This window comes from Taudactylus pleione, unplaced genomic scaffold (assembly GCF_031769625.1).
Source record: "Taudactylus pleione unplaced genomic scaffold, aTauple2 ptg000189l, whole genome shotgun sequence".
NCBI classification, from domain to species: Eukaryota; Metazoa; Chordata; class Amphibia; order Anura; family Myobatrachidae; genus Taudactylus; species Taudactylus pleione.
This window is the reverse complement of record NW_028284591.1, coordinates 12,709,914-12,854,092: the sequence shown is the minus strand read 5'-3', so window position 1 is coordinate 12,854,092 and position 144,179 is coordinate 12,709,914. Positions and strand designations below refer to the sequence as shown.

Here is a 144,179-nt window from a genome sequence, read left to right as displayed (position 1 = left end):
AACTGAGGGGGTCATTCAGACCCGCTCGCGAGCGCAGGACGCTCGCAAGCGGGTCGATGTTCCCCCACTGCGCATGCGCACGACGGAGGGAGCTCCGTCGTGCACATGCGCGAGACCCGGCGAGCAACGGGCTCTCCATCGCTCCAGGTCTCGCACCAAAAGGGGCGTGCTGTCGATGGTGGGCGTGCCGGGGGCGTGCCTGCCAGATGGAGGCGTTCCCATGGGAACGCCTACCGTCTGAAGCCGGCCCCACTGACATCACTAGTGATGTCAGTGGGAGTGATTTTGGCTCTGATAGAGCCAAAATCACTCCAGGGCTTGCGGCAGCGAGACCCTACCGCAGGGTCTCCGTCACAAGCCTGATGGTCGCGATGGTCAAGACCATCGCGACCATCATCATGGACATTCGCATATGCTGTGGGTGGTCACCCACAGCTATGCGAGCGGCCAGGAGGCCGCTCCATTTTCATGGAGGAGGGCACTGATTCAGAGCGAGCGCTCTGGTCAGAGCGTTCGGCTCTGAATCAGGCCCTGAATTTTAAGCACAAGTTTTTAATCTTGCATTTATTGTTTTATGAGAATTAAATCTGGTATTATCTCCAATGTTTACAAGCATTCTGCACCATTAACATCATCTTGTGATTTGTAATATACTGTAGGTTCTTGTTGGTTGAGATCATATGAGAGTCTTTCAAAAGTTACATTAGTGCATTGATGGATTAGATAGATAGATAGATAGATAGATAGATAGATAGATAGATAGATAGATAGATAGATAGATAGATAGATAGATAGATAGATAGATAGATAGATAGATAGATATTGAAGGTGTAAATCAGATGATGCAAACAGCTTAATTCCTCATCTAGTCCATTGTATTTGGATCCGTACTTGAAGGAATCACATTATACAGTCATTTCAAAGATGTTGTACAATCTAAGTGCCCTTGAACCAATTACAGCAAAGTAGCTATGCACAAAGCAAGGTCTTTCCTTATTGCCTTACTGGAATAAACAGTGAAAGTGTGAAATACATATAATGTATGTAGAGAAAATAACATGTGAAAAGGAAGTTATGTTGAGAATAAATTAACACTACATCCGTATACATTTAGTACAAAGCCATATAAACACTGTGTTAAATTAATGTTAAGCTAAATGTGAAAAAGAAACGGGAAAAAAAAAACAGCACTGGGCTTGGAGATAATAGATTTTCTCTATTTTAAGATATATACGGTACCTTTAGCTAAAGCAGCAGATGTAAGTCTCAAGTTAGCATAGACTAGTCTCAACTTAAGTAAAAAATTCAAATCCATTATTTATCGTTTCTAAGAAAATGTCCACATTTTTGGTAGATTCGATACACCATACCATTGCCAAATATATATGACTTTGATATTATCATAAAAAAATAAAATAAAAATAATAATAATTTTTAATTTTGATGTATTTTACGGTTGAAGTCAAACAATAGACATGGTAAAACCGGAGCCGTAACTATAGCTTGCGGTGCCCAGTGCAGGCCACTACCCCTATGTATGACATCAAGTAGGGGGCGTGGCTGCAAACACAGGGAGCTACAGCAATACTCGGGACTGTAAGGCCAGTGGTGTGCACGTCTGAAGCGTCCTAAGGACACTCACAACAGCACTGCTGCAGAAATTCTGTATGCCTGCTTGCCAGATGCAGTAGCCGTGGGTGAGTGGCAGTGCTGTATATAGAACTCTGTGCTCTGTGCAGCCGCACCCCTCACACACCCCTAGTTACAGCCCTATGATCTAGTGGCTAGTATAAAGTAGAGCCTTTACTCTCTCAAATTGTCATAGATACTGTACATAATTACAACTTGCATGTCACAAACTCATGGGTGGACAGCGGATACTAGCCCGTACTTCGGGATTGGCGTGACCCAGTACTGAGGCCTCGGAGTCTAACATGCCAGCAGTATTCACCAGGGAGACTCAAAAGGAGGTTTGGACATGCAGGTCTAGCCCACAGACTTGGTTCCTTAGTACAGGTTCAGTACAGTTCGGCTTTAACAAGAAAAAGGGCAATTTCTTACCTGTCTCAATATACTATATGTACTTTAAACAATTATTAACCTTTGCAAAGCACAGATATACTGTACAGTAAAGTAACTCAGATTATTAATCTGCATATTTAGCAAAAACCACAAATCTGTTCAGAATTTTACACAAAGTTCTGTCATTGGAGTCCTCTGTTGCTGGACAATTACTGACCTATAACAAGCATATATGTGTAATACACAAATGGTAATAGAAATAAGCTTAGCATCTAATGATTTTCTTTCCTTATTCCAGAGAGTAAAAGTTTTGGCTTTCCAATGATAATGTACAATCAACACTTGCAATATACTCCAACACACTACACAGTAGCAATAACTCAGTCCGAAAGTGCTATTTAACTGTGCTCAGTATTCACACAAAATTGCTGCCGGTCTTTACACTGACAAACTATGGCACTGTACCTCTAGTAGCTCAAACAAGATGGATATCATGCAGTTTACTCAAATGTAGTCTCTTGCACAAGTCAGGATTAAACAGTACTTGAAATATAGCAAATCTCAGTATCTATTCGTAGTTCTCAGTACCGATTGATAATTCTCAGTATGTCTAATACACTCTTGTGATAGCTCTGTAACAGTTCTTAGTGGATTCAAGCAGTTCTCAATAGCTCCTAAACAATTGCCAATAGCTCTGGAGGAATGTCTGCCATTTACAGTCCTTTACTCACTCACAACTTCCACGGATCTCAGCTGAGGCACCCAGTGCTGACACACTGGCGCTACTGCAACAGTGATCATCAGCAGTTATTTAATGGCTTCTGTCACCTCACAAATTCAGCGATAGCACTTTGCTCAGTTTCTTGTCTCTCACAGCGAACCTGCGGAATCTCACCCCACGTTTTTCTCCACTCCTCTGCATCTCCCAGTCTCTACTGCACATGTGCAACCGTAAACACACTGTCCTGTTGCTGACTTGACTCAGTTTTGGCATGTAACAACTCCACCTGGTGGCAGCCTCCTATATTGTAATATGCATTTGTCCCTAACACTTATATAGGGGTATTCAATATGGGAGCGATAACATAGTTTTTGCGTTAATATCGCACTTATGACGTCATTATCGCAGGTTTTAGTTTTACACCGTATTCAATTTCAAAGACTTATCGCAGTTTTGAAAAGTCTTTGATAAAAAATGGTGATAACTTTTCACCATTGAATAGGTGTAAAAAAAAAGTGTAGAATTGGGGTTTAGGGGTGCAGGCTTAAAAAAAATAGCCTGCACCCCTGGGAATGACATTTAAAAAAGGACTGTGTCAAAAAAAGTGTTAAAAAAAATAGGCACACCCCAAAAAATGTATTTAAAAATTGGGGTGAAAAAAAAAATGGGAAAAAAATGATTAACAATAGGGAAATAGGTTCAGGGCTATTCTGCAAGTATGCGGCAGGTGTTTTCTAGAATAGATTTATAGCAGCAGGTGCACTATTGCAGAATTTTTAAAAACTTACTTTAGGGACATCAAAATATGCTAGTACCCATTTTCATGTACCCCAAATTTGATGGGACCACTTAAAAAAATGAAAAAAAAAAACCTAAGTGCTCTTCTGCATCACTTCTTCGCCCATAGTGATCCCCCATGTTTTTACAACTTTAGGGGGGTCGTACAATTTTTTTAAGGAAAAATTCGTAACTTTACGCAAATCCAACTTCGGAGGCTCCCGTTTTCGTTAATTTTATATTGAATACGGGGATAAGCGGGCACGCGCCCGATACTTTAACGCAGGTAAAAACTCCAATATGAAACGTTAACTTCGACAGTGAAGTTAACGTTTCATATTGAATACCCCTCATAGTGTATAGTGTATATAGGTAATAGATTGTCATGTGAACCTGCTCTTGGTTACACCCCACAAACTTTTGCTTCTGACCTCCAGCTTTCATTTTGACTCTTCTGCCTGCTAACAAATTGGAACACTGTGCAATGACCTGGCCTGTGTTCTAACCGTGCATTGCAATTCCTTGTCTACTTGCTACCAACCACTGTATACCGAATATTGAGCTCGTCATTGGATCATGGCTCTGTTTCACCCCTGCTTCTTGCTATTGTCTTGCTGTGCATCTAACCTGTCTGTTATTTAGACTTTCTTAACTCCTGATAATCCCTAGAATGTTTATCATTTTTGTACTGTCTGACTACAAGCTACTGGTGGTTTAATTCTATGAGACAGGTGGACAACACTTTAAAACCTACATTAATGTGGTTGCTCACTGTACATATTTATACTAGTGTCCCTGACATTGGTTTCCCACATGATGACAGAGGGTTTAAACATGTAAATGCCTGTGACGGGATATTGTAGGCTAATGGTAACCGCTGGAGGAGTGCAGTCAAAGACAAAGGTGAGAACCCACTCTCTGGTAACTAATGTACAATACAAACCACTTGGTTAGTGTACTCACACCCTCATCTGTTCCTGTGCTTTATTGCTCCCAACCAGGATTTCTGTGCTATTATTGGCTAACCGTGCTGTGTTTAAAGATCTGTATTTAGTTGGCAGCAAATAATGTCCCTGGCTGTTTGGCATCTCTGGGAAATGATAATTGTGCTGAAAGAGAACAGTTAGGTCCAGGGCCGGATTAAGGTTTGAGGGGGCCCTGGGGCAACGACTTTGTGGGGGCCCCTATCAATATAATTGTACAGGACTTTCGTTTACAGGACTTTCTTCGGGCTGCACCCACTCTATGGAATGCCTTACCACGCACAATACAACTTTCCTCTAGACTCCAATCCTTCAAGCGATCCCTGAAAACTCACCTCTTCAGGCAACCTCAGATCCCAGAACCGCCCACATAACCTTCATAGCTTCCATATCTAATTATATCCCCTTTCACAGTCCACACACAATCTCACACATCGTCTTTCTCTCACATCCTCATGACATTTGCCCGACATTCCTGTGTGACTGGATCATGCAGCCAACCAAGAAACTGTGCAGTCTGGCTGGACCAAAATGCAATATATAGCACCTATCCTTGTGTATCAATGCCTATTTCCCTATAGATTGTAAGCTTACGAGCAGGGCCTTCCTACATATATATCTGTCTGTTATTACCCAGTTTTGTTCTATTAATGTTCAATTGTAACGCGCAATGGAATATGCTGCGCTATATAAGAAACTGTTAATAAAATAAAATCTATTTATATATACACATACACCACACACATATATTTATATACTTACACACACATACAGTCAGGTCCATAAATATTGGGACATTGACAGAATTTTCAGATTTTGGCCTCTGTTCACCACCACAATGGTTTTGAAATGAAACAAACAAGATGTGCTTTAACTGCAGACTTTCAGATTTAATTTGAGGGTAATTACATCCAAATCGGGTGAACGGTGTAGGAATTACAACAGTTTCAATATGTGCCTCCCACTTTTTAAGGGGCCAAAAGTAATGGGACTATCAACTCAAAAGCTATTTCATGGACAGGTGTGGGCTATTCCCTCGTTATTTCATTATCAATTAAGCAGGTAAAAGGTCTGGAGTTGATTCTAGGTGTGACATTTGCATTTGGAATCTGTTGCTGTCAACTCTCAATATGAGATCCAAAGAGCTGTCACTATCAGTGAAGCAAGCCATCATTAGGCTGAAAAATCAAAATAAAACCCATCAGAGAGATAGCAAAAACATTAGGTGTGGCCAAATCAACTGTTTGGAACATTCTTAAAAAGAAAGAACGCACCGGAGAGCTCAGCAACACCAAAAGACCCGGAAGACCACAGAAAACAACTGTGCTGGATGACAAAAGAATTATTTCCCTGGTGAAGAAAAACCCCTTCACAACAGTTGGCCAAATCAAGAACACTCTCCAGGAGGTAGATGTATATGTGTCAAAGTCAAGAGTGAATATAGAGGGTTCACCACGAGATGCAAACCATTGGTGAGCCACAAAAACAGGAAGACCAGATTACAGTTTGCCAAACAACATCTAAAAAAGCCATTACAGTTCTGGAACAACATCCTATTGACAGATGAGACAAAGATCAACTTGTACCAGAGTGATGGGAAGAGAAGAGAAGGAAAGGAACTGCTCATGATCCAAAACATACCACCTCATCAGTGAAGCATGGTGGTGGTAGTGTCATGGCGTGGGCATGTATGGCTGCCAATGGAACTGGTTCCATTGTATTTATTGATGATGTGACTGCTGACAAAAGCAGCAGAATGAATTTTGAAGTGTTTCGGCCAATATTATATGCTCATATTCAGTCAAATGCTTCAGAACTCATTGGACAGCGCTTCACAGTGCAGATGGACAATGACCCGAAGCATACTGCAAAAGCAACCAAAGAGTTTTTTAAGGCTAAAAAGTGGAATGTTATGCAATGGCCAAGTCAATTCCCTGACCTGAATCCGATTGAGCATGCATTTCACTTGATGAAGACAAAACTGAAGAGAAAATGCCCCAAGAACAAGCAGGAACTGAAGACATTTGCAGTAGAGGCCTGGCAGAGCATCACCAGGGATGAAACCCAGCGTCTGGTGATGTCTATGCGTTCCAGACTTCAGGCTGTAATTGCCTGCAAAGGATATGCTACAAAGTATTAAAAAGTGAAAGTTAGATTTAGGATTGTTTAGTTTGTCCCATTACTTTTGGCCCCTTAAAAAGTGGGAGGCACATATAGAAACCGTTGTAATTCCTACACCGTTCACCTGATTTGGATGTAATTACCCTCAAATTAAATCTGAAAGTCTGCAGTTAAATCACATCTTGTTTGTTTCATTTCAAAGCCATTGTGGTGGTGAATAGAGGACAAAATATGAAAATTCTGTCAATGTCCCAATATTTATGGACCTGACTGTACGTACATTCACACAGAAAAACACATGTATACACCACATATGCATGTGTCACACATACTGTACTTTACACACAAACATACATACATACACATACAAGTCACACACACACATTTCTCACACACACACACACTTACCTTGCACCAACTGCACTGGGATGGGGAGGGGACCATGCAGGAAGGCACCATGTTATTAAGCTCTGCCCCCCTCACAGCTTAGGCGCGATTCGCGGGTCAATCGGAAAGGGGCAGAGCCAAATGACACAATTGTAATGGAAATGCATCATACTGGCTCCGCCTCCAGCCGATTGACCACGGCATTTTGCTGCTAGGTGGCCGGGGCTTAATAACGGTGCCTGCTCTTGTGCAGCTGCTGCTGCTGTGTGGGGGCCCTTTATGTGTGGGGGCCCTGGGACAACCGCCCCTGTCGCCCTCCCTATAATCCGGCCCTGGTTAGGTCAGGTATCCCTGACATTCAGTGCTCCTCTCTTTCTTCAGCGCACCTGTCTGCACCATACATGCCTACCCTGCCAGTTTTCGCGGGAGGCTCCCGATTTTTCGGTTAACCCACGCACCCCCGGAAGGGTAGGCACTTCTCCCACATTCTACCCACTTCCTAGTGAAGTGGGCAGAATGGGGAGAATTCCGCGGCGATCGCGGGGTCTCCGAGCAGGGAGTGGGGATTAATGGTGCGATTCTTCATGATTGGTGTCATTTGGCCCTGCCCCCTATTTAAATTTGATCCAATCGCGGCACTTTGCCACAAGGGGATGGGGTTTAATGGCACAAATCATCTGGCCCCGCCTCCCGTCACCACCCTCCTGATGTCTTACCTGGGCACCTCCCGAGAACAGAAATATAAAGGTAGGCAAGTATGGTGTGCAGTGCACTAGTTAGGCCTCAATCCAAAGGTTAATCCTGCTGGAATCTGATGTGCGTATCTCTGTATGCCCCAGAAAATAGGGATTTGATTGTACATCTTTGAGGATAATGGCATTATAAAATAAAGTAAAATGGCCTATAACACATATGTGGTGACATAGGGCCTAATTCAGACCTGCTCGCGAGCGCTGAGTGTTCGCAAGCGGGTCGATGTTGGCCCAGTGCACATGCGCACGAGGGAGCCGGCTCCGTCGTGCGCATGTGCGAGACCCGGATAGCGATGGCCAAGCCGTCGCTATGGGTCTCGCTACAAAGGGGGCGTGCTGTCGATAGTGAGTGACAGCACGCCCCCTTTGGTGGGCGTGCCGGAGGCGTTGCTGCCCAGACGGAGGCGTTCCCATGGGAACGCCTACCGTCTAGGGCCGGCCCCACTGACATCACAAGTGATGTCAGTGGGAGTGCTCTCGGCTCTGATAGAACCGAAAGCACTCCAGGGCTTGCGGCAACGAGACCCTACCACAAGGGTCTCGACGCAAGCCCGATGGTCGTGATGGTCTTGCCCATAGCGACCATCTTCCTGGCCGCTCGCTATAGCTGTGGGTGGTCACCCACAGCTATACGAGCAGCCAGGAGGCCGCTCTAAAATTAGGAAGGACAGCCCTGATTCAGAGCGAGCGCTCTGTCAGAAAGTCCGGCTCTGAATCAGGGCCATAGTAACCATTTCACAGTGTTGTTCATTTAACCAAACTTTGGACCTCATTCAGAGCCGCTCGCAAGATGTGATCGCTCGCTTGCAAAAAGGGGTCGGGTATGCAAATCAAGCTATCGCTCTTTGCGCTGTAAGGACGCCCTCTATGTCTTAGTGAGCGACGCCAGTTAGCGTACGCTGGACTATAAAACCTCCCACCTGTCACTCGCAGCACACGCCATCTCTGGGAAGAGTCTGATTAATCGTGAACATCGAGGGCCAACGTAGCTGCTCGCAGCGCTTGGGGTTGACCTAACCTACCCCAAGCACTGTGAGCAGTTCAGGCTAAAAAACAACCAAGTCCCGTGTGCAATGACGCTACTTTGCTAATTATGCACACCCATTAAACGCCGTTCTGACGGTCAGACACGCCTGCATTCGCACAACCACTCCCCCGTTCACAAGCACCTTCCCCTGTTACCACCCACCCACAAACGGCGTTATCTGTCACTCAAAGCAGCGACCTGAAAGAGGCTTGCGAGCTATCATAATCAGATCGCAATGAATGACTTGCGCACGTGCACTGCGAATTATACGCACGAGCAGATGTGCGAATATCGCTCCCAACGAGCGAGCATGCCCTAGTGAGAGACTCTCAATGAGGTCCTTTGTCCTATGTGGATATTTCTGTTAATTTTAAACAAATTCAAAACATGACAGCTAGCTCTTTTAAATGATGTCTGTCCTCTGTGCAAATACTTAAAAAATATGTATAATACTGTAGGTTAACCATGTAGGTACTTTCTGCTAGAGAGTGTCGCTAGCCAGTGATTGCAGATAGGGTAGAGATTCTGGGACTGATTCCGAGAGGGGTGTAGATGTTGGACGCCGTGGAACAATTATTTTTGCCGCATATGCGCCAAAGCCGCAATGCACACGTGTAGTGATTGGTTAGAGACAGTGGTCACAGAGAGTATAATATTGGATAGATCAGTGGCAGATAGTCAGCGTTTGGGGGATGGTAACGGGGTGGCTACAAAAAACGCCGGCGTGTCGGGACTGTATTCTGGCCATGCCCTAGTGATCCAAGAGGATTTGTTTGCAGCTGGAGAGGTCACGGTTCCATGTGCGATCAATGTTTCCATTGTTTTTGCATTTTTACGTATGTGGCGCATGTGAGACACTGGAGAGGGTGCGTCTCTGCACACAAGATGGCAGCAGAGTCATTAGCATATTTTCGCAAGTCCGTTGCGTGCGGGATAGTGTATATATATATATATATATATATATATATATGTATATATATATATATATATATTAGGGGTGTGCATCGGCCACTTTTCGTGTTTTGGTTTTGGATCTGGATCTTTCTTCGTGTTTTGGATCTGGATTGGTTTTGCCAAAACCACCCTTCCGTGTTTTGGGTTCTGGGTTTTGTGTTTTGGATCTGTATTTTTTTGAAAAAAGCATAAAAACAGCTTAAATCACAGAATTTGTGGGTTTTTCTACTCCTATGCTATTATTAACCTCAATAACCTTCATTTCCACTCATTTCCAGTCTATTCTGAACACCTCACACCTCACAATATTGTTTTTATGGCCAAAAGATTGCACCAAGGTAGCTGGATGACTATGCTAAGCGACACGAGTGGGCGGCACAAACACGTGGCCCATCTAGGAGTGACACTGCAGTGGCAGACAGGATGGCAGTTTGAAAAACTAGGCCCCAAACAGTACATACTGCAAAGAAAAAAAAGAGGTGCAAGATGGAATTGTCCTTGGGCCCTCCCACCCACCCTTATGTTGTATAAATAGGACATGCACACTTTAACAAACCAATCATTTCAGCGCCAGGGTCTGCCACATGACTGTGGCTGAAATGATTGGTTCGTTTTGGCCCCCACAAAACAAGCTGGCAATTAATGTGTCCCTGCACAAACTGGCTCTACGGAGGCAAGATGTCGTCCTCATCCTCCTCATCCACCGATTCCTTGGATAAAACAGGAAAAAGGGATTTAGGTGTCCCTGGACTGCTTACGGTCTGAGCCAAAGTTTCTGAACTTGACAGTAACTTTTTATGAATGCGCTGCAGGTGCCGTATAAGGGAGGATGTTCCTAGGTGGTTAACATCCCTGCCCCTACTTATTTCACCTTTACATATGGTACATATGGCAAGACAGTTGTTGTCCGGATTTGGATAGAAATATTGCCAGACCAAAGAGGTGGAATGTTTGGTCTTCTGCCCAGGCATGACCGTGATGGGCTTTTTTATCCCACGGACAACAACTGTCTCCCCTGGAGCCTGATTTAAACAAACCACATCACCATCAGAATCCTCCTCGCCAACTTCCTCCTCAGTGCCAGCTACACCAGTATCCTCATCCTGTTGTACTTCAACAGTGACATCTTTAATTTGCATATCAGCAAGTGGACTGTGGGTGCTCCTTTCAGCACTTGCAGGGGGCATGCAAATCGTGGAAAGAGCCACCTCTTCCCGTCCAGTGCTGGGAAGGTCAGGCATCGCAACCGCCACCACACTTGGACTCTCCTTGGGGATTTGAGATATCTTCTTAGAACGCACAGTTCTTCGCTGTGCATTTGCCAGCTTAACTCGTTTGATTTTTTTAGCGGGAGGAGCTTCCATCGTCATGTGAAGCTGAACCAGTAGTCATGAACATAGGGAAAGACCTTAGCCGTTCCTTGCCACTCCGTGTCGTAAATGGCATATTGGCAAGTTTACGTTTCTCTTCAGATGATTTAAATGTTTTTTTCAAGGTCATTTTCCTGAACTTTGTCATTTGGGATTGTATGCGCCCTCTACTATGACATTGGTCATCGGCCTTGGCAGAGGACGTTGATGGCATGTTATCGTCTATGTCATGACTAGTGGCAGCAGCTTCAGCACTAGGAGGAAGTGGTTCTTGATCTTTCCCTATTTTATTTTTATCGGAGAAAGTTTGGTCCTCCATTTATGTTATATTGATATATACGTGCGGCTAAGTCGCACACAAACACAGAAAATAATTTTTTATTTTTGTTGGAGACTACTGCACTTTGTGGGTTACACCACCCTTTAAGAAATGAGCCAGCCGGCCCTTTACTTATGGGACACAGGCGCACGCTTGGCGCTGCTCCTTTGTTAATGCACGTGCAGCTACAGCCCACACAATTCACAAACAGAAAATATTTTTTTATTTTGTTTGGAGTGTAGTTTGGGGGTTACAGCACCCTTTAATGGACAAGCCAGCAGGCCTATTACTTATGGGACACAGGCGCACGCTTGGTGCTGCTCCTTTGTTGATGCACGTGCAGCCACAGTGCACACAATTCACAAACACAGAAAATATTTTTTTATTTTGTTTGGAGTGTACTTTGGGGGTTACAGCACCCTTTAATGGTCAAGCCAGCCGGCCCTTTACTTATGACACAGGCGCACGCTTGGCACTACTTTGTTGATGCACGTGCGGATACTGCGCACACAATTCACAAACACAGAAAATATTTTTTTATTTTGTTTGGAGTGTACTTTGGGGGTTACAGCACCCTTTAACGGACAAGCCAGCTGGCCCTTTACTTATGGGACACAGGCGCACGCTTGGCGCTGCTCCTTTGTTGATGCACGTGCAGCCACAGTGCACACAATTCACAAACACAGAAAATATTTTTTTTTTGGTTTGGACTGGAGAGTACTTTGGGGGTTACAGCACCCTTTAACGGTCAAGCCAGCTGGCCCTTTACTTATGACACAGGCGCACGCTTGGCACTACTTTGTTGATGCATGTGCGGCTCCTGCGCACACAATTCACAAACACAGAAAAAATATTTTGTTATTTGGTTTGGAGTGTACTTTGGGGGTTACAGCACCCTTTAACGGTCAAGCCAGCCGGCCCTTTACTTATGACACTGGCACACGCTTGGCACTACTTTGTTGATGCACGTGCGGCTACTGCGCACACAATTCACAAACACAGAAAATATTTTTTTGGGGGGTTTGGAGTGTACTTTGGGGGTTACAGCACCCTTTAATGGTCAAGCCAGCCGGCCCTTTACTTATGACACAGGCGCACGCTTGGCACTACTTTGTTGAAGCACGTGCGGCTACTGCGCACACAATTCACAAACACAGAAAACATTTTTTTATTTTGTTTGGAGTGTACTTTGGGGGTTACAGCACCCTTTAAAGAACAAGCCAGCTGGCCCTTTACTTATGGGACACAGGCGCACGCTTGGCGCTGCTCCTTTGTTGATGCACGTGCAGCCACAGTGCACACAATTCACAAACACAGAAAATATTTTTTTTTTGGTTTGGACTGGAGTGTACTTTGGGGGTTACAGAACCCTTTCACGGTCAAGCCAGCCGGCCCTTTACTTATGACACAGGCGCACGCTTGGCACTACTTTGTTGATGCACGTGCGGCAACTGCGCACACAATTCACAAACACAGAAAAAATATTTTGTTATTTGGTTTGGAGTGTACTTTGGGGGTTACAGCACCCTTTAACGGTCAAGCCAGCCGGCCCTTTACTTATGACACAGGCGCACGCTTGGCACTACTTTGTTGATGCATGTGCGGCTACTGCGCACACAATTCACAAACACAGAAAAAATATTTTGTTATTTGGTTTGGAGTGTACTTTGGGGGTTACAGCACCCTTTAACGGTCAAGCCAGCCGGCCCTTTACTTATGACACAGGCGCACGCTTGGCACTACTTTGTTGATGCACGTGCAGCTACTGCGCACACAATTCACAAACACAGAAAAAATATTTTGTTATTTGGTTTGGAGTGTACTTTGGGGGTTACAGCACCCTTTAACAGTCAAGCCAGCTGGCCCTTTACTTATGACACAGGCGCACGCTTGGCACTACTTTGTTGATGCACGTGCGGCTACTGCGCACACAATTCACAAACACAGAAAATATTTTTTCATTTTGTTTGGAGTGTATTTTGGGGGTTACAGCACCCTTTAAAGGACAAGCCAGCTGGCCCTTTACTTATGGGACACAGGCGCACGCTTGGCGCTGCTCCTTTGTTGATGCACGTGCAGCAACAGTGCACACAATTCACAAACACAGAAAATATTTTTGGGGGGGTTTGGAGTGAACTTTGGGGGTTACAGCACCCTTTAACGGTCAAGCCAGCCGGCCCTTTACTTATGACACAGGCGCACGCTTGGCACTAATTTGTGGAGGCACGTGCGGCTACTGCGCACACAATTCACAAACACAGAAAATATTTTTTTTTTGGTTTGGACTGGAGTGTACTTTGGGGGTTACAGCACCCTTTAACGGTCAAGCCAGCCGGCCCTTTACATATGACACAGGCGCACGCTTGGCACTACTTTGTTGATGCACGTGCGGCTACTGCGCACACAATTCACAAACACAGAAAATAATTTTTTTTTTGGTTTGGACTGGAGTGTACTTTGGGGGTTACAGCACCCTTTAACGGTCAAGCCAGCCGGCCCTTTACTTATGACACAGGCGCACGCTTGGCACTACTTTGTTGATGCACGTGCGGCTACTGCGCACACAATTCACAAACACAGAGAAAATATTTTTTTATTTTGTTTGGAGTGTAGTTTGGGGGTTACAGCACCCTTTAATGGACAAGCCAGCAGGCCCTTTACTTATGGGACACAGGCGCATGCTTGGTGCTGCTCCTTTGTTGATGCACGTGCAGCCACAGTGCACACAATTCACAAACACAGAAAATATTTTTTTATTTTGTTTGGAGTGTACTTTGGGGGTTACAGCACCCTTTAATGGTCAAGCCAGCCGGCCCTTTACTTATGACACAGGCGCACGCTTGGCACTACTTTGTTGATGCACGTGCGGCTACTGCGCACACAATTCACAAACACAGAAAAAATATTTTGTTATTTGGTTTGGAGTGTACTTTGGGGGTTACAGCACCCTTTAACGGTCAAGCCAGCTGGCCCTTTACTTATGACACAGGCGCACGCTTGGCACTACTTTGTTGATGCATGTGCGGCTACTGCGCACACAATTCACAAACACAGAAAAAATATTTTGTTATTTGGTTTGGAGTGTACTTTGGGGGTTACAGCACCCTTTAACGGTCAAGCCAGCTGGCCCTTTACTTATGACACTGGCACACGCTTGGCACTACTTTGTTGATGCACGTGCGGCTACTGCGCACACAATTAACAAACACAGAAAATATTTTTTTTTTGGTTTGGACTGGAGTGTAATTTAGGGGTTACAGCACCCTTTAACGGTCAAGCCAGCCGGCCCTTTACATATGACACAGGCGCACGCTTGGCACTACTTTGTTGATGCACATGCGACTACTGCGCACACAATTCACAAACACAGAAAATATTTTTTTTTTTGGTTTGGACTGGAGTGTACTTTGGGGGTTACAGCACCCTTTAATGGTCAAGCCAGCCGGCCCTTTACTTATGACACAGGCGCACGCTTGGCACTACTTTGTTGATGCACGTGCGGCTACTGCGCACACAATTCACAAACACAGAAAAAATATTTTGTTATTTGGTTTGGAGTGTACTTTGGGGGTTACAGCACCCTTTACCGGTCAAGCCAGCCGGCCCTTTACTTATGACACAGGCGCACGCTTGGCACTACTTTGTTGAAGCACGTGCGGCTACTGCGCACACAATTCACAAACACAGAAAATATATATTTTTTTTGGTTTGGACTGGAGTGTACTTTGGGGGTTACAGCACCCTTTAACGGTCAAGCCAGCCGGCCCTTTACATATGACACAGGCGCACGCTTGGCACGACTTTGTTGATGCACATGCGGCTACTGCGCACACAATTCACAAACACAGAAAATAATTTTTTTTTTTGGTTTGGACTGGAGTGTACTTTGGGGGTTACAGCACCCTTTAACGGTCAAGCCAGCTGGCCCTTTACTTATGACACAGGCGCACGCTTGGCACTACTTTGTTGATGCACATGCGGCTACTGCGCACACAATTCACAAACACAGAGAAAATATTTTTTTATTTTGTTTGGAGTGTAGTTTGGGGGTTACAGCACCCTTTAATGGACAAGCCAGCAGGCCCTTTACTTATGGGACACAGGCGCACGCTTGGTGCTGCTCCTTTGTTGATGCACGTGCAGCCACAGTGCACACAATTCACAAACACAGAAAATATTTTTTTATTTTGTTTGGAGTGTACTTTGGGGGTTACAGCACCCTTTAACGGTCAAGCCAGCTGACCCTTTACTTATGACACAGGCACACGCTTGCCACTACTTTGTTGATGCACGTGCGGCTACTGCGCACACAATTCACAAACACAGAAAATATTTTTTTATTTTGTTTGGAGTGTACTTTGGGGGTTACAGCACCCTTTAACGGACAAGCCAGCTGGCACTTTACTTATGGGACACAGGCGCACGCTTGGCGCTGCTCCTTTGTTGATGCACGTGCAGCCACAGTGCACACAATTCACAAACACAGAAAATATTTTTTTTTTGGTTTGGACTGGAGTTTACTTTGGGGGTTACAGAACCCTTTAACGGTCAAGCCAGCCGGCCCTTTACTTATGACACAGGCGCACGCTTGGCACTACTTTGTTGATGCACGTGCGGCTACTGCGCACACAATTCACAAACACAGAAAAAATATTTTGTTATTTGGTTTGGAGTGTACTTTGGGGGTTACAGCACCCTTTAACGGTCAAGCCAGCCAGCCCTTTACTTATGACACAGGCGCACGCTTGGCACTACTTTGTTGATGCATGTGCGGCTACTGCGCACACAATTCACAAACACAGAAAAAATATTTTGTTATTAGGTTTGGAGTGTACTTTGGGGGTTACAGCACCCTTTAATGGTCAAGCCAGCCGGCCCTTTACTTATGAAACAGGCGCACGCTTGGCACTACTTTGTTGATGCACGTGCGGCTACTGCGCACACAATTCACAAACACAGAAAATATATATTTTTTTGGTTTGGAGTGTACTTTGGGGGTTACAGCACCCTTTAACGGTCAAGCCAGCCGGCCCTTTACTTATGACACAGGTGCACGCTTGGCACTACTTTGTTGATGCACGTGCGGCTACTGCGCACACAATTCACAAACACAGAAAATATTTTTTTTTTTGGTTTGGACTGGAGTGTACTTTGGGGGTTACAGCACGCTTTAACGATCAAGCCAGCCGGCCCTTTACTTATGACACAGGCGCACGCTTGGCACTACTTAGTTGATGCACGTGAGGCTACTGCGCACACAATTCACAAACACAGAAAATATATTTTGTTATTTGGTTTGGAGTGTACTTTGGGGGTTACAGCACCCTTTAACGGTCAAGCCAGCCGGCCCTTTACTTATGACACAGGCGCACGCTTGGCACTACTTTGTTGATGCACGTGCTGCTACTGCGCACACAATTCACAAACACAGAAAAAATATTTTCTTATTTGGTTTGGAGTGTACTTTGGGGGTTACAGCACCCTTTAACGGTCAAGCCAGCCGGCCCTTAACTTATGACACAGGTGCACGCTTGGCACTACTTTGTTGATGCACGTGCGGCTACTGCGCACACAATTCACAAACACAGAAAATATATTTTGTTATTTGGTTTGGAGTGTACTTTGGGGGTTACAGCACCCTTTAACGGTCAAGCCAGCCGGCCCTTTACTTATGACACAGGTGCACGCTTGGCACTACTTTGTTGATGCACGTGCAGCTACTGCGCACACAATTCACAAACACAGAAAATAATTTTTTTTTGGTTTGGACTGGGGTGTACTTTGGGGGTTACTGCACCCTATAACGGTCAAGCCAGCCGGCCCTTTACTTATGACACAGGCGCACGCTTGGCACTACTTTGTTGATGCACGTGCGGCTACTGCGCACACAATTCACAAACACAGAAAATATATATTTTTTTGGTTTGGAGTGTACTTTGGGGGTTACAGCACCCTTTAATGGTCAAGCCAGCTGGCCCTTTACTTATGACACAGGCGCACGCTTGGCACTACTTTGTTGATGCATGTGCGGCTACTGCGCACACAATTCACAAACACAGAAAATAAATTTTTTTTTGGTTTGGACTGGAGTGTACTTTGGGGGTTACAGCACCCTTTAACGGTCAAGCCAGCCGGCCCTTTACTTATGACACAGGCGCACGCTTGGCACTACTTTGTTGATGCACATGCGGATACTGCGCACACAATTCACAAACACAGAAAATATATATTTTTTTGGTTTGGACTGGAGTGTACTTTGGGGGTTACAGCACCCTTTAACGGTCAAGCCAGCTGGCCCTTTACTTATGACACAGGCGCACGCTTGGCACTACTTTGTTGATGCACGTGCGGCTACTGCGCACACAATTCACAAACACAGAAAATATATTTTGTTATTTGGTTTGGAGTGTACTTTGGGGGTTACAGCACCCTTTAACGGTCAAGCCAGCCGGCCCTTTACTTATGACACAGGTGCACGCTTGGCACTACTTTGTTGATGCACGTGCGGCTACTGCAAACACAATTCACAAACACAGAAAAAATATTTTGTTATTTGGTTTGGAGTGTACTTTGGGGTTTACAGCACCCTTTAATGGTCAAGCCAGCCGGCCCTTTACTTATGACACAGGCGCACGCTTGGCACTACTTTGTTGATGCACATGCGGATACTGCGCACACAATTCACAAACACAGAAAAAATATTTTGTTATTTGGTTTGGAGTGTACTTTGGGGGTTACAGCACCCTTTAACGGTCAAGCCAGCCGGCCCTTTACTTATGACACAGGTGCACGCTTGGCACTACTTTGTTGATGCACGTGCGGCTACTGCGCACACAATTCACAAACAGAAAAAAAAATTTTTTTTGGTTTGGACTGGAGTGTACTTTGGGGGTTACAGCACCCTTTAACGGTCAAGCCAGCCGGCCCTTTACTTATGACACAGGCGCACGCTTGGCACTACTTTGTTGATGCACATGCGGCTACTGTGCACACAATTCACAAACACAGAAAATATATATTTTTTTGGTTTGGAGTGTACTTTGGGGGTTACAGCACCCTTTAACGGTCAAGCCAGCTGGCCCTTTACTTATGACACAGGCGCACGCTTGGCACTACTTTGTTGATGTACGTGCTGCTACTGCGCACACAATTCACAAACACAGAAAATAAATTTTTTTTTGGTTTGGACTGGAGTGTACTTTGGGGGTTACAGCACCCTTTAATGGTCAAGCCAGCCGGCCCTTTACTTATGACACAGGCGCATGCTTGCCACTACTTTGTTGATGCACGTGCGGCTACTGCGCACACAATTCACAAACACTGAAAATATATATTTTTTGGTTTGTAGTGAACTTTGGGGGTTACAGCACCCTTTAATGGTTAAGCCAGCCGGCCCTTTACTTATGACACAGGCGCACGCTTGGCACTACTTTGTTGATGCACATGCGGCTACTGCGCACACAATTCACAAACACAGAAAATAATTTTTTTTTGGGTTTGGACTGGAGTGTACTTTGGGGATTACAGCACCCTTTAACGGTCAAGCCAGCTGGCCCTTTACTTATGACACAGGCGCACGCTTGGCACTACTTTGTTGATGCACGTGCGGCTACTGCGCACACAATTCACAAACACAGAAAATATTTTTTTTTTTGGTTTGGAGTGTACTTTGGGGTTTACAGCACCCTTTAACGGTCAAGCCAGCCGGCCCTTTACTTATGATACAGGCGCACGCTTGGCACTACTTTGTTGATGCACGTGCGGCTACTGCGCACACAATTCACAAACACAGAAAATATTTTTTTATTTGGTTTGGACTGGAGTGTACTTTGGGGGTTACAGCACCCTATAACGGTCAAGCCAGCCGACCCTTTACTTATGACACAGGCGCACGCTTGGCACTACTTTGTTGATGCATGTGCGGCTACTGCGCACACAATTCACAAACACAGAAAAAATATAATTTTTTTATCACTTGGGGGGAGCACCCCTGATGGACAGAGCACCCCCTGGACAACACTACAGCACCCCTTTAGGACTGGGACACTGAACATTACTTTGGAGTGGACACAGCCCCTATGGAGAACTGACTGCACAACACAGTCCAGCCAGCCCCTATGGACTTTGAAGTAGTGGACACAGCCCCTATTAACAACAGCAGCACAGCACAACACAGCCAGCCCCTATGGACTTTGAAGTAGTGGACACAGCCCCTATGGACAACAGCAGCACAGCGCAGCACAGCACAACACTACTCTGCACTACACTACACAGCCCAGCCAGCCCTAACTCCCACCCTCCCTCTTCACTGTCCACAGCCGAGTGAGAAAATGGCGCCGACGCGGGTACCTTATATAGGATCCAAAACCCGCGAGACCCGGAAGGCCGGATGATGACGTTTTTTCTCGATTTCAGATCCGAGTCAGGCGGGAAAAGTTGAGCCTGACTTGGATCGGGGGGGCTCGGGGGGGTTCGGATTTCAGAAATCCGAACCCGCTCACCCCTAATATATATATATATATATATATACATATATATATAATATATATATATATATATAGTGTATATATATATATATATATATATTCATATTTACTAAAGTGTCTTATTCTGTATGCCTGTGACTTTTGCTCATTGGATCTGTCCAAATACAGTGAGAAACGCCCTGGGTCTGCTCCAGCCTGCAAATTATCTCTGCAAACTAATTAAAACAATAATAACCTAGTGAACAATATGTTGAAATACTTGGGTGTGGTGTTCTCTAATTGTCTGGCCAGATGCATTCTGGAAATGTACGCAGAGCTCGTTTTACTCAGTGACACCCAAGCAAATAAAGGCCTCTAAGAAAAAACATTTGATAATATTTGTGCAGAAATTCATAAACACTATATTTTATAGGCTTTGGGGAAAAAAGCTGCTGCTGGTTTTATCACGGAATGTGAGACAGCAAATCGCTGTGTATTATGCTGGGGCCACCAGGGTTTTCTTACTGAACACTAACAGCAAATTGTAATTCATATCATAGTGAAATATGGGTGCACCGTTCATTTCCTGGTAATCATTAGGGGCGCATATACATTACACTATACAAAAACTTACACTAATAATATGCTGCAATCAGAGATGAGTAAAATTTAGGAATATTTCCCTCATTCCACATTTAGAGGCTGATTCTAGGGTGTATATTTACTAAAGTGAGAGTTTTTAGTGGAGATGTTGCCCATAGCAACCAATCAGATTCTACTTAACATTTAACTAGCACCTTCTAGAAGATAATAGCTAGAATCTGATTGGTTGCTATGGGCAACATCTCCTGCTAAAAACTCTCACTTTAGTAAATATACCCCTAAATCTCATGTCGTGTTGATATTCGAGCAAAGATGTTGTTCAACAGCACGAGCGTGAAAATCCCTAAAATCTCATAAAGTGCCTGCGTCCGACGGTTGCACAGTTGGGTTTGAGGTGCACTGTGGACCTGATTCAGCAAGGAACGCAAATGTGCGCACGCACGCACTCGGCCGCTTTGTGTATATGCTAATCTGTGCCTACACACGGCAACCGTAGCACAAGATGCAGACACCCAGCAATACATAATGCCGCCCATGTCCCTTTACTCATAGCCTGAGTAGTCTGCAAGGTAGCGGAAACATCGGTAACATCGCAAACCATCGGACTCATACGCAGAATAATGGTTGAACTGACCCTCCCGCAGACTTTGCTATATCTCCTGCACGATGTGACAGCTCTGGCTGCGTAGGGTTTCTCAAATGCTAATTTATGAATCCCCAGCAACGGCGTTGAAACGCCTGCATTCACACGACCACACCCTGTCACCGCCCACAAATGGCACTTCTTGTCAATCACTGTTAGAGGGGTCTGCGTGCACGCTGTGTCTGCTCTGCGTACCCTTTCCTGATCGCACAGGTTGGTTCACGCACGCGCAGTATGATGCTTACACATGCGCAGTGCGAAACCATCGTCCGATTGCTCGTGTGCGTGCATATGCGTTCCTTGCTGAATCAGGCCCTGTATCAGAAATGTCCTAGAAATGTGCTGGGCAGTGACAGGGAGTTGGCTGTATGGATGCACGAAGATGGTTTGTCTTACGGGTTTGTTGCAGAGCTGGATGTAAACTCAGGGCCTTATTCAGAAAGTTACGCTACTGCAATCGCAGCTGCAATTTCGCACGGAATGCAGCTGTGAAAATATACTAATTCCTGCCAAAGCATAGCCGACCATAGGGATGCGCACCACTGCCTTCTCATATCCGTCCAATGATGTGCAACAGCGTAAACATTGGTACCATCGACGCACATCGGGCTGCCACGCAGCATTTAAGGCAAGTCTGACCAACCGCTAACACTGCAGCCAGGGCCAGTGCAAGGTTTTAAGGTGCCCTAGGCAAAGGTTCTCTATACCCCCCTGCTACCCCCAAACCCTCTGCCCAGCCCCTCACATACAAATTTACTCCAGCTCCCTAATAATAAGAGATATGGTAAGAACTTACCCTTGTTATCTCTATTTCTACGAAGACCGTAGGGTTCCACAGGATGCCTTGGGGTATAGGCGATGATGTCAGATATCGGGCACCACAGAGTTAAAGTTTTCAGCCTCCCAGAGCAGTATCCTTTAAGGGTGGGGACGCTCCTGTGCTGGAAGGAGAATCTGCCCCCGAAGGAAGCATCCTGAGAGGCAAAGGTATCGAATGCATAATACCTCACAAAGGTATGGACAGAAGACCATGTGGCTGACTTTTAAAGCTGAACAGCAGAGGCACCACGGTGAGCTGCCCACGAAGTACCCTCAGACCAAGTAGAGTGAGCTTTAAGAGAGGATGGTACAGGAAGGCCCTCATGAATGTATGCCTCAGAAATCGCCATGCGAATCCACCCTGCCAAAGTTTGCTTAGTGGCAGGCCAACCCTTCTTATGGAAACCATAGAGGACAAACAAGGAGTCCGATTTCTGAAATGAACTGGTACGGTCAACATAAATTCTTAGAGCCCGTACCACATCCAAGGAGGAATCACCAGCAGAGAGGTCTGGGAAATTAAAGGTCGTTACTATAATTTCCTCATCATGTGGAAACTAGATACCACCTTAGGTTGGAAACCAGGGCAAGTGCGAAGCACCGCCCTATCCCTATGAAAAATCAGAAAGGGAGGGCGACATGATAGAGCCCCTAAATCTGACACCCTTCTGGACAAAGCAATGGCCAGAAGAAACTCAGTCTTAGCTGTAAGCCATTTTAAATCCACTGAGCCCAGTGGTTCAAATGGCGGTCCTTGGAGAGCCCTCAAGACTACAGCCAAATCCCAAGGAGCCACTGGTGGAACAAAGGGAGGCTGAATATGAAGTACAATTTGCATAAAGGTGCGTACATCAGGAAGTGTAGCAATCCTACGCTGAAACCACACTGACAGGGCAGAAACCTGTACCTTCAGGGAAGCAAGGCGAAGACCATGATCTAAGCCCGCCTGTAGGAAAGCCAAAACCCTGGATATCCTAAAGACCTGAGGATCATAGCCTCTAGGATGACACCATTCAAAGAAAGTGTACCACACTCGGTGGTAAATTCTTGCAGATGCCGGTTTCTGAGCTCTGAGCATGGTGTTAACTACAGAGCTGGAAAAACCCCTGGACCTTAAGAGGGCAGTCTCAACATCCACGCCGTCAAAGACAGATGACTCAGATCCGGGTGATGGCAAGAACCTTGAGACAACAGGTCCAGACATAGAGGCAACAGTATCAGAGTGTCTACGGAGAGACTCCGAAGAATTGAGTACCAGTGCTGCCTGGGTCACGCTGGAGCTATCAGCAGGAGAGTGCCGCCTTCTTGCTTGAATTTGCAAATCACTCAAGGAAGAAGGGAGAACAGAGGGAAGAGGTGCGCAAACTGGAAGGTTCACCTGACCAACAGGGCGTCCACCAGAAGTGCCTCTGTGTCTCTTGTTCTTGACCCGTACACAGGCAGCTTGTTGTTGTGTTGGGAGACCATGAGGTCCATCTCTGGAAGACCCCATTTGTTCACCAGAAGCTGAAACACCTCCTGGTGAAAAGACCATTCTCCTGGATGCACATCTTGATGGCTGAGAAAGTCTGCTTCCTAGTTGAAGATGTCTGGTATGAACACTGCCGAAATGGCAGGGAGATTGCCTTCCACCCAAGCTAGAATGCGGGACACCTCTGATAGGGCTGCCTGACTGCGTGTCCCTCCTTGGAAGTTTATGTAAGCCACCGTGGTGGCATTGTCTGACTGCACCTGCACAAGCTTTCCATGCAGGACATGTCTTGCTTGCTGGAGAGCTTTGAACACTGGCCCTGATTCAGAACCGCTCGCAAAAAGCTGGCCTACTGCAGCCTACTGGCCGCTCGCTAAGCTGTGGGTGACCACCCAGAGCTTTTGCGAGTGGCCAGGTGATGGTCGTGACTATCGCGACCATCGGGCTTGCAAGCCCCAGTGAACTTCCTACTCTAATAGAGGCAGGAATGCCTCCGTTTGGCCAGCCACCCCCCCAAACCCGCCTACAAAACGAGGCGAGCTGTCGATCAACATCAACAGCCACCCTGTTTTGTTGTGAGCCCCGGAGCGAGTGATTTCTCTCTCACTCCGGGGCTCTCACACACCGCGAGTGCACTCTGCCTGACCATCGACCCGCTTGCGAGCGCATAGCCCTCTGCCCAAAGTTCCAAGATGTTTATTGGAAGCGCAGATTCTGCTGGTGTCCACCTTCCCTGGAAGAAGTGCAGACCCATCACTGCTCCCCAGCCTTGGAGACTGGTGTCCATCATCAGAATGACCCATTCTGCAATCCAAAAGGGGTGCCCCCTGTTCAGGTGAGCAGTCTGCAGCCACAAGGCCAGAGACAGATGTACCTACAGGGAAAGCACCATTGTCTGTGTCTTTATCCGATGGGGCAACCCATACCATCTGGAGAGGATCAACTTCTGTAGAGGTCTGGAGTGAAACTGGGCATACTCCACATCGACACCATGGATCCCAGTAACCTCATTGCTGAGTGAATAGACACACGGCGACTCTGCAGGCAACTCTGATGTTGGGAGTCCAACAGGGCTCTGAGATGGAGCATCCTCTGTGAGGGAACCAGGGAGGACTTCTTCCAGTTTATTAGCCAGCCGTGAGTCTGCAAAACAGAGACTGTCAGTTGCAGATGGCACTGAAGTATCTCTGGAGATCCTGCCAACAACAGGAGGTCATCCAGATAAGGCAACAAGGGGACCCCCTGCATCCGCAAGTGGGCTGTCATAACTGCCATAATTTTGGTAAACACTCGAGGCACCGTGGCCAGACCAAAGGGCAGTGCCTGAAATTGGAAGTGTTGGTCGACTACTGCAAACCTGAGGAAATGCTGGTGTGCTAAGACAATGGGGATATGCAGGTAGGCATCCTGAATATCTAGCAACACCATAAAATTCCCAGGCTCCATCGCCAAAATGATGGAATGCAGTGTCTCCATCCTGAACCAAGGAATCCTCAAGGGTTTGTTGAGGGATTTGAGGTTGAGGATGGGCCGGTAAGACCCACTGGGTTTCTGTACCAAAAAGAGATTGGAGTAATACCCAGATCCTCTCTGGGACAACAGAATCGGCACTATGACATAGAATGTATCAACTTACATTATTCCAGGGCCATGTTTTGATCTGACTGTAGGCCCGTGATGAAAAACCTGCTGGGAGGCCTTCACCGGAAGGAGAGGGTGTAACCCTGAGAGACCACTTCTCTTACCCAAGTATCCATGGTCGTCAGGCACCAGCACTGGGCAAACTGAAGAAGCCAGCCTCCCACTTTGGGGTCCCCCAAAGAGAGGCCCATCCCGTCAGGCTGAAGGCTTATCGTCCGGGAGCAGGACGTCTTGTACTCCAAGCCTGCTTCTTTGGCTTGGCAGACTTCTTGGCCCCTGACTTTCTTGGAAAGTACTGTATTTTGGACTTATCCTGGGCCTCATAGGGCCGAAAGGACAAAGAACCCGACCTTGATGGGACTGCAGCTGATGGCAGACACGCAGACTTAGCTGCTGCCAGAGTGGCCACAATGTTATCCAGATCAGAGCCAAACAGGACTGGTCCATTAATAGGTAAGCATTCCAAACCCTTTTTGGAATCTGCGTCTGCTTTCCAAGAACGCAACCATACGGTGCAGTGAGCCGCCACTGCTGTCGAGGAGATTCTGGAAGTTAGGAGACCTATATCCAAGGCTGCCTCATTAATGTACGTGGCTGAGTCTCTGAGATTGCACACTAACTCCACCTGCTCAGGCGACGAGTCAGTGTCCAGAGACACCTCCAAGCTATCAGCCCAGTGCTCCATGGCTCTGGCCACCCAGCACACGGCCATAGCCAGTCTGGACTCCCCCCCAGCAAGGAAATAAATGTATTTCAGGCATATTTCAACCTTGCAATCCGTAGCATCCTTTAAGGAGGACATGGAGGGCATGTGCAATGTAGCACTCCTCACTAGGCATTTGACATGAGAATCCACCTGTGGAGGGGTTTCCCATTTGGAAAAATAATTATCTGCAAAGGGGTATGCAAAGGCCAAGCGTTTTTAAGTTTGGTACCGCTTACCCGGATTTTTCCATGCCTCCTCTAAATGATCCACTAACTGACCAGATAGAGGAAATACAGTGACATCACCTTTAATATCCTTAAAGAAGGCATATTTGGATTTGACCATCGGTTGATCGTCATCCTCAATAACCAAGGCCGCATGGACTGCCCGTATAAGGCCAGGTATATAGACTTTAGACTTAGACTCCGCCTCCTCAGTACGGAGGAGCTCCTGGTCTGAAAAGTAAAAAATCTCACCGTCATCAGACGTCATGTCATCATCATCATACTAAGCCATCTGAGACACTAAAGGCTGCTTAGCAGGCTGCAATGATGACTCCCCCTGTAAAACGTCCATTAGGTGCTGTACCATAATGGACAGTGAACTCACCCATGCAGGTTCCTTCGTGACCTGGGGGGTGAAAGCGGGAGACACTGGGGTACCATCAGCTGCCTGGGGAACCCCTGCATGGATGATGACACTACTGACTGCTGTGATAACCCCATTTGGGGAACACAGGGGGCGTCGCCATCTGGCCCACAAGGGTTGTAAGCGCCTTAGCAAAACAAGCCCAGGGCGGTTCCTGTACAGGCACAGTGACAGAAATCGGGCGTGACATGAGATAACAAGCCCTACATAATCCTTCAGTGTTTCCATCACCCTCCTCTAATGGTACATTACATGTGGTAGCTGAAGAGGAAAATCACGTTCACTCTCAGGCATGATGAGTGTAACGGAGTGTATGTAACTCCCCTCACAGACAAATGTTTTTACTGTGAGGCAATGAACACCCTGCAACCCTGCACCACAAGGGCTTTAGCAGAGGAAGAACAGGGATAGTAAAATGGCTGACAGAAGTGAAAGTACAGGCAGACAGCGCTAGCATTAATTCACATACAATGCAGAAATAAATCCCTGCACTAGCAGCACTATGATCAACTACACAGAGCCTGGTAGGAAACAGTGCACCATACTATGACCTTAATCAGAGGAGAGGTATGCAGGGGGACCTGAACCGCTATGCCACCTGTATCAGCGTCCAGCAGCATTGGCACACATCCTAGAAAATGGCCGCCGAGGAGCAGAGAGGAGCCAGTAATATATCTACAATACAACTGGGTTTTGTTGCCATCCTTTGAATGACTCTTTGCCTGGTGCTTATCCATTTCTATACAGTATGCTGAAGTATCCAGTGCCTACAGGGTTTACAACATTTGTGCCTTTTTAGATTGCTTTGTACATATGATGTCACATATGACTATTTGACATTCTTCAATGGTTTAAATTCACTCAGTACTGGGTTTTTTATCGTGTACCTTTAATTTTTTTATATATTATTAAATTGTGATTATTACATCAGCACTGCTTATTGCTTGTTTATATTCTTCTGCAAGATCAAATAACAGCAAGCCACATAAGAGGTACTGTATGATGAAGAATTTGCAAACATTGCAAACTCAAGCAGTCATAGTGAAAAGCATCAAGCCAGTAGTCCCAAGTTTGTGAGTCAAGAGTCTGTTGTTATGGCCCATGCAGTTAGTGATGGAACTGTGGTGAATATACCTTCCAAGGACGCCAAACTAAAATCACATGATATGTTGATGCCTATTCATGTGTTTAACCCAATTTGACTTTCAGGTTTCTACAGGGAAGCTGAATTTAAATGTTTGTGTAACATGGACAAACATGAAACTAGGGGGAAGTGTTGAAAGTGGAGTGCACTACTGCACAGATTCCATCTTAGTGTCCTTCCAGGGAGGCTTCATTCCCTTTACCAAGATGGCCACTGGGCTTGGTACTGTACATGTGCAGTGCCATCCTGTTGAATGTCACAGTGGGAGAACTACTTAGTTCTAGAGACCCATATTACCGCCACCTAATATGCTGTTCCAGCATCCTGCACTGCTAACAGCATACACCCACTGGCTAGTGAGCTCTATTTTCAAAGTTACAGTATACTATATTACATATTTGCTACTAAATAAAGTGCATAGAAGGACAAACCTTTGCTCTCTATGACACTTCTAAGAATTTGTTTCATGAATTTTATGAACTCAAACCTGAGCCCAAGTGAATAAAAAACTAAAAAAAACATTATAATTATGAAACTTTTCTTTCAGCATGTCAGTCATCTATGCTTTTCATTGGATTGCTGCTTTAAAAGTTAGAGTATAATTGTTTAGCTTTCCACATTCTCCCTTATTACTTTCCACTGCAAATTCTATACCTTTCTGACAGTTGGTCGCATAGTCAGTGAGTGACCAAGCCCACAGGCGAAACGCGCGTCACGTTCCATTCAGACTGCTCATGGGGGAGCAGCACTGCAGACATACAACTTGAGTAGCCCTCTATCCATGGATGTATGTACCAGAGGTATTCTTTTCTATGCCACCCCTAGCGCTCTCACATCCAGGTTAAACTGGCTTCACCTCCTGCAATGCCTAAAGTAACAGGAGGAAGGCATGGCTAGGTGCCTGGACAGCACTCTTTCTGTTGTTTCACATGGGGACCATGCCCTTCACTCTCTCATCCCTTGTATGCTGGTCTCAGACAAGGGAAAGTATAAGTGGACAGACACACTCTCTTCCCTGGACTGTACTGGACAGACGTCTGAATTATCATACTGCAGCTGAGTGTTTACTATGGTTACTCTGGGTAACAGAACTGTTTATGTACTGCAGTGAATGCTATGAGATTGATGGTATAACCTGTCATTCAGCAATATATGAAACCAATCTCTAGCTGACCTATATTTTTCTTAAATATATTTGATACTAATTATGGGTGCGTGTGCACTAGGTCACATGAAATGATATTCCGAAGATATTTAAGAAATTACTTATGAGTATATGCCTAATTATTCCATATTTTGTGAATAGGTGTTAACAAGGAAGTAATTATGCATACCATTATTGCACTGTATTAGGAAATGAATCGCCATCTACTGTACATTCCAATTGTAAAGCGCAACGGAATATGCTGCGCTATATAAGCAACTGTTAATAAAAATAAATATCTATGTTACTTGCTCATAAGGTTTCCACATAAGGGAATGAAGTTGTTGTGTTCCACCAATCAATAATGAGGCACTAATGACATAATTATCATTAATTTGATCTAATAAACTTGTTCCCACTATGAGGTAAATTTACTAAAGTGAGAGTCTTTAGAAGTAGAGACATTGCCCATAGCAACCAATCAGATTATACCTAACATTTAATTAGCACCTTCTAGAACAGGGATGGGGAACCTTATAATGCCCCTGAATCATTTGGTCTGGCCCTCTGAGCTTTTTCCTGTTAGCCTCATCTGGATAGCAGGGTGTCTAGAATAGCACCCTGCAGCCAGAATCTATGCAGCAGTGCCGCCTGGTGCGTCCTTAGGACGCTTCAGTCGGTCACACTGCTGCCCTTACAGCTCCCCGGAGCATCCTTAGGATGCTCCAGGCACTGCTGTAATCAACGGCGATTGTGGCCCCGTCCCCGTGTGACATCACATGGAGGGGGCATGGCCTGCACCGGGCCCGGGAATAATGTTATATGTATCAAAATGGCCCTCTGCAGAAAAAAGGTTTCCCACCCCTGTTCTAGAAGATAATAGCTAAAATCTGATTAGTTGCTATGGGCAACATCTCAACTTCTGAAAACTTTCACATTAATAAATTTACCCCATCTCACTTTCTATAGTATGAGATACATTGGTATTATGTTCAGTACCATACACAAATCCATTATCTTATGTTTGAAAGTGAGCTCTCCGGTACGACTGTGGTAATTACAATTTGCCAAGATTGGCTCCATCTTAGGTTTATATTAAATTATAATGATTATACATTAAAAATGTCATTATTATTTTCAGAATATCATTTGTGTATTTGCTTCTTTAGTTTGTATACTATTAGTGGATGTCTGGATATATCCCCGTAATAATTCATTGTATTTTGGGATATAGTAAGTTTTGCCAAGTTTTGGGCAATTAAGCAATTATTATGTCATTTGATACTATTTCATTTAATTATCTTTCTATCAAGTGTATTTTCATTACTCGTTTTGAGAGTGTTCTTTATTAAATATTACGTTTTATATCGTCTATTCCTTTTTTTATTATTCTATTATTTTATTTAAGAGTGCCCACCAAAAAAAACTTTTTTTTTGTCTTTTATTTGCCTCTATACAAATTGTAGTCATATGGTTTACATAAATTCTTTGAGAGCACCACCTACATAGTGTCATCTAGATTTTTTCATTTGATAGACCATGACGATTGTTTCTGATAGTAATCTTTTCTGTTTAACATCTCACAATATCTTCTCCTGTGCAGACTCACTATCTATATCTCAGTAGGAGTTATTTCTGTTTATTAATTCCAATATTTTCCTCTTGTGACTGGATATGTAATAGTGAGACTCACTCAATGCAAATACATAGGATTTGGGTGTCTAGAACCTCAGTATCAGTGCTCAGTTTGTTCCTGCAACTTGTCATTTCCTGGCGGATAATTTAGTTAATTATATTACTACTAATTTCTAATAATATTGTTAGATACTGTACCTTATGAATACTGATCACCCTCTATGTCGCATGATATTTTACTTGTGCTTCAATTAAAGAGCAGAAACATCCAGGTATTTTGCCATTGTAAGGAACCGGATTACTGTATTGTAGGAGCTAGAAGGACTCTTGACTGCCCAATACACAACTAAACTTTGTCATTCTTTACATACAATGTGTTTTAACAGTCTAGAGACTGAAAGCCATTCATCGAAAGGGCAAGTTGTACTTGCAACATGTGCTGGTATTATTACAATCCCAGAAATGATTTGTAAGCCCTTTGGTATAGGTATATTCCGAGGCATACCCATCAGAAAGGCTCTGTTCTATCATGGCAATGGTGTGGTGGCCCCAACGTTTCATACCTAACTTGCATCTAATACATAAACTAAGGGTGTTTCAAATATTGCAAACTCAGGTTCTGTTGCATTTAATCTTTCAATGCAAACTCACACAAACCTTTCTAGAAAAACCCAGATTGAGGTTTACAGAGAAATACATAGAACGTTATCCAGCTACTAATAGATAGCTTCTGAAAACCACCATTATAGCATTATGGGACCTATTTATTAAGGAATATTTGCTGGATATTTCCCGAAAACATTAATTTTTTGGGGGTATTAGCAAATATTAAGTATGGGCACCACAGCAGATATCAGAGACATCTGCTGCGATCCCCTATTTTTGAAAGCAAAAGCAGCCCCAATAAAAACCTAGAGCTGGCTACTTAAGCATTCCGGAGCTTGTCCCTGGTAGCTAAAAACATCTCCAGATAGCATTAGCCATTGTAGCCTACAGGTTACAGTCTGTAAAAGTTACCAAAAGAGGGTTCCATAGGACCTCTCCCCAGCACTCTCCACTCACACATGCGTGGTCAGCAGCCCATGCATGGTCAGTAGCTGGCCCAAATGCCAAAGGAAAAGTGAAGTGACTGCATTAGTGATTGCCTTAGTATTAGGATTAGCAATCACTTCACTTCTAACACATCACTATCAACTGGGTCCTTATCGCAGCCCCTGACCCCGTGAGTGCATTTTAGATACATTTGAGCAATCTTTAATTTCAAATTGCATTGATAAGATATTATTATTATAAGGTCTAGACTACAATAATTGATAAATATGCACCTAAGAAATCTGGACAGAGATATGAAAATTGTCCCTTAGTTACCCCTCTGGCCAACCGTGCTTTCTGAAAGCCTACAGTGAAAATGTGAATATGATGTTGCGTTTTAAGAAGTCTTTTACAGCAATATTTATAGTGGAGGTCAATTAGGGCCCTTTTAACCCACCTCACCCTTAACGGTGAACTGTTATGCCCAAAATGCGCATCAAACAATTTCATAAATCATTTCCTTGTAAGATAAGATGACAGAACATGATGAAACTCAGTCATGCTAAATTTCCATCTCATTTCACAGTGTACTTTCTATTAACCTTGTCAATTAATATAATCTCATTTTGGTTATTAGGAAAGACAGAATTATGTACTGACATTAAACAAGGCCATTAACTAATGTTTACTAATATTACATTTCACTTTCAAAGCTCAAAAGACAAATTGAGATACAGTATTTATTCAAGATAAAAATTAGATAACAATTAGTGTGGCAGGTTTTTATGGGGTTTTTTTTGCTTCTTTTAAAGCTAATTTTTTAAGTGATATCATAATTAAAAAAGTTAGTGATGAAAGTGCAATAAAACAGTAATTGAAAAATGTATGAATTAATCATAATTACTCTACGGGGGGGCTAATTGTATACCAATTTTTTCCACTCATAGTTTTAAATGGTTATTATCACTTTGTAAATAAGTGAAATTACTGTACACTCCTTCCAGATTACAGTGAGGGAACTCCATTGCTTGCTTAATACAGTTTGGTCTGTTAATGTTACTGTCAAGGGAGTTAATGACCAAAGTGACTTGTTATAACTTGCTAGTTGCAGACAAAGGCTGTGGTCCTACAATCAGGAGACAGCTAACATTATGCTTGTGTGTTGGCTTACAGTATACCATTTTTAGGCCAATGTCCCGGATCCAACCAAGGTTATTGAACATGATTTCAACATGTGTCACAGCTGCTCAGACCCATTTCACAATGCACCTTGGACCCGGTTATTCCTGGGTCATCTCCATTCACACAACCACCCACATTTGCCCAGAATGTCACTCCCTTGAGGCTGGCCTCCACAACCACAGCCATTCAGCAGCTTTTAAACTTAACCTAATTCAAATAACTCAGGACCCCCTTTCAGAACTCATTGCTTCTCTTTTAGTCCCTGGTTCAACCATGGTCGCGACCAGGGTTGAAGTCCTGGGACATGCAACCCAGGTTTAGCCACCAAGCCAGGATGTGGATTGCGTTGGCAATTTACAGAGTCAGAAGCTTGGTGTGGCAGAGGTATTACTCACCAAAACCACATACCAATAGTGTCCCCACTGGTAACTTTCCAGATAATGCAATAAAAATGGCTAACAAACTCATTTCACAGTTGTTTTACTGCAATTGTTGCTCAAAATTACATATCATAGTGGTGTTCCTAATTAATTACTCAAAATCATGGGAGCCCAAATGTATTGTGGAATGTTAAATTCAGAATGACCTTTTTGGGAATGAATAATAATATCCTGTTACATTGATTTATCATACCAGGTGAGCAAACCTGACATGATCTTATTGTCTTATGTTGTTCGCTGTGCTTTTTGTTACTTTCCATACTTTGTTTGTTTTCACAATGTCGTCCGGAATGTACAGATTCAATTTCCCTGTCTCATTATTTATTTCTATTCAACCTCTCTTCAACAAGTTATTGCCCCAACATTTACATTCCCCCTGTCGTCATTTGGCGGCCCTGCAGAATAATGGGATACCGGTCGATTGGTCAAAAATAAAAAAATAGGTCAACTTTCAGAAGGTCTACACCAGAAGGTCTACACATTCTGCATGTTGACAGTGAGATGATCAACATGGTCACTAGGTCAACCATCATTCTGCACACATGTATTTAGGTCAACAGGGATAAACGATCTACACAGTCAAAAGGTCAACATTTAACATGTTGACATTAAAATGTTGATACATTGTTGTTTTTAAGGTTAAAGTTAGATTTAGGGTTAGAATTAGGGCTAGGCTTAGGGTTAGGGCTAGGTTTAGGGGGTATGGTTATGTTTAGGGTTAAGTTTAGGGTTAGGTTTAGGGGGTTATAATTATATTTGTTTGATCGGAGTGCTACACCCTTGATAGCTTTTATGTGTGTTTCTGCAATCAATTTATAGATGTGTAATACAATGCTTTGTCTATGCGGGCATAGTGGTAAAATGATTATAGGCTGTAACCATATATCATTAATCCTTTACTAAGTATAATAAAGTAAAAATCTCATGTAGAAATGAAATAAGCAAAATAAACAGTAAGTGAAGCACATGGGAATGTCATATCAAAACATTAAACAACAGTACTATGGGCTCTATTTATTAACATTATTTTGACTAAAATAAAGTGAAAAAGGGTGTTTTCACACCCTTTTCACATTATTTTAGTATCACCTATAGTTATTACAGGGCAATTGGAGTAGAATTCGTAAAATTCTACTCCAACCCCTAAGTATCACTTATTTTTAGTAATCAGATCGCATTTCCCATAACTGTAATGGGAAATGTGATCTGACCAGAGATACTAAAAATAAAATGTGAAAAAATATCGGGGAAAGCCCTGTGATAATAACGCCTGGAGGTGGCGTTATCCAGGGTCTCCCCCGGTTACCGGACTCCTGCCCTGCTCTAATGGGGCGAGCAGAGCCGTGAGTCGGTCCCAGTAATCAGCTGTGCGGTCTAAACTGACCGCAAGCTGATTACTGTAAAAAAAGAAGAAAAAAAATAGTAGAAAAAAAATTACTTACCTGACTCCAGGGACCGGTGATTGGGCCTCCGGTGATGACTCCCCTCTGGTCAGCTGGTCTCCCATAGTGCCCTGCTGCCCGGTCATCAGGTGATCAGGTCCCAGTGCAGTATGGGAGATCACCTGACCGGAGGAATGGAGAACATCACCGGAGGCCCGGAGCATGCAGGTAAGTGTAGTTTAGGGAGAGGGGATTCGCGGGGGTCGCGGGGGGGGTCCATGATCATGGGGGCGGGGCTTAGCGCCAGGGGGGGTAGCAGCAGCGACCGGCCGGTGCATGCACAGGCACTTAATCACAGTATTTTTTGCGAAAATACCCTGATAAGGCTCCGAAGTGGATTCGCAGGGACAGAGCTTTATCGCAAGCTCTGTCCCTGCAAGGGATTTGTAGTAAATCCCTGTGATATTGCCTGAATTCGCAATGTGAATTCAATATGCAGATTGTAGTAAATAGAGCCCTATGTCCTCATGTTACAATGAGTGGTGTTCCCACACTGCTGGTAAATCACACAGACCACGACTGGCCACTCAATGGACTGAATCAAAATAAAAGTGTCCAGAAAATGAAATGAACCAAAACTTGAAATCACAATTAAAGCAATAAAGAGAAAGGAAGTAAATGAATAGTCAGTTTTCACTGTCACACGGCAGTCAAACTAACTAATGTATTAATCCCCTATGGAGTTACATGGTGTAAATAATGAGAGCCGTGTAGTAATAGGCAATTACATTGAGTTCTTTCAATATTACACTGGAGGTGTTAACCTCTACTTGGTGTTAGGAGGGTGAGAAATTAAGTCTTCAGAATTAGTAACAGAACAGGGGTGTCCCGCTGGTCTGAAAGAATATGGGATATGGTGAAAAAAATTAATGAGAAGAAACGGTGGCCCCGGGGTGATCTTCCTGGGGTAGGAGTATGGCTACTAACCTGGGGTATGCAGGGAGAGCCCTCGACATTAGCACCCTCCCTCTGAGTGCAGGCTGCCGGTATGAATACTTGACCACAGACACCCACCAGCAGTATCGAACCAGGGGGGATAGCTGCTGTCTGGGGAGGGGATGTGCCGGTGTGGGCTCCTGCGAGCCAGTGCCAGATTAAGGCCTACATGGTCCTGGAGCTGAAATTCATGAAGGGCCTATTGTGTGCAGGGAAGTACAGTATGACCAGCGCTGGCACCTACCTTGAACCACTTTATAGTGGAGCTAGTAAAATACATTTTTGGAGGGTTTTTTTTGTAAAATGTTGAGAACATGCCTAGCAGGCTCCTTACATGTCCCAAATGTGCAGTAGTGTCCGCCTGTGATACGGCATGCGTTCCAGCCATGGAATGCATGACCGGAAGTGAGGTCACTTTCTGTCTCAGCGCAATGTCATATACATACAAAGCACAGTCTGGGATACTTAGGGGCATATTCAATTAGACGCGAAAAGTTGGAAAGGTTTTAAAAACTGTACTTTTCACTGACTTCGTGTGTTTTGGAAGCAAAAACTTTTTGTGCGAGGCCCCGATTTTCGCCCCAATTCAATTCCAGAGGACGCGAAAACGGGAACCAGTGACACACAAACAGGCGAAAAGTGCTGTCAGAGTTGTGGAATCGGCCTGACACCCCCCAAAAGATGCACTAACATTGGGGAACAATGTAGATGCCCCCAAATAGCCCTCCTTAAATGCTCTCAATAGCTGCTAATTAGCGTCTTTGCACAAGTGGTGAAGAATAGCATTTAGCAGGGGTTTTTTTGAGAATATAACTAGTCCCAGCAAATTTGGGGTACATGAAAATGGGTACTAGCATATTTTAAAGTCTTTAAAGTAAAGGGAAAATAAAGGTGAAAAACGCACCTGTAGCAAGCACCTGCAAACAAAAATCACCTGGGGCATACTTGCGATAGTTTTTAAGTTTGTGCCCCAACTTTGAACTTTTCTGCCCCCTTTTTCAAAGTAATTTTTTAGGGTGTTGTTCAATTTTTTTTGGATTTTTTTTTTACGCAGTTAACCTTCGGGGGCCTGTCCCAAAGGTGCAGGGTGATTTCCCTACCTTTGCACCCCAAAACCGCAATTCTGCACTTTTTTACGCCTGCTTTCATAGGCAAATCTTTTTTGCCTATTCCAATGCACTGACTTTCCACAATACGGGGATAAGTTTCGCCTGGCGAAATGACATCATCAGTGACACTTTTCCGCCCAAAATGACTTTTCGCGTCTAATTGAATATGCCCCTCAAGATGACTGTGCTATTCTCTGTATATGACATTGCATTGAGACAGGAAGTGACCTCACTTCCGGTCCTGTGTTCCACGGCTAGAACGCATGCAGTATCGCCGGCGCACACTACTGCACATGTAGGACAGTTAAAGAGCCTGCCAGGCAAGTAAAGTTAGTAACCTGTGAGCTGGAGTCATGCTTTGAGCTGCACTGCAAATTATACTTATATTGAATGACTTAAGAAAGGTTGGAAATACTGACCGAAACTTCGCTGCTACTTACTTTTGCTTTAATAATGTAAGCATAAGTAATACCCATAACTGCATCTAATGGGGAGTGCCTGCATTATATACAGCATATATATATATATTAGGGGTGAGCGGGTTCGGATTTCTGAAATCCGAACCCCCCCGAGCCCCCCCGATCCGAGTCCGATCCGAGTCAGGCTCGACTTTTCCCGCCTGACTCGGATCTGAAATCGAGGCAAAACGTCATCATCCCGCCTTCCGAGTCTCGCAGGTTTTGGATCCTATATAAGGTACCCGCGTCGGTGCCATTTTCTCACTCGGCTGTGGACAGTGAAGAGGGAGGGTGGGAGTTAGGGCTGTGTAGTGTAGTGTAGTGTAGTGCTGCTGTTGTCCACTACTTCAAAGTCCATAGGGGCTGGCTGTGTTGTGCTGCTGTTGTTAATAGGGGCTGTGTCCACTACTTCAAAGTCCATAGGGGCTGGCTGGACTGTGTTGTGCAGTCAGTTCTCCTTAGGGGCTGTGTCCACTCCAAAGTCCTGTGCAGTGTCCCAGTCCTAAAGGGGTGCTGTAGTGTTGTCCAGGGGGTGCTCTGTCCATCAGGGGTGCTCCCCCCAAGTGCTAAAAAAATAATATATTTTCTGTGTTTGTGAATTGTGTGCGCAGTAGCCGCACGTGCATCAACAAAGTAGTGCCAAGCGTGCGCCTGTGTCATAAGTAAAGGGCCGGCTGGCTTGACCGTTAAAGGGTGCTGTAACCCCCAAAGTACACTCCAGTCCAAACCAAAAAAAAAATTATTTTCTGTGTTTAGCCGCACGTATATATCAAATCGATATAACATAAATGGAGGACCAAACTTTCTCCGATAAAAATAAAATAGAGAAAGATCAAGAACCACTTCCTCCTAGTGCTGAAGCTGCTGCCACTAGTGATGACATAGACGATAACATGCCATCAACGTCGTCTGCCAAGGCCGATGCCCAATGTCGTAGTAGAGGGCACATACAATCCCAAATGGCAAAGTTCAGGAAAATGACCTTGAAAAAGACATTTAAATCAGCTGAAGAGAAATGTAAACTTGCCAATATGCCATTTACAACACGGAATGGCAAGGAACGGCTAAGGTCGATACCTAGTATGTTCATGACTAGTGGTTCAGCTTCACATGATGATGGAAGCCCTCCTCCCACTAAAAAAATCAAAAGAGTTAAGCTGGCAAAAGCACAGCGAAGAACTGTGCTTTCTAAGAAGATATCACAAATCCCCAAGGAGAGTCCAAGTGTGGTGGTGGTTGCGATGCCTGACCTTCCCAGCACTGGACGGGAAGAGGTGGCTCTTTCCACCATTTGCACGCCCCCTGCAAGTGCTGAAAGGAGCACCCACAGTCCACTTGCTGATATGCAAATTGAAGATGTCACTGTTGAAGTACAACAGGATGAGGATACTGGTGTAGCTGGCGCTGAGGAGGAAGTTGGCGAGGAGGATTCTGATGGTGATGTGGTTTGTTTAAATCAGGCTCCGGGGGAGACAGTTGTTGTCCGTGGGATGAAAAAGCCCATCACGGTCATGCCTGGGCAGAAGACCAAACATTCCACCTCTTTGGTCTGGCAATATTTCTATCCAAATCCGGACAACAACTGTCTTGCCATATGTACCATATGTAAAGGTGAGATAAGTAGGGGTAGGGACGTCAACCACCTAGGAACATCCTCCCTTATATGGCACCTGCAGCGCGTTCATAAAAAGTTACTGTCAAGTTCAGAAACTTTGGCTAAGACCGTAAGCAGTCCAGGGACACCTAAATCCCGTTGTCCTGTTGTATCCAAACGCCTGCAAACCACACCGTCAACTCCCTCCTCGTCAATTTCCTCCTTAGTCAGGATCGGAAGTAGTCCTGCAGGCCATGTCACTGGCATGACTGACTCTCCTATCCAGGATTCCTCCGGAGGATCCTGCATTGCTACGCCTCCTGCTGCCGCTGCTGCTGTTGCTGCTGCTGGGAGTCGTTCATCATCCCAGAGAAGAAGTAGGAACACCACTACTTTTACTAAACAATTGACCCTCCAACAGTCCTTAGCGAGGAGGATGAAGTACGACAGCAGTCATCCTGAAGCAAAACGTATAACTGAGGCCTTGACTGCTATGTTGGTGTTAGACGTGCGTCCGGTATCCGCCATTAGTGCAGTGGGATTTAGACAATTGATGGAGGTAGTGTGTCCCCGGTTCCAAATCCCGTCTAGATTCCACTTCACTAGGCAGGCGATACCGAGACTGTACAGAAACGTCAGAAAGTGTCCTCAGTGTCCTGAAAAATGCCGTACACAATGTCCACTTAACCACGGACATGTGGACAAGTGGAACAGGGCAGACTAAGGATTATATGACTGTGACAGCTCACTGGGTAGATGTATCACCTTACGCAGCAACAGCAGCAGCGTCACCAGTAGCAGCATCTCAGAAACGCCAGCTCGTTACAAGGCAGGCTACGCTGTGTATCACCGGTTTCAGTAAGAGGCACACCGCCGACAACCTCTTAGAGAAACTGAGGGAAATCATCGCCCAGTGGCTTACCCCACTTAGACTCTCCTGGGGATGTGTGATATCTGACAACGCCACCAATATTGTGCGGGCATTACATCTGGGCAAATTCCAGCACGTCCCATGTTTTGCTCACACAATAAACTTGGTGGTGCAGAATTTTCTGAAAAGAGACAGGGGCGTGCAGGAGACGCTTTGGGTGGCCCAAAAAATTTCTGGCCACTTTCGCCATTCAGCGACTGCGTGCCGAAGACTGGAGCACCAGCAAACACTCTTGAACCTGCCCCGCCATCACCTGAAGCAAGAGGTTGTGACGCGGTGGAACTCAACCCTCTATATGCTTCAGAGGATGGAGGAGCAGCAAAAGGCCATACAAGCCTATACATCCACCTATGACATAGGCAAAGGAGGGGGTATGCACCTGACTCAAGCGCAGTGGAGAATGATTTCCGTGTTGTGCAAGGTTCTCCAGCCCTTCGAACTTGCCACACGTGAAGTCAGTTCAGACACTGCCAGCTTGAGTCAGGTCATTCCCCTCATCAGGCTTTTGCAGAAGCAGCTGGAGAAAGTGAAGGAGGAGCTAAGACGGAGCGATTCCGCTCGGCATGTGGGACTTGTGGATGAAGCCCTTCATTCGCTTTGCCAGGATTCCAGGGTGGTCAATCTGTTGAAATCAGACCACTACATTTTGGCCACCGTGCTCGATCCTAGGTTTAAAGCCTATGTGGTGTCTCTCTTTCCAGCCGACACAAGCCTGCAGAGGTGCAAAGACCTGCTGGTGAACACACTGTCAGCTGAAGCGGAACGTGACACGTCAACGGCTCCTTCTTCATTTTCTCCTGCAACTGGGGCTGCCAGGAAAAAACTTAGGTATCCTAAGCAACCCGCTGGTGGTGATGCAGGGCAGGCAGGACCAAGTTTGGACATCTGGTCCGGACTGAAGGACCTGGCAACAATTTCTGACATGTCTACTGTCACTGCATATGATACTGTCACCATTGACAGAATGGTGGAGGATTACATCGGTGACAGCATCCAAGTAGGCATGTCAGACAGTCCATACCTGTACTGGCAGGAAAAAGAGGCAATTTGGAGGCCCCTGTACAAACTGGCTCTATTTTACCTGAGATGCCCCCTCTCCAGTGTGTACTCCGAAAGAGTGTTTAGTGCAGCCGGGAACCTTGTCAGCGAAAGGCGTAGGAGGTTGCTTCCACAAAATGTGGAGAAGATGATGTTCATAAAATGAATTATCAACTCTTCCAGGGAGACCAGCCTCCAGAATGTACAGAGGGACCTGTGGTTCCAGCGGGGACAAATTAATACTCTGTGAGGATGAGGATGTACACACTGAAGAGGGTGAGGAATCGGGGGATGAGGAGGATGAGGATGACATCTTGGCTCCGTAGAGCCAGTTTGTGCAGGGACAGATTAATTGCCAGCTTGTTTTGTGGGGGCCCAAACGAACCAATCATTTCAGCCACAGTTGTGTGGCAGACCCTGGCGCTGAAATGATTGGTTTGTTAAAGTGTGCATGTCCTGTTTATACAACATAATCCCAAGGACAATTCCATGTTGCACCTCTTTTTTTTCTTTGCATTATGTACAGTTTGGGGCCTAGTTTTTCAAACTGCCATCCTGTCTGCCACTGCAGTTTCATGCCTAGATGGGTCACGTGTTTGTGCCGCCCACTCGTGTCGCTTAGCATAGTCATCCAGCTACCTCGGTGCAACCTTTTGGACATAAAAACACTATTGTGAGGTGTGAGGTGTTCAGAATAGACTGGAAATGAGTGGAAATTAAGGTTATTGAGGTTAATAATAGCATAGGAGCAGAAAAACCTACAAATTCTGTGATTTTAGCTGTTTTTATGCTTTTTTTCAAAAAAATACAGATCCAAAACACAAAACCCAGAACCCAAAACACGGAAGGGTGGTTTTGGCAAAACCAATCCAGATCCAAAACACGAAGAAAGATCCAGATCCAAAACCAAAACACAAAACACGAAAAGTGGCTGGTGCACACCCCTAATAATAATCATACTCTATGGCTCCAGCTACTCTTTCTTTTTTGCTCAACCACAATCTAAATGGTGTCACACTAAGGAAATATATTGCTAGTAATGACTCATTACATTATAAACAAACCAATTTTTAATCTCTCATCTCTGCTCAGGCTTCTAACCAGGGGTTAAAGTGTGCTGGAATGGGGTGGAACTGCCTTCTATCATTTCTATTGGGAGATGGAACCAGTTCCGCCTCCTTCAGTCCACCTTACCTGGCCAGTCAGCCCTGCGCCGAAGGGAGTTGCCTGCTGCCCGCTGAGATTTTGTTACCAGCTGGTGCCCAGGTACTTCCCTACAGTGGCAGCTGGAGGGTGGAGTTCACTCGTGAGCTTCAGTTTTCAGCTGCCACTGTAGGGAAGGAGCCGGGCACCCGCTGGTGACAAAAGCTCTACTGGGGGCATTACTACAGGGTACATAAAACATCACTGGAAAAGCTAGGCTGCTGGTGACTAGAAGAGAACCCTGGTTGAGAAGTGGGGTTTTCATTGGGTCACCCAGATGAACCCCACCATAATAAATTGCAGTGATATAACATTAGGTATTGCTGCAATATGAACAGTGCATAATAATGGTTACCATATGGTCCTGGTAAATAGACCCCTTGATCTGAATGAGTTCTATTATGAAATCCATAACATTAAAAGCAAAACTAATGCAAGGGAGTTGCACTGCGGTATAATTCGAAGAGAATAGAATGAGCATTTGCTTAGTGAGGGAGCTGGGTATGGACTAATGAGATATGGTTATGGCATGATGTGTCATGGGTATGGATGATGTGGCATAGGTATGGATGATGAGTCATGGGTATGGATGATGTGGCATGCTTATGGCATGATGTGGCATGGGTATGGCATTGTGTGGCATGGGTACAGCATTATGTGGCATGGGTATGGATGATGAGTCATGGGTATGGCTTGATGTGTCATGGGTATGGATAATGTGGCATAGACATGGATAATAAGTCATGGGTATGACATGATGTGGCATGCTTATGATGTGATGTGGCATGGGTATGGTATGATATGACATGAGTATCGATGATGTGGAATTGGTTTGGCATGATGTGGCATGGATATGGCATAATGTGGAATGAATATAGCATGAAGTGGCATGATGTAACATGGGTTTGACATGATGTGGCATGGGTATTAAATTATGTGGAATGGGTATGGCATGATGTGGCATGGATATGGATGATGTGGCATGAGTATGGCATGATGTAGCATGGGTATGGATGATGTGGCATGGAGATAGCATGATGTGGCATGGGTATGGGTCTAAGCTATAAATGGATACTGCATGAATATACAAAACAGGACATGTTCAAGCAGATAAAATGTAAACATTAATGCAACATTTTTCAATGTCTTCATGTACAGAATTAATGATTTCAGCCAAATATTATATTTCACTTCTATGTTCAATCCGTGAGCAGCATACTGAAGAGCAGAGGACCACACACACACACACATGCATACGCACACATGCACACACACACGGCCATCATATTCCTTTGACACTGCGATGGTTCTCTTTTCTCCACTTAATTTGTTTTATCAAGCTTAGAGAAATGAAGAAATGCTCAAGCTGTCATTGCCTACAGATCCTAAAGCTCATCATTTTGAGGGAAAGCACCATGTCAGCAATGGATGAGATAAAATAATTAATATCTCAGTATATTTGTCACACGCATATCATTATCAAAGGCATGGAGTTCTAATATAAATAATATACTTTTTTGTATGATTATTCCTACATTTATCATTGCACAAGAGACTTTTCAGCAGTAGAAAAGAGTTATTGTGCCTCTCAATTCTAATCACAGAAACAAAATGTGAGTAGTCTGCTCAACAATTACCTCTTTGAGGGGCAGATGTACTAAGCTCTGGAAAGTGATAATTTGGAGAGTGATAAACTACCAACCAATCAGCTCCTAACTGTCATTTTTCAAACAGCCTGTAACATGACAGTTAGGAGCTAGAGTGGCTGGTAGTTTATCACTCTCCAATTTATCACTTTCCAGAACTTAGTACATTTCCCCCGTAGTCATGTCAACAATCTACAAAACTATAATGCATTCAAAGGAGCCCTCCAGTATAATGATCATGACTGCATTTTTAGTATCATATGACACCTACAATAACACATTTTCTTTGTATTTGATATTTGTATGAGTATAGACTCAATATAGTTAGAGAAGTTTAGAGCAGGGGTATTCAATTTTTATTTTGAGTGGGCCACTCTGAAAGGTTAGGGAGCCACCTATTTACAGAACAGCACCTTAGACCAGATAGACACACTAGCCTTACCTCTACATAAGCCCACTCTACTCAAACTGAAGCTTGGCAGGCTCCCTTCTGCTCTTTGCTTTGCCATCCAGGTAGCTCCCCCTCTCTTCACATTGGCTGCACTGGACAAGACGTTATGACATGATAGTATGTGTTATCCACAGCACGCGTATGTGCAAGATACAACTGGGAGAAAAAAGTCCAACAACTACAAGGCTAAAATAGCAGCAGCAGTATGCAGGACAGTATGACTCAGTTTGCAGGCTCCTGTTGGCCCATGGGCTGCCAGTTGAATATATATGCCTGATTTACAGTGTCTGCAGATACATTCCATTTATCATGTACATTTTTTTTACCCTTAGGTAGAGTGCTGGGAGAACAGATGCTGCTGACGACTGTGGTGGGCGAGGCTGGTAGCTTCACAACATCAGGTCACACCTCCTCACATCATAACACCATGATTCATGGATCCATGAATAGGGGGTGGGGCCAAATTATGAGATTCTCTGAGAATCACGTCATCATGCCCCCCATTGTGTCCTACACCTCCAAGGGTCTGTGGGGACTCTCCTTAATATATCAGAAAGGTAGGCAAGTATTCAGTCTCTACACAAGTGACTTGGAAGAGACTGCAAAGGCATAATCACTTCCACCACTTAATCTCTCCTACCCTTTACACAAGTTACAAATTCGAGTGCTGACACCCCCTAACCAGATTTCTGTAGAAATAGACCAACAGCCAAAGGGTGGTATTTATGTATTATAGCAGGGATGGGGAATCTCAGGCCCAGGGACCGTATTAGACCATCAGAATCATTTGGTCTGGCCCTCTGAGCTTTTTGCTGCTAGCCTAGAATGGCACCCTGCAGCCAGAATCTATGCAGCAGTGCCACCTGTAGCATCCTTTGGATGCTTCAGATGGTCACACTGCTGCCCTTACAGCTCCCTGGAGCATCCTCAGGTGATTGCTGTAATCACCGGCAATTGTGGCCCCAGCCCCGTAACGTCACAACGGGCTCGCAAATAATGTTATATATATCAAAATGGCCCTCGGCTAAAAAAATGTTTCCCACCCCTGTATTACAGGGACTACACCATTGAACCACCAGCCAACTGTCAACTGTCTCTTCTTCATCATGACTATCTGACTGGTTAGCTGACAACAGTGTTACCATCATGATGAAGATTTGGGATTTACCTTGCACATAAAAGGAAGTCATTGCTTTTTTTGCAGAAGAAAGTAATTTTTCTCACTGAAATACAGTGAAGAAATGGACATTGTACAATATTGTAGTTTTTCTGGAAATGTTATTTTCTAGGTTCAACCACTTTTGCAAAGCAATCAGTTCCCTTTTATATTCTGAGCCAGGGCTGTTCTATGCATGAACAGTCTGCTGACCACACATGTGCGACAGTCATTGTTTAGGAGGGTTCTGGAGGAACTCTGCCACTGTATTTTTCCAAAATAGTAGCCAATAGGCTACTATAGGATAATGCCAGCTGGAGATGGAGTTATACTATGTTATACTATTGGATCCAAGTGAACTTGGTAAACCTGACAGCTTTGCAGCCCCCATGGAAAGCCATGGGGGCTATGGCTGCTGTTGGAGATGGAAGGACTGCAGCAGATATCAATAGTTTTATAATACAGTATTTGTGGGTATCCCCTGAACTGTTTTCAAAGAATATGCCACAAATATTACTTAATAAATTGGCCCCCTTAGTCTCAAACAGGCAATAAAAGACAACTTTTCTTAATTAATTTAAACTGTGCTGTTAACATACACTTGAAACTGTGAGCTTGAACTTCAATTTGGGTTAACATCCTGCAATTATAAAAATATACAACTTGTTGATAAAATCAAAAATTAATTTAGATATTTTTTAAATTGTTTCAGTCAAATGTTCAAGTTTATTTGAAATTGGCTGGTTTGATCTAATTTCACACTTGCTTGAAAAGTCCAAATATCGCATGATCAAGACCCCTTACAAGTATACATCTAATAAATTAAATAGAAAAAACTAAACTATGAAAATAATATTAAAAAAAACTTTTATTTATTTAAGTATTTTATTTTATTGAAACTTAGTAAATTTAGATTGTTTTAAAATAAAACTAAATCGAACAACATCAATGGGCTTTCTGAACGCAAAATCCACATATTTTTCAATGGAAGTTGAAACCCTACAGATGATAAATATATGCATTTTGCCTTTTGATGTTGATCAATTTCGATTGTGTTTAATACAATATAAATAGACCATTAGTACATTTACCCCATTGTGTGAAAACACATTTGTTATATTCTTTGAATTCTTTTATTTCCATGTCTCATTGAAAGCAAACAAAATGTCACTATCATCTGGGTCAGTGGAGGTCTGTGAGATTTTAGCCTACTTTTATTGTTCAATTTCTACACAGTTTTTAGGTTATTCTATGTAGCAAAACTCAACATATTGCTGTGCTAATGGAAACTGAAATATATCCTCGCAAATCCAACTTAATAAAACTTTAAAGAAAAACAAAATACAAAACTAAAGCACAGGAGTACACTTGTTGTAACACTGTTGTGCATGACTCAAATAAATCTAGTTAATAAAAACAAAGTTCAGACTAACTTCCATTAAGCAAATACTTAACTTTTTACTTATGTAAGTAAAATTAATGTTGTAAACAAAACGTTTCAAGCACAAAGACTTAACTTGTCTGAAAAATTTCTAATAATTTTTATGGGATGGAAAAACTGTGCTATTTTGTGTGATCATTGACTCCATGTGGCAACACCTACCTGTTTTTTTTTTTTAATTCCATTGCTCCAGAAAGCAATGCCTAGATTTTCTTTCTACTTAGCTATTTAACAAAATGACAAAAACAATTTAACTGATTTCTGCTCTATGCTTCAACGTAGATAATGTAAGTCATTGTTTGTCTCTAGTCCAGCTGCATATGGTTTACTTCTTTATACATAAAATATTTTTGTTATGATGGGGGACACATGGGAAAAACACCAAAAACATGTTTCTTTTGATGTCCCCATTTAATGTTAGGATTCTGCCAAGTTTTAATACACTCAGTGATGTTTGCCAGATTTCTTTTACTTAAGCAATAAATTCTTTAAAAAAAATAGAGGCTCCTTTATAAGTACATTTTAAGTTTTCTTTTTAATTTTGTTAAAGTAATTCTTATGCAGTAGAAAAGACATGAAACACTAAAAAATGTCATTTAAAAACAAACTTCAGGAAAAGAAAATGTTATGCTTCAATATAACTGCACTATGCCAACACTGAATTGTGCAACTTGGCACAACTTATAGTTGAAAAGTTCCATCACATAAAAATGTCCATAATTTTAGACATTTGTTCTTTACTAACAGAATAATTTAGAATTAGTTGTATATTTATTTTAATATAGTTTAGAGAAAGATTAAGAATTAGTTAGCCTACTAAGTGTTGTTACCTAGGTTTATTTGTTTTTATTTTATTTTTTTTGGTGTAGACTTAGATCCTTTTTATTGTCTTTTGTATTATTATTATTATTATTATTATTATTATTATTATTAACATAGATTGAAGAAAGATTAAGAAGTAGTTAGCCTACTAAATGTTGCTACCTGGGTTTATTTGTTTTTATTTTATTGTTTTGGTGTAGACTTAGATCCTTTTTATTGTCTGTTTTATTATTATTATTAATATAGCTTAGGGAAAGATTAAGAAGTAGTTAGCCTACTAAATGCTGTTACCTGGGTTTATTTGTTTTTATTTTTTGGTATAGACTAAGATCCTTTTTTCTGTCTTTTGTATTATTATTATTATTATTCTCTCGATCTATATCTCCCTTTCTCTTTACTTCTTTGTTTGTGTTGTTTATCCCCTGATAGCTCCAGTCTTTGCAGCTACCTGTTTCCATAGCAGCCAGACATCCTCTGTCAGTTCTTGTCTTTCAAAGCTCCCACTCAACCAGCTCTCATCCATCCACAGCAAGAGATACACCACAACAGTAGGCACTGTCTTGGGGGACAGCCCATCACTGGTGGCTGTGCACATTGTTTGTTACAGGTGAGCTATGCCTAGATTATGTTTTTTTATTCCCCAAGAGAAATATTATATAGATAGACATACTTTAGTGTTGGGCCATTGTGGAGACTCTAAAAGCCAACATTGCCAGAGCATTGTTTTGAGAATCCTTGGATACAGTATAACATCATAATGATAACTCTTCCAGTCAGCGCAGTGGTGCAAACTCTTGCAGATAGCACACAGGTAAACCTTGAAAGAGAACGTAAAAAATATTTTGAGAAGCATCACAGATCATTAGCATTTTTTGCAAGCAGAGTTTGGAAGACTTTTAAAGGCTGCATACTTTGGAAAACAGTAAGTAATTTTCTGCAGACTATATTATTATATAGTACAGTATACTGTTTATATTGTAGCTAGAGATAAGTGAAGTTATTGGTCCTTAGTTGAAATTCATAAATATTTGGTAAATTTGAAAACATTTGTGAACCAGCCCTGATTCAAAATATATGTGACATTTACAAAGAAAAAGTACATGTAGTACTAGAACAATCATAAACAAATTGTAAAAGAGGCTTTCCATCAACCACCATCAAATAACCTTGTAAAATTAACATTTGGACAGTTACAAACATATTTTTCTGTAATTTCATATGAGAGGTATGTCTTTTTGTTGTATCTTGACACCTACAAAGCATTTTATGTTACCGAAAGTGGACTTTTTTCCTTATTTCTCAAAAATTTTCTTTCAGTCCACTGAGGTGTCTAAAAGGTCTTTCCCCACTCAAGTAAATATAGCAGTGGGTGTGATTCAGTTTATTGGAATATGCTCTATACAAGCTGTTTGAAAATTGCCAGTTTTATAAATACCTCTTTTTCACTCATATAATTCCAGCAGTAAATGTGGTCCAAATTAGTGTAAGATATTTTTTCTATCAATTACTCCTGAAACATGCTCATTTTATAATCGCATCTTTTCAATAATTTTTTTTTGTTGCTGTGCTGTGATTCAAGTTATTATAGTATTTTTTTATAACTGTACCAACCATTTCTGTGTCTTATAAACACCTTCAGTATTTTACACCAGTAAACATGGTGCACTTATCAGTTACATACAGTAGCAATTTTAGTTATATAGATTTAAATAGCACTCATTAAATGATTAAAGTTGCTTCCATTTTCTGTTAGTCCCTGATAATTTGCAGCAAATTTCAGCTGTTGATCTCCAACAATTAGCAGGGATAGCTCAATATTGCATATATGAGCATAGCCACTTCCTGTTCTGGCTGGTGCTGCTCATTGATCTCTTATAAATTCTTTTTGATTGTCTCTCTGTGTAAATAAATGCTGGATGAACAATAGAAAAAATGGTCAACTGCAGAATCAGTATTTTTATTAAAACTAAGTTTCCTGTTCAGCTATTTTAATGGAATAGAAACATTAACAAATTACATATACAGAGTTTTAATGTAAAAAAATCTAAAAATACATTTAAAATATGCTAAATAATACTTTTTTATGCTAGTTCCTTTCCACAAATATTGGGACTACACCTAATATATTTTTTTTAATTTTCAGAGGTAAATGTAATACTATAGGTTCCAACTTTGCAAAATATATCATTTATATATAGCCTAATTCAACACATTTAACCATCCAACAGGACATTGGGTTGTGTATTTTTATTCATAAAATATAGTTATTCTATCACTCTTCCTATTTAAGGTGCTGGTTTTGATCAGTCTCCTTTTTATGTTGCTAATTGTCTAAAGTTGACTTCTTAAATTGTTCTCATACAATTGTCTGAAATGATGTTAAACATGTTTGATTAGTTAATTTAGAATAATAACTTTGGCAGATGTAGTTTAAAGCATGTTATATAGATGTTACCTTTTAAAGTCAAGCACAGTATAAGGACTTTTAAATGTAAATAACATTGTAAAATTATTTGTTAATTTTTTATACATCTATATATTTTTAACTGTTGTTGGCAGATATATTTTATGAATCGCATTTTTAATGTGAAAATGATAACTTTTTATTGAGACGATAATAAAAGGCTTTTAAGCCAAAGGTATCCATGTGAATTCAAATTTGAAAACTATATGTTACTGCAATAAGTCAAAAAGTTAAAAAAAATCTGTCAGCATAAGAAACGAAAACCATCTATAGCAAAGGTGATTAATATTTAATAAACATAAGTATTTAAACAATTATTTTAAGCTATTATATTGAAACACAAATGATGGACAAGGCACAGAATTATTTTACAGCACCAACTGGAGGCAATAGTAAATAAACCTCATAAAAATGGAATAACTTACGGGTCAAATTAAAATGTTATACATTTGTTTTAGAAAAAAAATGTCCTTAATTTTATTGATGCACCTGGATATGGCAAATAATAAATTATAGCTATCTAGTGATCATGTTAAAATGGGTATTGATATCAGTAGTGGTGACAGTGTTAACTTTAGCTAAAATGATACCAGGTGGGTGTATAGGTAGGTATTTTTGTAATATCAGATGTTAGACAAGTGGAAAAAATCTTTTCAATCTTCTGGTGCCACTAAGATACAGTCACTACTATTTTCCTGCATGTGCTTGGAGAGGAGGAGCAACACAGACATTCAGAATACTATACAGATGAGAACCCAAGTATTGTAATGAAATTCTATCTAACTCACGAATTGGCAAAAACAATTTTTCAAGTATTGTAATAAAATTATATCTAACTTGCCAACTGGCAAAAACAATTTGCAATAATGTGTTGACAGTTCAATATATATTATGAAAAATAAACTAAACAAAAACCATTGTGTAAAGTGCCATTTTCACAAACATTTTCATGAAAATAGCCTTGATACATTTTTTCACTAGTAACAAAATGAACAAATTACTAAAATACAGATAGACAGGCAATTATCTGATATCATTTTGCTAAACATCATTACATCATAAAGAAAAATCTTAGGCCCTCATTCAGAGCCGCTCGTTAACAGCAGTACGCTCATTGCGTTCCGATGTTGACTAACCGCGCATGCGTCGGTGTAACACTGTGCATGTGCGTACGGCAGATTGCGAGTTTTTTTTGACTCGTTCCTAAAATAGCGTACAGGAAGTGACATGTCAAATGTGATTGACAGAACAGGGCGTTTTAGGGTGTTGACGGGGGTGGAGATGGAAAAACGCAGGCGTGGCGAGGCGTTTTTGGGGCGTACATACATTAGCAGATGCGAGCGTAAAATGTGTTCGGACCGACTCATACGTCACTGGATGATCCTCTTTCACTTCAAAATGCTCGCACAGCTTAGGGTCTGGATTACTCGACCACATTGGCAATGGCCTTCTCCTCCGTCCCGGGACTCCACGATGTTGTTGCGATTAATCGCGGGAGGGCAGAAAAGCAATTAGTGTTGGATTGAGAACCGGCTTGGTATGTGTTTTGAAATCAGTTTTTTGGGATAGCACAAAACCGTACGCAGGTGGAACTCAGAGCTGCTAATGTCAGGATGACACAATCAATTTGCGTACATTTGTGGTGGTTTATTTTGCCCTCAATTTGGTGGTTAGGGCCTATTGTAACAATAATGTCATCATGTTTTAAGTTTCGCACCATTTTATTTGTGCCTCTTGAATTTGCCTCGTTATATGAATTTTTAAACGTTCCTTAAAGAGCCCATTTTTTTTTTTTTTTTTTTTGGGCGAGTTTTTGCCTTTTGGCCCAGGATTAAATGTAACCCATTTGTACAATAATTTCACAATCCAATGTCAGTTTTTTTTTTTCAATTTATTGCTCAAACAAAAAAACAAAATTAAAAAATATTGGGGACATCTTTTTTGCCCAAAGATATGTTCCAAAATCAAACAAATTGGCCCAACATAACTGTTGACATAAACATACAACAAAAAAATAAAAACATTTCACAAGAAAGGAGAGGGAAGTTTTGACCAGAAAGGAATATGAGCCAAGCACAGAAGGATTGTGGGAAAAGTCACCATTGCTGTCACCGTTTTCTCACCCGTTTGGATGGGGGAGGGAGGGTGCCAGACCGGGTCCGGGATGTCATCGGGCTGGCCTGTCCAGAGGCAGATGTTGTGGCGTCTGGACTAGGCACAGGGCTAGGCACATTTGGAGGATTGGCTGATGTTGTGCCAGAGGTGGAGGATCCTGATGTTCCGGCAGGAAGGGAGGTCGGCTCATCCATGTGCTGGCGAACGAGCTGCTCCAGGGCAATGGCGATGCGGATGTTGGCCCTGGTATTTTCCGTCAGGGCCTGACCAATGGTCACGTTGGCCGCAGCATTTTGCTCCAGGGCCTCAGCCACCCGTAGCAGACTGGCGTCCATCCTCTGCAGAATCTCCGTATGGGAATCCGATTTGAAATTGAGTTCTGTGAGGAGGGCCACTGCCTGCGAGGGGGATTGCCCTGGACTGGCTTCTGCAGGGTCCTCAGCCGGATGTACTGGTTCCTCCCCTGCAGAGCCAGCAGAAATTCGGCGGCCAAGGCTCCCCTCTGGAGCAGACTCATCCGCCTGTGTATCTGTTAGGAAAAAAGAGAAAAGCCTCACATTAGAATCTACATATTGGCACAATAACATTTCAGAGTTGATGACATCCAAAGATTTACCTGGGACAACATGAGGAGCCGCAAAGTCTGGCATGTCCGTATCCATGTTGGACACGCCAAACACCTACACAGGCTGCACACACCCCTGTGCCAGCTCTTCTAAATCCGTCAACTCCAATGACACAGGGGTGGGACCCCCACCTGTCCCCCTTGCATGCCTAGCCCTGTCCGCGAGTTTTTGCTTTTGGCGATATTTGAGGTCGCCCCATCTGTGGGAAAAAATGGAAGCCATTATCCTTTGGTTTAAAATGGTGTTTGTTTTTAGGGGGGGCAAGGGTTTACTTACCGCCGTTTGACATCCCGGGCTAGACGGACATAATCACCCACCCTATTGACAGCAACGGCTACCTCTTCCCACATTCTCCACTTCTGGCTTAGACTCATATTCCTGTCTGCCTGTGGCAGGATGTCCACACACTTCTGGATCAAAACCTCCATCTCCTTTCTTGTGAAATGTGGCTGCCTTTTTTTTTTGGCCGCTTTGGCCGGAATACTCGGCTCTGCAGCCTCTTCCATGTCATCCTCGTCACCTATTTGTGTAAATTTTCAGAATTCACAAAATCACAACTTGCCCAATCTTATGTTTCAAATTAATCATTGATACAAAATGCATGAAAGACTTACCGCCTGACTCTTGGGCATTGTTTCCCTGGTCTGTCGCCATGTCTGAGGTCCAAACAAGAAATACACCAGAATTTTAATGTGTTTTCGTGACGTATTTATACATGCGTCCTTATTTTGCGGCCGCATCATTGATTGTGCGTCCCTATGATCCCTCCTTAATTTGTGCGGGAAACGAAACACTATTTATGGCTTGGTGTGTCTCTAGTCGAGGTGGCGTTTTTGGATTGTTGGAGGTTACCTTGGCTGGAGTTTATTGATTGCGTATAAAGGAGTTGGCGGTTGGAGATTCTTTTGTTGGTTAGATTTGCGTTTTTATTTTCCGTTCTCTTTGTTGGTTTATATTTTTGGGACCTCGTTTCTTGATTTGGTAAGTTTTGTGAAGTCTAACTTTGGATCAATTGTTGTTTCATTGTGTTTCTTCTTTTTTTTAAATTTGGGATCCATAATTTCTTCTATTTTAGTTTTTGATTATTTTCGAACCAAAAGACCTTTTGATTTGGCCTCTTATATATTTGCTCTTGGTAAGTCCATTTTTTAACTTGTATTTGCGAACTAATTAGCGCATTTTTAGTACTTACTCTTGTGACTTGTATTTGCGAACTAATTAGCGCATTTTTACAACTTACTCGTGTGACTTGTATTTGCGAACTAATTAGCGCATTTTTAGTACTTACTCTTGTGACTTGTATTTGCGAACTAATTAGCGCATTTTTAGTACTTACTCTTGTGACTTGTATTTGCGAACTAATTAGCGCATTTTTAGTACTTACTCTTGTGACTTGTATTTTCCAAACTAATTAGCGCATTTTTAAATGCTTAATAATCATTTTAACTTTTTTGAGGTTTCTCTTTCGCTTTTTGTGCAAACATTTCAACCCATTTTGATGTACTGTGTGCAATGTCGTTTTGCTGTTTTGCAAAATGTGTGTTTCGCATATTTTAACTTTGGTCTAGCACAAAATTTATAAACAAAAATGCACAGAGTGAAATGTGTCAAATAATTTTGGTGTTTAATTTCAGTTTGGACGTATCATGACAATACCCCGGCATGTAAGCAGCAATGGATGGTATCATCAAGCTAAGTTGTTTTAATGTACTTTTGGGGTGGGTCAAAAGCCTTACATTGAAATCTTTGAATTTCAGGTAGATCTGGGGCGGATTGTTCTGGCCATGCTCCCAGAAGCCGACCAACCTCAATCTCGTCCCAGGCATAGGCATCGTAGGCATGCAAGGCCCCAGATATTTCGAACACGTGTCACCCTTTTTGGAATGCCCGATGATGAGGTTTTAAGACGCTACCGTCTACCTCCCAAAATCATCATAGACACTCTCTCATTAATAGAAAGTGATCTTGAGCGGCAAATTGACAGTCCAACAGCAATACCACCACTTATGCAATTTATGGCGGTGTTACATTTCTGTGCCTCAGGATCGTTTCAAACAACGGTGGGAATAGTGGCGGGCATCTCCCAATCCTCCTTTTCCAGGATCCTGAGGGCAGTGATGGAGGCACTTTTCAAGCACCTCCATCATTTTATTCAAATGCCTTTGGATATGGGTGCCCTTAGTGTGTCCAAGGCCAAATTTTACCAAATAGCTGCCTTCCCACACATCATAGGGGTTGTGGATGGTACTCACATACCACTTCAGCCTCCAGCACGGCTGGAGGCCATATTTCGAAACAGGAAACACTATCACTCCCTCAATGTAATGGTGGTATGTGATGCCTCCCTCCAGATCCTGTCCCTGAATGCTAAATTACCCGGAAGTGCACATGACTCCTTCGTCATCCGGCAATCAGGGATATGGCACAAATTAAACAACCTACAAGCTGGTGATGCGTGGCTTCTGGGTAAGTGGAGACCTTTAGTAGATAACAATGTTAAGCTTGATACACAGTGTTCCTGATGTTGTCTATTCTTTTCCACAGGAGACAGTGGATATCCTTGCATGTCCTGGCTGCTCACTCCTTATTTGGCTCCCACACCAGGCCCACAAAGTGCGTATAATTCCGCACTTACAGCCACCAGGCAAGTGGTGGAGCACTGTATCGGCCTTTTAAAAGGCCGATTCCGATGCCTCCACCGCTCTGGTGGCGAGCTCATGTATTTGCCGGATATGGTGTCGAAAATTGTGGTCCTGTGTGGGATATTTCACAACATCGCCATAAGGAGTGGTGTCCCAATGCAGCCAGAGGATGCCTTACCTGAGGATGGGCCCCCCGAGGTTGGTCGGAGGTCAGTATGTGGGGGGGCCATACGCGATGATGTGGTGGCCAGATTTTTTAGGTAAGTTTTTACAAAACAACAGTGTTTATACCTAATGTGTTTTGGTTTGTTTGCGAACCTCTAATTTTTTGTTGTTTTTTTCACCATCTTCTGTTTGTTCACATAATCTTTGGCAATCCAACGCTCACTACTTCCTGCTACCCTTACCAAACCTGGATCTGGACATTTTGGGAATATATTATGGAACCCATATCGCAACGCCATGTTTGTGGAATCATGTTGGCATGGTCCTTCGTCAACCAGTTCTTGATTTGTTGTTTTTGGTTTGTTTTAGTTTGGTATGTGTTGTATTTGAGATTATCACTGTGTGTTTTTTTTGTGAGTGACCACTTTGATTTATCAGTTATGTTGTGAATAAATGTTTTTAGAGTGAAATGTTCTTCCTTTTCTTGGACGTTACCAGCAAGTGTAACCAGGTTCACACACGGTACATTTGACTAAGGGGTAATCCAGTACTGTCGCCAGTTGAGCTAAAATGAAATATGTTTTCTGGTTCAAAACCCACACCAAAAGGAAGCCTGTACAATCATTTGGCTTTGTAAGATTGGCCTAAGCAGCTTGCACACCAACTAGGAACCTGTAAAATGTTGAAATATCTAATTGACACTACACCCAAAAAGGGAAATGACATTGTGACTGTTATGTGTTTCTTGTGGCTGTTTTACATACAAATACAAAACACAATCTTACTTTAAAAAAATGGAAATCCTTGCAGGAACAGTCTACTTATGTCAGGGTTAACAATCTTTGGGTTTGCAAAAACGAATTAACCGGAACGTATGTTTGAAAAATAACATTTAATTTGAAAAAAAACAACCAAAAACAAACTATTGGCGAAGGATGCCAGACAGACGATCAAGGGCCACGAGCACCCAAATTATATGTTGGCGCATCTGGGCCACACAAACTTGTACTTCGTGACGATGCCTCTGTTCCTCTGTGGGTGAGAAAAGTGTGTGGATTAATACAACAATAGGGCAACCACATTAAAAATTTTAAAATACAACGAAATCACTCCAAAAATAACAAAAAAACAAAAAAAAACAAAAATGGGGGGTGCCAAAAATACAAGGCCTATGTACAAATTCCCCCAGGTGTGATATGTGTATGTTGAAATCAGCAATCTGCTAAATCCACAAAAGTCGACCCAAAAACCCCGAATAAAGGAACGACACATGATTACATACAAACAGTTTGTGCTTAAAAAAAAGGCGAAAGAAAAACATACCGGGTGACAAAACGGCAGCTCCGGAAGTCCCACCATCGTCCTCCTCGGAGTACCCTCCATTCCCCAAAGATCGGGGCGGGGTTATTACGGACTCCGGGGAGGGGGTAATTGGAAGAGGGGTGGTTGGAGGAGAGGGGGAAGTGGGACGGAGGGGAAGGAGGCCCGACATTTCCGGGAGAGGGTCTTGGAAGGCTGGGGAGGAGTGGGGAATAGGGGAATTATTGGGGGTGGAGTGTTGGCTGGGGGTTGGGGAGAGTGGGCGTGACCGCCGTCTGGCCGGACGGTGACGGCGTAGTCTTGGCTGTCCCCCTAAAAGATGTCAAACAAATTGTGGTTAGTTTCAGCACAAATCCTGGCCAAAAAACAATTTACAAACACCCCCCAACAACAAAAAACATGCGAATATGAGTAGAATTAATAATTATGAAATAGAGGGAAAACATGGCCAGGCAAATATGAGTAGAATGAAAAATTATGAAATAGAGGGAAAACATGGCCAGGCAAATATGAGGAGAATGAATAATTATGAAATAGAGGGAAAACATGGCCATGCAAATATGAGGAGAATGAATAATTATGAAATAGAGGGAAAACATGGCCAGGCAAATATGAGTAGAATGAAAAATTATGAAATAGAGGGAAAACATGGCCAGGCAAATATGAGGAGAATGAATAATTATGAAATAGAGGGAAAATATGGGCAGGCAAATATGAGGAGAATGAATAAATAGGACAGACATGAAAACATACACACGCAGTTTGGGCCACAAAGACAAACATGATAAACAAAATACATAAAACTTACTTTCTGAAATCTGCATGCGAAAGCATGCCAGCAAGCGGGGCGTTCGCCTTTGCAGGTCCGACCACCTGCGCTCCAGCTGGCCGATGTTGCGGCTTGAGCCGAAGGAGCGCAGGCGGGCCCGTGCCTCCGCATATGCGGAACGCTTCTGCCGGTTGGTGATGGGTGGAGGCTGGCTGGTGACACGCCTATCTATCACCTCCGTTAGCACCAGCAGCTCGCGCTTGGTGAATGCGGAGGCTCTCATGATGGCAATGGTGTTTTTCCTAAAATTCATTTTTGATAAAGTGGCCAAAAAAATTCTGATTGGCTAATGTATTTGGGAAATTAACAGGAGCAATTCTATTGGTTAGTGTATGAGTCATGTGTTCGACAGGGCCAGAAATCTCTGGAGAGTTATGATAGGCTTGATGCAGTGACATGCGTAAGCAAATTTAAATAAAGAAATGAACCCAGGGAAATATGCGGGGATCCAAAGCAATAGAACAATTGTTTAATTGTGGGTAACATGTTTTTTGAACAATAAAAGCGAATGTTTAAGCCGTACGTATTCTGCGTGAAAACACAAACACGGACAAGAGTAAAGTTTCTTGCATTGTGTTGAAAAAAAAAAAAAATTAAGCTAATTGATACATTGATTGGCATGATACGATTGATGGAGGTAGGCAGAATAAAGGAGCAGGTAATCGACATCTGACAAGGCCACTTCCGGTTTATACTTGTGCGTGCGTTCCCTTCAAGCCATTTTGGGGATGTACGCTCGCTATTTCGCACGCTCGTTAGTTAGAGGAGGGGTCGTCTGAGTTTGGGGAGGATTTTTAGATGCGTTCGAAAATACGAGCGAGCCCTTGAATTTAAATATTTTTGTACGTACGCCTAACGTACGTTCGCCCGCTTGCGAGTGGGTCTGAATCAGGCCCTTAGTTTATTTTAAAATTATCACGCCATATACTTTTTTAATCCGCAGTGCATTTCAGACAATTTTCAGTCAATCAAATTTTTGCAGGCCTTTGTTATTTTTGTGTCAAATTTTAACTTAAACACTTCTCTGTGTGTGTGGGTGAATAATTTGGTAAACAGAAAATCCACTGATTTGGGGAGGTTCATTAAACTCAATGATCTTGGAGCATAATGAAGATAGTCAAAAATTGCAGAAACTATTAGATGAAATTTAAACAGCTGAGACAACTCAAAGATCAATATTCACAAATGGTGTTATTGACTGCTACACTAAGTTGACATAAGTGCAGACCAAATTGTTACATTTAAAAATATTACATTTAATTGAGTCAATACCATACTCACCATGTTTATAATTAGTGACAAATATCACGCAGGATATTTTTTAACTCTTTTTGTTCATATTGCCCCACCAATGCTCTAATAAATGTAAGATCAGCAAATTTGCAGATGTACTAATTGCTCCCTTTACTTCCGCCTCACTGAACATAATGTCACCATCACTGTCTTCCTCCCGACCGACTGCCATTGGACTGCGTGCTCACTGAGATTGCTTCCTGGTTTGCGCACGTGAACTGCGATGCATGGTGTTCAAACGCACTGGCACGCCTGCGTTTCCCCCACCACCCACAAATGGTACATCCTGTCAATCACTTTGCGATGGGTCTGGGTAGTCACTGCAGTCCCGATCACAGTGGCTAGTTCACACACATGCACTGTGATGCATACACATGCGCAGATCGCAACAATCTGCCGATTGCGTGCGTAATCGCAGTTGCGATCAGTGGAGAATCAGGCCCATAAAACCAAATGTCAAATTTGAAATTGTTGCATGTATTTACATACTCCGCCAATTACAGGTAAAAATGAAGGAGTGACCTTTATAGAGAATACTACTTACTGTAATATCATGTAATGGCCACGTATCCGTATCATGGGGAATGCAGAGGCATGGCCTAGTCCAGAGGTTCCTAAACATGGTCCTCAAGGCTCCCAACAGTTCAGGATTTAGAGATTTCCATGGTTGAGCACAGATAGTTATATTAAATCGGCTGAATTGCTAACTACGTCCAGGGCCGGATTAAGGCTTGTGGGGGCCCTGGGTCAACTAAGTTATTGGGACCCCCACCAAGCCACATGGACCCTCCCCACCACATGTTAAACATGTGCATACACACATACAATATATATGTAGCAAAAATTTTATATAACATACACACTAACACACACATATACAGTATACACACACATACACACTGACACATATACACACAGTATACAGTACACACACTAGCACGTATAGACACATTAACACTTACATACACACTAACACATATACAGTACTGTATATATACTAGGGGTGTGCACCGGCCACTTTTCGTGTTTTGTGTTTTGGTTTTGGATCTGGATCTTTCTTCGTGTTTTGGATCTGGATTGGTTTTGCCAAAACCACCCTTCCGTGTTTTGGGTTCTGGGTTTTGTGTTTTGGATCTGTATTTTTTTTTTTTAAAAGCATAAAAACAGCTAAAATCACAGAATTTGAATGTTTTTCTGCTCCTATGCTATTGTTAACCTCAATAACTTTTATTTCCACTCATTTCCAGTCTATTCTGAACACCTCACACCTCACAATAGTGTTTTTATATCCAAAAGGTTGCACCGAGGTAGCTGGATGACTATGCTAAGAGATACGAGTGGGCGGCACAAACACGTGGCCCATCTAGGAGTGACACTGCAGTGGCAGACAGGATGGCAGTTTGAAAAACTAGGCCCCAAACAGTACATAATTCAAAGAAAAAAAAGAGGTGCAAGATGGAATTGTCCTTGGGCCGTCCCACCCACCCTTATGTTGTATAAACAGGACATGCACACTTTAACAAACCAATCATTTCAGCACCAGGGTCTGCCAAACGACTGTGGCTGAAATTATTCGTTCGTTTGGGCCCCCACAAAACAAGCTGGCAATTAATCTGTCCCTGCACAAACTGGCTCAACGGAGGCAAGATGTTGTACTCATCCTCCTCATCCACCGATTCCTCAGCCTATTCAGTGTTGTGTACATCCTCATCCTCACAGAGTATTAATTCGTCCCCGCTGGAATCCACAACCACAGGTCCCTCTGTACGTTCTGGAGGCTGGTCTCCCTGGAAGAGTTGATAATTCATTTTATGAACATCATCTTCTCCACATTTTGTGGAAGCAACCTCCTACGCCTTTCGCTGACAAGGTTCCCGGCTGCACTAAACACTCTTTCGGAGTACACACTGGAGGGGGGGCGACTCAGGTAATTTACAGCCAGTTTGTACAGGGACCTCCAAATTGCTTCTTTTTCCTGCCAGTACAGGTACGGACTGTCTGACATGCCTACTTGGATGCTGTCACCGATGTAATCCTTTAACAGACAGACGCACGCTTGTCGCTGCTGCTTTAAGGATGCAGGTGCGGCTACAGCCCACACATTTCACAAAGACAGAAAAAAAAAGAAGAATTTTTTTATTGTTTGTGGAGTGCACTTTGAGGGTTACACCACCCTTTAACAGACAGACGCACGCTTGTCGCTGCTGCTTTGAGGATGCAGGTGGAATCTAGACGGGATTTGGAACCAGGGACACACTACCTCCATCAATTGTCTAAATCCCACTGCACTAATGGCGGATACCGGATGCACGTCTAACACCAACATAGCAGTCAAGGCCTCAGTTATACGATTTGCTTCAGGATGACTGCTGTCGTACTTCATCCTCTTCGCTAGGGACTGTTGGAGGGTCAATTGTTTAGTAAAAGTAGTGGTGTTCCTACTTCCTCTCTGGGATGATGAACAACTCCCAGCAGCAGCAACAGCACTAGGAGGAAGTGGTTCTTGATCTTTCCCTATTTTATTTTTATCGGAGAAAGTTTGGTCCTCCATTTATGTTATATTGATATATACATGCGGCTAAGGCGCACACAAACACAGAAAATATTATTTTATTTTGGCTGGAGAGTAGTGAACTTTGTGGGGTACACCACCCTTTAAGAAATGAGCCAGCCGGCCCTTTACTTATGACAGAGGCACACGCTTGGCACTGCTCCTTTGTTGATGCACGTGCAGCCACAGTGCACACAATTCACAAACACAGAAAATATTTTTTTATTTGGTTTGGAGTGTACTTTGGGGGTTACAGCACCCTTTAACGGTCAAGCCAGCCGGCCCTTTACTTATGACACAGGCGCACGCTTGGCACTGCTCCTTTGTTGATGCACGTGCAGCCACAGTGCACACAATTCACAAACACAGAAAATATTTTTTTATTTGGTTTGGAGTATACTTTGGGGGTTGCAGCACCCTTTAACGGTCAAGCCAGCCGGCCCTTTACTTATGACACAGGCGCACGCTTGGCACTACTTTGTTGATGCACGTGCGGCTACTGCGCACACAATTCACAAACACAGAAAATATTTTTTTATTTGGTTTGGAGTGTACTTTGGGGGTTACAGCACCCTTTAACGGTCAAGCCAGCCGGCCCTTTACTTATGACACAGGCGCACACTTGGCACTACTTTGTTGATGCATGTGCGGCTACTGCGCACACAATTCACAAACACAGAAAAAATATATTTTTTTTTAGCACTTGGGGGGAGCAGCCCTGATGGACAGAGCACCCCCTGGACAACACTACAGCACCCCTTTAGGACTGGGACACTGCACAGGACTTTGGAGTGGACACAGCCCCTATGGGCAACTGACTGCACAACACAGTCCAGCCAGCCCCTATGGACTTTGAAGTAGTGGACACAGCCCCTATGGACAACAGCAGCACAGCACAACACAGCCAGCCCCTATGGACTTTGAAGTAGTGGACACAGCCCCTATGGACAACAGCAGCACAGCGCAGCACAGCACAGCACAACACTACTCTGCACTACACTACACTACACTACACTACACAGCCCAGCCAGCCATAACTCCCACCCTCCCTCTTCACTGTCCACAGCCGAGTGAGAAAATGGCGCCGACGTGGGTACCTTATATAGGATCCAAAACCCGTGAGACCCGGAAGGCGGGATGATGACGTTTTGCCTCGATTTCAGATCCGAGTCAGGCGGGAAAAGTCGAGCCTGACTCAGATTGGCCTCGGATCTGGGGGGCTCGGGGGGGTTCGGATTTCAGAAATCCGAACCCGCTCACCCCTAATATATACGCACACTAACACATACTGTATATACAATAACACATACACATATATATACATAAACACATACATACACATATATAAATAATAAAATAGCACATATACACACTTACATTCTATGCAGCTGCTGATCAGTTCATTAGGCCACGCCACCTTGCACCGTAATGCCGCAATTCGCGGGTCATATGGGGGTGGGGCTTGTTGTGCTAGCTCTGCCCCCATTTTAGCAACGGAAGGGGGAATTGGTCCATTGGGGGGGTTCTAGGTACTCACAACCCCCCCATTTCAAGCTCTAGTTGTGGTGGCCCATCTGTGTGTGGGGGCCCCGGGATGACTGCCCCTGTCGCCCTCCCCTTAATCCAGCCATGATTAAGTCACTATGGATATCTCTAAAACATAGACTGTTGGGGAGTCTTGAGGACTGAGGGCCTGATTCAGACCCGCTCGCGAGCGCTGAGCGCTCACAAGCGGGTCGATGGTGGCCCCAGTGCGCACGACGGAGCCGGCTCCATCGTGCGCATGCGTGGAACCCGGATAGCGACGGGCAAACCATTGCTCTGGGTCTCATACCAAAGGGGGCGTGCTGTCAATGTTGAGTGACAGCACGCCCCCTTTGGTGGGCGTGCCGGGGGCGTGGCTGCCCAGTCAAGTGATGTCAGTGGGAGTGCTTTCGGGTCTGTTTGAGCCGAAAGCACTCTAGTGTTTGCTGCAATGAGACCCTACCACAAGGGTCTCGTCGCAATCCTGATGGTCGCGATGGTCTTGACCATCGCGACCATCTTCCTGGCCGCTCGCTATAGCTGTGGGTGGTCACCCACAGCTATACGAGCGGCCAGGAGGCCGCTCTAAAAATCAAGAAGGACAGCCCTGATTCAGAGCGAGTGCTCTGTCAGAGCGTCCGGCTCTGAATCAGGGCCTGAGTTTGGGAACATCTGGTCTAGTCACATCCGGTGTCACTATATACGGTTAGTTGTCACTCAGAACCGAACCGCTCGTCTCTAGTTCAGACTGCTCTAAATAATTTAACATTTACCTAGATATATTTTGGATGTGATAAAATGGTTTAAATTATTGAATAAATAAAGAGAGAGAGAATATTTTTTTAAGATGCTTTATGGATTTGGAGAGCGATTGCTGTGTGAGTGAATAGAGGCCTAGGAGCCACTTGCTTTTATTCATGGATAGCTGTTTTAAGTCTTCATCTCTGGGTCGATATAATTTTATCCCTTGATAACAGCAGAACATGTTTTTATTTTTCCTCTTTATAGAGAGCATCAAATGGTTGATGTTTATTTGTTTATTTATCTCTGTAAGTACAGAACCTGTGGTGAGGGTCATTTTTCAGGCGCTCTTTGATTTTGAGAAGCAATTTATTGAAACAAAGTGCCGGTACATCCTGCTGTTTTTGCTCAAGACAGTGGAAGTAAAAGCTCAGAATGTATTTAAAAAAATAGACCACAAACCAAACTAAAATGTTCATAAAACAGAAACACCTAGGCCCTCATTCAGAGCCGTACGCTCTGAGCAGAGCGCACGCTCTGAATGAGGGCCGGCCTCCATGAAAATGGAGCGTCCTCCTGTACGCTCGTATAGCTGTGGGTCACCACCCACAGGCTATACGAGCGTGCATTTTGATGGCCGCGATGGTCGTGACCATCGCGACCATCGAAACTGCGAGCCGGAGCCTGCGGTTGAGGTTTTCAACCGCAAGCTCCGGAGTGATTTTGGCTCTATCAGTGCCAAAATCACTCCCACTGACATCACTAGTGATGTCAGTGGGCCGGCTTCTGATGGGAGGCGTTCCCGTGGGAACGCCCCCGTCAGGGAGGCACGCCCCCAGCACGCCTACCAAAGGGGGCGTGCTGTCAATCAACATCGACAGCACGCCCCCTTTGATCAGACACAACGAGCGAAGGACTTTCCTTCGCTCGTCGCGTCTGGCGCATGCGCATGACGGAGCTCCCTCTGTCTTGCGCATGCTCAGTCCAGAACATTGACCCACTTGCGAGTGGACAGCCGCTCGCGAGTGGGTCTGAATCAGGCCCCTAATCCTCTAAAACTGCCGTAACCGTATTGCAAACTTTAAAAGACGGTGGCCCTGATTCACCACTGCGAATGCCATAGCAATTACGTACGCAGTTCCACTGCGATACTATGCTAATCCATTGCCATTGCTATACTGCCGCAGCATAACATAAGGACGCCCACTTCACCTTACACACATCTGTAATGTTTAGCGAAACCATCGGTACAATCGAGTACCATCGCAGCCTTATGCACACTTGCACAAGCTCTGGGGGTCATTCAGACCTGCTCTCGAACGCAGGACGCTCGCAAGCGGGGCGATGTTGCCCCACTGCGCATGCGCACGATGGAGAGAGCTCCGTCATGCGAGACCCGGATAGTGACGGCTCTCCGTCGCTCCGGGTCTCGCACCAAAGGGGGCATGCTGTCGATGTTGATTGACAGCACGCCGCCTTTGGTGGGCGTGCCGGGGGCGTTCCTATGTGCCGGGGGCGTTCCCATGCGAACGCCTACCGTCTGAAGCCGGCCCCACTGACATCACTAGTGATGTCAGTGGGAGTGATTTTGGCTCTGATAGAGCCAAAATCACTACAGGGCTTGCAGCAGCGAGACCCTACCGCAGGGTCTCCATCACAAGCCCGATGGTCGCGATGGTATTGACCATCGCGACCATCATCATGGACGCCCGCATAAGCTGTGGGTGGTCACCCACAGCTATGCGAGCGTCCAGGAGGACGCTCCATTTTCATGGAGGAGGGCCCTGATTCAGAGCGAGCGCTCTGGTCAGAGCGTTCGGCTCTGAATCAGGCCCTCTGACCTTACTGAGAAATTGCTAACCTCAGCGCACGTTATGTGTCTTCAGGCTGCGCAGGGCATTGCAGTGGATAATTATGCATGCCACTGCAACGACGTTGAAATGCCAGCTCCAGGGTTCGGACAGCACTACAAATAGCACCCTCACATCGCGCACGGACCAAAATGGGGGCAGGGCCTAATTACCATAGGCCATACCCCTTATGTGACGTTATTTGGAGGCGTGCCCGCACGGCACGCCTCCAAACAATGTCAGGCTGGGGGGAGCCTCACTAGCTGGGCTTCCCCCAGCCCTCTCCCATCACTGAATGGATGCCATGCACATGCGCTCACCATCCATTCAGACTCCGGGGTTCGGCACCGCTGCAGCGGTGGGGGTCTCCAACATCCCAATTTAGCTACCCACGGGCCACTTTGGCCTATGCGTGGAACAGCGGGACAGTACTGTTTTGCTGAAATCGGGATGTTGGGGAGAAGTGCGCTCTCTATGGGGGGCATACCTGTTCGACCGCACTGGTCGAACACCCCTAGAGCCGGCCCTGCTGGCACGCCTGCATTTCCCCGACCACCTCCCCCCCATCACCATCCACAAATGGCACTTTTTGTCAATCACTCTGCCATGGGTCTGCGTGGTCACTACGATTGCAGTACCGATGCATTCGCAGTACGCAACAATCGGCCAATTGGGTGCATATTCACAGTTGCGATCCAAGCTGAATCAGGCCCGGTAGCCCTTCTATTATTTATTCATTTATTACATTTAGAAAACAAACTGTAAACTTTATAAAAAGTAAATACAGCAAAGTTTGTAAAACAATCAATTTTTTTAAATATCCGCCAAATCTAAACACTAAAATTAATCAATCAATGAGATATAAACACGCACACAGAACAAAAGCAGCTTTGTAATTCCATCATTACTAATAAGGTAATGCAGCGGGAAGCATCCTGCATACACTAATGATCCGAGCTGCGTCCTCTGCAGCATTGGATCCTCTGCATGTGCCATTGCAGATTGCCAAAAAGGCTGATAAATCTTCATCTGCCTACACAGAGATCCTGGCCTCTTCCCTACCCCCCAATGGCGGCGACATGCCTCCGATTTGGGAAATGGAGGCCATCGCCACCCCATCCCCGCCCAAAAATGGCAGCAGACTGTTAATAACTGACGGTCTGCGGCCACTCTGTGGGCTCGATTCAGACCCGCTCGCTAGATGCATTTGCACGCAGCAAAAGAATGCAAATCCACGATCGCGCGGCAAGGCAATAGCGTGCGGTCGTTTTGTGTATGCAGATGCCCACCAGCCTGCCTTAGGATGCCCACTTTCCCACATCATGTCCAGGAAGTGTATGCAACCATCGGTAACATGGAGTACCATCGGAAGTGATCGCAGCACTTGTGGTTGACTACACCCTACCGCAAGCACTGCGAGTGATTCAGTGTGATTTTCAACCATGTGACGTGTACTATGACGCTGCGTCTGAATTATGCACGCCTCTGTAACGGCGTTGAAACGCTCAGGCACGCCTACGTTCGCACCACCACTCCCCTGTTTTCATGGACCATCCCGTCACCACCCACAATTGGCTTGCGTTGCCACTCTAGCTAATGAGCATGCGTAGTTTGCAAAAATCGGCTGGCTGTGTGCGAACGCAGCCTAGCGAGCGGGTCTGAATCGGGCCCGTGTACGATAATGCAGGACCCATTCTGCACATGCGCAGAACAGGTACTGTGCATGCACAAATTCCCGATATTCTGCATTCAGCGTGCAATGCTGAATCAGCCCCTCAATGCATTTTTTGGGCCCAATTCTGAGATGTAAGCATCTGCGACCACTTTTCCATCCAGCCTGCTGGCTATCTTTAGCTAATACCAGTATATGCTCATCAATTATCCATCCGTCTTAATGTGGGTGACCGGGCCACCCACTGTTTCCATCCGCAGCCATCACCATTATTATCAGCACTTACACCCACCCTATACAAGGTGTAAAGGATCTGTCAAAAACAGGCACCCCATCTCCACCCACATGCTGCGAACGAGCACCAAAGTCGCCCTACAATACACGATCACAACACTCCCATGACACTTCCATAAGATGGAACTGTTCCATGCATTGGCATGGTGGCCTCCCATTTGTCATTCAGCATGGATCGCAACTGCTAAAGCATATGATTGTTGCATACTGCGCATGCGTTGGCATCACAGGGCATGAAGGCATCACTGCGATCACACTGCAATCACGCAGATCACAGAGAGCCATCGCAGAGTGATTGACAGGCAGTGACTATTTTGGGCGTGGTGACGGGGTGTGGTGGGCGAAATGCAGGCATGCCTGGCCGTTTGAACGCCGTTGCATGGGCGTGCATACATCATTCACTGTGACGGCATACTCAGTTTGCAGATATCCACAAGATTCATTCACATTTGACCATGCATCTGGCTCTGATCATGTCCTTTATGATGGACAGGACCCCCACCAGGCACCTCCAGCAAGCCTGGGCCTGGGTAATTATTACCCGCCCCGTCTCGGCGCCCCTGATGATGGAAGTCACTTATATAATTTGCAGGACAAATATTACCCATGTAGCTTTTATCTAAGCAACAACTGTTTTACTGTGCAATGTGGTGATCCCAGGCACGTATTTCACACACCCACACAGTAGCCAGCAAAACCTTCTAAGCAGTCATTTATATTTCATAGAGCACATTGATATGGCCAATGCAAGCTGGTGTATATTATAGGTAAGGTGACTGTAGAACTTGAGTAAATTAAAGAAACCATATACGCCATCATCTGGGAGGTTCTTTCAGATGGTGATGGATGATGTAGGATGACACATTTGGACAAAGTATACACTCCGTTCCTAGTTTCCAAAGCAGCTTATCCAGCCTACTGTATGTACTCCATGAAGTGCCTAGACAATACTTGTAGGTTTGTTCCAGAGTTTTTTTAATTATAGTACAACCTATAAGCTTTATGATATACATGCTTTGTGCCTTTAGTGTGTCGTTCTACTCCCAGGATATATCATTACATTTCATATACCTGTTCGTATCAGTTGATCTCTATATCTAATACAACTTTTAGGCATGTTGTAATATAACCTATCTGACCCTCTAGCTCAGTTTTAGTCAACCAAATCCTTATGTTTTTTCACACGGCGACATTCCTTACTCAGGACCCCCTACTCTAACAATTATCCCTCAGGAACATCTTGATATTATCAAAATAACTTGGAATAACCTTTCCTCATCAGTGTTGCTTTATAAAGTGATCATCTCAGACCATTTCTGATTACACAAAACTTTATGCAATTTTGCAGAACTGTTCCAAGTTACACTTGATATTTGGGAATTATGTAATTTTGCTTTGTTAAAAAAAAAAATTAACTTCATACAAAAAAAAGTTTTAAAAATGTTTTGAAAATGGGGAAAAAAAGGAATTCATGGTGGAAACTTGCTTGTAACTAACTTCATTGTATCAACTAACAAAATTTGAAATCAAACTTTTTGACAATTAAGCTGGCCATTTCTGGAGGACGGACGAGGGGAGGAGCGATGGGCCAATAATAAGAGTGTCTCTATACACTGAACGATGTATGAAGGAAATCTCCATCCATGGTTTGAAGCTGGCTGAAAGACAGTTTGGTGGATATGACATGTCAGATTACCCAACCATCCAAACCCTTTTTCAGCCATTTTCAGGCCATAAATGATTATCATTCAGGTCCTTACACTGAACGACATTCAAACCATTTAGACGTCTGGTTTGCATGACTATCGTGCAATGTAAGCCCAGCTATAAAGTGTTACTTTGGAATTCCTCGAATTTCTTCTAGCATTCACTGAAATGGACAACATGATTTGAATCACTGGTGACATCCAGCTGACTTCTGGTTTTCTGACCAAGTAGATGAAATGCACATACACGGCCATCGGCCTATGCATGCACATGGGACCAGTATTGGAGAGGGATCGCATTCCGGAGCTTGGTAAATCTGACATTTTAGCAGCCCATATAGAAACTGCGTTTGCAGTCGAAAACTGCTGCGATCCACCGTAGATACATCCTGGGGATGCTTAATTAGAGATGGGTGGTTCGGTTTTCCAGAAATCCGAATTTTGTGAATCCGGACAGATCTGAGCCATGGTTATGATTTCCTGTGGTTCAGAATTCGGATTTTAAATCCCAATTTCATGTTTTGGATTGCAAAATTACATGATTTTAGCTGTTTTTAAAAACTTTTTATCATTAAAAAAAAAAAACAGATCCAAACCAAAAACACTTGAGGGTGGTTTTGCAAAACCAAAACACCCAAGATGAAAACAGATACAAAACCAAAACACAGGGGTCAGTGCACATCTCTATGCTTAATATTTGTGGGTACCTCCCGAAAGCAAGTGTTTTGGGGGTATATTCCTCAAATATTTGGCAAATATGCCCCTAAGGGAGAGCAGTCAGACTACTCAGGGGCTCGGGGTGGTAGGTTTACTAAAGGTTCTAAAAATAAAAAGTGGGTGTGTTGTCCATAGCAACCACTCAGATTATAGCTATCATTTTTCTATTGCATTCTACAAGATGATAGATAGAATCTGATTGGTTCCTATGGATAACACCACCACTTGTCTGTTCCCCCACACCTGCCAATGTGGTGGACCTGTTGTGTTTATTAAGCCTGACAATCACTTATAATATAGCAGAATGCCAATTTATTTTATGCATGAAATAGAGTTTTCTTTCTATTACAGAGGAACATTTATACTGTACATAAGTTGATTTGCATATGCTATAAACTCCAATCTTAAATATAAGTTGCAGCCTGTGACATGTAAAAATTAAATTTACAACAATTATCATTATGAAAATAAATATCACGTGGCATCTGGCTATAGTAAGGTCCGTCTCCATTTCTCTTCTGTGCACAGTTAGTACAGATGTGTTCCCCTTCAATTTGTTAGGAGGTGAGTGCTTTCTGTGCTGTCTCTTCCTCACTGGCAGGTCCGGGACACCGTGCTTAGTTGGAGGTGCACTGACAATACAGTGTGATTTCTGTCCCAAGTGCGCTACTCCACATGCCAGAAAGAGCATTGGCGTCCCCCTCATTTTTCAAAGGGACATCATGCACCCAAAAAAAGGCTATGGCCTCATGGGGAAGGGCCAGGGAAGAGATAGGGGAGGCCAGGAGATGCTGGGGATGAAATAAGAGGAAGCTACAAGCAAGAATGATAATAAACAGAAATTTGACAGGCCCAAACAGCGCCCCCTGCCCTGTGGTGCCCTATGCGATGGCACCGGCTGCACTACCCTAGCTACGGCCCTGATGCCTGACCTATCCTCTCACCTTCTCTCTCCATCCTCCATTAAGACAGGACATGCCCCTTGTGTGTCTCACTGCACTATACACTGGATTACACAGCTAGAGGCACTATAAGTACCACCACTCACTGTAAAAGGGCCACTATCATCAAAGAATGTACATACAGGTGTGTAGTACTCTAAAATGTACACCACCTGCATTAACCCCATAAGCTCTTGGCTGGTATTGTATGTGCATACCTACATTAACCCAGTGTTACGCTGCACCCTGATATCTGCCAGTTAATAAGCCTGGTTAAGCATTATGTCTACATGGCCTCCATCACACCGCTCTTACCTATCAACACCATAGGTTCTGCCAACAGGTTGTGGGCCCAGTCCCCAGCGTATGTAGAATACAGATACCAGGAGAAAACAGCTGCAGCAACACAGAATAAAAGGATCTGTGAGAGTAACAGGTAAAAATCCTTTACTTATACATACAAAAGGGTGAAAATGTACAGTACATGGGTCAGTATGGGCTACACCAAGTTATCAGGCTTAGAGAACTATGCCACATGGAAATTTGCCATGCCGATGAAATTAAAACCATAGCACAGGACCAGGCATGCCCCCGATTTCCGGGAGGGATGAGGCCAGGATCTGCATCGACAGATGCAGATTCCTAAGCTCTTAAGTGACCAGCATCTGGTCAGGCTGGGGGAAGCCTCAGCTCCCACAGCCTGACCAAAGGGGCGATGGTGATCCCAGCCTGCGATGTTGGCCGCAGTGCTGGAATGGCAAATGCAGCAAGGAGGTGTCTGATACTTCTTCTGCATTTGCATCTGAGATGGACGGATTTGCACAGTTGCTTGTGTGTGGCTCTTCAAATCCGTCCATCTCTGAATCAGGTCCTCAGCCTTCAAGTGTACAATATACCATACTTGCCTACATTCAGCTCCCTCCTTCCGGGAGGGAGCTGAATAGCACAGCGGGGGGCATGGCCGGGGTATGATGTGGCATTGGGGGCGGAGCTGTGTGCAGAGCCACGCAATCGCATCATCATGACTTCATCCCATCTTCACAATGCCAGGCCACGATGACGCGACTCAGCGTGAATTGCTTCACTGGCCCCCTCTGCTGCGGGGTTTTTTGTAAGTAACGTGGGGGTTAAGCGGCAGCCGGGAGGCTTGCCTGCCTTTCCGGGGGGTTGGGAGCGGCACTCGTTATTCAGGAGGCTCCTGACCAAATCGGGAGAGTAGGCAAGCCTGCAATATACCATATACATACATAAAGAGGAAAGGGAAGAGGGCTTGGACTGCAGACAGCCCAGAAAGACTAGAGTGTGAAAGTTGCATACAGGTTAAGCAAACATGTTGCCCTTTTCCAAAGTCAGGGGGATAATTTTAACATCACTGACATTAATTTCCAGTTATTTCAGGCCCATTTTGACCACCTCACAATATTGTTTTCACCAATATCAGCCAAAGGCTCCAGTGAGCTAGCTGGCTAAACTAAGCAACAGAGCAGCGGCACAAACACATGGCAGTTTAAAAGAATATAGAACATCTGTGAAACACAGTGGCAGAGCAGTGGCAAACAGGATGGCAGTTTAATAAACTATATGACCCTATATATTTTTTCATTAATCAAGAACTAATAACCCAAAATTAAAAGTCTAGTAGAAAATATAATATATTAACAATACATTTCTCCAAAGCTTCTTTAGATGTTGGTCAAAGCAGCAAACTAGTTACATTAAAAAAAATGTGTGCCCCCTCCCCACAAAATCAATAACCAGCCCTGGACCTCTGAGCATGGCCTAATATATGAGGGAAAACTGTGTGGGTTTTCCCATATTCCCCAATAACCAGCACCAGACTGAACAGCTGGGGTGCTGACACACCAACTGCTACAATAAGTCTGATGATAATCATACAGAATCTGAATGCTGGGACTGTTGCTATAGACTAACAAGAACACATTGAACTAATGCTTATCAAGTTTGGTACAGCAGACGCTAAACCTATCAGTACACCAAATGACAAAAGCACAAAAATAACAAAAGCTATGTGTCCAACAACAGAAGCAATAGAGGAAAATACTATAGAAGAGTTCCTTATCAAAGTGACATTGGAAGTCTAATGTAATCAAGTGTTGGCACATGTCCAGACATCACACATGCATTGAGTCATGTTAGCCAATTTGCATTAAATCCAGGAATAGAGCATTGGACGGAATACATATGTTACACCGCCTGCCGCATAGCCAGCGGTTCAAATCCCGGCAGCACCAGCCCGACATGGAAGGAAATCCTGATCGTCTAACCTAATCTACCCCCTAACCCTCCTTTAGGGTACCTAACCCTAACCCTCCCCCCTGTGCCTAACCCTAATCCCCCTCTAAGTACCCAAACCTAACCCCCCCTTTCCCAGCCATCTAAACCTAAGTCCCCCGGGGGGGGTGCCTAACCCAAAGTTCCCCCCAGGGCTGCCTAACCCTCCCTCCCCCTAGCCTAATCTTAACCTCTGGGGGGGTACCTAACCCTAAGTCCCCCCCAGAACCTTAAACCTAACCCTCCCCCCCATGGCTGTCCGCGCTCGGCGCCCGGCATCCCTTCGATCGGGATGCCGAGCGCCGGTCTCCTGGTGTAGGTTAATTAACCCTCACCGGGATTCTGTAGTGGAGATGCCGGCGGTCGGCATAGCGACCGCCGGCATCATAAACGCATACCCATTGGACTGCTGTTAAACATATCTTGAAATACCTGAATGGTAAAAGTTTGTTAAAACTAAAAAGTCTCCTGTGATGCCGATTGGGGATGTAGGAATGTGAATTGGAAGGGTTTGCATTAAGTATAACATTTTTGGAAGAGAATTCATTTTCACCACGTTAATCATGCCAATCCAGGACAAACGTAAATTACGCCATTTAGTGAAATCATTACATATAGCTTGTAATAATGGCATGAAATTATTCTTTAGTCAGATATACTCCCAAATATTTAAGTCTAGTAGGGTGCCAGACAAAAGAGAAAGATTGTTTCAAAAAATTTACCAAGGATGGAGGTGCAGTCAAGCTTATAGCTACAGATTTCGAGTGATTAATTTTAAAGTTGGAAAGCCTACCAAATCTCTGAAATTCTAGTATAAGGTTTGGGAGGGAGGTAGTCGGATTAGTAATCAATGCTAAAAGATCATCAGCGAAAAGAGCTAATTTATATTCTGGCCACCTAAGTGAATACCTGAGACATTCGTGGTTAGTCGAATGGCCCTCGCCAGAGCCTCCATACACAGGACAAATAAAAGTGGGGAGAGTGGGCACCCCTGCCTCATGCCGTTTGATATAGCAAAAGAATCAGAAAGAGACCCATTTAACTTGATGTTTGTTGTAGGGGTGTCATATAAAGCTAAAATTCTCTGTAGACAAGCAGGTCCCAAACCCAAATGGTGCAAAAGACCTGACATAAACTCCCAGTCAACGTTGTCAAAAGTCTTTTCTGCATCAGTCGATAAAATAATGGACTGAGAAGAAGAGATGCTTTGTGTATTAAATTGATAACTTTAGTGGTGTTGTCTCTAGCCTCACGACCCAAGACAAAACCAACCTGGTCATCATGAATCAATTTTGGTAAAAGAGTCCTCCACCGGTTGGCTAGGAGCTTTGCAAAAAATTTCAAGTCAATGTTTAGTAGTGAAATAGGCCTATAACTAGGACATAAGGTGGGGTCCTTACCATCTTTAGGTAGGACAGTAATATGAGCCTCCAGCGATTGTTTGGAGAATCGAGTCCTATCTGAAATTGAATTAAAGGCATGAGTCAGGAGAGGTGCCAATCTACCCTTAAAAGCCTTGTAGTAAGCAGTTGATAATCCGTCCTGGCCTGGGCTTTTACCAGCCGGAGAAGAGGATATTGCCTGGTCTACCTCCTCGACGAGAAACGGCGATTCGAGAGTATCAATCTCTTCTTGAGATAGTGTAGGATAGTCGAGTGAATGAAGATAAGACATATTGCCTCTCGGTGAGAAGAGATGTCCGAATCTCGACTGGAGTTCTTCAAATTGTAAAGCTTAGAGTAAGAAGAATGAAAGGATTCTGCGATACATGTAGTTTCATAATGGGTCTGACCAGAATCGTCTTTTATAGCTTGAATGAAAGTGACAACATGTTGCTCCCGCAAAATCTTAGCCAACATCTTACCCAGTTTATTACTCCATTGGTAGAATCTGCTACGGCACTTACGGTAGGATAACTTAATTTTATCCATAGAAAGTCTATGAAGAGCGGACCTAGCTTCCTCCAGCTTAGAGTAATAATGTGGAGACAAGGACGCTTTGTGAGAAGTCTCTAGGGATTTAATCTCAGCGAGAAGGGCATCTCTTTGTTGTGTTTTCTGTTTTTTTTTAATATGAACCTAATTGTATACAAGTGCCCCTCAAAATGCATTTACAGTCAGGTGCAGAAATATTGGGACATTGACAGAATTTTCATATTTTGGCCTCTATTCACCACCACAATGGCTTTGAAATGAAACAAACAAGATGTGCTTTAACTGCAGACTTTCAGATTTAATTTGAGGGTAATTACATCCAAATCAGGTGAACGGTGTAGGAATTACAACGGTTTCTATATGTGCCTCCCACTTTTTAAGGGGCCAAAAGTAATGGGGCAAACTAAACAATCCTAAATCTAACTTTCACTTTTTAATACTTTGTTGCAAATCCTTTGCAGGCAATTGCAGCCTGAAGTCTGGAACGCATAGACATCACCAGACGCTGGGTTTCATCCCTGGTGATGCTCTGCCAGGCCTCTACTGCAAATGTCTTCAGTTCCTGCTTGTTCTTGGGACATTTTCCCTTCAGTTTTGTCTTCATCAAGTGAAATGCATGCTCAATTGGATTCAGGTCAGGGGATTGACTTGGCTATTGCATAACATTCCACTTTTTATCCTTAAAAAACTCTTTGGTTGCTTTTGCAGTATGCTTCGGGTCATTGTCCATCTGCACTGTGAAGCGCCGTCGAATGAGTTCTGAAGCATTTGACTGAATATGAGCATATAATACTGCCCGAAACTCTTCAGAATTCATTCTGCTGCTTTTGTCAGCAGTCACATCATCAATAAATACAAGGGAACCCGTTCCATTGGCAACCATACATGCCCACGCCATGACACTACCACCACCATGCTTCACTAATGAGGTGGTATGTTTTGGATCATGAGCAGTTCCTTTCCTTCTCCATACTCTTCTCTTCCTATCACTCTGGTACAAGTTGATCTTTGTCTCATCTGTCCATTGGATGTTGTTCCAGAATTGTAATGGCTTTTTTAGATGTTGTTTGGCAAACTCTAATCTGGTCTTCCTGTTTTTATGGCTCACAAATGGTTTGCATATTGTGGTGAACCCTCTATATTCACTCTTGTGAAGTCTTCTCTTGATTGTTGACTTTGACACATATACACCTACCTATACACCAAGGTCTGAAATACACTCTGTCCTAGATTTGGCCAACTGTTGTGAAGGGGTTTTTCTTCACCAGGGAAATAATTCTTCTGTCATCCACCACAGTTGTTTTCCGTGGTCTTCCGGGTCTCTTGGTGTTGCTGAGCTCTCCGGTGCATTCTTTCTTTTTAAGAATGTTCCAAACAGTTGATTTGGCTACACCTAATGTTTTTGCTATCTCTCTGATGGGTTTGTTTTGATTTTTCAGCCTAATGATGGCTTGCTTCACTGATAGTGATAGGTCTTTGGATCTCATATTGAGAGTTGACAGCAACTGATTCCAAATGCAAATGTCACACCTAGAATCAACTCCAGACCTTTTACCTGCTTAATTGATAATGAAATAACGAGGGAATAGCCCACACCTGTCCATGAAATAGCTTTTGAGTTGATAGTCCCATTACTTTTGGCCCCTTAAAAAGTGGGAGGCACATATAGAAACTATTGTAATTCCTACACCGTTCACCTGATTTGGATGTAATTACCCTCAAATTAAATTTGAAAGTCTGCCGTTAAAGCATATCTTGTTTGTTTCATTTCAAAGCCATTGTGGTGGTGAATAGAGGCCAAAATATGAAAATTTTGTCAATGTCCCAATATTTCTGCACCTGACTGTATGTGCCTCCAAACCGTTACCTTTGAGATGTCGTCCTGGTCATTCTGTTCAATATAAGAGTCTATAGAGGACTCGATCTAGGACTTGCAATATGCGTCTTGTAAAAGAAGATCATTAAAACGCCATGTCCATGGGTTGAGCGAGCGCTGAGGAAGGGAGAGTGTAAGAAAAACTGGGTCATGGTCGGACCATGTGATCGATCTTATTGAAGTGTCAGTTATTAGGTGTAAATGTCGACGGCTTAAAAAAAGATAATCAATTCTAGAATAGGTGTGGGCGGGAGAAGAAGGTGAAATCAGACTCAGCCGGATGCGCGATTCGCCAGGAGTCAGCTACTTGATGATCATACTCACCTGAGCTCCTTTCCTGGCCTATGAGATGCTTTATTGGAAGTGTCACGGAGAGGGTCAAGGGGCCAATTTAAATCACCTCCATCAACAGTAATCCCTTCCAAAAAAGTCTCAGCTTTATCTAAGACAGAAGAAATAAAAGAAGGTTGGCCAGAATTAGACGCGTAAAGATTTAAAAAGGAAAAACGCTGACAGTATATTGTACATTTGACCAAAATACCTCTACCCTCTATAAACCTATGAACAGAAATATCAGATCCCGGGAGGTGTCGAGCAAACAGAATAGCAACACCTAAGGTTTTGCCAGCAGAATTATCGCTTGATAAAGTGTGTGGGTAATAGTAGTTTTTTAAGGGAGGGGTGTGACCATTCATAAAATGCGTCTCCTGTACCAGAGCTACATTTACTTTATCAGCCCGAAAGGACCGAAGCATTTGGGATCTCTTCTCTGGGACATTTAACCCTTTGAGTTAATAGTAACAATCCATAATACAGATTTATGACTAGACATATGTTTTTAATGTAAAAATAGCATAACTACTCGCCCCTCAGAACAAGGCCTGAAATACCCAGCTAAATAGGCCGCTCTTAAGAAAGGGAAAAGGATGGAAAGAGGGGTAAGAAAAAAACGAAAAAAAAAAAGGGAACAACATAATCATAAATATGAAAAACACTCTAAAATTTGTAAATATAGGTAGACATTTGAATATCAGAATGCTGCATCTGGACGACCAGGAGACAAAAATCTGCTCCATGTCCAGGATGTGAGGGAATGCAGCACTGAGGGGGTTCGGAGGGACGGCATCAACAGAGACCCATTAAAACAGAAAAATATATAAATAACCCCTACTCAGGGAATCTCAAAAAGAACTATACTTTGTAGAAATTACTAAAACACACAGAAAACATCAAAAACATTACTAAAATTAATAGAGAATGCAAAAGAGCACTAAAATAAGTATCAGATACAATGTATGACAATATAGGGTGAAGACCTCATTCCTCTTTGGACAAGGAAAACTGGAACAATCTCACCGCTCTCTCACAGGGGCTAAACTGATCAAGTCTCTTGTGGGGGCACTGGAATGGACAAACATTGTGTCTTCCGCTTGGAATTAGATACTTGGTGCCAATGTTCTCCAGCAGAAGGAAGGGAAGGAATCACCAGAGGGCTATGCAAGGTTTCCCACTCAGGAAGTGCCACTTGATCTATACCCAAAGCCGTGAAAAAGGAAGGAAGATCAGCTGGAGTATGGAGAATTATATTCTTTCCGTTGGGAGTTACTTGCAAGTTAAACGGAAAGCCCCATCTATATCTCAAGGAATGTTTGCGAAGTTGTTCTGTCAGTGGTCTCAGAGATTTCCTTTGCTGCAAAGTATACCATAATAGGTCAGGAAACAGCTGAACTTTATCACCGTTAAAATCAATCTCATCAAGCTGGCATACCTTCAGCAGGATAGCTTCTTTTTGAGTATGGTAATGAAGGCGGCAGATGACATCTCGAGGTAGGTAGACCTCGTGGACGGAGAGACCGATGTGCCCTATTGAACAGGATTTCGCTATGAGGATCAAGGCCAAGAATCTCTCCAAATATCTTCGTGAGCGCATCCGTAAGATTGGGCTGAGTAAAATCTTCAGACAAGCCTCTTACTCTGATGTTGTTGCGTCTGCCACGGTTGTCTAAGTCATCCATACGTGATTTAAGAGAACGGATCTCTGAATGTTGTTGAGAAAGAATATCTGTAACTTGGAGTAAAGCATCAGCAGACACATCTCTATGATCTTCCAGACTATCAATCCTTGTAGCCAATTCAGCCATGTCCGATTGAATGGTAGCCACCTCCTGGTGAATAGTAGACTGAAGCTTGGTTTCCAGAGACTGAAAATCTTATTTCGTGGGCAATGATCTGATGTGAGAAGAATTTCACTGATTTCGTCATGGAAGGCGAGGCAGAAGAACTGGAAGTGTGCGTAATCCCCGGTGACATCCTTTCTGGAGAAGAAGAGATAGTAGGGGAGGCTGGTGCAGAGATCTCCCCTGTGGCAGATGTGCCAGCGGGCTTTAGAAACTGCCTCAGATCCTGATGAGAGCCGTTATCTGTTCTACTGCCAGCTTCCGACTTGGACCTTTGTTTCTATCCTTCCCCATTCTGCCTTTATTAAATTAAATAAGTGCGTAACATGAAAGATTATTGATTATTCCCATTGATAGAGTTGATCTAGAGAAGAGTCGGGTCACTGCCAGGTACCATCCCTCCTATAGACCTAGGCAGCCATCAGGAATGTCGTCACATCATATCAGAGAGCAGGACTGGGCATAGTTTTGTAACACAAGAGAAAAGGAAAACCCGTACTAGTTGTCCTCGGTCTTCAAATAATCTGTATATATGGATGTAACTAATATAGAGAACACTTGGAGTGAAATATAATGGGTGCAAAGTGGCACTGTTGAAAAGGTATATCAAATCACTATATATGAAACTCCACAATGTCACCACAGGAGGGAGTCAAAGGATCAGATAATATAAATGACAATAGAATCAATGTATAACACTCATGGAGGCTTTTTGTATGATATGACAGGGACAGGGATTGATCACAGTAAATATTGTATGGGAAGGAGAGATTTTCTGTGGTGTAACTGCCCAACAATCTGCAGGTGTTTGTGTGCGTCTGTGGGTTTTGTCTGTCCCAGGCTCAGTCCACTGCTGACAAACAGAAGGCCAGAGCAGTAGTAGCTGAAGGTGGAGATGAAGATGGGGGGCGTGAGAAGGGCAAGGAGCTTCAATCTGCACACTACAGTTGGGCTGCGAGATCAGCGCACACTGGGGCACCCTCCAGCCCTTTTATCACATCTAGGCAGGGAGAAGGATCCAAGATCTGAACTGCCTTCTAAGTGGTGGGCGCAGACCTGCAGACTTGGTTCTGTACAGGCTTATAATACTGCCTGCAGATGGAGGGTGTAATCGGTGAACAGCTGGGGATGGAAGCTGAGAGTCTCTCATTTAAGAACAGCAGCTGCTCTGTGTGTAGCAGTGATCAGCGTTCACCGCTGCCCTGGGATGTTCACTGGCTCCCCTACCTCATCTAAGAAGATCCAAGATGGCGGGCGCCACTTGTCGGCAGATCCAGACAGCTTCCAGATGCACCGGGTGGCCAGGACTCAGAGAGGACCGGAGGATAAGCTCTGCTGGGCACCCGGCAGTAGGCTAAACACCGGCAGCAGTCTCCGGCGTTTCTATGCACCGCCGCGCAGATGATGTCCCAGCTTCTGATGGGGTGAATGGCTACAACCTGCAAGGAGGTAAAAGACCTCCCCCGGCTCTGTAGTCGCCACCTACGGAGACCCACAGGTACTGGGCACTGGTGGGAAGCCCTCAGGGGTCACTTAGTCTGGACAAAGTAGGATTGAACGGGCTGAAGTGGATAATTGTCCAAGAGCCTCTGGATCACACTTAAACTCCAAATGGCTGCCAAGCCACGCTCCCACATAGTTGTTTTGATTTGTAAATACCCTGTGTTTCAGTTACAGGTACAGGGGCAGATTGAGCCACCTGGAAATGTTCCTGCTGGGGCGTTCCCCTCTCCCCTCTGCTTTGTCAGTTAAGACTGACACACTGGTGGCTGTTACCACGATCAGTGCTCAGCTACAATTGAGAAGTGGTATTCATCAGTAAAGTGGCTGCAGAGGGGTGCTGTGTATGCCCAGCAGCAGCAGCTCCTCCCATGAGCTTTTGCGGTGGGTCATGTGCAATGAGTGCAGCGTCATGATGTCACACTGTACTGCTGAGCAGAGGAGCCACAGCCCACGAAGAAGAGGAGCATCCAGCCAGGAACAGAAGACAGAGAGAACAGGTAAGTGTTGGCTTGAGACAGAGGGGGAGCAGTAAAGACACAGGACGCATAAGCTGGATAGACAGAGGGCCAAAAGGGGGTATGGAGAGAGACACAGGGGGCCCTAGAAAGATGCAGTGGGATAAAGAGACACGAGGGAGTCAGAAAGACAAAGGAGGCACTGAAGCTGGAGAGATACTGGGAGGCACAGGGGACCTGGAGATGAACAGATGCAGGGGGGCCTGGAAAGAGAGATACAGGGGGCCTAGAGAGTCAAAAGGGGGTCTAGAGAGCTGCAGGGGACCTGAAGATGGAGAGACACAGGGGAGACCTGGAGATGGAAAGATGCAGGGAGGCCAGGATATAGAGATGCAGGGGGCTTGGATAGACACAAGGGGGCCTGGGGTAGAGAAACGTAGGGAGGCCTGAGGAAGAAGAGACACAGGAGGGCCTGAAGAGACACAGGGGGCTTGGAGAGATGCTATGAGGCCTGTAGAAATTCATGAAGGCCTGGAGATGGAGAGACACAAGGGGGATGGAGATGAAGAGACACAGGGGAGCCTGGATAAATGTATGGGGCCTGAACAGACACAAGGGGCCCTGGGGGCTGGAGAGACACAAGGGGACCTGGAGATGCACAGACACAGAGAGGCCTAAAGAGACACAGTGGGGCCTGGCGATGGAGAGACACAGGGGCCTGGATATGAAGAGATGAAATAGGGTTGGAGAGATGCAGTGGGGCCTGAAATGGGTAGACATAGGGGAGGCCTAGAGGTGAAGATACACGGGTGCCTGAATAGATGCCTGGGGTGCTGGTGAAGTTAATCTCTGTTTTTGTGGGACTAGCATCCAAACTTAACTCAGTCCCCATGAGCCCAGTAAATTAACTTTATATTGCCCCCACAGGCCCAGTGCCTGAACTTTACTCTGCTTACTTGGTCCCCAAGGGCATAGCGCCCAAACATTATACTGTCATCATGGGCCTAACCATCATAAATCCTATGGTCTAGAGAAGTGGTTTAGATGTATGTACAAAATGCCCACTTGAGAGACTTCAGTAGTGAGCATCGTTAAGCTCTTTGCTTCCCTTCACTGCAGTCCTTGTCAGTCATCAGCATCTCTGCTTGTAAGCAGCTGTCCTTAATGCTCCACCACTGATTCCAGAGCTTCTCCTGTTGCTCATGCAGTCATCTCATGGATTCTTCTGTGGCCTCTGGAACTGTTCATCCCCCTGTCTCTTCTGTCTTTATGCTCCACTGTTGGACCTCCTTGTGGCATCTAATTTAAGGTGCTACAAGAGTGTGGAGCTATGATGCAGCAAGCCGCATATGGCTCCATGTGGAAACTGGATTGGTTAAATTCAATTTGCCACATGCCCATTGGTGGAGTTAGAATGCCTTCAGGTTCTAGCTCCACCAGCCTTGAAAATGCAAAACTTCACTGATAAGACATCAACACATCAACATTTTTTATTGTTTCTTTCTAGGCTTGTGAATTTTGTTGGAGAATTTTGCTTTCTGTGCCACCCATCATTGCTCCAAGGTACCCAACTGAGCCATTTCCAGGTAGGCAAAGGTGTCCACATTGGCAGAGTTTAGATATTCTACAATCATTTCAGTTATAGCCCACAGCAAACAATTCCACATTAAAAGAACTGAAATTCTCAGGAATCCTCTCAGACTCCAAAAACTCTCTCTTCCGTACTCAGTCATTCTTTCTTGTTTACCCTGAATCTGGGAGAGTACTGCTCCCATCACTTGTATACCACTATCGGTATGCAGAATGAATGGTTTCGCAAAGTCTGCATATCCCAACACCAGCGCTCTGTTCAGGGCATTCGTCAAACCTGTGAAAGCATTCTAATGGGGATCTCCCCACTCCACAATCCTGAACTTGTTTTTATTACAATTTTCCTCAAAGCAAAGCATGTTGTGGTCCAACTATTTTTGCAAACACTTTGATGAAACACTAATAGCAGCTGACCAGTTCCTAGAAAGCCTATGAATGTGAAAGTCGAAATGTCAAATGTCGATATTGTGACCATGCGACCATGTAGATATTCTGAATTTCAACATTCAGACTAAGTCAAAATTCTAGTGTCAACATTTTTAATTTAAACATTCTGAATGTAAACATCGTATACCACTCCCCCTTGGAGGTGCTTACTGTACCTCAGTACCCATTTGGCAGAGTTATATATCCACAAAGCACTGTAGGTTTGCACAATCCCACCAAGTACTGTCCAGAAGCAAAGACAAGGAGTGAGTAAACTCCCTCCTCTTCGAAGACCAGAATACCCTTACCAAAACAAGAGTAATAAATTTATTTACGAGATTAAGTGAAAAATCATTACTGGCACTTTGGCCTCAGATTCCACATTTTCATCTATTGATACTTGCGTACCAGATAAAAAGACCTTACAATGAGGTGTAAGGACCCAAAGGGACCTGAAGAATAGTGGAAAAGAAAGAATGGTATAGACAAAAAAAGGTTCTTACAGAAATTATTCTTGGTACCTTGAATTGTCAGATTCTTATAGTGCTTGGTAAGGAGTTAAAAACATTACTGGGCATGATATTAACATTAAATTAAATGTATTTCACACCAATTATCATGCTAGCTAAACAACCTGAACCTTATGCTCACTGTCCTAATGAATGAAACATATAACATATGCCATATGTCATATGCCATATATCAGGACATCACATCCCACAAGATCCTCAACACTCCACCTCCACCTTTCCCTGACCTCCCCTCACCATCCATCTTACCAACTCTGACATATTTCTCCTCTATACTGTATTTGGTGAGGAAGTCATGGCCCTCATATCAAGTCCTCCTCCCCTTACATCTCCCCCTTGACCCTATCCCCTCTCACCTCCTCCACTACCTCTCTGCTTCTGCCTGTTCCAATCTTGCTCACCTCATCAATCTCTCCCTTTCATCAGGCACTGTTCCTTCTGCATTCAAGCATGCACTTTTCTCCCCCATTCTTAAAAAACCTACCCTCTTTCCAACTACCAACCCATCTCTTTCATCCCTTTTGTTTCCAAACTCCTTGAGCATATTGTTTACAACCGCCTTACCACCTTTCTTTCCTCCAACTCCCTAATTGATCCATTTCAGTCTGGCTTCAATTCTCTCCAATGCACTGAAACTGCCCTCACAAAAGTCAGCAACGACCTCCTTGCTGCCAAAATCAAGGTCCACTACTCCCTGCTCATACTCCTTGACCTCTGTGCTGCTTTGACACTGACACTGACACTTTGACCACCCCCTTCTCCTACAAATCCTTCACTCACTTGGTTTACATGATACTGCCCTCTCCTGGATGTCCTCCTACCTCTCTGACCATTCCTTCTCTGGCTCCTTGCATGACTCCTCTTCTCCCCAACTTCCACTTACGGCAGGTGTTCACCAAAGTTCTGTTCTTGGAAGTCTCCTATTCTCCCTCTATACGTTTTCTTTAGGTGAACTCATCATCTCTATGCTGATGATACTCAAACTTTCCTTCTCTCCTCACTTGCATCATCAACTGTCTCTCTGCTACTGAATTTCTTCCTGGATATCCTAGTGCTTTCTTAAACTTAACATATCTTAGTCTGAGCTGATCATCTACCCACCCTCCTGTATAACCTCACATACCATAATTTCATTATTGACAGCAAAACCATCTCCTCTGGCCCCCAAGTGCGCTGTCTTGGAGTTATCCTTGACTTCTCCTTCTACTGCAAATCACACATTCAGTACCTCTTCCATCTCAAAAATATTTCCAGGAACAGATGTTTTCTCACCTGGAGGCAACTTAGACCCTCATCCACTCACTGGTCATCATCAGGTTGGACTAATGTCCTCCTCCTATCTGGCCTCCCTGACTCCCACCTCTCTCCACTCCAATCTGTCCTCCATGCTGCTGCTTGGCTCATTTTCTTTTACAAACATTCGACATCTGCCTCCCCTCTCCTACAAGCCTCTACAAGCCCTACATTGGCTCCTCTTACCCTTCAGAACCCGATTTAAGGTCTTACACTCACTTTCAAAGCCCTCATCTCACTCCTGTCTGCTCAACAAATTCATGCCACCTCTCCTGCCAACTGTTTAATTCTGCCCAGTCCCGCATCCAAGATTTTGCCCATGCTGCTCCCCACCTCTGAAACTCTCTCCCTAACAGACTCTCCACCTCTCTACAAATCTTCAAACAGGCTTTCAAGACCCACAACTTCATCAAAGCCTTCCAGCTCTCATCCTGACCTGCTGCTACATGCTCCTTCCTCCCTGTCTACCCCATCTGTGTTACCCCTGTCTGTCTGGCCCTCCCCTTAAGAATGTAAGCTCTCATGAACAGGGCCCTCTTCCCTCATGTGCTTCTCCTTCCCTTACTTATACTATCATCTACTCCTTACTCACCACTAGGGCAACTAACACCTGGTTGCTTATTTGAGTGTTATGATCACTAATGCAACAATGTGTATAAACCATGTCCTTGTTTTGCATTGTATTGTATTGAAGTCACTGTTTTCTTGTTGGCTTATTTGTTTAAGTACTTTGTAAGGTGCTGCAGAACCCTTGTGGTGCTATATCAATAATGGATAATATTATTACCTAGGAACCTCAACTAAACCTCTTTCCCCTGCTCGGAAAAAAGAAATACATGCACAATATAGCAGTTCAAGACAAGTATAACATACAGAAAATATCTCTGGGTGCATGTTATCCAAGTCCTTTTTTGGCACCCCTTATTGTAGCTGCTAGCTGGCACCTACCAACGCCAGTGCCTTGTGCCATTCTTTATATTTAGGGCATTGTGCCTTATAATAATTCTGCTCCTAGTACCTTTGTCAGGAAGCAGTGATTTGTATTGCTGGAAACAAGGTTTTATGGGGTATGGGCCAGTAACCCTTCCACACCCCTTATAGAAGCCTGTGCACATTAGACTAGCGTCCAAAGTTAATCTCCTCCCCACAGACCTAGCGCCCAAATTTTACCTGGTCCCCATGGACCCAGTGCCCAAACATAACTCAGTCCCCAGTGGCCTGGCATCTGAACATCTGGTGTACTATGTAGGGGGTTTAGAATTATGTGCAATAGGTCCACAGACACCAACCCTATTTGGTGGGAGAGACTGTAGTGGGGGGCTTTGTTAAGTTGTTTGCCTCTCCGGTCCTCAGCTTCTCTGCTGGACTATCTGTCTGCATCAAGCAAGTAGAATGATCACACATTCAGATAAAGTTGCGTGTTGTGCCCACCAGACAGTATACCTGATCTCCATGTGTGTCAGCCGCAGTGACCTACAGTTACTTATAACACAATACACAGGCCTGATAAAATAATATCTAGCCGATTTAAAAGCAACAATACAGATTTGGGTGTGGTGTATGGAGGCCTGCCAAGAGCCGCGGCGGGCCCAGGTAACAGGGGGCGTGGCCTAATCACGGGAGGCGTGGCCACGTCAGGGGGAAAAAAAAGATTTTCAGCACCGCGCGCTGGCGAGGGGGGTCCTATGAGCCCACTCATCCTGGCGCAAAGCCAGGGGGGCGCGATCAGTGTGATCGCACCCCCCCACAGGCATAGGAGACTGCTGTGGCTGCTCCTCAGCAGCCACTAGCAGTCTCCCACTGCAGCTCAGCACACGCTGTGTACTGGGCTGCTGTGTGGTAGGGGGGGCGGCGTCGGACCAAGGCCCCAGCCGGGCCCCTCAGGAAGCCCGGGCCCAGGTAATTTGTACCCGCTCACCCCCCTCTTGGCGCCCCTGGGTGTATGATACTATCCTTACATCAATACCAACTTTTCAGGCAATACAAACACAATAGTACAACACAGCAGAAAAAGTTGGTAGGGAGAGTACAGTAGTAGAATTTGATGCAATTAGCTTTAAGGGTTTAAGCCAAATAGGACAGGACAATAAGTGAAAATATGGAAAAATACTAGGCCAATGATTGGAGAAATCAACTTTTAATGCTGTCTGAACTCCTCAAGTACTCTCACTGTTTTGGAAGGAAATTGCAATACATTTTGGTGGAAAATGGGCACTGTCATCACAGTAAGGCCTATCCAATAAACACTTAAACACTTAAGGCCAGTGCACCTGTATACCCTGACTGCACGTGCAGGGATGTGCAGTCAGGGTAGACAGGTGAAGCAGCCTCTCCTGTCATACTCCTGAGATTTGATATAAAAATGTTCAGAATAATTCAAAGGAGGTATTTATAATTTATAAACATCTTTTTTTTATTGTAATTTGTAATCATTTTTATAGTTAACACTCACCAGCTTTGTGGAGCTCCCTGGGACTGCAGTGAGATGAGAGATGAGGCAGCAATAGCTCAGCCTCGCGTCTGTATAGTCAGACACTGCTTGCAGAGCTGGGGGAGGGGCCACCCCATGGGCAGTAAGCTGCACAGAACGAGAGCTAATAGAGGATTACCTCTGAGTATGGGGGGTGTGCCTTGAGCACTGATGGACACCTTTGATGTGTCATGTGACCAGGAAGTGCACTGAGTGTTTAGAGATTGGAGCTCAGTCAGCAGAAACAAGAGAAGACACAGTGATGCAGGTAGGAGACTCAATGGACACTGAAGCTTAGTGTAGTGAGGGAGAGTTACAGTGAGTAGGGGGGGAGACAGGCTCCCAGCACTCAGACCCATCTCCATGTGTGCCTTCCTAGCCATTTACCTCACCGCATATCACTGTTTAAGGCCCAACTCCTTACTTGGAAAACTGTGCCAAGCTTACATGTCAAAGAAGTATAGTATCCCTAATATCTTCTTCACTTTGTAACTGTAGTGTGGGTCATTGAAAAAGGTGGCTAGTGTCTTGTAACTTTGACAGCCCAGCTATTTGCATGGGGCCTAACAGGCACCTGGTGTCATGTGGAGGTAATGGGATAATAATCCTTCATACTTGCGTGGAGCAAATGGTCCACTATCAGTAACAAAACCTAATTGAGGCCTTTGAACCTAGTGCCTAAGAATATTCCAATGAATGGGTATTTTGGGCCTAATGAAGTGCATATTCCTCCTCTAGAGAAATAAAGGTTTTGTGTCTAATACTCCTCATTGGTGGCACAGTGGGTGATTATTACTGTACATATAAGTAGAAAATACCCAAAGGCACTTACCATTGTTGGGAGAGGTAGCAAGAGGGAGTTTTATATACCTTTTTTGCTTTCTATTGCTACCAGTCATCTCCAGGGCCTTGTTCTGAATCCTTTGCTTGATTGGTGTTGTCTTTGGGTCTTGTTTCTTCCTGGTTGTAATGTTATGCAATACCTTCAGCTCTCCAGCATTCTTCTCTAGCCTTTGGGTGCCACTTCCTTCTTTGGGCTTGATTGAAGACATCCACTCTCTTCACATTGACTGTGTTCTAATTGACACTCCATCCATATCAGATTTAAATATGCCCGCCATGAGATCACGCAGCTGGTTATACAGCAAGCTTTAAACAGCAGGAGATGATATCTGATTTTCTTGCTTCACTGCCTACCTAACTCTGGCTGAAGATAGGGGAAAGATGGCTTTACCTACCGGAGCCCAAGCTGTGTCCTCAGCATAAGTCCACTGTTGTGGGCCCAATTAAACTTTTGGAAACAGTGTTGAAGTGGAACAAGGGCAGAGCTAGGGGCTCTATGGGAGCAGCATCCTTTACTTTAGCCAAAACCAGATATCTTCACCATTGGGTATGGAATCCCCCAATCATCAGCATCATATGCAGGGGTCCCTTTGATTGAACAGACAAGGTCGCAGCATTTTGTGGTGGAAAACTTTAGTACATTCAGAGCCATATTCAGCATTCACATTGTCAAGTAGGGTACAAAGGGGACATTACCTCTGGTTCACATATATTATTGCTTCCCATCTGTCACTGTGCTTGTTACCCAGGTGCTTCAATTAACGCCCTCTGTCCAACTTGGAGTGGTGTTTCAGTTGGAGCCAGACTAGTGTAGGGTTTCCTTGACATGATGAACAATTCTTGTTCTTCCAGGGTGGCCAAGGATAAGAATCTTTTTCTCTCTTTCTCTGGAAGTCCGAACATCAAAAAAGGAGGCTGTATACCCTGTGATAAGAATATCACAGTTGTTAAATGTCTACATCAAACCAAGTACTATCTCAGGTCACCTTTTCTTCTGATCTTCTTCAAGAGTTCTGAGCATCTACATATGTGTATATTTCATACTTTCACAGACTCCATTTCACAGACTCCATTAACCTGAGGATGATACGGAGTGGTGCCAAAAACCTGATGCAGTTCACAAGGTAACTTTCCTTAGAAGCGGACCCCTTAATTGGAATATGGGTCTATTCTGTTCAGACATACTTGTGGATGATCTGTCCCATGATGGCCTAAACAGCAAACTTCATACTTTAGTACTACAATGTAAAATTTGGTGAAATAAACCATCATGGCCAAATCATACTGGCATCACATTGCAGTGATTTGTGCCATTATAGATTGGGCATACGTATTTTAATCGGGATGTAGTTATGAGACCGGCGACCACAATGCCGCCATTCTCAATACCGACATCAGAATTCCAACAAGGGACTTAAGATAGGTGTTGAAATACTGATGCCTATCTTAATCCTGATACCGGAATGGCGAAGGACACCAGCCCGAATGAGGTAAGTCCGGCGTGCCTGTAGCGTTAGCTGTGGGGAGGGTGGGTTAGGGAGTGTAGCGGGGTTAGGTTTGGAAGAGGGGAGATTAGATTTAGGTACCCCTGGGGGGGGGTTAGGGTTAGGCACCCCCTGGGAGGGTTAGGTTTAGGGTGCGGTAAGGGGGAGTTAGGGTTAGGCACCACTAAGGGAGAGTTAGGGGGTAGAGGGGTAGGGATAGGGTACTTACCTGCCCTGTCGGTATCTTCTCCTTTCGAGCTGCTGGCATCGGGATACCCATTCCTTTTAAACTAGCTGCCTCTACACAGAATAGTTAAAGTTGGGTGCCTCTGTCCTATACACATCCAACACTATTGGGCAGAATTACTAAGACCTGGCAAGTAAGAAATTGGAGAATCAAAAACTACCAACCAACCAGCTCCTAATTGCCATTTTTCAAACACAGCCCTTAACATAACAGATAGGAACTGAGTGACTGGAAGTTTATCCCTTTCCAAATTGTCACTTTCCAGAGCTTAGTACATTTCCCCCTATATGAGCAAGGGAGAAATCATCTCAAAGGTTATTGCCAGGCTTGGGGAGTCTTCTTCCCTGCATATTGCTGTTGTTTGCAAAAATCTTAAGTTGGGCAACCATGAGTAAAATAACACATTGCCATATTTACATCTTATTGTGTGAGTTCAAAGAATTTGGAAGCTTTTAAACTTGAAATAGGATCCAGGCCTTGGTGGAGTCAATAAAATAAATTGGTGTCCCAGTTTATTCCACAGACACGCATTCAATAAAGTTTCAAAACGCCTGTAACCCAAACAATAAGATATAAACATGGCCACGTGTTACTGTGTGCTACTGACTGGTGAGTAAATGTGCTTTTATTATTATTATTATTATTATTTTTATGTACTCTAGTGCCATCACTATATGTCATTCACATCAGTCCCTGTCCCATTGGAGCTTACAATCTAAATTCCCTAACATACAGGCATACGCACACAAACATATATACACAAGGGTTCATTTTGAGAAAATAGATTTAACATACTAGTAAGTTTTAGGAGTGTGGAGATATCGGAGCATGAGCGGAAACATTGGGAGAACATACAAACTCCACACATATAAATCATGACAGGGTATTGAACATGACCTCAGTGCTGTGAGACAGTAACATATTGAGCCTAATTCAGACCCACTCGTGAGCGCTATGCACTCGCAAGCGGGTCGATGGTGGGGCACTGTGCACGTGCCTCGTGTCCCGCGCATGCGCGCAAGCCCTGTAGCGAGTGAGAAATTCACTCGCTCCGGGGCTCGCTACAAACGGGGCGGCTGTCAATGTTGATCGAAAGCTCGCCCCGTTTTGTAGGCGGGGAGGGGGGGGTGGCTGGACAAATTGAGGCCTTCCTGAAGGAATGCCTGCCATTTGGGGGCGGCCCTACTGACATCACTCTTGATATCAGTAGTGAGCTTCTTGCTCTATTAGAGCAGGAAGCTCACTGGGGCTTGCGGGAACGAGACCCTACCACACGGAACTCGTCGCAAGCCCGATGGTCGTGATGGTCACGACCATCGCGACCATCACCTGGCCACCCGCTAAAGCTGTGGGTGGTAACCTACAGCTTAGTGAGCAGCCTGGAGGCCGTACAAAAAAAAAAAAAGGCGGCCCTGATTCAGAGCGACAGGCTCTGAATCAGGGCCTTTGTCTGATCTAAAGTGCCCTCAATACATATTACCACTTTTCTCTGTAGACCTTAAGTTGCTGATCCATGATTAAAATAACACATGGTTTATGTCTTTACTGTGCTAATAGTCAGAATTTGGAAACTGTATTAGATGTTCAGTAAAGTTTGTTTGTCCATTTAATTAACTCCAGCGAGGTCTGATCCTATTGTATTTACTTATAACATACATAATATATGTCAGCTCTATGTACTTTTTTAGAGGATGTGTCACCATTCATGTGCGTTATTGACCAGAATTGAGGACAAGTGTTTATTAATTATTTTCAAGGGAATGTTCTAACTAATGATGTGCATTTTTCTAAGAAATAATTGATACAGATATTTGATTACTAAAATATATGATATTGAATTTTATATGCATGACGACATCTGTGTTTTACTATTATGTTCATATACAGTAGGTGACCTATTTGAGTGAGATTTTTGAAATATGGAATGACGTAAGAGATTTTTCCTTCTGATCTGAAAGTTTAAATCACTTGTTTTGCACATTTGTCCCCTCAAAAGAGGGACTTTTGCGCGACTTGCATAGCAGAGACTCAGGTATTTATTTTCTTCTTGTGTCAATCAGTCCTTTTCAAATGGTTAAACCAGTAGTTCCCAAACTGGGTGCTTTGGCACCCTGGGGTGCTTAGGACACTGGGTGCCACAGATTGGTGGTCCAGAAACAAATCAAATTATTTATGATCAGTGCGATAGGTAAAACCAGTGCTTTTGACTGCCAAACAAAAAATGTGTACAAACAGACGGACAACCCTGTCCACCACCACATAACTGACCCTTAGTATGACAGATAAGCACAATTGTAATATTTTTTTCTGAATTTCTGAATAAGAAATCTTTGGCCTAAGGGTACCATGACAAATATCCTGATCCTCTAGGGCACCGTGATTGAAGAAAGTTTGTGAACCACTGGACTAAACCATTCTCTGTGCAAGTTGCAATATAGTTGAGCATAGTAGAGCCAAAATAAGAACACCCCTGGTATATTTAAAAATGATAATTCCCTCAATTTTTCTTTTCTCAGACATAACTGAAAAGATTTTTTTTTAAACAAATCAAGCCTAAAAAAATATTTGCGGGAATGGTTTAATGAAAAAAAGAGCCAAAAATAATTTGGGCAAAATTCTCAACATCTTTAGCAACGTGGAAAAGCATACACAACACCAAAAATACTGACCATGCTTTTCTGAAACATATAAGGGAAATTAATCTTCACTTAAATGCATTATAGTTTTAAATAATACATATACAAAAACGAATTATATACACATTTTATCAGGTAAACCAAACTGTTTGTTTATACTTGTTGCTATTGAGACCCAAACAAATAACTTTTCTTGGCAGAATTCAATCCATGTATTATTGCATATCTTTCTGAAATCTACTATATTCTCACATAAAGACCAGATTTGATTCATATCCAAAATACTTTTAAATCCCCAGGTTTATTCAAGCAAATACAGATGTTAATAACAGGCAAAGACAACTTAATGGGCATATGAATTTAATTATATTCATACCAATTTAATGTTAATGTTTACAATTCATACAAAAATGTTATAGATTTTTCCTTAGACTGATTGTCTGGAAGTAAACTCCTTACATTTAATAATTTTCCTTGGACGGATGCCATTAGCTACAGTAATTGAAAACCTGTCATGCTTGTGTAGTATCTGTCTAGCTGGCTGTCCATAATTTAGTACACATAGACTAGGTGAGAACTAGCTTTTGAGGCAGGGTTGAATGGAAACTTTGAACGAAGAGCCAGATGTTATAGCAGGAATTATTTTTCAAGATGTAAAACATCTTAAAATAAATTTCTCAGATGAGCTACTTTTAAGGATATTTCCATAAAATGTTTTACTGAAAACCTTTATTGTTCCAAATAAAAAAATCCCATAAAGCTAAATTGTACAAAAATAAAATAAAATAATAAACTGCACCATTCGAAGAGTTTGTCAATTTGTAAATTATAATTTGACAAAATTGTGTGTTTGTTGCACAAGTTCATATATCTCTTAATTGACGGACAGTATTTCCACACAATAAAAGTTCACATTTGAACATTTTGCTTTGACACGTTGTTGACCTCAAAGATTGAACTTATTGCCAGTTATTTTAGTTATTGAGTCCATATTTCTTGTACATTCTACAACATGTACAGTAACACATTATTCGTTTACAGGGTTCTCCCTGGTTTTGCAACAGAAAACAATTTCTTCTTCTGGGAATATGCTGGCAGGGCTTTTGGGCAGCTGGAAGTGATCAGAAGTGTAATTATTTCCTGTGCTGATGTACATCTGGAAAATCAATCTTTGCTAGCATTTGAAACAGCGTTAAACATGCCTGTGAAGAGTGGAGAGCTGCTCTTAAATGGATCAAAGGGGGGAAAGTTATATATGCTGGCATGATAGATAGAAAACATTTAGAAAAAAATAAAATGAACACTCAAATTAAAATTGTAAACACATTTCTATGAGAACAATTTTAAGATTACATAATAATAATAATAATAATAATAATAATAATAATAATAATTAATATTATTATTATTATTAGTAGTAGTAGTAGTAGTAGTAGTAACAGTACTTTAGTAACATTTAGTAGCAGTAGTAGTAGTAGTACTTTAGTAACATTTAGATACAAAAATAATTAAAAGAATGCTTACATAATACATTTAAAAAATAAATTAAAAAGATTTAGCAGTGGTGTTATGATGTTTGTCAGACTGTTCAAAATAATTTTCTGATTGTGAGCATATTATCTGCCCTATATTATTAGCTGACAGTAACTTGCAATTGATTATACTGTACAGTACAATGGCATAAATAATGACATTAAATACATTAATAAATACACTAGATGTGTTAGTATAAATAAAAATAAATTGTTGAATTGTATTTATTTATTGTAAGATATTACTTTTATTACATTCCAATGCAGTAAAATAAAAAATAACACAGGAAACCTAACAAGTTGGAATGAATCCTGGGAAAACAGATTTCTGGATTTATTTTGATTTCTTTTGGAACAGAAATTAGTTAGGAAAGTCTTGTGAAAATAAGATTCAGTCTGTGAACATCATGCACTTTACTGAATAACCTTTGTGAGTTTAGTGAATATTTTGTGCAGTGTGTAGGTGTGAACTATAGTAAAACCTGATTTTTATTGAGGTTTAACTGCTTACATTTTACCTATATAGTAATATATCATTAGAAGGGTATTAAAACATTTTGTGAGTCATCATCATCATTCATTGTAGAGTACTGTATGTTGAGCATTTATTCGAGCTATATCTGAGGTAGGCATATACAGAATAAATCCTTGCCCTGTTACTTTGCTTGCAACACTGTATCTACAAAAAAAAAACACGGGTGAGATGTATCAAGCCTTGGAGAGATATACAGTGGAGAAGATGCCAAAAGCAACTAATCAGCTTCTAGCTGTCATTTCAAAGACTGTGCTAGACAAAAGTGGATTGGATACTTTGGGCAACTTCTCCATTTTGTCTCTCTCCAAGGCTTCATGTTCTTACCCATGGTCATTTAGGTTGCACCAAGTCTCATTATGTGATGTATGCTCCATGCTTCTTCTTGTCTACGCCATCTGTGTCAGCCCTGTCTGACTGCCCCTCCCCTTTAGATTGTAAGCTCTCATGAGCAGGGCCCTCTTCCCTCATGTGTTTCTCCTTCCCTTACTCATAAAATCATCTACTCCAAACTCCCCACAAGGGCACCTAACACTTGGCATCTGATGCCCTGCTGCTTTTTTTATGTGTTATGATCGCTATTGCAGCAATGTTTAAAAACGATGTCCCTGTCCTGCACTGTTTTGTACTGTAAGTCACTGTTTTTGGATTTGTTAATTTGTTTATTTACTTTGTGAGGTGCAGCAGAACTCTTGTGGCGCCATATAAATAAAGGATAATAATAATAATAACAATAATAATAATAATAATAATAATAATAATAATAATAATAATAATAAATAATAGAACAAGTGAAGGACTGAATGTCTTCATACATATAGTAGCATAGGTCATGTGTAAAGTTAGAAAAAACAATTCAGAGAATCAGAGTTCTGGAGTACTACAAGCTGAGCTGGGCTGGCACAGTACATAGTAAGAAATTGTGTTGAAGCTAAGCCTAAGGTACAGTACAGTACCTGTTGCTTAGGCACTAATGAAAAAGTTTAATCGCTTATATAAGAACCAATGGCATCTCAGGCAAGTCTATTCCACAGTGGTGATTTCCAAATCTTCAATCAATTAATCATTATTTACCTGAAGGAATTTTGTTTTAGGAACGTCCAGGGGGACCCTTGACAGTTTATTGCCTTTGCACACTGTAGCAATAGCTCCAACCAATGAGGTTTCCAACACTTAAAATAATGGATGAAAAGGACGTGTGCACAAAACGTGACAATCATTCTGGTAGGGTAGTGTCATTTCCTGGAGTATAAGGCAGGAAAAAACTAGGGCTGTGCGCTGACCCCCGTGTTTTGATTTTGGTTTTGGATCTGTTTCTCCTTCAAGGTTTTGGATCTGGATTTGGTTTTCGCAAAACCACCCTCTAGTGTTTTGGTTTTGGTTTTGGATTTATTTTATTTTTTTTAAATAGATAAAAAGTGTTAAAAACCAGCTAAAATCATTTAATTTATGCAATCCAAAACCCGAAATTCGGATTTAAAATCCGAATTCCGAACTGCAAAAAGATCAGAACTGCGAGCCGGATTTACCTGGATCTCCTCAGGAGATCAGAACTGCGACTCAGATTTATCCAGATTCATGAAATTATGACCAGATACCAGATGTGTCCTTATTTAACTGTCGATCTGTCTGAAAATTTGAGTGGCTTTGCATGACATGCTAACATCTTGTGACGGTTGCACAACTCTAAAAAAGGTGTCACAAGCTAGTACAATACAGTTCTATAGAAGTTTGTGGCACCTTATTATTGAGTTGTGATATCTTATGATTAGATGGTTTTTATTCCTTAGCATACCCATCAGAGCCATGGCCACATTAAGCACTTGCAAAAACCACTCAGAAATTGTCAGGTTTTTTAATGATTGAATTGGGTCAAGAACATCTATTTAAAACTTTTCCAACATGATTTGATAAAAAAATATATATGATTTTTTTGAAACATATAACATTAACATTGATTTTTATTATAAGGAGTGGTTAATTTACATTTCCCCAGTGGCTGCTCCTCACTTTAGTCACCGGGCGGGGGGTCCTGCTGTAATGACCTATCAGTAATGATTGGCAGCACAACAGACACTAGGGGAGGGCACATGTATGCACAGGGGCCGGTAAGTTCAATTGGGTCTAAATGGGTTTAGTAATACTAGACACAATCAGGCATGATTACTGCCAGCCCTGTTGAAATAAAAAATTGCTTAAATAGAACCTTTCCAGCAATGTGAATTTGACTAAAAGATCTCAACAAGCAGCACACTTTGATCAAAAGAAATTCCAGAGGAAATTAAAAGAATAATTGAAAGATATCAGTCTGGAAAGTTACAAAGCTATTTTTAATGCTCTGGGACTCTAGCAAACCACAGTGAGTGCTATTATCTCCAAATCTAGAACCGGTGGTGAATCTTCTCAGGAGTGGCCGGCATCAATGACTAATCCAGAAAGTCACAAAAGAACCCAGTCAAACAGCTAAGGAACCGCAGGCTTCACTCACCTCAATTGATGCCAGCATTCATGATTCCACCATAAGAAAGAGACCGGGCAAGAAATGGTATTGTTACAAGTCGCCAGCGCAGCTTGTTACTTACTCATGCTCTGGGTATCTTTCCTCCAGGTCACCAGTCACACTTTCGAAATCCTGCTCCTGGACAACGTACATGCCATACTGGGATGGCATCTCCAGTTGCTAGGAGATTGGAACGCCGATTGACACATGATACTGGATGATGTTTCCTCCTCACCTGTAGATTCCAATAATCACCTGCCTCGTATCCATTGGTTCAGCACCTTTCTTAAGCCTTTTGGTTCCCCGCCGGCTTGTTGGCTATAGCATGTCTGTATATGTCCTTCCGGTCCCTGACATTCGTGGTCCTGTTCTGCTGTGTTCTAGAAATCTAATCCTACACTCTCACTCCGTCATCTAGAGTTGTTCATTCCTTGCTGCCTGCAGTGTTCCTGGGTTCTGCTGTACCTGTGGCCTTGCCGCTCGTTGAAGTCATCTATTACTATTGCTCAGCCTGTTACCACCTTGGCTCTCAAAGCCACTTGCCGTCTGACTAGCCGCACCTCAAACTGTTACCATCTCGGCTCTCAAAGCTGCATCCTGGCAGTCTAGCCATACCTCGGTCCACAAGACAGCCCCTCAGCCTGTTACCACCTCGGCTCTCAAAGCCGCATCCTGACTGTGTAGCCGCACCTCGGCCCACAAGGCCGCACCACAGACTCTTAACCATCTTGGCTCTCAAATCCGCATCCCGGCTGTCTAGCTGCATCTAGGCCCACAAGGCCGCATTTCAGCCTGTTATCACCTCAGCTCTCAGAGCCACATTCCGGCTGTCTAAGCCGCACCTCGGCCCTCTAGGCTGCATCTCAATCTGTGCAACTACACAAGCTCTACCTTGTAGACTTCTTCGAGATTACCTCACCTTTCCTGTCCTCAATCAGTTGCATAACATTTAGTGGCCCTAGGTTAACCATTTAAGCCTCTACTATCTTGAGTTAAGTCCAGGAAGCCACCTAAGTACCGGTGAAAGAGTCCTTTTCTAAGGGAACAGCGGGTGGCTGTTAGTGGTGATGACCTCGTCTGAGTGGTTCTAGAGGTCTTACACAGTGAGTCCTAGGAGACCATAACAGGTATCCATGGGAGAGTTACAAGGTGAAAATCACTGCTAACCAAGAGAAACATAAACGGTTGTCTCACATTTGCCAAAAAAAACACATTGATAACTTCTTTTGTGCTAATGTTCTGTGGACTGATAAGTCAAAAATTAAATTGTTTTGGAAAACATGGATCTTGTTATATCTGGCATAAAGCTATCACAGTATTCCAGAATAAGAACATCATTCCAACAGTCACGCATGGTGGTGCTAGTGTGATGGTGTGGTGATGCTTTGTCGCTTCAGGACCTGGGCGATTTGCCGTAATTAATGGAATCATGAATTATGCTCTGTACCAGAAAAGTTTGAGGAAGAATGTCCAGTCATCAGTCTGCGATCTGAAGCTCATGCACAATTGGGTTATGCACCAAAACAATTATCCAAAGCCCAAGAGCAAGTACCTGAATTGCTCAAAAGAAACAAAATTAAGGTTCTGGAGCCAGCTAGTCAAAGTAATGACTGTGGCAGGACCTTAAATAGACAGTTCATGCTTGAAAACCCCTCAATGTTGCTGAATTAAAGAAATTCTGCAAATAAGAGTGAGCAACATTCCTCCACAGTGATGTGAAAGACTGATCTCCAGCTATTGGAAGTACTGTGGGCCTGATTCAGACCCGCTCGCGAGCGCTATGCGCTCGCAAGCAGGTCGCTGGTGGCCCAGTGCGCATGCGCAAGAGCCGGATAGCGACGGCCACTCCGTTGCTCCGGGTCTCGTACCAAAGGGGGCATGCTGTCGATGTTGAGTGACAGCACGCCCCCTTTGGTGGGTGGGCTGGGGGCATGGCTGCCCACATGGAGGCGTTCCCATGGGAACGCCTACCATCTGGGGTCGGCCCCACTGACATCACAAGTGATGTCAGTGGGAGTGCTTTAGGCTCTGTTAGAGCCGAAAGCACTCTTGGGCTTGCGGCAACGAGACCCTACCACAAGGGTCTCATCGCAAAACCAATGGTCACGATTGTCTTGGCCATCGCGACCATCTTCCTGGCCGCTCGCTATAGCTGTGGGTGGTCACCCACAGCTATGTGAGCGGCCAGGAGGCCGCTCTAAAAAAACAGAAGGCCGGCCCTGATTCAGAGCGAGCGCTCTATCAGAGTGTCCGGCTCTGAATCAGGCCCTGTATGTGGTTGCAGTTGTTGCTGCTAAAGGTGGCACAGCCAGTTATTATGTTTAGGGAGGGGATTCATTTTTCACATACTGTAAGTGATAACATTTTGTCCTTAAAGACTGGGGGCCTGATTCAGACCCGGACACTATTTGCGTCCGCTCGCTGGCTACAAGTGGCCGGCTATTTAAATCATGTGCTCGCACTGCGTCGCGAAAAGCCACCCACTAAGTAATAGCGAGCGGCCGCACTATGCGCTTGTACCTGTATAAAGATGCCCCTTTGCCACTCGCAACACACGTCATCTCCGGCAGTTGTAGGATTAATCGGGAACATCGAGAGCCATCGGAGCTGCTCGCAGCGCTTATGGTAGCCTTTTCCCACCACAACATTGCGAGCAGTTCAGGCTAAAATACAACCCAGTCACATGTGTAATGACACTACTTTGCTAATTATGTACACCCATTAAACGCCATTCTGACGGTCGGGCATGCCTGCGTTCGCACATCCACACCCCCGTTTTCAAGCACCTTCCCCTGTTACCACCCACAAACGGCACTATCTGTCACTCAAAATAGCTGCCCGACTGCGGCCGACGGGTGAGCACTTTCCCATCGAAATGACTGGTTCGCACATGCGCATTGCGACTCATATGGATGCGTAGATTGCGAAAAATCGCTGAATGTGAGTGAGCGCAGCATAGCGTCCGGGTCTGAATCAGACCTGCGGGCCTGGTTCAGCTTGGATCGCAGTTTTTTAAATGCAGGCAATCGGCCGCTAATATCAGCGGTGATATGTAAATGTTTTCATTCACAGTGTGATCGCAGCCTAACATAAGGACGCCCACTTTCCCTTACTCGCAGCCATATACTTTGGCAACCTAGGAAAACAATCGGTAACATCGAGTACCCATATGCACACTTGCACAAGCCCTGACCTACACTTGCACACTATGAGGCCACAGGCTGCACATGGCTTTTCAGTGGGTAATTTGAGCACGCCCCAGCAATATCGTGCGAACACACTGGCATTCCAGAGTTTCCCCGACCACCCCCCCATCACCACCCAGAAACGGTGCTTCCTGTCAATCACTCTGCGACGGGTCTGCATAGCTGCTGCGATCGTAGCCCCCATCGCAGCAGCAAGTTCGCGCTCGCGCACTGCGATGAATACGTATGCAAAAATCATCTGTGTGTGCGTTTTAGCAACTGTTATCCTTGCTAAATCAGGCCTTGTATTTTCTGTTTACTCTGGATGTTTGTGTCTTATATTCAATTTTGTTTGAAGATCTGAAAGAAATAAGTGTGGCAAGTTTGCAAAAGTAGAAAAAAATCAAAAACTTTCACGCCACTGTAAATTATAATTAATTGAGGATTTTAATCCAGGGGGTTTACTTGTGATTAAAAGCCACACATAAGGATTGGAGAATTCAGAATCTTTAACTACAGTAACTGGAAAAAAAATATTATGAGTTTATTCCTTTGAGCTAATGAAACTCATTAAGCTACAAAATAATGTGATCTCTGGATTTGATAGAAGCATTTGGCAAATCCAAAAGGATCAGTTGGGCAGTAATGAGATTGGGAAGTTTTGTCATTTACGGAAAAGTCTGACAGTATCCTTAGAGAAGAATGAAAATGAATATGGGCCTGATTCAGTGATGTACGCTAATTAGAGATGTGCAGTTCGGTTCTACAGAAATCCGAATCCACCCGAATATCAAGAATCCGGGTAAATCCGATTTGCGGTTCTAATCTCCTGAGGAGATCCGTGTAAATCCAGGTCGCGGTTCTGATCTTTTTGCAGTTCGGAATTATGATTTTAAATCCGAATTTCGGGTTTTGGATTACATAAATTACATGATTTTAGCTGTTTTTAAAACTTTTTATCTATTTTTTATTTCAAAACTCCAGATCCAATACCAAAAACCAAAACACTTGAGGGTGGTTAGCAAAACCAAATCTGGATTCAAAACCTTGAAGGAAATACAGATCCAAAACCAAAACATGGGGGTCAGCGCACATCCCTAACACTAATGGATTCGCAATTGTGAGCCCGTGCGCAGCCTCTGTGCGAAAATATGCTAATGTATGCAGCCACCTGGAAATGATAGAAACGCCCACCAGCGGCTTCGCAGATCCAAGCAAGTGCGTACAAACCAGAGATGTGCGCCGACCCCCGTGTTTTGGTTTTGGAGTCGGATTCATCTTCGTGTTTTGGTTTTGCAAAACCTTCTGTTTTTGTTTTTTTTATTAAATAGAAAAAACAGCTAAAATTATGTCATATTGACCTGTTAGCATGCGATCCAAAACCCGAGTTTGTGATTTAAATCCGAGTTCCATTCTGCAGGAAGATCAGAGCCAGGGCTCGGTTCCACTAGTTACCCAAAATGATTCTGAACTCGGTTTGACTGTGAACCCCTAAATTTGGTTGTTGTTGGTTCTCTGAGAAACGGACCTGCACGTCTCTAGTACAAACAGATAGCTGTAGAGGCAGATCGTTCCGTAATCGACCATATTGACCATATTAGTAATCTTATGGTCACACAGAATGACCACGGAAACTGAGACCTTAGCAGACCTAAGACCTGATCGCACATACACACCCCGGAAACTTTCACAATACGCCCGCAATTTTAGTCGCCACTCCGTGTTACCTCCCACAAAATGTCCTCTGTCTGTCAATCATTTGTATATAAATCCTCACTTGAACCGTCACATTTTATTGCAATTTATTCGCCGCTCACAGGCATTATGGCTAAGACGCATGCGCAGGTGACCGATAATTGCTCAACTGCATAAATATATCGGCACTGCGCTCACATCTGAATTAGGCCCCATGTTTGGTATTAAAGTGAACAAAATGGGTGATTTAAGAACAATTAGAAACTTTGTAATCCCAGGAAATCCCTTTTCTTTAATCACACTACAGAATACTTGTCTACTCTCCTGGGAGTTGCTGAAGGCTCCCGATTTTTTGGGTAACCCCCCTGCACCCACGGAAGTGTAGGCAGGGGATTTAGTTTAGAAGCAATGGTCTAAATGCAGATCGCCGGCTTCCAGACTTTCTAATCCCGGCATGGTACTAATGACAGGATGGAAGACTGACGCCCGGCATACCGAACGAAGGCAAGGCGGGCACCGGGCGCGGGCAGCCGTGGGGGGGAGGGTTATATTTAGGGCTCCCAGGGGGCCTTGGGGTTAGGCACCCCCCTGGGAGGGTTAGGTTTAGGCTAGGGGAAGGGGAGGTTAGGGTTAGGCACCCCCGGGGGACTTAGGTTTAGGCAGCGGGGAAGGGGGGGTTAGTTTTAGGCACTTAGAGGGGGGATTAGGTATAGGCACTTGAGGGGGAGGTTAGGGTTAGGCACTGGGGGAGGTTAGGGTTAGGCACCCCTAAGGGAGAGTTAGGGTTAGGGGAGGGAGGTTAGGTTAGTCTATACTTACCTTAGGGACGATCGGGATTTTCACCCTTGCCGGGCTGCCACTGTCAGAATTTGAACCGCCGGCCATGCGTCCGGCGGTAATACCTACTACACCCATAGGCAGAATATCCAACATCCCGCTCACTTCCTAGTGCAGTGGGCAGATTCTCTGAAAAATCTGCGGGTCCGTAGGGGGGGCGGGGCTAAATGACGCGAATTGGGGCCTAATGACGACTATAGTCTGGCCCCGCCCACCGAAGCTGGGAGCAGCAGGTCCTCTCCGGTGGCTCCCGGAAAGGATTACAAAACAGTAGGTAAGTATGTACTACAGACTATAAGGATCAGGGTCCTGGAGAGAAAGTGATGAAGATTCAAGATCATTATAATATTGTAATAATGTTTATTAGTAGTTTTCGACGCCTGTCATTAGTACCACACTGGGATTAGAGAGTCTGGAAGCTGGCGGTTGGCATTTAGACCGTCAGCTTCCAGACTACATCCTATTAGTAGTAACATGGTTCTGAGGAAAAGAGAAGTAAGAAAAAAAAGAAGTCTGAAAGGGTGGATTGTTCCATAACAAATTATACAGATAGCAAATTAGGGAATGATACTTATTCCAAATAACTTAACATGGATGCTTTAAGAAAATAACACTCTTCAGGCAAATCTGTTTTTGTTTTTTTTTTAGATTCACAACCTCCACAGAAGATAGAATATGGGAGACTAATAAATGGCAGTGTAAGGCCTGGTGAGCTGGACATATTAGTAATTTGTATGAAGAAACAAACACAAAGTGCAGAGGTAAGAAAAAGCGAAAACAAAAATGAAATCCCACCATTCTTAGGAAAATGTATTTTAATTATTTAATTACTTTGTCAGAATATGGACTCATCTGTGCCCTTTGCCTGTCATTAGGTCATATCCCCCCTTGACCCAGGCGGATGTTTATACTAGAGATGAGCAGGTCCGGTTCTCTGAGCAGGATCCGAGTCCGGCTCGGGTTTTCCCGCCTGACCCAGAATCCAAAACGAGGCAAACCGTCATCCTCCCACTGTCAGATTCTCATGGGTTTTGGATTGTATATAAGTCCCTCCCCATGGTGATCGGTGCCATTTCCTCTGTGTGCTCCATCCACTCCAGGGGGGCTGTGTGTCCATGTCAGGGGGTGATGTCCAATCCAGGGGTGTGCTGTCACTGTGCTCTGGCTGTTGTCCAAAACAGGGGTGTGCTGTGCTCTGTCCCAGGGGGGCTGTGTGTCTCATCCAGGGATGCACTGTCACTGTGCTCTGTCCAGGGGGCTGTTGTCCAAAATAGGTGTGTGCTGTGCTATGCCCAGGGGGGTCTGTGTGTCCAATCCAGGGGTGTGCTGTCACTGTGCTCTGCCAGGGGGATGTTGTCCAAAACAGAGGTGTGCTTTGCTCTGTCCAGGGGGGGGGCTGTGTGTCCAATCCAGGGGTGTGCTGTCACTGTGCTCTGCCCAGGGGGATGTTGTCCAAAACAGAGGTGTGCTCTGCTCTCTCCAGGGGGGGGGGTTGTGTGTCCAATCCAGGGGTGTGCTGTCACTATGCTCTGTCCAGGGGGCTGTTGTCCAAAACAGGGGTATGCAGTGCTCTGCCCAGGGGGGCTGTGTGTCAAATCTATGGTTGTGCTGTCTGTCCACGGGCTGTTATAAAAAAACTAACTAAAAGTTTAAAAAAATACGTTTAAAAAAAAGTTAAAAAGATTTTTGTTTTTATGCTGTACCCCAGTGTATCCATATAAACACTGTGTCACTGTATGTTGTACCCCCCTCCCCCTCAGTGTATCCATACAGATGTGCCCTGCTACTTTGTTGCTCATGGCGTGGCATTCAGGCCTCTGAGTCGTGCCATGGAACGTTACGTGATGGCTGGACTTGTGGCGTACCGTGGTATTCTTCAACTAAGGATATGCTATGACATGTAATATGGCACTTAACCGCTAGGTGGCTAGTGCTCCACTTTTGTAATTTGTACTGAGTACCATACTGTTAAATTGGATGGATATCACATTCACGCACTGTATAGTATTTGCATGTTCGCACAACCAATATTTTTAATGTCACATACATACAGTAAGCTCTTGGAATGGGATGCAAATCAGTACACATATTGTACATAACTGTACAGTAGTGAAGTTGCCCGAGTTGTTATCATGGTATAACTGATACTGTAGATTAATGAGATGCACGCACAGCTTTCACTGATCTGGGATGAAAAGGAAGACAATTTTTTTATTATTAAAAACATCAGCGGGTGGGTGGAGTGCACAAGGATGAGGCCTCTCTGTGTGGTTCTTAATATAGCTGGCTTGTGGGCTAGTGGTTAGGTGATCGCTTTGCAACAATGCTGGTCCTGGGTTCGAGCCCTGGAAAAGAATTAAATTTTTTTGGCACTGTCGGCTCTGGACATTATAGTGAAACTACTGTAGTAGTATTGTTGTTTAAAAGGCTGCTTAAAAGTAAGACATTACAAACTGATTGTGAGTTTAAAATGTGCAAACTTGCCATGTAGTGCTATGCCATGGTGCCTGGAAGATCATCACTGTGCATGCCCAGTTGTCTGTATTACTACAGTACTGAATGCTGATGAACTTTCACACTTGTGCCACTCTGCACTGTCCAAGACTTGTACACAATAGTAATTTCATGACTTCAGAAACTGCTACAGTAGTGGGCTCTGTTTGAGAGAGAAGTCTCTGTATTAAAAACTGACTGTGCGTTTAAAGTGCAAACTTGCGTCATTGTCGATGCTGTTCCAGCCTTGGACTCTATAGTGATTTCTCATGACCAGTAACTGGTAGTGGGATCTGTTTGACAAAGAAGTCTCTGTATTACAAACTGACTGTGCATTTAAAGCGCAAAATAGCATCAGTTTCGATGCTGTCCTAGACTTGGATACTATAGTGATTTTAAGAGTTCAGTAACTGCTAGTGGGTTCTGTTTGAGAGAGAGGTCTCTGCATTACAAACTGACTGTGCGTTTGAACCACAAACTTGCGTCACTGTCAGCACGGTTGGTGCTGTGGTGGCTGTCAGCCAGCTTCGAAGGGTTACAAATGGGATCTCTGGTGCATGCCCAGTGGATGGGTTGCAATGGGATCTCTGGTGCATGCCCAGTGGTGGGGTTACAATGATAATGGAATCTGTGGCGCATGCCCAATGGAGCCAAGCCATACATCGCTATGCCATGGCATATGGAAGATCATCACTGCACATGCCCAGTTGTCTGTATTACTACAGTATGCTGTTTAACCTTCACACTTGCGCCACTCTGTGCTGTCCCCCAGACTTGTACACAATAGTAATTTCATGACTTCAGAAACTGCTACAGTAGTGGGCTCTGTTTGAGAGAGAAGTCTCTGTATTACAAACTGACTGTGCGTTTAAAGAGCAAACTTGCATCATTGTCGATGCTGTTCCAGCCTTGGACTCTATAGTGATTTCTCATGACCAGTAACTGGTAGTGGGATCTGTTTAACAGAGAAGTCTCTGTATTACAAACTGACTGTGCGTTTAAAGCGCAAAATAGCATCAATTTCTATGCTGTCCTAGACTTGGACACTATAGTGATTTTATGAGTTCAGTAACCAGTAGTGGGCTCTGTTTGAGAGTGAGGTCTCTGGATTACAAACTGACTGTGTGTTTCAAGTGCAAACTTGCGTCAATGTCAGCACAGTTGGCTCTGTGGTGGCTATCAGTCAGCTTGGAGGGGTTATAAATGGCATCTCTGGTGCATGCCCAGTGGGAGGGTTGCAATGACATTTCTGGCACATGCCCAGTGAGTCGGGAGTCACAGACACTGCATCAGGTCCCTTCCCCCAAAGCAAGCAATAGCCTCTCATTACCATAATAAAGGACGCTTTGTTAATCCATTTACTGTAAACAATCAGCTCTGTCCTTGTGTCCTGAAAAGGCTACGAATAGTGACCATTGCCAAGGACACCATCCCCCATCTGCTATATATAAGAACTGTGACACTGCTGGCCATAACGCAGTGTAATATTAATAAAAATATTGTGACACTGTAGGTCATTCATACCACAGTGTAATCTTAAAAAAGTATTGTGATGCTGCCATCCATACTGCAGCGTAATATACATAAAAGTATTGTGACGCTGTAGTTCATTTATACTGCAATGTAATATTCATACAAGTATTGTGACACTGTCTGTCATTCATACTGCTGCCATGTGTACCGCAGTGTAATATTCATAAAGATATTGTGACGCTGCCATCCGTACCACAGTGTAATATTCATAAAAGTATTGTGATGCTGTAGTTCATTCATACCGCAATGTAATATTCATACAAGTATTGTGACGCTGCCATGCGTGCCGCAGTGTAATATTCATAAAAGTATTGTGAGGCTGTCGGTCATTAAATGTAATAGTCATACAAGTATTGTGAGGTTGTCACTAATTCATACCGCAGTGTAATATTCATAAAAGTGATGTGACACTGTCAATCATTGATACCACAGTGTAATATTCATAAAAGTATTGTGATGCTGTAGGTTCTACCCCAGTGCATTCACATAAGTGTATGACTGTACAGTGTCATTAGTGAACAAAGTTTAAAATAAAGTTGAAGTTAACAAAAATTGACTTGTGTGCTATACCAAACTTCATTCGCGTTTGTTGATATGGAGAACTATCAGTTGAGAGGAGAGCAAGAACCACATACTAGTGCTGGAGCTGCTGCCACCAGTGACGATACTAGTCCATCAACGTCATCTTCTAAAGCCGATGCCCAAGGGCAAGGAGGGCTTGAGTTAGGGCATCTAAAATCAAAGAACCAATATTTTACAGTGGTAAAGAAAAAACAAATTAAAGGGAAAGTTAGCTGCAGAAAGACATAAAATTGGCGATATGCCTTTCACCGCACAAAGTGGCAAGGAAAAGCTAAGGCCTTGGCCATTATTTATGATTATTTATGAACCAACCACATACTCTTCATAGCTTCCATATCTAATTATATCCCCTTTCACAGTCCACACATAACCTCACACATTGTCTTTCTTTTACATCCTCCTAACATTTGATTGACATTCCTGTGTGACTGGATCATGCAGCCCACCAAGAAACTCTGCATTCTGGCTGCACGAAAATGCAATATATAGCACATATAACGGGTGTTTTCAGGGTTTTCACCTCAAATACACTTTGATAAATGGGTCCCTAATGATCGGAGGTAGTTCTGCATCCAGGATAAGGCTAGATGACTCCTCCCTTATCCAGGATTCCTTGAGTGCTAGGGCTACTGCTGATGGGAGTGGATCTTCATCCCAGAAAGGGACCAAGAAAACCACTACTAATAGTAGTTTAAAAAGACAATTGACTGTTAAACAATCCTTTGATAGAGGAAGCAAGTATAACAGCTGTCACCCAGTTGCACAGCGGATCACTAACACCATGACGGCTGTGCTTGTATTAGACAGTGAAATAATAGAAATTGAGGAAGATAGTGTGGAGGACGTGCAAAAGGAGGATGAGAGAAATTATTTGTGTCCTATCTGACACTAATGAGAATGTTGATGATGAGGATGTTGTTTGTATAAATCAGCCACCAGAGACAGCAGTTGTTGCTCGTGATAAAAGCTATTGTCATGCCTGGGCATAAGACCAGAAAAGCCACATCTTGGGTGTGGAATTATTTTAACCCAAATCCTGACAACAGTTTGGAAGGCATTTGTACCATTTGTGAAGCCAAAGTTATCAGCTACCAGCAGTTTGGACCAGTACACGAAATCTACACCACCATCATCAACCTCCTCCTTAATGATTGGAGCTAGTCCTTCCAAAAAATTGTTTTGTGGGGGCCCATACAAACCAAGGACTTCAGCCACAAAAGTGTCAGTCCTTGTCGCTAATTACCCACATAAGAGTGGGTGGGAGGGACAATTCCATCTTGCACCTCTTTTCTTGACATTTTGCACAATTTGGGGCATTGCCATCTGACATTATTATAGTTTATTAAACTGCCATCCTGTCTGCCACTGCTGTGTTGCAATGTTTCATAGATGTCCTATATTTTTTTAAACTGCGTTTGTGCCGCTGCTCTGTCACTTACTATAGCCAGTATACAAATGTAAAGAAAAGAAGACTCTTTGTTGGGGGCAATCAATGTATATATTAAGTATTAAAATGTAACCCCATCATCTCTTTTGTCTTTTGTGACTCTACCTTATCAAGTCAATTTATGTGCTGTACCCTATATCTCCTTCCGCGCTCTAAAGTGTATGATTTAAGTTGGTTCAGTTAGTTTAATGCTGAAAAATAAAGATATTTGATAACTAAGGTATTATACATGCTAAACAAGTCATGTTTGGAGTTGTACTTATGCATATCCTTTTTACAGTATTCCGGTGTTATCGGTGGGGAGATCACATCATACATTCCCGAGTTATGGATCGCAGAGCCTACAAGCAACAAAATGTATATTTTAGAAGCAACTGTTAGGATGCTGCAGGAGGCATGAAGAGGAAGACCCCCAGCTGTTAGAGGCAGGGAGAGTCTGTTTGAACCAGCCTGTTAAATGTGCTGTAACAGATGCTTCACCCCTGGGAACCAATGATATCAGCAACAGACTTCCCTATTGTCCTGTTTATTCTGGGGGGGTATAAATGTGAGTGCACGAACACTGGTTCTGGGTCTTCATGCTGAATGATGAGGGGTCTCTTGCTGATGCCTATCTCTGGGAAGCACCTGCGTATGTATACTGTACTTGGGGTCTGTATAATTTCCTTTTGCGCCTAAATTGTGTCTCTCTCTCTCTCTCTCTGTGTCTCTCTCTCTCTTTGTGTGCCTCTCTCTCTCTGGGTGCCTCTCTCTCTGTGTGTGTCTCTCTCTCTCTGTGTCTTTCTCTCTCTGAGTCTCTCTCTGTGTCTCTCTCTCTCTGTGTCTCTCTCTCTGTGTTTCTCTCTCTCTGTGTCTCTCTCTCTGTGTGTCTCTCTCTCTCTCTGTGTCTCTCTGTCTGTGTCTCTCTGTCTGTGTCTCTCTGTGTGTCTCTCTTTCTCTGTGTCTCTCTGTCTCTCTCTCTGTGTCTCTCATTGTATTTTGAAGTTTAATCATGCATATGTATATCAACTGTACCTTGTAACTTTATGATTTATTTGCGCTTATTGTACACAGATCATAGCGTGTAACTGACTGTACTTTTACTTGAATAATACTTTGTGCTTCGGAACCACATGTTCTGAGTCTGGAGTCTCTATTTCTTGTATGACTGCGTACGCAAATTAGCGTCATCCTTAGAGGTTTATAGGAAGGGTTTTAGAAGGTACAGGCAGTGGTATATAGAGGTTCATTTCAATATCGTAAGATGGGGGCTCATCGAGTGAAGTCACTTACCTGCTCACACGATACATACGTCTATCGATATTTCAGCAAAGGGTGGAGTGGCCACATGCAGGGTTTGCCTGCAACCGCTTTGTGCTGAAAGATCGCTATCCGTTTCCGTGTGAACCAAGGAAGCTGACTAGAATCCAGGGACAAGAGAGGAAAAGTTTGTTTTCCTCTATTGATAGAACCTTACATTTAAAGGGGTGTCGCAGTACTGAGTACGCGGCTAAGTCGCAGGTTTGTGCATAGCAAAGACGCACTTTTGTGTACGCAGTTAAAAAGCCATTATACGGTTGTGTGGTAGTCGCATTCTTTTTTATGTGGCTGGTCGCACAATAGCATATACGTACTTCCGGTTGTGCTGCCATGGTGTTTAAACAAAGCCATTGAGGTTTACATTTTTTTCTATTACCAATATCTGGGTTAACGTGTATTTTTCTGCGCAGGAAAAAAGTGTGTAACAGTGAATATTTGTTGAACAAAGTTAAGGGTATCGTATGATCCTTAAAGGCTAGGTGTAAGGGTTAGTCTAGCCGCTCGGTAAGCAGCTTTACCGTTCTATACACAGTAGCAGGTGTACATGTTGTCTTTGTTGTAGAGAGGTGTGTGAGAGTAGCCGACATATAAACTCTCATAGGTGTGGAAGTCGCCTTACTAAATCTTATCCGGGTGTGGAAGTTGCCTTTTTCAAATCTTATCCAGGTGTGGAAATTGCCTTACTAAATCTTATCCAGGTGTGTGGGCGCCGCCGACTTAAATCGTCCACAGGTAAGTGAAAGTGTCTTGATTGTCTTTCACCGGTCTAAATCTTTATTGAAAAGCATAGGAGTTGTCTCAGAATGGGAGCCACGCAAACAGTAGAGATGTTAGGCAATGATGTGCTGCTAATGGAGGCACCGATCGGATCGGCCCGTCGTATCATGCATACCAAGTACGGTACTTATGCAATAAGGTATTGTGATTTATAGTTTAATATGACGAGGAAAAGTGTTAGACCGTTTCCCAGAATTGGTAGTTTTGATAAGGATGTATTAGAGAATGTCCAGGATCACATCAGTTTGATGCGCTCCCGAGAGAAAAAGGTAAAATATTTTGAATGTTTAAAACTGTGGCAGCATGAAGGGGATGCGTGGCTTAAAAATGTGCAAGCGACGCAAACTAGCGTCGCGAGCGCATTGCAAGAAAATACATCCGCGACGCTAAATTGCAATACGGGCGAGCCGCAAATTGGCTCGCACGTGTGGCAAGGTAGCATTGTGGAGAGTATTGCCAGCAGTTCACGCTCCCCTCCCCCACCTTATGTGGATGGAGGTGCAAGTACAGTTACCAAAAATGCCCATAAAAATGTAACAAGCAACTTGTACCCTCTCTTAAGCAACTATAAAGAAAATGTTCATGATGCGGATGATGAGCCTATTGTAATGTCTGCCATTTCCCATGCTGTGCAGATGATAGATGTTGCATCACCACAATCATGGGTGGTGCCGCCATCTCCATCGGTAACAGCAGGGGAAGTGTTAACACACTCTGCACCAGTAGAGGAAGTTGTTAATACCATACGTAGCAGCAGCAGATTAAACCCCCAGCCAGGTAACCAGGTTAAAGGTAGCAGTGCTACCGGTCTGCATCCCATTCGGACGATAACTGTTCCGAACGGAAATGCAGATGCGAACGGTGTAGTGCCCACGAGGGAAGTAGTAATGCATTGTCCTTGGACAAGAGCAGAACTAAATTCCATCATAAATGATTTCCCCGATCCCAAAAAGGAACTAGCCAAATATCAAAGATATTTGAGAAATTTGGGTAGTTCTCATGAGCCAACTATTAAAGATTGGCATGTGGTGTTAAGGGCCTGTCTACCACGCAATACCGACGTGACAAAATTTATCACGGATTGTGTATTGGATGGTGACGTTCCCTGAACAGACCAAGTAAACCAAGGTAACATTGTAACTCAATTGGGTATATATTTTTCAGTAGTAGTTAACTGGAACAAAATTTTCACCATTAAGCAGAAGGAGAGTGAAACTGCAGAACATTATTGCGATCGGGCTCTGCAGGCTATCACCCAGTACACTGGGATAGAGGATATTAAAGATAGCACTCACCACAGGGGAATGATAGTCACGGTACTCATGGATGGTCTGAAAGATGACTTAAAGACTCGGGTTCAGACCTCACAATCTGGCTGGAGGGGAATCACAATAGATAACCTCATAGAGTCTGCCATAGAACATGCTAAAAATATCACAAAAAAGAGAGAGACCCAGAGCAAAAAACTAATGGCTGTCAGTATCCAAGCTCTGGAAGGAAAGACAATAACATCACAGCCAACCGACACACCTGCGCACACACACACACCTGCACCTGAACAATTACACGTCCTCACCAATCCCACACCACAGCAAACACATCCTTACCCCACATATCATACACAACCACAGGTTCCACAATCATATCCCCCACAATATCCTTACCCTCCCTATCCTTACCCATACCCACCACCTTTCCCTCTTGCTCAAATCCCACAACAATCTTTTCATCCACCCTGTTCAAAATTATGTTTTAACTGTCACCAAGTGGGAAACGTAAGTAAGAACTGCAAAGTGAAGAACACCACACAGGAACACGAGTTTCCCATGGGTTCATAGGTAACCCCAGTATCTTCTCCCAGGCCTTATATGACTGGTTACAATCTTTTCAACCTGCCAATGTATCTGTTCTAATGTAAAATGTGGACGATTTATTGTTGTATTTTAGGTCATGTTTAAATGATATTAAACTGTTGTGCTTAATCTCCCACTCATATGGCACAAGGTTGCTAAGGATAAACGGCAGCCATGCCAGGCTGAGGTCGACTACTTGGAATACTATTCAACCCAGCGGCACAGGCATTATTTAGAGCAGTAGCTATTAATAACAAGATTTAATTGCAGGAACCTCTATGCAGATACTATAGCCCTAGAATTATTAAAAAATGATGGGGGGACTAATTTTTAGGGGTGTGCACCGGCCACTTTTCATGTTTTGTGTTTTGGTTTTGGATCTGGATCTTTCTTCGTGTTTTGGATCTGGATTGGTTTTGCCAAAACCACCCTTCCGTGTTTTGGGTTCTGGGTTTTGTGTTTTGGATCTGTATTTTTTTGAAAAAAAGCATAAAAACAGCTAAAATCACAGAATTTGTAGGTTTTTCTGCTCCTATGCTATTATTAACCTCAATAACCTTAATTTCAACTCATTTCCAGTCTATTCTGAACACCTCACACCTCACAATAGTGTTTTTATGTCCAAAAGGTTGCACCGAGGTAGCTGGATGACTATGCTAAGCGACACGAGTGGGCGGCACAAACACGTGACCCATCTAGGCATGATACTGCAGTGGCAGACAGGATGGCAGTTTGAAAAACTAGGCCCCAAACTGTACATAATTCAAAGAAAAAAAAGAGGTGCAAGATGGAATTGTCCTTGGGCCCTCCCACCCACCCTTATGTTGTATAAACAGGACATGCACACTTTAACAAACCAATCATTTCAGCGCCAGGGTCTGCCACACAACTGTGGCTGAAATGATTGGTTCGTTTGGGCCCCACAAAACAAGCTGGCAATTAATGTGTCCCTGCACAAACTGGCTCTACGGAGGCAAGATGTCATCCTCATCCTCCTCATCCACCGATTCCTCACCCTCTTCAGTGTGTACATCCTCATCCTCACAAAGTATTAACTCGTCCCCACTTGAATCCACCACCACAGGTCCCTCTGTACGTTCTGGAGGCTGGTCTCCCTGGAAGAGCTGATAATTAATTTTGATGAACATCATCTTCTCCACATTCTGTGGAAGCAACCTCCTACGCCTTTCGCTGAAAAGGTTCCCGGCTGCACTAAACACTCTTTCGGAGTACACACTGGAGGGGGGGCAACTCAGGTAAAATAGAGCCAGTTTGTACAGGGGCCTCCAAATTGCCTCTTTTTCCTGCCAGTACAGGTATGGACTGTCTGACATGCCTACTTGGATGCTGTCACCGATGTAATCCTCCACCATTCTGTCAATGGTGACAGTATCATATGCAGCGACCGTAGACATGTCAGAAATTGTTGCCAGGTCCTTCAATCCGGACCAGATGTCCAAACTTGGTCCTGCCTGCCCTGCATCACCACCAGCGGGTTGCTTAGGATACCTAAGTTTTTTCCTGGCAGCCCCAGTTGCGGGAGAAAATGAAGAAGGAGCTGTTGACGTGTCACTTTCCGCTTCAGCTGACAGTGTGTTCACCAGCAGGTCTTTGCACCTCTGCAGGCTTGTGTCGGCCAGAAAGAGAGACACCACATAGGCTTTAAACCTAGGATCGAGCACGGTGGCCAAAATGTAGTGGTCTGATTTCAACAGATTGACCACCCTGGAATCCTGGCAAAGCGAATGAAGGGCTTCATCCACAAGTCCCACATGCCGAGCGGAATCGCTCTGTCTTAGCTCCTCCTTCACTTTCTCCAGCTGCTTCTGCAAAAGCCTGATGAGGGGAATGACCTGACTCAAGCTGGCAGTGTCTGAACTGACTTCACGTGTGGCAAGTTCGAAGGGCTGGAGAACCTTGCACAACACGGAAATCATTCTCCACTGCACTTGAGTCAGGTGCATACCCCCTCCTTTGCCTATGTCATCGGTGGATGTATAAGCTTGAATGGCCTTTTGCTGCTCATCCATCCTTTGAAGCATATAGAGGGTTGAGTTCCACCGCGTCACAACCTCTTACTTCAGGTGATGGCGGGGCAGGTTCAAGAGTGTTTGCTGGTGCTCCAGTCTTCGGCACGCAGTCGCTGAATGGCGAAAAGTGGCCTGAAATTTTTCGGGCCACCCAAGGCGTCTCCTGCATGCCCCTGTCGCTTTTCAGAAAATTCTGCACCACCAAGTTTATTGTGTGAGCAAAACATGGGACGTGCTGGAATTTGCCCAGATGTAATGCCCGCACAATATTGGTGGCGTTGTCAGATATCACAAATCCCCAGGAGAGTCTAAGTGGGGTAAGCCACTGGGCGATGATTTCCCTCAGTTTCTCTAAGAGGTTGTCGGCGGTGTGCCTCTTACTAAAAACCGGTGATACACAGCATAGCCTGCCTTGGAACGAGCTGGTGTTTCTGAGATGCTGTGACTGGTGACGCTGCTGCTGTTGCTGCATAAGGTGATACATCTACCCAGTGGGCTGTCACAGTCATATAGTCCTTAGTCTGCCCTGTTCCACTTGTCCACATGTCCGTGGTTAAGTGGACATTGGGTACAACGGCATTTTTCAGGACACTGAGGACACTTTTTCTGTACAGTCTCGGTATCGCCTGCCTAGTGAAGTGGAATCTAGACGGGATTTGGAACCGGGGACACACTACCTCCAGCAATTGTCTAAATCCCACTGCACTAATGGCAGATACCGGATGCACGTCTAACACCAACATAGCAGTCAAAGCCTCAGTTATACGTTTTGCTTCAGGATGACTGCTGTCGTACTTCATCCTCCTCGCTAAGGACTGTTGGAGGGTCAATTTTTAGTAAAAGTAGTGGTGTTCCTACTTCCTCTCTGGGATGATGAATGACTCCCAGCAGCAGCAACAGCAGCAGCGGCAGCAGGAGGCGTAGCAATGCAGGATCCTCCGGAGGAATCCCGGATAGGAGAGTCAGTCATGCCAGTGACATGGCATGCAGGACTACTTCCGATCCTGACTAAGGAGGAAATTGACGAGGAGGGAGTTGACGGTGTGGTTTGCAGGTGCTTGGATACAACAGGACAACGGGATTTAGGTGTCCCTGGACTGCTTACAGTCTTAGCCAAAGTTTCTGAACTTGACAGTAACTTATTATGAACGCGCTGCAGGTGCCGTATAAGGGAGGATGTTCCTAGGTGGTTAACGTCCCTACCCCTTCTTACTCCACCTTTACATAAGGTACATATGGCAAGACAGTTGTTGTCCGGATTTGGATAGAAATATTGCCAGACCAAAGAGGTGGAATGTTTGGTCCTCTGCCCAGGCATGACCGTGACGGCCTTTTTCATCCCACGGACAACAACTGTCTCCCCCGGAGCCTGATTTAAACAAACCACATCACCATCAGAATCCTCCTCGCCAACTTCCTCCTCAGCGCCAGCTACACCAGTATCCTCATCCTGTTGTACTTCAACAGTGACATCTTCAATTTGCATATCAGCAAGTGGACTGTGGGTGCTCCTTTCAGCACTTGCAGGGGGCGTGCAAATGGTGGAAAGAGCCACCTCTTTACGTCTAGTGCTGGGAAGGTCAGGCATCACAACCACCACCACACTTGGACTCTCCTTGGGGATTTGTGATATCTACTTAGAAAGCACAGTTCTTCGCTGTGCTTTAGCCAGCTTAACTCTTTTGATTTTTTTAGTGGGAGGAGGGCTTCCATCGTCATGTGAAGCTGAACCACTAGTCATGAACATACTAGGGATCGACCTTAGCCGTTCCTTGCCACTCCATGTCGTAAATGGCATATTGGCAAGTTTACGTTTCTCTTCAGCTGATTTAAATGTTTTTTTCAAGGTCATTTTCCTGAACTTTGTCATTTGGGATTGTATGTGCCTTCTTTTATGACATTGGGCATCGGCCTTGGCAGACGACGTTGATGGCATGTTATCGTCTATGTCATGACTAGTGGCAGCAGCTTCAGCACTAGGAGGAAGTGGTTCTTGATCTTTCACTATTTTATTTTTATCTGAGAAAGTTTGGTCCTCCATTTATGTTATATCGATTTGATATATACGTGCGGCTAAACACAGAAAATATTTTTTTATTTTTGCTGGAGAGTAGTGCACTTTGAGGGTTACACCAGCCTTTAAGAAATGAGCCAGCCGGCTCTTTACTTATGGGACACAGGCGCACGCTTGGCGCTGCTCCTTTGTTGATGCACGTGCGGCTACTGCGCACACAATTCACAAACACAGAAAATAAATTTTTTTTTGGTTTGGACTGGAGTGTACTTTGGGGGTTACAGCACCCTTTAATGGTCAAGCCAGCCGGCTCTTTACTTATGACACAGGCGCACGCTTGGCACTACTTTGTTGATGCACGTGCGGCTACTGCGCACACAATTCACATACACACAAAAAATATTATTTATTTAGTTTGAACTGGAGTGTACTTTGGGGGTTACAGCACCCTTTAACGGTCAAGCCAGCCGGCCCTTTACTTATGACACAGGCGCACGCTTGGCACTACTTTGTTGATGCACGTGCGGCTACTGCGCACACAATTCACAAACACACAAAAAATATTATTTTTTTGGTTTGAACCGGAGTGTACTTTGGGGGTTACAGCACCCTTTAACGGTCAAGCCAGCCGGCCCTTTACTTATGACACATGCGCACGCTTGGCACTACTTTGTTGATGCACGTGCGGCTACTGCGCACACAATTCACAAACACAGAAAATATATTTTTTTTTGGTTTGGACTGGAGTGTACTTTGGGGGTTACAGCACCCTTTAACGGTCAAGCCAGCCGGCCCTTTACATATGACACAGGCGCACGCTTGGCACTACTTTGTTGATGCACGTGCGGCTACTGCGCACACAATTCACAAACACAGAAAATATATATTTTTTTGGTTTGGACTGGAGTGTACTTTGGGGGTTACAGCACCCTTTAATGGTCAAGCCAGCCGGCCCTTTACTTATGACACAGGCGCACGCTTGGCACTACTTTGTTGATGCACGTGTGGCTACTGCGCACACAATTCTCAAACACAGAAAATATATTTTTTTTTGGTTTGGACTGGAGTGTACTTTGGGGGTTACAGCACCCTTTAACGGTCAAGCCAGCCGGCCCTTTACTTATGACACAGGCGCACGCTTGGCACTACTTTGTTGATGCACGTGTGGCTACTGCGCACACAATTCACAAACACAGAAAATATATTTTTTTTTGGTTTGGACTGGAGTGTACTTTGGGGGTTACAGCACCCTTTAACGGTCAAGCCAGCCGGCCCTTTACTTATGACACAGGCGCACGCTTGGCACTACTTTGTTGATGCACGTGTGGCTACTGCGCACACAATTCACAAACACAGAAAATATATATTTTTTTGGTTTGAACTGGAGTGTACTTTGGGGGTTACAGCACCCTTTAACAGTCAAGCCAGCCGGCCCTTTACTTATGACACAGGCGCACGCTTGGCACTACTTTGTTGATGCACGTGCGGCTACTGCACACACAATTCACAAACACAGAAAATAATTTTTTTTTTGGTTTGGACTGGAGTGTACTTTTTGGGTTACAGCACCCTTTAACGGTCAAGCCAGCCGGCCCTTTACTTATGACACAGGCGTACGCTTGGCACTACTTTGTTGATGCACGTGTGGCTACTGCGCACACAATTCACAAACACAGAAAATATATATTTTTTTGGTTTCGACTGGAGTGTACTTTGGGGGTTACAGCACCCTTTAACGGTCAAGCCAGCCGGCCCTTTACTTATGACACAGGCGCACGCTTGGCACTACTTTGTTGATGCACGTGTGGCTACTGCGCACACAATTCACAAACACAGAAAATATATTTTTTTTTGGTTTGGACTGGAGTGTACTTTGGGGGTTACAGCACCCTTTAACGGTCAAGCCAGCCGGCCCTTTACTTATGACACAGGCGCACGCTTGGCACTACTTTGTTGATGCACGTGCGGCTACTGCGCACACAATTCACAAACACAGAAAATATTTTTTTTTTTGGTTTGGACTGGAGTGTACTTTGGGGGTTACAGCACCCTTTAACGGTCAAGCCAGCTGGCCCTTTACTTATGACACAGGCGCACGCTTGGCACTACTTTGTTGATGCACGTGTGGCTACTGCGCACACAATTCACACACACAGAAAATAATTTTTTTTTTGGTTTGGACTGGAGTGTACTTTGGGGGTTACAGCACCCTTTAACGGTCAAGCCAGCCGGTCCTTTACTTATGACACAGGCGCACGCTTGGCACTACTTTGTTGATTCACGTGCGGCTACTGCGCACACAATTCACAAACACAGAAAATATATTTTTTTTTGGTTTGGACTGGAGTGTACTTTGGGGGTTACAGCACCCTTTAACGGTCAAGCCAGCCGGCCCTTTACTTATGACACAGGCACACGCTTGGCAATACTTTGTTGATGTACGTGCGGCTACTGCGCACACAATTCACAAACACAGAAAATATATTTTTTTTTGGTTTGGACTGGAGTGTACTTTGGGGGTTACAGCACCCTTTAACGGTCAAGCCAGCCAGCCCTTTACTTATGACACAGGTGCACGCTTGGCACTACTTTGTTGATGCACGTGCGGCTACTGCGCACACAATTCACAAACACAGAAAATATATTATTTTTTTAGCACTTGGGGGGAGCACCCCTGATGGACAGAGCACCCCCTGGACAACACTACAGCACCCCTTTAGGACTGGGACACTGCACAGGACTTTGGAGTGGACACAGCCCCTATGGAGAACTGACTGCACAACACAGTCCAGCCAACCCCTATGGACTTTGATGTAGTGGACACAGCCCCTATTAACAACAGCAGCACAGCACAACACAGCCAGCCCCTATGGACTTTGAAGTAGTGGACAACAGCAGCACTACACTACACTACACTACACAGCCCAGCCAGCCCTAACTCCCACCCTCCCTCTTCACTGTCCACAGCCGAGTGAGAAAATGGCGCCGACACGGGTACCTTATATAGGATCCAAAACCCGCGAGACTCGAAAGGCGGGATGATGACGTTTTGCCTCGATTTCAGATCCGAGTCAGGCGGGAAAAGTCAAGCCTGACTCGGATCGGCCTCGGATCGGGGGGGCTCGGGGGAGTTCGGATTTCAGAAATCCGAACCCGCTCACCCCTACTTATTTTACAGGTGACGTTTCCAAGAACATGTGAAAGGTGATGGGTAACAACACTAAGATTATCCCAGACTGTCTTTTCCTTTATTTGCCCCCCTTGGAGATACTGTTCAAACAGGCAGCCTCATGTGAAAATATGATAATGAGTTTACTGTGCAGGGTCTCACGAAGATGAATGAGAATAACCAAAATTGAAAGTGTTATTAACTAATATGTCTAATGCAAACTGTCATGATGTCAAATCTGGAGAATTTGTTATGATCCAAATTTTTTTTAGCTCAGGTTGTTTGACTGATCGGTGGAAAGTTCCGTATCTGATGATACTACATCCACAAAGGGTGGCCGGGGAAGATACGTGGGTCCATTCCACTCACTATAGGGAGGTTAACCAACCGGTGGAGATACAAAGCAGAGACAAGGCCGATAACGTGGACCTGTCGATTGCGAGCTTGTGCCGGAAGGATTAAAAAGGTGACGGTGAGATATCTGAGCTAAAGAAATGTGTAGATCAGTGCTTCCAGCAATGGAGTGGTCTGCTGTGGTCATCCTAGTTCTTTTTCTTTCCAGAGTTTTTGTCATGATGATCTGTTTGGGGGTACTCAGTGTCTGTGATGGGGGACCGATAAAGGAGATGTGAGCTGATGGTGGAGCTGATGGAGTGGAGTCAGGAGGAGGAGTGCAATGCCAATCAGGGGAGTGTCTGACCAATTTTAGTATTGTAATTGTTATGTTATTTGGGAAAAATACTTCCAGAAGTTATGACCCTCACACATGTTGAAATGCTGGGTATACATAAAAACACACCGTCACCCTATCTTCACACACAATATGAACACAGAGGCAAAAGAAATATGATGCATCCGGTGTGTTCCTATTGTGTTGAAGTGTGGAAAATGTAAAAACAGAGTAAAACGAAAGAATCAAATTATGATAGTGGCAAGTATGAATACCGAGGTAAATACAGAACTGCATTACAACCCTGAGCTAGGAAATACCATCATTTAATGTATTATATTTAGCCATGCATAAAAAATTGTATTATTGAAATGTTATTTTTTTTTTTTTTTTAAACACCCCAAATAATGTAAAGTCTAAATTCCCCTTCAAGACTGCTTTTATAAGACTGGTGCATTCCCACACCTTTCACATGATCTTCCAAGATCCGCGGTGTGCGTATAATAGTAGTTTTATATCCCCACCCAGAGACACATTATTGATGGACTAAGAACCACCTTGTGCCATCCCATGATAACACTAAATAATGTGTAAATGTAAGCCTAAATTAAATTCTAATAGCAGATTGTGATAGCATGTTGTTTGCTATCAAAGGGTGGACTGTCGAAACTGAATAATTGGCTGAGACAAGATCAGTTTAAAATTGAAGCATGCGCGACGCCATCTTGCAAATGACAGCTAGACTCCAGCTTAGAAACAAGAATCTGCAAGACGCCATTTTGTGACCAGCGTCATTTCAAGTTACAACTCAGGAGCTAAGAACAGATGGCAATGTTTTCGTTAATCTACCAAGGGCAACTGGAAGAACAAGCTTTCTGAGTAAGAGTAAATAGAATAGACAATGGGTATTTTTACATACAAATTGGGAATGATGCAGATAAAGTATAGTTGTGGCAATTGTAATATAATCCAGGCATTGATCTACACAATTGGATTTGTCTGAATCCTAGACAGGATGGCCCCAACTTCACAGCTTGATTCACAGTTCACACAAGAGTCTGGGAGAACAAAAGAGGGTTTTTCCTTTGAACACAGGACAGGTGGGGGCCTGCTGACAGAGGGCATGGAACTACAATGCTCAGCAATCCACACTGCTGAATGTTCACTTCGTGTATGAGAAATTATGCACTCAAATCTCACCCATTAATAACTAGCGTCCTTATATCAAACCCCGAATACCCACACATTACATATTCACACATAAGGTTCAATAAGCTCTAAAGTGTATGATTTAAGTTGGTTCAGTTAGTTTAAATGCTGAAAAATAAAGATATTTGTTAACTAAGGTATTATACATGCTAAACAAGTCATGTTTGGAGTTGTACTTATGCGTATCCTTTTTACAGTATTCCGGTGTTATCGGTGGGGAGATCGCATCATACATTCCCGAGTTATGGATCGCAGAGCCTACAAGCAACAAAATGTATATTTTAGAAGCAACTGTTAGGATGCTGCAGGAGGCATGAAGAGGAAGACCCCAGCTGTTAGAGGCAGGGAGAGTCTGTTTGAACCAGCCTGTTAAATATGCTGTAACAGATGCTTCACCCCTGGGAACCAATGATATCAGCAACAGACTTCCCTATTGTCCTGTTTATTCTGTGTCTCTATCTCTCTCTGTGTGTCTCTCTCTCTCTCTGTGTGCCTCTCTCTCTCTCTCTGTGTCTCTCTCTGTGTCTTTCTCTCTCTGTGTCTTTCTCTCTCTGTGTCTCTCTGTGTTTCTCTCTGTCTCTCTCTCTCTCTCTCTCTGTGTGTCTCTCTCTCTGTGTCTCTCTGTCTCTCTCTGTGTGTCTCTCTCTTTCTCTCTCTCTGTGTCTCTCTCTCTATCTGTGTCTCTCTCTCTGTCTGTGTATCTCTCTGTCTCTCTCTGTGTGAGGCTCTCTCTCTCTCTGTGTGTGTGTGTGTCTCTCTCTCTGTGTGTCTCTGTGTCTCTCTGTCTGGGGCTCTCTGTCTGGGTCTCTCTGTGTGTCTCTCTGTCTCTGTGTCTCTCTGTCTCTCTCTCTGTGTCTCTCATTGTATTTTGAAGTTTAATCATGCATATGTATATCAACTGTACCTTGTGACTTTATGATTTATTTGCGCTTATTGTACACAGATCATAGCGTGTAACTGACTGTACTTTTACTTGAATAATACTTTGTGCTTCGGAACCACATGTTCTGAGTCTGGAGTCTCTATTTCTTGTATGACTGCGTACGCAAATTAGCGTCATCCTTAGAGGTTTATAGGAAGGATTTTACAGGAAGGTACAGGCAGGGGTATATAGAGGTTCATTTCAATATCGTCAATACTGTCACAATTTGATATATTTTGCAATTTACCATTGATTGGGTTTCTGTGCTATAAGTTTTTACTACTATTACTGACATTGCAATATCTAACTTGCCAATCCTTATAGGTGACAATCTATCGTTAACGCTTCAATGCTAAGGAAAGGGATGTATAAAATGTATCTTTAATAATAGAGTTATCTGATTACTATGTCTCAGGAAGTATATTATTCAATCACATGCAAGAATCTTTATAATGTTTTAATCAACTGATACTATTAAGGTGATGCTATCTATCTAATTTACCTTAACTGTATTTAAACTATTGGAATACGTTACCTTACCATTGCATTTCCTTACTTGCATTATGATATGACAGGTTGTTCTTCTTCCTAACATTATTCTGTACACCTAGGATCAACTTAAGCGGGAAAATACTGTACTTTTATGTGTGTATGCCGTCCTTCTAGGAGGGTTTTTTCCGATATATAGTAAAAGATACCATTGTATCTATCTATGTATCAATTGGTACCTAAACAGACTTAATTTTTTGGTCTTTTATATATCGTTATTATGCTGATTTATTTACTCATTATTGAGTGTATAAACACTCTTTAGGCAGGTACCGTCGGAATAATACTAATGGATTAGTCCTTTGTTTTTTCAATATTCGCCTTCATTCAGACTTACTTATGAATGTATGTTTTGTATGTTTTCCTTTATTTGGCTACCATTGTCTATATCTATATATTATTGTTGTTGTTTTTTGTGTGTGAACCTACATTTTAGTCTCAGACTTATTAAAAGTTACATTTTAATACTTAATATATACATTGAGTGCCCCCAACAAAGAGTCTTCTTTTCTTTACATTTGTATACTAGTTTGTTATGACTCTGGGGAGCACCGCCAACTCCAAAATGTACTAACCTAAGTTTGGTGTTACAACTCCTATTAGTTGGTTTTCTGAACTATATTACCACACCTTTCCCATATCAATAGTGACATTTTAGGGTGGTAATTAACTTTATATCTAAACCCCCTTTTAGATCTGTCCTGTGCAAACTCCTACCAACGTAACCTTTGTTCAATGCTTACTATAGCCAGCCAGCTCGCGGCAGCCTTTGTCCTATATTGGTGAAAAATAGTGAAAACAATACTGTGAGCTGTGAGGTGGTTAAAAATGCCTAGAAATGCCTGAAAATGATTGTTATTAAGGTTAATACTACTGTAGGAACAAATACAGGTCCAAATTTAAGCTGTTTTTATAATTCTTTCACCAAAACCAAAACCAAAGCAGGGCGGTTTTGCAAAACCAAATCCAGATCCAAAACCTTTAAGGAGATACAGATCCAAAACACGGGGGTCGACGCACATCTCTAGTTTATACCTGGCATGGTACCCTGACACTTTTTTTTTTTCATAAAAGTTTTTTTTTTAAATTTAGTAGAGAAAAATAAATGAGGATACAGAATGTAGAAAAGGGGGAAAAGAGGGAAGCCAGACATATCACATATCACAAAACAAAATATCACTGGTCAGCTTACAAACATTTGATTCATAGACATTAAAGAGAACTTTTAATACACATAAAAGTAATTAGAAACAGGATACTAAAGGAATGATGAGTAGAACTACCCCGAGTCTGAATGAGGTGAGCAGAGAACACCTAAATCAACAGGAACACTATAAATGGTGGAATGACCTTGTTTTTCCCTATATTCTCCCCTTTGAAACCATTTCATATGGATGGAGTTAGCAGAGGAGGAAAATTTGCTATCCAATGTTTCAAAAACATAGTGCTTATGAACCTTGTTTTCTATCATTGGGATGTTGGGCATGGAAGCAGTCTTCCACCCCTGGTCAATTACAGCCTTCGTAGCTATTAGAATATGTCCCATGAGGTATCTCTCACCACGGGATAATGTCCCAAAATAAACATGAAATAAAGCGGTTAGGGGCTCTGCAGGAATGGTTGTTCCAACTATATTACTTATCATGGAAAACACCGCATTCCATAGGGGTCGAAGCAGGGGACATGACCAGAAAACATGGAGAATGTCTCCAACCCAACCACAGTTTCGCCAACAATATTGGGAGGCAGAGGGCCAGATTTTATTTTGCCTCTCAGGTGTAAAATATGCTCTCTGAACTAGCTTGAAATACATTTCTGAATGGTTAATACATTTGGATACTGTAAAACCAGAACAAAAAATAATATTCAAATCATCTTCAGAAAGATCTACAGCTAAATCTCTCTCAAATTTGATCTGGCATGGTAATTTCCCCTTTTTATTTATTCTTATCTGACACTGATACCACCAAGAGATACCTCTTTTATGATTAGGAGATCAGAAACTAAGCCAAAGCAACGCTGGGAAGGCAGGTTTCTTAATTGGAGAAGGGAGGCTTTGCAACCAATGTCTCAGCTGTAAGTATTTATCAAAGTCCTGCTTCATTAGTTCAAATTGAGTTTGAAGAAACACAAATGTAGCAAGACCATTTTCTGTGAATACGTCACTCAATGAGGAAAGGCCCGCCCCAACCCATGAACCTAAATACAAATCAGGAATCAAATTAGTTATCGATTGGAGAGACAGATTAGGAGAAGGCAAGGAAATTTCTTCATCTAAAGAAACATATGAATGCCAGCACATTATTGTAGTCTGAACTGCTTTACAGAATCCCACTCTGAAGGAAATTTCAGAGGGGCGCAACCAGAAAAAATCAGAATGAGAGAGGGGATGCATAAATTCCCTTTCAATAAGTACCCAGGGTTTGGGGGAGTCAATTATGAACCAATCTCTGGCCTGACTAAGAAGCTGAATGATAGCGTTCCAAGTCTGGGAAGGCTAGTCCTCGAAGAGCCTTGGAGAGAGTGAGAGTGCTACTTGCTATTTTGGGTCTATTACCCTTCCAGATATATTTAGTAAGTATTTAATAAAATGTATTACATATAGATTTAGATAGGGGGTCTAAGGATAGTACAAAATAAGTACATAAGTTTCGGGGGAAGCACCATTTTTGCAGCCGCAATCCGTCCCAGCCAGGGTACCTCATGTAGCATCCATTCCTTAGTTTAAGTTTCATAGGCTTTCAATAATAGCCCAAAATTACATTCAATGAGATCATGATCTCTAGCTAAAAGCACTCCCAGGTATTAAAGTGACTTAGATTTCCATATATATATGTAGGTCTCCTTCAACTTATCCAAAAGTGCATTCGGGATGTTAAAGGGAAGGGCCTCTGTCTTAGTGGTGTCAAAGTTGAATAATTGAGTGAGACAAGTTGAGTTTAAAATTTAATCGCAGTGACGCCATCTTGCGAATGGCCACAAGACTCCATTTTGGAAATTATATCACAAGACACCATTTTGTGTGGTCAGCATTAATTCAAGTTATAACCCATTAACTAAGAACAGATGGCAATGTTTTTGTTAACACCAAGGGCAACGGGAAAAACCAGCTTTCTAAGTAGAAGTAAATAAGAAGAGACAATGGGTATTTTTACATACAAATTGGGAATCCCGGGATGCAGATAAAGTATAGTTGTGGCAATTGTAATATAATATCTACACAATTGGATTTGCCTGAGTTCTAGACAAGATGGCTCTAAATCCCATAGTTTGAGGTGATAATACATTTCACACAAGAGTCTGTGAGAACAAAAGAGGTTTTGTTTTCCTTTGAACACAGCAGGTGGGGGCCTGCTGACAGAGGGCATGTGGAATTACAACCCTCAGCCATCCACACTGCTGGATGTTCACTTCGTGTATGAGAGATTATGCACTTAAATCTCACCCATTAATAACTAGCGTCCTTATATTAAACCCCGAATACCCACACACTACATATTCGCACACAAGGTTCCATTAGCATCAAAATGTATGATTCAATAAGGTTCAGTTAGTTTAAATGCTAAGAAATAAAGATATTTGTTAACTAAGGAATTATACAAGATAAACATGTCATTCTTGGAGTTGTTCTGACGCATACTCTTTCCACAGTTTTCCGGTGCTATCGGTGAGGAGATCGCATTATGCATTCTCGAGTTATGGACCGCAGAACCTACAAGCAACCAAAATGTATATTTTAGATTCAACTGTTAGGATGTTACAGGAGGCATTACCAGAAAGACCCCGGCTGTTAGAGGCAGGGAAAGTCTATTTGAAACAACCTGTTAAATGTGTCATTACATATGCTCCTCCTCTGGGAACCAATGAGATCAGCAGGAAGATTCCCCTTTGTCCTGTTTCAGTCTGGGGGGGAATAAATACATGTGTCCAAACACTGGTTTGCCAGTTCATGCTGAATTTTGGGTGAACTGAGGATATCTAGTCAGAAGTCTATCTCTGGGTCCGGAGGCGCAGCGTATGTATAACCGTACTTGGTCTGTATTATTTCCTTTTACGCCTAACTTGTGTATGTATAGATTGCGTGTAACTTACTGTACTTTTACCTGAATAATACTTGTGCGTTGGAACCACAAGATTCCACTCGTGCCTTTATTTGCGGTCATACTGCGTACGCAATTAGCGTTGTCTTAGAGGTTTTTAGGCAGGGTTTTGTCTTAGAGGTTTTTAGGCAGGGTTTTGTCTTAGAGGTTCTAGGCAGGTGAATCTTAGAGGTTTATAGGAAGGAATATATTAAAAGGTTTATTTACAAATTTAACAGTGGTGTTTAGTATGTAATATGACACTGCTGTATATTGATCCAAAACAGCATGTAGTGCTGGAAGAGACTCTTCTGGATGAAGTAAACATAATAAGATATCGTCTGCAAATAAGCTTATCTTATGGGAGGAGCCCCCAACCCTGACACATTTTTTGATCCTTGGTGTCACACATCTGGTGTTACTGGGTCCAGCTGTGTCATGTCATTGCCAATCAAATGTGGCATTCCTGAGATCTAGGCTGGCAAATCTTCACATGGGACTGGCAAATCCCTCCTGGTAGTACCCGTGGTATGGGTGCCACCATCTTGGATTTGTTCATATAACTACAGTACATTGGCCTACCGGATTTCTGCAGCCACGCTCACATCATCTGTCTGACATATTTAAACCTCCTCTGCCGGTATGTTCATCGCCAGAACAACACTCTTTTCCCCATGATAATTATACTGGCGCCTGGCTGCAGCGGCTTCCAGCTCCTGTCCAGTCCCTGTTACCTGCCATTATTACCAAGTGTATTCTGTTATTGTTTTCTGCTATTGCTTCAGTCTCCACTGCTCTGCATTCTGGTGCACTCTGCAGCTGACCACCATTAGCAACCAGCATTTACAAGTGCACTCCGTTATTAACTCTATATCAGTATGCAGTATTTACAGTGTGTGCTGCATTGTACCAGTCTCCAGCTGCCCGCATTGTCAGTATTCTCTGCATGTGCTTCAGTCCACATTCCACCAATAGGGCTGCCCTGCATTTGCACCTATATCAGCTGGCATTCTACCTGCACATGTGTCTGCTATCTGTTCCTGGTGGTATACAGTAGTCTACAGTATGTGCCTACACCACCTACAGGCTCTCCCTGCATTTGCGCCTATATCGGCTGGCATTCTACCTGCACATGTGTCTGCTATCTGTTCCTGGTGGTATGCAGTAGTCTACAGTATGTGCCTACACCACCTACAGGCTCTCCCTGCATTTGCACCTATATCAGCTGGCATTCTACCTGCACATGTGTCTGCTATCTGTTCCTGGTGGTATGCAGTAGTCTACAGTATGTGCCTACACCACCTACAGGCTCCTCCCTGCATTTGCACCTATATCGGCTGGCATTCTACCTGCACATGTGTCTGCTATCTGTTCCTGGTGGTATGCAGTAGTCTATGTGCCTACACCACCTACAGGCTCCCTCAAGTACTCCAGGCACTTCATTGCATATCATCTCCAGCCTGCCTCTGCTATATTACCACTTCGGGACCTATACTAATCAAAGACTGTGGGCCTGATTCAGACCCACTCGCAAGCGGCTGTCCGCTCGCAAGTGGCTCGATGGTCTGCACTGAGCATGCGCACGATGGAGGGAGCTCCGTCGTGCGCATGCGCCAGACGCGACGAGCGAAGGACTTTCCTTCGCTCGTTGTGTCTGATCAAAGGGGGCGTGCTGTCGATGTTGATTGACAGCATGCCCCCTTTGGTGGGCGTACCGGGGGCGTGCCTCCCTGACGGGGGTGTTCCCAAGGGAACGCCTACCATCAGAAGCCGGCCCACTGACATCACTAGTGATGTCAGTGGGAGTGATTTTGGCTCTGATAGAGCTAAAATCACTCCGGGCCTTGCGGTTGAAAACCTCAACCGCAGGCTCTGGCTCGCAGTTTCGATGGTCACGATGGTGACGACCATCGCGGCCATCAAAATGCACGCTCGTATAGGCTGTGGGTGGTGACCCACAGCTATATGAGTGTCAAGGAGGACGCTCCATAATTATGGAGGGCTGCCCTCATTCAGAGCGTGCGCTCTGCTCAGAGCGTACAGCTCTGAATGAGGGCCAGTATTCACTGTTCTCCTGGCACTCGATTCAGTACACCTAAAGACTATACCTGTGCTCAGTCTCTACCCTGGGTATCTCTATATCCATATGTGTTCATTTGCTATATTCCATATATACCATTGCAGATTTGGACACTATGCATCAAGACTTAAACAAGGTCTCAATCTTCGTATACTCTCCTACCAACAAAGTTAACTCCAAGGGCCCCTACCCGAGTCTACAAAACCCTAGTGCTGTGACACAGAGAAGACAATAGCAAATATACAATGATAACACAGCATATTATGGTATAAGACTGCTCTCTAGTAGTCCTTTCTGATTTTTCCAGATATTTTTTCTTGTCACTGTTATTACTCCCCATAATATACAAATGTATTACTTATGATGGGAAACAAGTGAAATAGCAATTACAATACAATATAGCATTTATTTATGGAGGTTTTGACCTGTGCGGTATTATTCCTTTCTTCTCTTCTCATACCCTTACATGTACCCTGCTACCTGAGTGGTAGGGAACTGGGATCACTGAGCCATGAATGTCTCCCAATGGAGTGAACTTGTGAGATATAGTTGGATATCTCCACTGCCGGGTACTTGGACCATCTCTATACAAATAGGGTCACCATGTCCTTCTAGAAGCTATCAGAACCTGAAACTTCAATGGAGGTTCTTTCCGCAATGTCCAATACTTACTTCTCTATGTTGACCCTTCTTATACTAGAATAGCCTCAGGCTGCCAGGTGTGGTCACAGCTTTCCAGATCAGGGCATCTGACATGGCCCAGACTATAACGCACAATAACCTGGCTAGGAGGCTTAAATCAAGTTGCTAGATTAACAGTAGATCATTTGTTTGTAGATGGACTGAGGATGGTGAGTTACATCACTGAGGGGGATTTTCTATAGAGACTGGCAGGAACTCCTGCCTAAATCTAACCCTCCCCCCAGTACCTAAGCCTAACCCTTCCCCCAGTGCCTAACCCTAACCCTCCCCCCGAGTACCTAACCCCTAACCTCACTACTTACCGTTGGGAAGCTGGTGGTTTGGAGGCTGACACCGGGATTCTGACAGATGTCTGGATTCCAGCATTCTAAGTGCTGGCATCCCGACTGTCGGTATTATAACTACATCCCCTCAGATCCATATCAATAGCTTCAGAAGGAAGAGTGAGCTTGGCTAGGCCTGGATCCTGGGATAGGCTTGATCACTTGCTCCAGAGCATACGTGCCGACTATCTGGCTGCCCCTTCCAGGAGGGAGCAGCCAGATCGGCAAAACTGGGGGGGGACGTGGCCAGCAAACAGGTGTGGGGCCGGCCAGATGACAAGGGTTTGCGGGCGAGGCGGGGGTTGGAGCCATACAATCGCATAATTTTGGCCCCGCCCCCTCTACACACTGCCGATATTACTGGCAGTGTGAAGCAGGGGGCGGGGCCAAAATGACGCGATTCTATGTGAATCGCGTCACCGCCCCCCACCACTGCCGGGGTTTTACATGGAATTGTGGGGGGACAGGAGGGGTGGGCGGCAGCCAGGACCATTGCCTGCCTTCCCGGGAGGTTGGAAGCGGCACCAGATTTTCGGGAGATTCCCGACCAAATTGGGAGGGTAGGCAAGTATGCTCCAGAGGAAAAGGGAAACATAATGGGTTCCTCTAACTAAATAACCCCAGTGCTGGGAGGGTGCCCTTACTCCCCATGCCTTGCCCAGTAACCAGAGTTATTATGTGGCATTCAACTTGAGAGGGCTGTGTACATGTGTACAAGTAACATCACACAGGCGCCTTAGCACTGCCAAGTCAGACTCAGCAGTTCTAAGTTTCACTGCTCCGGACCCTGATAATTAACATAATGAATAGACTAGTGTCTCTGTAGTTTATTGTGACTAGTACTAACTACAATCCTGCCTATATTTGTGTTGGACCCCTCCTACATTTAATTTCGTCCCACCTACATGATGATATTTTCAGAGTTTTTTTTCCAGTTCCCAATCCGCCCCTCCATGGACCCATCATTGGACAGGCCATAACTACTAGTCTTATATATCTTAGTGAAGCTGCTCATTATCATCATCATAGTTGTGCAAAATGTTAAAATCCAATAAAGATGTTTATATGCGCCATCTATACCTTTAACCACATGATTAATCCTAAACCACTATAATAGTATAAATCAGTGGTTCTCAAACTTTCCTGAGTCATGGCGCCCTCTAGAGTATCAGCATATATTTTCATGGCACCCCTTGGCCAAAAGTTTCTTAGCAAAAATGATTAAATTAAATCACTTGTGCCTTTAGGGTCAGCTATGTGTTGGTGGACAGGGTTGTGATTCTATTTTTGCTCATATTTTATGATAGGCAAATACAGTGTTGGTGTTTGCCAATCACATTGACCATAAATAATTTCATTTGATCCTGGACCACCAATCCATGGCACCCTTACAAGTGCCCCGCGGCACCCCAGGCTGCCATAGCACCCAGTTTGGGATTCACTGTCCTAAATGAACAAAAGTTACATCTAATACTACAATACCTGGACGTTACATTTGTGGGACGCGCTGCACATACAAATGACAGTTAATAAATGCCCAAACATGAAACTATTTGGTATAATACATTATTTATTAGCTGATAATATTATATACTGTACAGTAATGGCGAAAGGTCCACTTTAATGATTTGAATCAGTTATTTCCTGTCGCAGTGTGTTTTAGAGAATGAGTAAGGTCACGCCGTCAGTAATCTGTGTAAGAGAATGCAGCGTTGGTGCAGTGTAACATGGGGAATATTGTATAATATAATAAACGCTGACATCACATTCTATAATATTCCCTGGCTTATTACTGTTTCTCAGCTTTTAGTTGCAATGAAACGACAGATGTTCTATAGATGTCATCCATCCCAGAACGTATTCAGGCGCTCGCTCTTCCCATTGTAAACACTGGCAAGTGCTCATAAACTGGAGTATAGAGAAGTGCTTTATATACATATATTGTTTTTATCCTTATGACTGAAACATCTGCGTACAGATTACATAATCTTCATCTCCTAGTGACTCTTCTAATGCAATCACCAGAGATATATAAAATATTTATTAAAGGCTGCAGCTGGAAGAAGAAAAAAAAAGAAATAAAACATAATACAAAACAGAAACACATTATATTATGAATAAAGACATAAATTCATAACTATTTACTTTTATTTGGTTTAACCCTTTAGCGCAGTATGAGGTTTATAACTGACAGTTTCATACGGCGAACTGACATTTCCACACATGACTGAGACGGGGAATCACAGGCCCTGATTCAGAGCCGGACGCTCTGACAGAGCGCTCGCTCTGAATCAGGGCCGTCCCTCTTACTTTTTGGAGCGGCCTCCTGGCCGCTCGCATAGCTGTGGGTGACCACCCACAGCTATAGCGAGCGGCCAAAATGATGGTCGCGATGGTCAAGACCATCGCGACCATCGGGCTTGCGACGAGACCCTTGCGGTAGGGTCACGCTGCCGCAAACCCTGGAGTGCTTTTGGCTCTATCAGAGCCGAAAGCACTCCCACTGACATCACTTATGATGTCAGTGGGGCCGACCCCAGATGGTAGGCGTTCCCATGGGAACGCCTCCGTATTGGCAGCCACGCCCCCCAAAGGGGGCGTGCTGTCACTCACCATCGACAGCACGCCTCCTTTGGAGCGAGACCCATAACGTCGTTATTCGGGTCTCGCGCATGCGCACGTTATTGGCCGTCGTTATTCGGGTCTCGCGCATGCGCACGACGGAGCCGCCTCCGTCGTGCACATGCACACTTGGGCAACATCGACCCGCTTGCGAGCGCTCAGCGCTCGCGAGCGCGTCTGAATCAGGCCCACAGTCCTGCACAGTATCCATCTATCAGGCTCATTTGTTAAAGCTTTGGGGATATACTTACTAAAGTGCGGGTTTTTAGAAGAGGAGATGTTGCCCATAGCAACCAATGAGATTCTAGCTATTATCTTCTATAAGGTGCTAAATAAATGTTTACAATCTGATTGGTTGCTATGGGCAACATCTCCACTTCTAAAAACCCGCACTTTAGTAAATTTACCCCCTAGAGCAGGGGTGGGGAACCTTTTTCTGCCGAGGGACATCTTGTATATAACATTATTTGCGGGACCGATGCAGGCCACACCCCCTCCATGTGACATCACACAGGGGCGGGGCCACAATTGCCGGTTATCACAGCAATGCCAGGAGCATCCTTAGGATGCTCCGGGGAGCTGTAAGGGCAGTGGTGTGTCCATCTGAAGCATCCTAAGGATACTCCAGGCGGCACTGCTGCATAGATTCTGGCTGCAGGTTGCCATTATAGGCACCCTGCTAGCCAGATGAGGCTAGAAGAGAAATGCTCAAAGGGCCAAACTAAATGATTCCACGGGCCTTATACGGCCCCCAGGCCTAAGGTTTCCCATCCCTGCCCTAGAGAGAATGACAAAAGGAGTAAAAAAAAATTGTGGTGCTGTAAAAAGTGGTAAAACCTCTGGAAACTGACATTTTTGTTGGTCTCACCAATACATATGGACATTCTTGGCTACTCTCCAGGAACGGCCGAGGGGCTCCCAAAAGTTGTGTGGCACTCCCGGCCACCTGGAATAGTGGGTAAGTCTCCTGGAGCTGGCCGTGACTGCCCACTTCTCGAGTGAAGTGCTAGGTACATGCGGCCATTTGTGCATTTCGCGTTGAATTGCGTCATCAAGACTCCGACCCCGCTTCACAATGGCGGTGATTGCATCATTGTATAGTTGGGGGGTAGCGAGGCCACGATGAGGTAATCACATCACCATGCCCCAGGCCTGCCCACTTCTGCCGCACTACACACCCTGCAGTGCCAACCTGGCACAAAGTTTGGCAAGTATGCATATGGGCAGTACCGGTTCTAGGGGCGGGCTAACAGGGCCGTCGCCCGGAGAGCCGGCCCCTAGAGGGCGCCGTTGAGTCCCCTCCCCATCAGTGAGCTGTGGAGGAACCGGCCGTTGCCGCTCTCCACCCGCCGGCGCCACAGCTCTTACATGTGTTTGCCGCTCCCCGCCCATTGGCAGGGTCATTTCTAGGGGCCAGTGGCAGTGATCGCAAAATACGCGGTGTGCTTACAGGCAGCATGGCAGGACTCCAACTTTAAAAATTACCGGGTCCTGTAGCAGGACGTGCTGTAAGCGTCTTCCTCACCAATCATCACAGCTGCAGTGACATTGCAGCCAATCGCCACCTTCCCTCCTCTCCTCCTGGGTGTCACATGACACTGACAGGAAGGGCCCTTGCTCTCCGCTCTATCCGCTCACATCAGCCGCACTGACACTCCGGAGTCCGGACGCCGGTTGAGACCTCCTTCACTCCACCCTGCCTGGCGGCCATGTGGCTAGAGAGGCCCTGCTTCTCTGCCCTCTATGCCGACTGAGACTTCTGTCCCCTCTTGTTTCACATAGTGGTAGTGGCCCTGGTTGTCACCTCCCATCTGCCGCACTCCGGACTAGGCACTGGGCATGGAACCAGCAGAGATGTGCTTCACCAGCAGGTAACTGCACCTCCACGTGGGAATAGCTGATATGTGTGTTTTTTCATGTAGTATCCTATATGTGTATATGTTTTTTATAAAGGGCATTACATGTGTGTGGAATAATGTATTAGAAAGGGCATTACATGTGTGTGGAATAATGTATTAGAAAGGGCATTACATGTGTGTGGAATAATGTATTAGAAAGGGAATTACATGTGTGGGCCATAATGTATTAGAAAGGGCATTACATGTGTGGGCCATAATGTATTAGAAAGGGCATTACATGTGTGGGACATAATGTATTATAATGTGCATTATATGTGTGTGGCTTAATGTGTTAGGGTGAAATAGGGGTGTTGCACAAGGACACGTCCCCTCTCCAATCAGCCATGCCCCCTTTCCAGAAGCTGACTGTAAAGACTTTTTTTTTGGGGGGTGGGGTCGCAACTGGGAACTACCACCCTGAGCTCCACAATGTCTACAACCGGCCCTGCATAAGGGGCATTGTAATAGCATGCATCGAGATCTGGAAAGCGTACTTCTCCACAGCTTGTACCCGCTAGCCAATGCCATCAGTGGATGGTGCAGGCTATAGAAGCCTAAAGGCTTCTGGACCTGATTCAAAGCCGCTTGTAAGCGGCCGCTCGTTCGCTCCGAGCGATGTTCGCACATCTGCGCATGCATATGGGTCATAATGCGCATGCGCCAACCGGTCATTACCGTCGGATATCGTGCGCTCGCAAAACAGCGAGGGCCTGCTAATTTGAGTGACAGAATGAGGCGTTTGTGGGTGGTAACAGAGGAAGGTGCTTGAAAACGGGGAGTGGAGATCCGAACGCAGGCGTACCTAACGGTCAAAACGGGCGTTTAATGGGAGTGCATAATTAGTAAGGGAGTGTCATCGATCACGTCACTTGGTTGTCTTTTAGCCTGAACTGCTCGCAGTGATTGCGGGAAGTAAAACCTACCACAAGCACTGCGAGCAGTTCAGACGCCTTTCGATGTACTCGATCAATCTAATAAATAGCGGAGATGACGTATGATGCGAACGGCCAGGGGGCGTCTTTACAAAATAGCGAGCGCATGTTTCGTTCACTCACTCAGACATAGAGGCGTCAACAGACCGCAAAGAGTGAGCGCTCAATTTAAATAGCCGGCCCCTTTTTCTGAACGACCGTTCGCTAATAGCGTCCGGCTCTGAATCAGGTCCTCGGTTCACAAAATTCTGTTTGATTCCCAGTGTCCAGAACCGTTTTTCGATAAGAGTGGAAGATAGTCTTGTATGTGAGGAAGTCACTTGGAGTAAGAGATTTATACCACTGATGTTATACTTTACGTTAGAATTTTGGTAGCTGTCTTGTTACTTTAGAATGTTACGGTTGACATCTAAGTCTTCGTGAAGTGTGATGGGTAACTGGAACTGCTTCATCGAGGGCAATTTCTAGAGTTTGGCTAAGGTGTGATACAGCAGTCTCAGGAGAAGGTGAATGTAGAAATTGGTGAAAGCAAAGAGGTGGAAAGCATTTGTAAATTAAATGATTATGAAAAGTTGAAGAGAGACAGAGACTTACACAAACAAACCAACAAAAATATAATTTGCTCGGAAAGGCATAAGCACGCCCACTTTGTATTGGCGAGCGACACTTTGGGCGCCCATTAGCTTATGTAGAGATGACCACTAGCGCACGTCACCTCCAGGAAGTGTATTAAAACTAGGGGTGAGCGGGTTCGGATTTCTGAAATCCGAACCCCCCCGAGCCCCCCCGATCCGAGGCAGATCCGAGTCAGGCTCGACTTTTCCCTCCTGACTCGGATCTGAAATCGAGGCAAAACGTCATCATCCCGCCTTCCGAGTCTCGCGGGTTTTGGAACCTATATAAGGTACCCGCGTTGGCGCCATTTTCTCACTCGGCTGTGGACAGTGAAGAGGGAGGGTGGGAGTTAGGGCTGGCAGGGCTGTGTAGTGTAGTGTAGTGTAGTGCAGAGTAGTGTTGTGCTGTGCTGTGCTGCGCTGTGCTGCTGTTGTCCACTACTTCAAAGTCCATAGGGGCTGGCTGGACTGTGTTGTGCAGTCAGTTCTCCATAGGGGCAGGGTCCACTCCAAAGTCCTGTGCAGTGTCCCAGTCCTAAAGGGGTGCTGTAGTGTTGTCCAGGGGGTGCTCTGTCCATCAGGGGTGCTCCCCCCAAGTGCTAAAAAAATAATATTTTTTGTGTGTTTGTGAATTGTGTGCGCAGTAGCCGCACGTGCATCAACAAAGTAGTGCCAAGCGTGCGCCTGTGTCATAAGTAAAGGGCCGGCTGGCTTGACCGTTAAAGGGTGCTGTAACCCCCAAAGTACACTCCAGTCCAAACCAAAAAAAAAATTATTTTCTGTGTTTGTGAATTGTGTGCGCAGTAGCCGCACGTGCATCAACAAAGTAGTGCCAAGCGTGCGCCTGTGTCATAAGTAAAGGGCCAGCTGGCTTGACCGTTAAAGGGTGCTGTAACCCCCAAAGTACACTCCAAACCAAAAAAAAATTATTTTCTGTGTTTGTGAATTGTGTGCGCAGTAGCCGCACGTGCATCAACAAAGTAGTGCCAAGCGTGCACCTGTGTCATAAGTAAAGGGCCGGCTGGCTTGACCGTTAAAGGGTGCTGTAACCCCCAAAGTACACTCCAGTCCAAACCAAAAAAAAAATTATTTTCTGTGTTTGTGAATTGTGTGCACAGTAGCCGCACGTGCATCAACAAAGTAGTGCCAAGCGTGCGCCTGTGTCATAAGTAAAGGGCCGACTGGCTTGACCGTTAAAGGGTGCTGTAACCCCCAAAGTACACTCCAGTCCAAACCAAAAAAAAAATAATTTTCTGTGTTTGTGAATTGTGTGCGCAGTAGCCACACGTGCATCAACAAAGTAGTGCCAAGCGTGCGCCTGTGTCATAAGTAAAGGGCCGGCTGGCTTGACCGTTAAAGGTTGCTGTAACCCCCAAAGTACACTCCAGTCCAAACCAAAAAAAAAATTATTTTCTGTGTTTGTGAATTGTGTGCGCAGTAGCCGCACGTGCATCAACAAAGTAGTGCCAAGCATGCGCCTGTGTCATAAGTAAAGGGCCGGCTGGCTTGACCATTAAAGGGTGCTGTAACCCCCAAAATACTCTCCAAACCAAAAAAAAATATTTTCTGTGTTTGTGACTTGTGTGCACTGTGGCTGCACGTGCATCAACAAAGGAGCAGCGCCAAGCGTGCGCCTGTGTCCCATAAGTAAAGAGCCGGCTGGCTCATTTCTTAAAGGGTGGTGTAACCCACAAAGTGCACTACTCTCCAGCAAAAATAAAAAAATATTTTCTGTGTTTGTGTGCGCTTTAGCCGCACGTATATATCAATATAACATAAATGGAGGACCAAACTTTCTCCGATAAAAATAAAATAGGGAAAGATCAAGAACCACTTCCTCCTAGTGCTATTGCTGCTGCTGGGAGTTGTTCATCATCCCAGAGAGGAAGTAGGAATATCACTACTTTTACTAAACAATTGACCCTCCAACAGTCCCTAGTGATGAGGATGAAGTACGACAGCAGTCATCCTGAAGCAAAACGTATAACTGAGGCCTTGACTGCTATGTTGGTGTTAGACGTGCGTCCGGTATCCGCCATTAGTGCAGTGGGATTTAGACAATTGATGGAGGTAGTGTGTCCCCGGTTCCAAATCCCGTCTAGATTCCACCTGCATCCTCAAAGCAGCAGCGACAAGCGTGCGTCTGTCTGTTAAAGGGTGGTGACACCCTCAAAGTGTGCTACACAAACAATTAAAATATTGCTCTTTTTTTTCTGTCTTTGTGAAATGTGTGGGCTGTAGCCGCACCTGCATACTTAAAGCAGCAGCGACAAGCGTGCGTCTGTCTGTTAAAGGGTGGTGACACCCTCAAAGTGTGCTACACAAACAATAAAAATATTGTTCTTTTTTTTTCTGTCTTTGTGAATTGTGTGGGCTGTAGCTGCACTTGCATCCTCAAAGCAGCAGCGACAAGCGTGCGTCTGTCTGTTAAAGGGTGGTGTAACTCTCAAAGTGCTCCAAAAAATAAAAAACTATTTTTTTAATGTGTTTGTGACTTGTGTGCGATGTAGCCGCACTTGCATCCTCAAAGCAGCAGCGACAAGCGAGCGTCTGTCTGTTAAAGGGTGGTGACACCCTCAAAGTGTGCTACACAAACAATAAAAATATTCTTCTTCTTTTTTCTGTCTTTGTGAAATGTGTGGGCTGTAGCCGCACCTGCATCCTTAAAGCAGCAGCGACAAGCGTGCGTCTGTCTGTTAAAGGGTGGTGACACCCTCAAAGTGTGCTACACAAACAATAAAAATATTCTTCTTCTTTTTTCTGTCTTTGCGAATTGTGTGGGCTGTAGCCGCACTTGCATCCTCAAAGCAGCAGCGACAAGCGTGCGTCTGTCTGTTAAAGGGTGGTGTAACCCTCAAAGTGCGCTCCACAAACAATAAAAATATTCTTCTTTTTTATTCTGTCTTTGTGAATTGTGTGGGCTGTAGCCGCACTTGCATCCTCAAAGCAGCAGCGACAAGCATGCGTCTGTCTGTTAAAGGATTACATCGGTGACAGCATCCAAGTAGGCATGTCAGACAGTCCGTACCTGTACTGGCAGGAAAAAGAAGCAATTTGGAGGTCCCTGTACAAACTGGCTCTATTTTACCTGAGTTGCCCCCCTCCAGTGTGTACTCCGAAAGAGTGTTTAGTGCAGCCGGGAACCTTGTCAGCGAAAGGCGTAGGAGGTTGCTTCCACAAAATGTGGAGAAGATGATGTTCATAAAATGAATTATCAACTCTTCCAGGGAGACCAGCCTCCAGAACGTACAAAGGGACCTGTGCGCAGTAGCCGCACGTGCATCAACAAAGTAGTGCCAAGCGTGCGCCTGTGTCATAAGTAAAGGGCCGGCTGGCTTGACCGTTAAAGGGTGCTGTAACCCCCAAAGTACACTCCAGTCCAAACCAAAAAAAAAATTATTTTCTGTGTTTGTGAATTGTGTGCGCAGTAGCCGCATGTGCATCAACAAAGTAGTGCCAAGCATGCGCCTGTGTCATAAGTAAAGGGCCGGCTGGCTTGACCATTAAAGGGTGCTGTAACCCCCAAAGTACACTCCAGTCCAAACCAAAAAAAAAATTATTTTCTGTGTTTGTGAATTGTGTGCACAGTAGCCGCACGTGCATCAACAAAGTAGTGCCAAGCGTGCGCCTGTGTCATAAGTAAAGGGCCGACTGGCTTGACCGTTAAAGGGTGCTGTAACCCCCAAAGTACACTCCAGTCCAAACCAAAAAAAAAATAATTTTCTGTGTTTGTGAATTGTGTGCGCAGTAGCCACACGTGCATCAACAAAGTAGTGCCAAGCGTGCGCCTGTGTCATAAGTAAAGGGCCGGCTGGCTTGACCGTTAAAGGTTGCTGTAACCCCCAAAGTACACTCCAGTCCAAACCAAAAAAAAAATTATTTTCTGTGTTTGTGAATTGTGTGCGCAGTAGCCGCACGTGCATCAACAAAGTAGTGCCAAGCATGCGCCTGTGTCATAAGTAAAGGGCCGGCTGGCTTGACCATTAAAGGGTGCTGTAACCCCCAAAATACTCTCCAAACCAAAAAAAAATATTTTCTGTGTTTGTGACTTGTGTGCACTGTGGCTGCACGTGCATCAACAAAGGAGCAGCGCCAAGCGTGCGCCTGTGTCCCATAAGTAAAGAGCCGGCTGGCTCATTTCTTAAAGGGTGGTGTAACCCACAAAGTGCACTACTCTCCAGCAAAAATAAAAAAATATTTTCTGTGTTTGTGTGCGCTTTAGCCGCACGTATATATCAATATAACATAAATGGAGGACCAAACTTTCTCCGATAAAAATAAAATAGGGAAAGATCAAGAACCACTTCCTCCTAGTGCTATTGCTGCTGCTGGGAGTTGTTCATCATCCCAGAGAGGAAGTAGGAATATCACTACTTTTACTAAACAATTGACCCTCCAACAGTCCCTAGTGATGAGGATGAAGTACGACAGCAGTCATCCTGAAGCAAAACGTATAACTGAGGCCTTGACTGCTATGTTGGTGTTAGACGTGCGTCCGGTATCCGCCATTAGTGCAGTGGGATTTAGACAATTGATGGAGGTAGTGTGTCCCCGGTTCCAAATCCCGTCTAGATTCCACCTGCATCCTCAAAGCAGCAGCGACAAGCGTGCGTCTGTCTGTTAAAGGGTGGTGACACCCTCAAAGTGTGCTACACAAACAATTAAAATATTGCTCTTTTTTTTCTGTCTTTGTGAAATGTGTGGGCTGTAGCCGCACCTGCATACTTAAAGCAGCAGCGACAAGCGTGCGTCTGTCTGTTAAAGGGTGGTGACACCCTCAAAGTGTGCTACACAAACAATAAAAATATTGTTCTTTTTTTTTCTGTCTTTGTGAATTGTGTGGGCTGTAGCTGCACTTGCATCCTCAAAGCAGCAGCGACAAGCGTGCGTCTGTCTGTTAAAGGGTGGTGTAACTCTCAAAGTGCTCCAAAAAATAAAAAACTATTTTTTTAATGTGTTTGTGACTTGTGTGCGATGTAGCCGCACTTGCATCCTCAAAGCAGCAGCGACAAGCGAGCGTCTGTCTGTTAAAGGGTGGTGACACCCTCAAAGTGTGCTACACAAACAATAAAAATATTCTTCTTCTTTTTTCAGTCTTTGTGAAATGTGTGGGCTGTAGCCGCACCTGCATCCTTAAAGCAGCAGCGACAAGCGTGCGTCTGTCTGTTAAAGGGTGGTGACACCCTCAAAGTGTGCTACACAAACAATAAAAATATTCTTCTTCTTTTTTCTGTCTTTGCGAATTGTGTGGGCTGTAGCCGCACTTGCATCCTCAAAGCAGCAGCGACAAGCGTGCGTCTGTCTGTTAAAGGGTGGTGTAACCCTCAAAGTGCGCTCCACAAACAATAAAAATATTCTTCTTTTTTATTCTGTCTTTGTGAATTGTGTGGGCTGTAGCCGCACTTGCATCCTCAAAGCAGCAGCGACAAGCATGCGTCTGTCTGTTAAAGGATTACATCGGTGACAGCATCCAAGTAGGCATGTCAGACAGTCCGTACCTGTACTGGCAGGAAAAAGAAGCAATTTGGAGGTCCCTGTACAAACTGGCTCTATTTTACCTGAGTTGCCCCCCCTCCAGTGTGTACTCCGAAAGAGTGTTTAGTGCAGCCGGGAACCTTGTCAGCGAAAGGCGTAGGAGGTTGCTTCCACAAAATGTGGAGAAGATGATGTTCATAAAATGAATTATCAACTCTTCCAGGGAGACCAGCCTCCAGAACGTACAGAGGGACCTGTGGTTCCAGCGGGGACGAATTAATACTCTGTGAGGATGAGGATGTACACACTGAAGAGGGTGAGGAATCGGTGGATGAGGAGGATGAGGATGACATCTTGCCTCCGTAGAGCCAGTTTGTGCATTGACAGATTAATTGCCAGCTTGTTTTGTGGGGGCCCAAACGAACCAATCATTTCAGCCACAGTTGTGTGGCAGACCCTGGCGCTGAAATGATTGGTTTGTTAAAGTGTGCATGTCCTGTTTATACAACATAAGGGTGGGTGGGAGGGCCCAAGGACAATTCCATCTTGCACCTCTTTTTTTTCTTTGAATTATGTACAGTTTGGGGCCTAGTTTTTCAAACTGCCATCCTGTCTGCCACTGCAGTTTCACGCCTAGATGGGTCACGTGTTTGTGCCGCCCACTCGTGTCGCTTAGCATAGTCATCCAGCTACCTCGGTGCAACCTTTTGGACATAAAAACACTATTGTGAGGTGTGAGGTGTTCAGAATAGACTGGAAATGAGTGGAAATTAAGGTTATTGAGGTTAATAATAGCATAGGAGCAGAAAAACCTACAAATTCTGTGATTTTAGCTGTTTTTATGCTTTTTTTCAAAAAAATACAGATCCAAAACACAAAACCCAGAACCCAAAACACGGAAGGGTGGTTTTGGCAAAACCAATCCAGATCCAAAACACGAAGAAAGATCCAGATCCAAAACCAAAACACAAAACACGAAAAGTGGCCGGTGCACACCCCTAATTAAAACATTGGTACACGGAGGACCATCGGAAGAGCTCGCAGCGCTTGTGGTTACCGCAAGCACTGTGAGGATTTCAGTGTAAAATAAAGGCTGGTGACATGTACTATGACGCTGTTTGCTAATTATGCATGCCTTAGACACGGCGTTGCAACACACAGCCACACCTGTGTTCGCACCTCCACTCCCCCGTTATTAGTGTCCTGCCCCTGTTACCACCCATAAACAGCCTCTCCTGTCACTCATTACACTGGGCTGTCTTTGCTTAGCGAGCCAGCGGATTCCTATCGCTCTGACTAGTTGGCACATGCGTACGAACAAGCGGCCGCTTGCGACCAGGTATGAATGAGCTCCTAAGTCCACAGTTCTCTGTTGCTGTTCCCTTAGTGAGCAATCTTCCTTCAGGTGTCCCTGTTTCTTGCACCGAAAACATGTTCCTCATTTCCTTGATGGTAATAGATAATTTTATAAGGTGGGTACGATATATTATATTGATGGTGACCACGTCATTCATAATGTCGACATGTTCATCATTTCGACAATTTGCATTTTGACATTGGGCCTGATTAAGAGACGGGCACTAAGGTGATAGCAGCTGGTGTTTCGTACGCAATGTAGCAGCGAAAATATGCTACTGTTCGCAAACATCACCCGAGCATAAAGACACCTGCTGCTGTCTTCTTACCTGCATGCAACGCCGTTTACCTGCGCAAATATCAGTAACATCGGCGCACATCAGCGGCCACCTTACCCTTGCGGCAGGTCTGACCTGCCGAAGCCTTGGGAGCTCTTCTGACATGCAGAGCTGCGTATGCACTCGCAGTGGCTAATTTGTGCACGCCCAAGTAATGGCGTTCAAACGGACAGGTGCGCCTGCGTTTCTCAGACCACCCCCCATCACCACCGACAAATGCTGACAACCTGTCACTAACTCTACGCAGGATTCCTATGTGCGTCCATAATCGCTGCGCACACGCTGTGTGGCATAAATGCATGTGCGATGGCTAACAATTGCGTGCGTAGTCGTATTTGCCTCCATCTTTGATTCAGGCCCTTAGTCATCAGCTTGACAATCCGTTTCTCAAGTATCTCTAACCTTAATGGTAAACCTAACCCCTAATGCTAAGCTTATCCCCTAGTCCTAAAGCTATCCCTAACCCTAACTACTAATCCCTAAACCTAAGCCT

At 44.1% G+C, this 144,179-nt stretch overlaps 1 long non-coding RNA gene across 1 annotated transcript; it reads left to right on the top strand.

The window, feature by feature from the left end:
* The first annotated feature begins 47,751 nt into the window (after positions 1-47,751).
* On the top strand, positions 47,752-127,317 carry LOC148519556 (uncharacterized). Its single transcript, XR_015878937.1, has 3 exons — positions 47,752-47,840; positions 103,369-103,481; positions 126,919-127,317. It is a non-coding gene; the product is annotated as an uncharacterized LOC148519556 (long non-coding RNA).
* The last annotated feature ends 16,862 nt before the right edge of the window (positions 127,318-144,179 follow it).